We start from the raw sequence: 134,062 nt of genomic DNA, 5'->3' as shown, positions 1-134,062 counted from the left end.
AAACTACCACCGCACGGGCGACATCGCACAAATTTATCGACTTATGTTCATTGTCTAGGCTATCTAGAACTTTCTATGGGGCGTTATTGTACAGGTGATATGGCACACATACTTTTAGGCTTATTCTCATCTTGGCTAGTGCATTCTACCATCTGGTGGATGTCGTGCAGGCATAAGGGATTATGGTCATATTACCCATAATTATAACAGCAAAACAAAAGGTGTTAATTTTACATTGAACGATTGGAAAACTAAGAACACAAAAGATGTTTAGGAAAGTACTAGAAAATAAAGAAATGACTCTAACAAGTTATGGCGTAATTTTATCGTTACAATTTGAAATTTAAATTAACGGAAACTAATTTAAATAAACTTAAATCTAGAAATATCAAATTCGTAACACTGCCTCCCGCTTAAGCCTGTTCGTCCCGAATAGGCACAGAACCCGTTCCGTAAGGAGCCAAACTTTCCAGGTGAACAACTTTCATCTTTGACATTGGGCTGTCGTCCTTTTGAATGCGGTATACAACATCATTGATCTTCTTGATGACTTTATATGGGCCTTCCCACTGCGTTTGTAGTTTAGGACATAATCCTTTCTTCCGTTGCGGGTTGAATAGCAGAACCAGTTGTCCTTCTTTAAAGCCCTCAGTGTTCGCTGCACGATCATATCTCGCCTTCATCCTGTTGCTGACCATTTTAATTTTATTTCGCACTGATTCGTGAACTTTACCAAATGTGTTTGGTATGTCGTTACTGGTTTCTTCCATGGCGAGCCCATTGGGTGTAGCGCCGAATATCAAATCTCCGGGCAACTTCAATTCCGTTCCGAATAGGACCTTGGCCGGTGTTATTGACGTAGAATCATGTATGGCTGATCTATATGAACGTCCCAGTCTCGTTGGCCGTTATCCACCACCTTTCTTCCAGAATTAAACATTTCTACCATGCATCAGACTGTGGATGCAATGGCGTAGTCCTTGTTTTATTGATACCAAGGGAGTCACACATCTCTTGGAATATGGCCGATTCAAAATTTCTTGCTTGGTCTGAGTGTATCTCGGACGGCACACCGTAGCGACATATCCAGTTCTTGTTGACTACGTCTACAATCGTCTTCGCCTCTTGGATTGGAATGGCATAAACTTCTGGCCACTTGCTGAAGTAATCCATGACCACAAGGACATATCGGTTTCCAGAATCACTTACTGGGTAAGGCCCTGCAACGTCCATTGCTATTCTTTCAAATGGCGCTCCTGGCCTATACTCTTGCATAAGACCTCTACGTTTTCGTCTTGGCCCTTTCGCCTTTATGCACTTTTCACAATTTGCCACCCATTCAGCAATTGATTTCTGGCATCCAACCCAGTAGAATCGTTGCTTCACTTTCTCTGCTGTTTTGGTTATTCCTAAGTGACCTCCACTAGGTCCATTGTGGAATTCCGTCAAAATATCCTTTACCTTGGAATCTGGCACGATTATCAAGTTACGGCTATTCTTGCCATCTTCACTTTCCCACTTACGTTGTAGGGTTCCGTTGACTAGACATAGACTGTCCCATTGAGCCCAGTATGATTTCATTAGTGGACTTTCGGCTGCGATGTCTTTCTTGCTAGGTTTCTTATCTTCCTACTTTGCCGAAATAACTTTTCTCAAGGTTGGGTATTTGCGCTGTTCTGTTGGCCAGTCCGCTCCAGATTCGACGTGCAACAGCCGGATTTCAACGATTTCTTCCTAATGTTCAGCTTTCGAGCAGTGTTTGCATTCGACATTACAAGGTCGACGTGACAAGGCGTTCGCGTTGCCATGTTTGCCACCTTTCCTATGCTCGATACTGAAATCATAGCTTTGGAGTCTTTCGATCCACCGTGCCAGCTGAGCCTCCGGATTCTTGAATTGAAGCAACCATCGTAGAGCTGAATGGTCAGTTCTTAGCAAGAAATTCTGTCCATACAAGTATTTGTGGTAATGCTTTACGCTTTCTATGACAGCAAGTAGCTCTCTTCTTGTTAAGCAATAGTTCTTCTCGGGCTTGGATAACGTTCGGCTAAAATATCCGATGGCCTTTTCTTTACCAATTCCGTACGCCAGAACAGGAGTTGAACATAAAAGTTCTTTTAGATGATGAAATGACTCTTCGTGTTCTTCACTCCACTGGAATTTCGTTAATTTATGGAGGCTTGCGGCGATGCTTGGTACGAAACGCCTGTAGAATGTGCATAAACCAAGGAAGCTGCGCAACTCGTGGAGATTCCGTGGACGTGACCAATCTTTTACTGCTTGAATTTTGTCTTCATCGGTGGATATGCCCTCTGCCGTAACATGATGACACAGGTACTTAACTTCTCGCTGGAGAAGCGAGCACTTCTTAGCGTTAAGTCGTAGACCAGCGGCTGACAGTTGCTGGATAACATCCTTCAAGTTCTTAAGGTGTTCGTCAAATGTCTTGCCCATAACTATGATATCGTCTAGGTATATCAAGCAGGACTTCCAATGCAACCCTTTAGCACCCGCTCCATCAATCGCTCGAACGTAGCCGGAGCACTGCAGAGCCCGAATGGCATTACATTGAATTGCCAAAGACCGCCATTAACGCCAAAAGCTGTCTTTTCTTTGTCTTTCTCGGCGATCTCTACTTGCCAATATCCACTCTGCAAATCAAGACAATAGCGCCATTATTGAAAGCTGTAGCGTGATTACAACAGACAGACAGACGGACATGGTTATATCGTGTTAGAATTTCTCCCTGATCAAGAATATATACACTGTATATAGTCGGGCATCAATATTTCGATGTGTTACAAACGAAATGACAAACTTATTATAACCCGTCACCATTCTATGGTGGTGGCTATAAAAAAACTTAAAATATAGGCTAAGGCTTATTTTAAGAATTTTGAATTTTTGGTAATAAGTTTTATATATTTATTATTTTTATACCCACCACCATAGAATGTTGACGGGGGTATAATAAGTTTGTCATTCCGTTTGTAACACATCAAATATCGATTTCCGACTATATAAAGTATATATATTCTTGATCAGGGAGAAATTCTAACACGATATAACGATGTCCGTCTGTCTGTCTGTTGTAATCACGCTACAGTCTTCAATAATAAAGCAATCGTGCTGAAATTTTGCACAAACTCAAACAACATGGAAAACCATGTTGATCCGGCTAATACGTCCAACGTGTCATCAATGCGTGGAACCGGATAACTGTCCTTTTTGGTAACATCATTCAATTTTCTGTAGTCCACGCAAAATCGGGTACTTCCATCTTTCTTTTTGACCAGCACAACTGGCGAGCATCAAAGACTTGATGATGGTTCGATCACACCACTTTCCGCCATTTCCTTTACGAGCTTTTGAACCTCATCTCGTTTTGCTAGAGGGACACTTCGTAGTGCCTGTTTTATGGGTCTTTCCCCTGTGGTATTTATTTCATGCTTCACCACAGATGTTCTCCCTTGATTTTTCTTCTCAATGGCATAGGCGGAGGCATTTTTCCATAACAATTTCTTGGCTTTATTTTTATTGGATGGTGATAGATGACGTGTCCAAATTTCGACATAACCTTCCAGATGTTTCATCACTTCATTGTGCTTCTTTGGCGATTTGCTTTCCAAGTTGACTATTGCTTCGGCAGTAGTACATTTGCCAATGTCCGAAAATTTTCCAATTTGCTCTTGATGGTCAGATAAATTCAAAACTCGAACTGGTATAAGTCCCTCTTCATTTGTTGTTACCAGGGCATTTGCTATCAAGATGTTGTTGTTTTTATTTTCTGCTGGTTCAACAACCCACAATTTGCCGACTTCACAATCTCCATTCATAGAAACCCATATAATTGTTTCGGCATTTGGTGGTATTGACTCTGGCTGGCTCATTGTCAAACATCGGACAGGTGTATTCTCATTGTAGCCCACGTTTACCGGTATTTCGATATCGCACCAGGTCATTACACGACGCTTCATATCCAAGTTGAGACCAAAAGCAATCATAAAATCCGCTCCAATTATAACTCGTCCACTATATCGGCCACAATGAATTCATAATTAACGGATTTGTTTGCAATGGTTAACTTTACAGGAACCTTTCCATATACAGTTGCTGGGTCGCCTGTAGCCCTGCGTAGTCTGACTCCAATTAGTGGTGTAACTTTTCCTCTTACTAAATCGGATCTAATTATAGATTTCGATGCACTAGTATCCAACGTCAAAGTTCGGTTGTATCCATTAATACCACCCGCAATAGTCAAATTGTTATTTTTCTGTTGAACTATTGCTATAGAGATTGTGGGGCCATCACATGTGGGAGCCAGCTCTTGCCCCGCTGAACTAGCTCGATTTAGTTTAAATGTGAATCACTGGACTGTGGGTTGACCCACATATGGCTATTGTTTGGTGGTGAAGGCGATTTCGATCTTGATCGCTTACGACGTGCTTTATATTCACGAGCAACATGTCCAGGCTTATCACAGTTATAGCACTTTATTCTGGATTTAGTTGTCTCCTGCTTCATTTCTTGCATTGCCTGCTTAATGTCTTCTTTCACTGAGTCAATCACGGAATTTGATACATCTTGGTCGGTCTCCACTCTGCGTACCTTGTGAATTTTAGGTCGTGCCAACAATCTCGAAGTTTCTTGTGCAAGTGCAAATGTTACTGTTTCTGCGAATGTAGCCTTTTGTGACGCATATGTTGCACATTTTATATCAGGGCCTCTAATTCCATTCACAAAGGTCTCGATCTTGATGCGGTCTACAAGTGGATGACTTTCTCCTGGATATGTCAAAAGCACCAACCGCTCAACCTCTGTTGAAAAGTCTTGTAGAGTCTCATTTGACTTCTGGACTCTTCCTCTTAATTCCATTCTGAAGATGTCTTGCTTATGTTCTCCGCCGTACTTACGTTGAAGTGCCGCTATTACTTCATTATAATTATTTCTAGAGGTAGCGGGAATGCTTTGTATCACATCAGCGGCATTGCCCTTTAATGCCAATAGAGGTTCAATTGCTTTGTCATTGTCGTTCCATAAATTTCTAGAAGCAACAATTTCGAATTGGAATTTGAATACATCAAATGGAGTTGAGCCATCGAAAACAGGAGGTTTGGTTTTCGAGCTCTCGATAACGCGCACTGGTCCACCCTTAATTTCCAGCTCTGACATTTTTCTTTCAATGTGTAGAAACTTCTCATCATGAACCATAATTTTCTCATCCACAGAAATAATCTTCTTATCCAGCTCCCCAATTTGGCTTTCGATATGGTCCACATGTTTTTCCATCCCTTCAGCAATTTGTTGAAGATTCTCATTTAGAATTCTAGAATTTTCGTCCATCTTTTTTGAATTTTCGTCGAATTTTTCTTCTAATTTTCTAGAATTAGCTTCCATCATTTTTCTAGAATTCTCTTGCATTATTGCTGTAGCACGGCCATATTCCGGTTTTGGAAGTGTCCCCCCATGGCGTGTCCATCCCGGTCCGTGCAGTAATCGACAACTGCGCGCGACAAAGCCAAATATGTCGCTCTATGGTTGAGAACTTAGGGCTCCCGGTTACAAATATTGAGGGGGTCCAATTTTGCCGGTTGACAGTGTCGTCCGCTTACGATCCAGAGCAGCGATTAACGTTTACTGCTCGTGCGTGCGATCTAGGTCGTGTTTTGACCCCCGCCGAAGACGTGCCAGAACGGATCAAGGAATCTGTTTGGGATTACCTTTGGCAGATCCGCAATTTTAGAGTGGGACGGGTTGCGATCGTTTTTGGTCCTGAGGTGTATGGGCGAATCATCACAGATAGGGTGTATACGTCACCCGGTCTTCCAGTGACTCATTACACAATTTTCGGTTGGGTTCTGTCCGGGTTGTGTAACTGTTAGGGTAAATACGCGAGAGCCCCCTTTTGGGTTCTAACGGCCCCCTTTTGGCCATCGCTTTATTTTGTTTTTCTTCGCGAGAGCCCCTTTTTTGGGGGGTTCTACCGGGTCCCCTTTTGACCCATCGCTACATTGTCGCGAGAGCCCCCTTTTGGGTTCTACCAGGTCCCCTTTTGACCTTACGAACTCATTTTAATTATTTTTTTTTTTTTGTAATCTAGTCTTAAGGTGGGTATTAAGTTCGAGTTTAGCCGCTAATTTTCACTAAAGGTGGGTACTATGTTTGTTGGCACGAAAAAAACTTCACTTAACCATTCTTTCGCGTTGAAAAATGAGAGTGTTGACAATACATTTCGAACGAAGAAAACAGCTATTTTGGAGCTATTCCGCGTTTATTTCTCCGCAATTTAATTGACAACATCGCCAAATGTCATACTATTTTTACTTATACATGCAGCAGCTGATTGTTTACATACACGCATTCATGATAATTGTTTTGAAAAGTGTTTTTCTATCAGTTTTTGGATTGTTTTGCAAAAAAATCTCATACAGCACTGGACACTAATAATTGTTAAGAATAAAGCTCCAGCCGCTCTACTCCTGGTGTCTTACCACATTCTGCAACAGCTTTCACAACATGTGGTACATTGTCTTCTTCAGCTTTTCCAAATGGATACCGTCAATTTGTAACGCACATCAAAAAAACATATAATTCCGGTGTTATGCTAACTTTTACATCATGCGCAGCAATGGACTCATTCATCAACAAACTTAATTCGTTGGTGTCCACAATATCTACACAATCGCATTGCAATACCATGCTGTTGCCGCCTCACTAGCAATTTCAAATCCAGTGGTCACCACCACGGTTCCCACAAAGGATAATAACGCCATTTCATTTGCCAATGTTGTTACATCGGGGGGAACAACCAACTTAAGCCCATAACTCAAGTTCAAGGGTAGTTCCTAAGCCAAAGTCACTGTTCCCGACTTATATTTCGTCACAAAGGGATGTTAGTGTTCTATACCAGACTCTTCGTTGACTGAAATTAATACATTGAGAAGCAATTGGCTGGTTTACTGAAGGATGTTATACTCTCCCAATGTATAAGTTCCAATAACTATTTCAGTCACGTTATGAAATTCAACCAGTGTTTTGAAATTGATAAAATGCAAGAATGCCGCTAACTGAAATTTAAAAGCCACAACGAAATTAAATCGTTTCATTCCAGCCTATCGCAATCATTTTGGACAAATGATGAATACAAGAAAATTATTTTACTAATTAAATAAAAATTATTTAATTATTTGCTATAAACATTTATTTTGGATATAACTTTGTTCAGAAAAATTTACTAATTTTATATTAAAAAGTATAAAACATATAAGACCACCCAATTACTTATACCCCGGTATATAAAAACAAAACAAGTTCGATTATAATTTTATTATGATTTTTTATTAATTTGTACATTTATACACTAATTAAAGACCCTAGAACACAATGTTTTCTTTTCTGTATTATAAGCTTTCTTTCATTAATATTGTTATATTTAAAAAATTTTAATTATCATTTCTCATATTTAGCTTTCATGTTGTTTCCATTAAAAATTAAAATTGCATTAACATTTCTTTTGTTCAGTTCTCATTCATTTACGCCTCTTACACACAAAACACGAGCTCGCTTAACAAATAGAAAAGGGAGCAATTACGAGGAGCGGTAAAATAATAAAAAAATATACGATTCATTTCTTTGTAAAAAAATGGGTGTTGAATGTAGAAGCACTGGGTTTACAGAGATAAGACGAAATCGTTTTTAAGCTTATTTTAAAAAAGAAATCTTCATCGATTACATCTGCAGTATTATGACAATTAGCTTCTTCTACTTCTTCGTGTTCTGTGCAAACATTATGTTGCATAACATTAGTCAATTCTAAATTAGCAGGGGATGATGATAAATGGTGGCCTGGTTGTATCTCTACAATATGACGCTGATGGAATGCTATTGTTGCTGATGGCTGAAGCGATTATGGTACTGTTGTAATAGGCGGAGTTTCCAACGGGCACCGGTCGCCGATTGGAAACTCCTAGAAGACATTCCTTAGGGTAAAATTTGAAGAATTAGTAATAGTGGCTAATGTTGGAGTAGTATTTGCTGCCACCCCAATGGGACCACTCACTACTTGGGCGGCCGTTGTATTTGGTTGTTGCAATACAATATTTGCGGTCACAGCCACTGTGGTCGTGGCAGGTGTTGAGGGTGCTATGTTGGAGTTGTTCACTGTAGCTGATGTAGTGGCTGCAATTGTGGGTGTCAGGGATGTGAGGGCAGATGCTACTGTGGCAGAAACGGCTACAGAACCAGATGCTGTTATATATGTTATATACATATAGCACTCCGTTATTTTTATTTCGTCAATCGAATTGCATTTTTAAATAACAACGCGAACCACTTTTGTATTCTAATTTAACACAAATCATTTGAATAAATCAATTATTTCTTAATTCACATTACAAATGGTGCCATGTTTTGAAACTAACTAATCTCAACATATGGAAGGATTTAAAGCCGACCTAATTAGGGACTATGCACTTTATGTCAGTTTTTCAACTCGAAAAAAACAAAGTACCACAAATGAAAAAATATTTCGGTAGTTTTTCGCATTTTTGGTTTTGTATGGGATTTCGCTTCGGAACCGAACATAGTACCTACCTTAAAGTGAAAACTAAAGCAGTAAAAAAAGTCATAAAATTATATACATTTGTTGCAGATTTCATTATAACTTGATGGGGAATAACCTAAAGCAAATTTTCACCAAGTTTGTATTTCTTAAAATGGATTATTAAAGAAAAGTAATCGTGAAAAAATGACTATTTTACGGCTAAAGGTGAGTATTAAGTTCGAGTTTAGCCGCTAAAATCGTCATTTTTTCACGATTACTTTTCTTTAATAATCTATTTTAAGGAAACAAACTTTGTGAAAATTTGCTTTGGGTTATTCCCCATCAAGTTATAATGAAATCTGAAACAAAAATGTATAATTTTATGCCTATTTGTACTGATTTAGTTTTCACTTTAGTGAAAAAATGGCGATTTTAGCGGCTAAACTCGAACTTAATACCCACCTTAAACTCGAACTTAATACCCACCTTTAAGCTGAATTTGAAAAGAGGAATGAATAAATTGGATTTATGGTAAATGAACTGAAAGAAACTCACTTTGCACTGCACTTAGCCTCATTTTGTATTTTAAGTTTAGTTTTAGTTACAACATACCTTGATGTTGCAAGGCGGCTGGCAATGTTTAAGTTAGAATAAAGGTTAATTGGGCTTAATAGTTTTCGTTAGAATTTGTATACTACTTTTTTGGTACATCCCTGCCAGAGTAGAAATGTCATAATTCGAATATTAATTTATCTTGTCAAAAGCCCCCGCCTTCCACCATCTTGGTTGAGAGCATCCCAATAAACACAGGATGAGCGTTTTTCAAATGCAACAGCTTTTCAGTTTGAGGGTAAATATAATTTTCAACATAAGTTCAACTTGACTTGAAATAGCTCATCTTCAATACACCTTCAAATTGTTTGCGAATTACTTCCAATTTGCCAAAATGTTGACGAAATCTTTGAAAAGGTGTTGAACATAATATGAGAAAACTTTGACAAAACACTACCCTAAAATGCAACGAAAAAAACCATGTGGTTTTCAATACTTATTTGTGCAACGAAGTTCGTGGTCAATTGCAAGAAATAAAAAAATGGAAAATTTTAGACAAATAACCAAATAGTTTATAAAAATAGGTAAGTGAAAATAAAAAATGAAATAAAACTTTAAGGAAGTCACTAAAACTAAAATTATGGATTCTACGTTCTTGAAGACATTAAAAAGCTGACCGGTGAAAAAATGGTGGACAAATAACTGGAACTGCTTCAAATAGTTTATAATAATTGGTACGTCAATATGAAAAATTAAATCAACACTTTAGAGAAGTCACTAAATTTAAATCTCTTTGCAGAAAACTAAAATCTTTGGATGCTACATTCTTGCAAACATTAAGAAGCTGACCAATGAAAAATGAGTGGCTTATCGACAAGAAAAACTTTCCAGAAACATTGCACGTGCAACCAATTAAAATTGTTAAAAACAAAAAAATTGTTGAAATCAACAACTTCTGGATGAAAATGTGCATCACATCGTCAGTTTAATTCATATGCTATTATCAGTTTAAAATGGATATTTTGTGAATTCGTTCTGCTGGAAATCAATTCTAGGTTAGGTTAGGTTAGGTGGCAGCCCGATGTATCAGGCTCACTTAGACTATTCAGTCCATTGTGATACCACATTGGTGAACTTCTCTCTTATCACTGAGTGCTACCCGATTCCATGTTAAGCTCAATGACAAGGGGATCTCCTTTTTATAGCCGAGTCCGAACGGCTTTCCACGTTGCAGTGAAACCACTTAGAGAAGCTTTGAAACCCTCAGAAATGTCACCAGCATTACTGAGGTGGGTAATCCACCGCTGAAAAACTTTTTGGTGTACGGTCGAAGCAGGAATCGAACCCACGACCTTATGTATGCAAGGCGGGCATGCTAACCATTGCACCACGGTGGCTCCAATTCTAACACTCGGTCCAGTACGTTCCGAATTTCAAATTGCCCGCATGTTAATAAATTTTAATGCTGTTTTATGACACCAAAAGGAAGGAAATTGAATTATCAATGCAAAAGAGTTTACTAATAATGTTTAAGATATTTACCCATATTCATAAAAGTTAACGTAAACTTTAAACCTACTTTTACTAAATAAAATCATTCGATAAACTGCCAGTAAATTATTATGAGTTTGGGCATTAAAGTTTTGTTGTTTGTTTTTTTTTTTGTTCTTATTTGTTGATATGTTTAATAAGATTTTTATTTATCAATTGGTATTGTAGTGTATTATGTAGTGTAGTGTATTTTTATATATTTTATTTTGATAAAAATGAATAAATTATACAAAATTCATAGAATTTTGGCTTTGACTTTCAATTTGAAGTGGGGATATCATTCATACAAATTTAGGTTGAAAAGTATTTGCAACGATAATTTTAGTTTTCTGCAACATTTAGTGACTTTCTTAAAGTTTTATTTCATTTTTTTATTTTCGCTTACCTATTTTTATAAACTATTTGGTTATTTGTCTAAAATTTTCCATTTTTTTATTTCTTACAATTGACCACGAACTTCGTTGCACAAATAAGTATTGAAAACCACATGGTTTTTTCGTTGCATTTTAGGGTAGTGTTTTGTCAAAGTTTTCTCATATTATGTTCAACACCTTTTCAAAGATTTCGTCAACATTTTGGCAAATTGGAAGTAATTCGCAAACAATTTGAAGATGTATTGAAGATGAGCTATTTCAAGTCATGTTGAATTTATGTTGAAAATTATATTTACCCTCAAGGCCGGTATGCACCTCTAGCGAAATTTTCGGTAGCAAATATTTATTTAAGTCTACAACAAAAAAAAACAGGGCTGTGTACACAAATTTTAAACCAGTTAATCGCTTTTAAAAATTGTTAATATATGTTCTAAATATTCCTCAAATAAATTGTTTATTATTTACAGACCTTTTAAAACTTTTACGCACACAATGATTGTAATAAATTAAATGTTGGCTGCCAAAATATGCTTTTGACAACCCTGTTATTTTCATTAGAGGTGCGTACCAGCTTAAGGCCGGTATGCACCTCTAGCGAAATTTTCGGTAGCAAAAATTTATTTAAGTCTACAACAAAAAAAACAGGGCTGTGTACACAAATTTTAAACCAGCTAATCGCTTTTAAAAATTGTTAATATATGTTCCAAATATTCCTCAAATAAATTGTTTATTATTTACAGACCTTTTAAATCTTTTACGCACACAATAATTGTAATAACTTTTACGCACACAATAATTGCCAAAATATGCTTTTGACAACCCTGTTATTTTCATTAGAGGTGCGTACCAGCTTACGAATTTGAAAGCTACCGAAAATTTCGTTAGCATAAATAGCAATGCATTTCTTATGGGAATGAAATTTTTTGCTAGAGGTGCATACCGGCCTTCAAACTGAAAAGTTGTTGCATTTGAAAAACGCTCATCCTGTGTTTATTGGGTTGTTTGTTATCAATAACCAGCTGGCAACGTATGCTATGGTTTGCAAGATTTTACTGGGAAAAAATCTCTAGAAAAAACTTGCAATTTCTCTATCTCATAACTGTCAAATGTAGTCTCTCTCCGGCTCTCTTTTGCTGGCGTTTTGGTGTAAACGAACGACTTCCAGTAAAAATTTTTAATAATTATCAAAAATTATCGGGTTCTCGAACGGAGCTAATGTGCACAATATATGGGATATGTTCGACTTGAGCACTGTCGTCCGGAATAACTGATAGTTTGTAAAGCGCATTAAGGCCTGGTTATGCATCTAAAAATGTAGCGTTACGGCTACACTATATTTTTAGAAGCATAACGACAACGTATGATTTTTTGGCGATTAGGTAACTTGAAAAAAAAGTACCAACAAACTATCAAAAACTGGAAGAAAAAACCTTTTATTTTACATTTCATATGAATTTCACGAAAAATATTAATTTCTCATCATCCATTTTAACCGAAAACAACACAATACCACATTTTTAATGGAATATATTTTCAGGCTAATCGCATTTTCATCGATGATGCTTGTTTTTGATCAGTTGATACGACAACGACACGCAAATTTTTGTTTTTTCTAAATCTTACGACACGCTTACGTTGTGCAGTCGTTGGATAATCGTTTGTATGGGCTGTCGTATATCAAAAACAAACAGCTGACACGCCACACTACGCTTACGACCCGTTTTTGGATGCATAACCACGCCTTTAGAAACACAACTCCTTCCATTTTAAGGCATTTAACATGCCTAAATTTGCAAGGTCCTTCTACATTCCGCCGCTGGAACGTGTTATGTATTTTATAGGCAGGGTTGCCAATTTGGTCCGATCGGACCAAAATTGGTCCAAAAAATTATTAATTTTTAAGTGTGTAAATATAACCATAGCGATAGGCGGTAGGCGAAACATTTTTGCCGCAACGGCAAATACAATAAGCTTGACGGCGAATAATTCCCTTTTTCACGTTTCCTAGCGTTTTTGTTGTCAATACAGCACGCTTTGACAATATTAAACAATGAAGTTGAATAAAAACATACAATGGCTTGTTATTTCAAGAAAAAATAATCTACACGTCTCCAGGCAACAGCAATTCCTAGTGGTGACCCAATAAACACAGTATGAGCGTTTTTCAAATGCAATAACTTTTCAGTTTGAGGGTAAATATAATTTTCAACATAAATTCAACTTGACTTGAAATAGCTCATCTTCAATACATCTTCAAATTGTTTGCGAATTACTTCCAATTTGCCAAAATGTTGACGAAATCTTTGAAAAGGTGTTGAAGATAATATGAGAAAACTTTGACAAAACACTACCCTAAAATGCAACGAAAAAACCATGTGGTTTTCAATACTTATTTGTGCAACGAAGTTCGTGGTCAATTGCAAGAAATAAAAAAAATGGAAAATTTTAGACAAATAACCAAATAGTTTATAAAAATAGGTAAGTGACAATAAAAAATTAAATAAAACTTTAAGGAAGTCACTAAATGTATATCTCTTTGCAGAAAACTAAAATCTTTGGATGTTACATTCTTGCAAACATTAAGAAGCTGACAAATGAAAAATGAGTGGCTTATCGACAAGAAAACCAATTAAAATTGTTAAAAACAACAAATTGTTGAAATCAACAACTTCTGGATAAAAATCTGCATCACATCGTCAGGGTAATTCATATGCTATTATCAGTTTAAAATTGATATTTTGTGAATTCCTTCTGCTGGAAATCACTTCTAACACGCGGTCCAGTACGTTCCTAATTTCAAATTGGCCGCATGTTAATACATTTTAATGCTGTTTTATGACACCAAAAGGAAGGAAATCGAATTATCAATGCAAAAGTGTTTACTAATAATGTTTAAGATATTTAAAGTTTTGTTGTTTTTTTTTTTGTTCTTATTTGTTGATATGTTTAATAAGATTATAATTTATCAATTGGTATTGTAGTGTAGTGTATTATTATATATTTTATTTTGATGAAAATGAATAAATTATACAAAATTCATAGAATTTTGGCTTTGACTTTCAATTTGAAGTGGGGATATCATTCATACAAATTTAGGTTGAAAAGTATTTGCAACGATGTTAATTTTGAATTTGACTCGCATCGAAAATTGTTTGACAAATTATTGAGTAGCGATGCATTTCAATTTGAGGATAACACTTGAGATATTATTACTAATGTGTTGAATTTCACTGTTGAGGGTAATGTCTGTTTTTTGTTGAGAACGCGATTTTCTCAACAATTTTTCAACTTTAATATTACCCTAATTCTTTGAAAAAATGTTTGAAAAATTGTTGAAATTTAGCATTTTTCAAACGTATGTGTTTATTGGGGAGTTAAAAAAATTGCTAAGCGATGGCAACACTATACCAAGGAGTTAGAATAAGTTTTAATTTAGCGACACACCGCTAGCCGTCACGGTATTCCGTCGCGGATTTTGGGCTTCCCATAAGAAATACACGTAAATAAGTGTTCGCCTACAGCCTATCGCTAAGGTTATATTTACACACTAAATTTGGACCTATGGTCGAACAAAATGGAATTTGATTGATTTTGGTAAATTTTCGTCAAATCGTTATTTGTTTTAAAATTTTCTATAGAAATAAACATTTTTCAAAATTTTCTATAGAAATAAAATTTTGACAAAATTTTCTATAGAAAAATTTTGACAAAATTTTCTATAGAAATAAAATTTTGACAAAATTTGTACAGAAATAAACTTAAAAAAAAATTTTAAGTTAAAGTTTAATTTTAGACACAAAATTATGCAAAAATTTTCTATAGGAAGAAAATTTTGTAAAAATTTTATATAGAAATAAAATTTGCGATACCTATCTGTAGAAATAAAAGTTTGACAAATTTTCTGTAGAAATAAAATATTGACAAAATTTTCTATAGAAATGAAATGTTGGCTAAATTTTCTATAGAACTGAAATTTTGACAAAACGTCCTAAAGAAATGAAATTTTGACAAAATTTTCTAATGAACTAAAAATTTAATAAATTTTTCTACAGAAATAAAATTTTGACGACATTTTCTATAGAAGTAAAATTGTGACAAAATTTTCTATAGAAATAAAAATTTTGCGAAAATTTTCTGTCGAAATAAAATATTCCCAATAAACACAAACGTTTGAAAAATACTAAAATTCAATAATTTTTCAAACATTTTTTCAAAGGATTAGGGTAATATTCAAGTTGAGAAATTGTTGAGAAAATCGCGTTCTCAACAAAAAACAGACATTACCCTCAACAGTAAAATTCAACACAATAGCAATAATTTCTCAATTGTAATCCTCAAATTGAAATACATCGCTACTCAATAATTTCTCAAACAGTTTTCAATGTGATAAAAATAAAAAATTAGCATTGTTGCGAATACTTTCAAACCACAATTTGTATGAAAGTCAATCCTAGTTCTAACTGAAAGTCAATACTAAATTTCTAGAGATTTTGTAAATTTTATTATTTTTTCGTTAACAAATATAATAATCTTAAAAATAACATTAATAATATATAAAAATAATAATATAATACCAATCAAAATGTAATTATCTTATTAAACGTATTAATAAATAAAACTATGAATACAACTTTAAATATCTTAAACATTTTTACATGTATAATTCCATTTCCTCCATAATGTTGGTGTCAAATAACTATTAATTAATATCCTGGCAATTTGAAATAATTACTATCGAGGAACTTGCTGGCTTGTGTGTTAGAATAGATTCCAGCAAGAGGAAATCACAAAATATCAAACTGATGACGGGATGTAAATTGATGTAATGCACATTTTCATCCAGTTCTTGATATAGGAATTGTTGCACTTTGTTTTAATTGGTTGCACCTTGTAAGTTTTCTGAAAACTTTTCTTTGTTGTTCCCTTCATCGGTTTTTCATCGGCCAACATCTTCCAAGAATATACCATCAAATGATTTTAGTTTTCTGCAAAACAATCGAGTTTTGTGATTTCCATTATGTTTTCATTTCACTTTTTATTTTGACTTACCAATTTGTATTTCTTCCAACTGACCACGTACTTCGTGTTTTCCTCAAGAACGTTGGTGTTACAAAATTGTTGTTATTAAAATACTGGCAATTTTCAGGAACTTGATGACTAGCTAATTGGAATAAATTTCCAGCAATTTCAATTCACAAAATAACAAATTAAACCGATGATGCGATGTAAATTAAACTATCGATGTGATGCGAATTATCATCCAGTAGTTGTTGATATGGAAAAGAATAAATACCAAGTTTTTTTGGTTGCACTTTGATTTATGGAAACTTTCTCTTCTCGATAAGCCACTATCATTTTTCATCGGCCAGTCTCTTAATGTGTCCAAGAATCAGCATCCAAATATTTTAGTTGTCTGCAAAGAGATTTGATTTTAGTGACTTCCTTAAAGTTTTCATTTCGTGTTTTAGTTTTACTTACCAATTATTATAAGCAATTTCAATTGATTATTAAAAAATTTCCACATTTTTTTATTTCTTCCACGAACTTTGTTGTCCAAAGTAGTATTGAAAACCATGCGGGTTTTTCGTTGCATTTCAGGGTAGTGTTTTGTCAAAGTTTTCTCCAATTATCTTCAACACATTTTCAAAGTTTTCGTCAACATTTTGCCAAATTGGTTGTAATTCGCAAACAATTTGAAGATGTATTGAAGATGAGCTATTTCAAGTCAAGTTGAATTTATGTTGGAAATGATATTTACCCTCAAACTGAAAAGGTGTTGCATTTGAAAAACGCTCATTCTGTGTTTATTGGGATTGACACAAATTTCTATAAAAAATAAAAATTGGGCTAAATTTTGGAAAAATTTTAAATGATACTAATTTAATTTGGAAAAATGGTCCGCTGGTTGGAATTTTGGTCCAATTTTGGGAAAAATTTGGTCTAAAATAAAAATTCATTGTGGCAACGCTGTTTATATGTATAAGTACAAAGTTCCAGAGGTTCGTTTAGACGCAGTCAGTTATAGACGTAGTTACAACGTGTTCTTTTTATTTTACTAAATATAAATAAATTTTAATTGCTATGGCTGCAGGACCAATTGCAGAAAGAAATCAAGGTATGCCAGTGGTTGAAAATAAATTCTTACATATAAATAGATAATATTTCTAGATGCTACAATATACGTCGGTGGTCTTGATGATAAAGTGTCTGAGACATTGCTGTGGGAGCTATTTGTTCAAGGCGGACCAGTAGGTAACTATCACTTGGCTACTAGTCATTAAAAAAACAAATTTCCGGCGCGGCCATAAAATAATTGTTTTGCAATTTATCGTCAACCGTAAATAATGTCCTTGATATGACTTTTTCGAAAGGGGCCAAATCCATAAAAAATAGCCAAAATTTAAAAATTAATTTTGTTGGAGGAAAACCTATTAAAATCCATAGGAACAAAGTACATTTTGTAAAGAAAAACTGAAAAGAAAGACGTTTCAATAGATTATCGACCTTATTCATAAAAACATTAACAATGAAAGAGCAAAGAAGACAACAAAATTAATGAAGAAAGACAAAGACTATTGAGAGTAAAATCTGTAGTGATTTTTTAAACATAGCGTTGTGAATAAATTGTATTGATGAAGGCAAAGAGTTCCAAAGACGGCATGCTGTGAGCAAAAAGTGCCATTCTGAAATTAGAAGTTGGTGTTGTTGAGGTATTAGGAGGATTCTCCGGTTAGTCCTTCCGAATCGTAATTTCTCTTAAAGGTATGTAGGTGTTTCGCTATAGATAATTTTATGCAATAGTATGAGAATTCGTATGTCCATCAGTTGTTTAAATTCGACTCCATATAACTTTCTTGAAAAGGACGAACAACTTTCATAGTGTTTAAGGCCATAAACATATCGCACAACCGCATTGTAGACAGACTCAAGGCGGGACCTGCTCCTAGCGTCACAGGAGGAAAATACTTCACAACCATAGGGTAGGGTCGACATCAAGTATGATTTTGCCAGTAGTTCTCTTATATGTTGAGGTGAAAAGTATTGAGTTTGATATAATGTACGTAACATTCCAAAAACTTTCCCAGACATGGAGCAAATATGATCACTCCATGTTAAATTGTCATTAAAAATTATACCCAAATTTTTAGACTTTATAACCTGTTCGATGTTTTTGCTATCAATTTTCACAGGATATTCAATCCAGGGTTGTATTGTTCTTTTTAACACAATCATAAATTTGGATTTACTAGGGTTTATGTGAAGTCCATTATTTCTTGCCCATATATTAATGTTTTCCAAATCTGAATTTAGTTTCGCTATTCCTTGCGTAAGCTCCGTCTTCTTACAATTCAAATATATTTGGACATCGTCAGCATAGATGTGAATATTTGAAAACTTGAGGCAGTTCGGAATATCATTAATATATATACAAAACAGGAGTGGGCATAAGATTGAACCTTGAGGTACACCACTCTGGACTTCCAGCGGCCAGGATGTTATGTTGTTAACCAGTACAGACTGTATTCGGTTCCGTAGGTATGTCAAGATTAATTTGGTTGCAGTAGTAGAAAAATTGAAATTGTATATTAACTTGGAACATAGTATGTCATGGTTCACACAGATGAATGCTTTAGAGAGGTCCAATAAAGTTAGACATGTGACCAATCGTCAATCGATGACAGAGCTGTGTTTAGACCTAAATCCAGATTGGTTTTGGAACAAGAGTTTATTGCTATCGATGTCTACTTAGCTAATCTTACCAGTTATTTCACTGCGAGAAACTTGAGGATATCCCCCACCAAATCCTCAGTCACACTATTCACTACATGGACGGCAGAAATGCGCAGGCAGTTGAATATTAGTGTCGATGGCGAAATAATTCCGACCACAAATTATCTGTTCATACAGAATGCGTTCAAAAGCTTTTGGCAAATACGGCAGGATGGAAATCGGACGATATTCAGTGCCCCCTTTTGACTTAGGAATTGGTACAATTTTAGCATGCTTCCAGCATGTTGGAAAGTTACTAGTCATTATAATTGTATTGAAGACATGCGTTATATAAGGCAAAAGTGCAGGTAAACATATTTTAATAAATTTAGGGTGAATACAGTCAATTCCAATTGCACTTGACCTTACGGACAAGCAACTATTAAGTACATCGTTTGGTTGTATACAAGAGAATTCGAAATCAGATTCGGCAGAAAAAATTTGGTGCATTTAGCTGAATCATCGAAGTGTTCAAAAGATTTCTGTTATTACCAGCGGGCAAATTTAAAAAATAGTCATACAACTCATTAGGGTCAGCATTAACTTGAGATTGGCTAGAAGATCCAATTCCAATTTCACGTATTGTTTTCCACTTCTTTTTAGAGTTCAACGCTGAGCTAAATCGTCGATGATAGTTGTTGTTGTAACAGTTTATTGTGATTTCATCCATTTTTATGTTATACGCTTTGGTACTTCAGCTTGTGGCCAGATCGTGGAACTCTGCGACTAAGGTGGGGTGCGTCCAGAGTGACCTGGCGGTAAGTCGGGTTGGTTTAGCTGGGCAAGAGAAAAGATGACGCGTGTCGTGTGGCCCTTGGTTGCAAATTGGACATACGTCAGCTACGCTGCTATCAATCACTGATAAATAGGAATTTAGGCAGCTGCACTTGCCTGATCTTAACTGAGCTAAAACTACCCTAGTCTGCCGTGGGAGGTCTCTTTCCTCCGGTGCTATGGTGGACGGACTCCGAGAACACGATTAACCTTGTAGCTTCTCACCGCTTCAGCTACAGTATCCTCATGAATCCTGCTCAAACCTGCCTGGTACGCTGCTTGATCTAGAGGTTCTCTTTTGTAGCGCTGGATCTCGTGCTCTAGATTATGTATATCAACCCTTACGTTCCTGGGTGGTGGTTGTGCATCCATGAGATGGTGGTTTGGATGATTACTGCGATAACAACCCAGGAGATACTGCTTTGACAAGTTGTGTCTTCGCACGGGGATGATCTTTCTCTCCACATAAAGGTGATCCAGGGGTGTGCTGCGGAGACACCCAGTCGCAGTTCTAAGGGCAGCGTTCTGACAGGTTTGAATGTTATTCCACTGCGTATCACTAGTCTGCGGTGTCCACACTGGCGCAGCATAGTTTACCACTGACCGGCCAATTGCCTTATAGGTAGTTAACAAGGTTTCTTTATCCGCACCCCAAGTACTGCCGGCAAGTGACTTGAGGACCTTGTTTCTACCACGGAGCTTATTACAAATTGCAGTGGCATGGGCATACGACCTGAAAAGGCTGTCGAATGTGACCCCAAGAATCTTGGGGTAATTTGTGGTCGGAATTATTTCGCCATCGACACTAATATTCAACTGCCTGCGCATTTCTGCCGTCCATGTAGTGAATAGTGTGGCTGAGGATTTGGTGGGGGATATCCTCAAGTTTCTCGCAGTGAAATAACTGGTAAGATTAGCTAAGTAGACATTTAAACGATCGCAGATGTCATCAACATTGGGCCCAGATGCCAAGATTGTACAGTCATCCGCATATGATACAGGTGGGCGTGGAATCGAGGACAGGTAGAGGTTAAACAGTGATAGCACCCCTCCCTGGGGAACTCCCTGTTTAACTCTACGGGGTTTTGACTTTTTGTCCCTGAATTCCACGTACGACTGGCGTCCACGCAACGTTTCACTCCTGCCGGTAGGGACGTATTCTCGATGTCCTCTAATAATGTGGCATGGTTGACTGTATCGAATGATTTCGATAGGTCAAGCGTCACGAGGACCGTCCTATGACACGGCCTGGGCTGATTAAGTCCCTTATTGGTGTGTCGAAATGGCATGTAAGGCTGTCGTCGTACTGTGTACCTTACGGAATCCATGTTGATGGTGGGCAGCTGGAAAATTCTCCACAAGGCTAGGGAGTAGTGCCTCAAGTGTCTTGGCTACTGGCGAGAGAAGGGATATCGGTCTGTACGATTCACCTTTACTCGAATCTTTGCCTGGTTTCAGTAGTGGAATCGCCCTTCCCATCTTTCAGACATCGGGTATAATGAGTGATTCTAAGGACAAATTGAGGAGTCTGGTCAGGTACTCAACTCCCAGTATTCCCAGATGCTTCAACATTAGCATTGAAATTCCGTCGGGGCCCAGCGCCTTAGATGGTTTCGCGCTGTTGATGACACTGGTAACTTCGGCTGCAGTAAATTGTGGTGTTTCGTCGGCTCGGAGACCACGTATGCGACGTGTGGCTCTCCTTTTCGCTCTATCACTCTCGGGATGCTCGACAAACTGTCGGTTGAAGTTTTTGGCGCATCTCTTCGGGTCAGTCACAGTCACGTCGCCAAAGGTGACTGAAATCCCATCATCCCTTGTAGCGGGGTTCGAGAGGGCTCTAACTGTTGACCACAATTTACCAGTCCCTGTACCTAAGTTACATTGCTTCAGGTGCTCTAACCAAGTGTTCCGCTTCTGCTCGTCGAGTATCTTACTAATCTCTAGATTTAGTTCTCTGATTCTAGGATCAGCAGGGTTAGCACGACGGCGTTCATCACGGTCGTCTGCGAGTCCCGCCGCTTCGGCTGGGAAGTTGGGCCTCACTTGGGCAATTCGACCAGTGGGTATGAAGCGAGCGGCTGCTGCGTTGATGATGTCCCGGAACGCCCTCTGGGCAACATAAACATGAGAGGGGGACGGGAGCTCACTGAAGCGGCGATCGGTGTATTCTCTGAAGCCTTCCCAGTTGGCTTTCTTTTGATTAATAAACGTCCGGCGTTCAGAGGTTATGAAATCGGAGGGCCGGTTGATGGTGAGAATTATGGGGAGGTGGTCCGATCCCAATGAAATGACGGGTTGCCTGGAGACGTCATTTATCAGACCAGGCGACGCTAAAGATAAATCTGGCGAACTGCTGCAGTTACCCATAATCCTCGTGGGGGCCTCTTCGTTCACCGTGCAAAATGTGGAGTCATCTATCTGCTCTGCCATAGCTATGCCTCTCTGGTCATTACCTAGGAGAGAATACCAAAGTTCATGGTGGGCATTAAAGTCTCCTAGAACCATTGTTGTCAGATTAGGGGATTTCCCCCCAAACTGGGGATTGTTTTCTCGTGGTTGGGGATATTTTTTCATTTTGGGGATCTGGGGATTTGTCTGGGGATAAGGTCGTGATTTGGGGATTTTTCTGGGGATATTTCCACTTTCAATCACAGTATTAAATTTGTTATAGAAAGTGTAAAACCGAAGTACAATTACTTTAATGGCTTTGGCAGATTTTGTGAAATATTCCTCTCCAATTAAATTTTCATAGCAACGAAATTTTGACAACATCTATATATATAAAATTCAATCTATGTTTGTTTATTTGTTTGTTTGTTTGTTTGTTTGTATGAACCGAGTTGGCTCCGAAACGGCTGAACCGATTTACTTGAAACTTTCAGAGATCATAGGGGACGTTCATGTGGTGAAAATAGGGGGACCTCCCCTTTGTCGGACTTTTTGAAAATTGGACCAAAGTTGACCGATTTGCTTGAAATTTTCATTGAAGGTTGGGGTTGGCAACTAGACAAAGATCCGCTACTTTATATTTCGATATTTGGAGGCGGAGGAGGACCTCCCCTTTGTTCGACTTTTTTTAAAGTACAGTGAGAAAACTAAAATTCTCTAAATTATCTGAGATTTAAAGAGAACATGCGGTGAGGTTATGGAATTATTATGGGGTACCTGATGATTTCATATGCGGACGGGGAGGGGACCTCCCACTTGCCTTACTTATTGAAACTTGGAACAAAATTATGCGATTTGCATGAAATTTTCATTGAATGTTGGGGTTGGCATCTAGACAAAAATCCGCTACATTATTTTTCGATATTTGATCGGGGAGGGGGCCACCCCTTTGCCCGACTTTTGTTAAAGTACAGTGAAAACAAAACTAAACTCCCCCGACTGAAATTTTACGGAAAAATGGGTGAGGTTATGAAATTTATATCAGGTTCCTGATTTTTTAATAAAAATAAAAGGGCATAGGGAGACATCCGCTTCTCTTAAGTACATACAGAGAAACAATTAAACTTTACCGAGTTACTTGAAATTTACAGAGGACTGGGGAGAGATCGTAACCTCTGTCAACCGTAATAGTTGATACCTGATTTTGTGATTTTTGGACGGAAGAGAGGCCGCCCCTTTAGGCTTATAATTTGCTTGACATTTTCTGGGACGTTTACAAAAGATACGCTTTTCGACATTTGGTCGGGGAGGAGGTCCTCCTCTAAAACTGCAAGAAAAAATGGCTCTATTAACCATGTTCCTTAATCTATATCTGTCCATAAAGCTCGAAAAATAATTGTATAATTAGATATAATGCATTTGGACGTCAATTGCCTGTTTCGGTATCAGGCTAACATAAAATATAAAAAAATTTAAGTTTTCTTGAAATTTACAAAGGAAGCGGGGGAAAAGGTTATAAATGAAGAGGCAACCTTCATTGCCCAACACTTGAAGGAAAGTTTCAAGAATTTTCAGGGAAGGTTAGGGTGCTATTCACTACGGTGTTTGTCGATATTGTATCGGGGAAAGTGACGTCCCTTTAAAACAATAGAGCAAAAATTAAACATCTCCGATCTACTTGAAATGTACAGGGAACGTGGGCGGAGGTGATGAAATTTATACATGATTTTTAAATTAATATATGATTTTTCGATATCTGGTTGGGGAAGGGGAAAATTGAAATAAACTTTGTCGATTTACTTGGATAGAATTTATAGGGAGTAGTTGCGAAATTAATATAGAGTACGTGATAGTCCGATATCAGGTCAGAGTGGAGCGAAGGTGGGGAGAGAGTTCCCTTTTGTCGGTTTTTTCTCTTAAATTAAAAGTGGAGGGTTGTCCGTAAATGGGAACTCGGTACATAATTTTATGATTTTTGCACAGGCTTCTTCTTCCAGACTTCTTATTATTAAAGAGAGGGTTCCCTTTTGTCCGTTTTTTTTTTTTTTTTTCTTAAGTTGAAAGTAGAGGGTTGTCCGTAAATGGGAACTCGGTACATAATTTTATGATTTTTGCACAGGCTTCTGCCAGACTTCTTTTTAGTAAAGAACTTAAATTTACATGAAATTGGCAGCCAACGTAGAGGGTGCATTATTTTCCAACATTTTAGCAAATGTTAATGTGGTAAAATTTTTTACTACTTTTGCCTTTTCCGATTTATTGGATGGGAAACAGTAATTCTTTGTATGTTATTATAATATAATGCTTAATTTTCAGATATGTTGAGGAGAAGGATACCTTTCCTTGACAAACCACACTTAAAATTCACAAGAAATATAGAAGAAGGTACACCCTTTCCCGCCGTATTTGTACCTATAAACGAAAAATCAAGTAGTCCGATTTGTTTAAAAGAATTCAAATCTTTTCGAATTTGTTTTCAGCACGAAGGATATGTTGACTAAGTTAACGCAAAATGTTCCTCCAAATACGCTTCGGAAGGCGCAGCGAAGCGGGCCGGGTTACGCTAGTTTGCTATAAATATAAAATTTTTAAAACTTTTCCATAGAAATAATATTTTGACAATATTTGCTATAGAAGTAAAATTTTGACAAAATTCTTTGTAGAAATAAAATGTTGGCAGAATTTTTTAAATGAATAAAATTTTGAGAAAATTTTGTATAGAAATTGAATTTTGACAACATTTGCTTCTATAGAAATAAATTTTTGATAACATTTTCTATAAAAGTAAAATTTAGACAAAATTTTCTATAGAAATAAATTTTTGAGAAAATTTGCTCAATTTTTATTACAAAACACAAATCGATTGCAACAATTGACCATCTAACAGGCTTGATTTTCTACACATACAATCTCATGTGTAGAAAATTTTATTTATACATAGGTATGTATACAATATTTTTATAATATTAAATTGAGCCGACGGGCTTGTTGGGCAGCAAATAAATCAATGACTTCTTCAGTCGGCACATTTATTCGGCGATGAACAGACATTAATGCCAATCCTTTGAGTCTACTCTCGCTAGTCGAATTTCTAAGATACGTCTTTAATCTCTTCATTGTTGAAAATGAACGTTCCGATGAGCACGTAGTAACTGCAGGGATGGAAAATGCAGTACTATAGTACTTTTTCAAAACTTTTTCACCCCGGTCAGTACCGTAGTACCCCCGCGAATGATTTAGTACCTTTTGCGTAGACATTTTTGAGTCGATATCAGATTTATGGTACAATCGCTTTGACAAAATATTTTAATATTTTGAGAAAGTCTTTATCAACCTTATTTGCTAATAGTCTTTTACAAATATGGCAAAACAGACATGTTCATGTGGGAAGAAAATCTCGATTTTGTAAAAGACATAGTCAAAAACAGGATTTTATTGAACTTCCAGAATGTTTTTGTCGAAAAAAGAATGCGATTCTATATTATCGATTTTTTATTTCGGTAGAATATGTTGTCAAAATTTTATTTGTATATAGAATTTTTGCAAAATTTTGTTTTTATAGAAAATATTGTCAAAATTTTATTTCAATTGAAAATTTTGTAAAAATTTTATTTCTATAGGAAATTTTTGCAAAATTTTATTTCTATAGAAAAAATTTTGCAAAATTTTTTTTCTATAGAATTTTTTTGCAAAATTTTATTTCTATAGAAAATAAAAATCTTATTTTCTTTAAAATTCAATCTCTTGACAATAATCTTCCAGTGAAATTTTTGTTGAGATTTTGTACTCTCTTAAAAATTGTATTTTCCATCCCTGAGTAACTGGTAAAGCGATCAAAATTTTTAAAATATCTCTTTATTGCTTCCATCGCTGAATTAGGCAGGTTCTTTTCGCAGGTATTGCGCCATTTCATTTACACATGTGTGTTTGGTTGTTTCGTTGTTGTTGCTATGGCCAAACAAAGCGAGTCATGTTCACAAAAATAACAAGTAAGGAAAGTCTAAAGTCGGGCGGGGCCGACTATATTATACCCTGCACCACTTTGTAGATCTAAATTTTCGATACCATATAACATCCGTCAAATGTGTTGGGGGGCTATATATAAAGGTTTGTCCCAAATACATACATTTAAATATCACTCGATCTGTACAGAATTTGATAGACTTCTACAAAATCTATAGACTCAAAATTTAAGTCGGCTAATGCACAAGGGTGGAACACAATGTTAGTAAAAAAAATATGGGAAACATTTAAATCTGAAGCAATTTTAAGGAAACTTCGTAAAAGTTTATTTATGATTTATCGCTGGATATATATGTATTAGAAGTTCAGGAAAATTAGAGTCTTTTTTACAACTTTTCGACTAAGCAGTGGCGATTTTACAAGGAAAATGTTGGTATTTTGACCACTTTTGTCGAAATCAGAAAAATATATATATGGGAGCTATATATAAATCTGAACCGATTTCAATCAAATTTGGCACACATAGCTAGAATGCTATATCTACTTCCTGTGCACAATTTCAACCAAATTGGGCCAAAACTCTGGCTATTAGAACCATATTAGTCCATATCGGGCGAAAGATATATATGGGAGCTATATCTAAATCTGAACCGATTTCAATCAAATTTTGCACACTTAACTGCACTACTAATTGTACTCCTAGTGCAAAATTTCAACCAAATTGGGCCAAAACTCTGGCTTTTAGGACCATATTAGTCCATATAGGGCGAAAGATATATATGGGAGCTATATCTGATCCCCCTCACCCCCTGAATACGGCCTTGGCCGCGACCCTTATCCTTTTCCGATACATAAAGTCCACGATCTCACTAACCTTACCCCGGAGCCCGTTGCAATTAAATTGCAAAAACGATGCACTATCCGGAACTGGAACAACAATATTGGGTGTGAGATGCTACGGCGGAGTATATTGTTGTACGGGAGATGTCGGGGGAGTCGCATAGTCAGACGACCCGCTGCTGCTATCGCTGGCACAGCATACTGCCACGTAGTCAGTATGACTATACTCCCGCAGCGATGTTAAGCCGGATCAGTTCCGGAAGTGCACCCACTCCAAGCACCCGTTACACCTGACCGAAACCGAACGGTGGTGGATCAGTTTTCGGCAGACTGAACAATACCATGGTCCGGGGTTCTCCTCTGTCCCGGCTCGGACCAACAGCAAACGGAGAAGTCTCCCCGGGATGCACCTTCTCCAACACAAAAAGACGGACGAAAAAACACGTACACTGATGTGGCAGCCGCTGGCCAATGGATGGGGTCCATCGGGTCGATCCGGTACACAGAACCCGCCGCCGTGGGATCGTCTGAGTTGTTGTTGTCCTCCTCTCTGTTTCGTTTAGTTGCAGCCGTTAGTTTATCCATTAGTTCCTCATGAAGTTTGTTGTTGGAGAGTGTAATGTCTGCCAATAATTGGTTCTCAAATGAATTTGACATCTCGCAGTGATATACTCTCTTCTTGAGTATGTGTTGGTTAAATTGTGTTGTTATTGCCGCAGAGCTATTAGAAGTAGTGATACAAATTTAAGTATCGATAATGAATCTTTGCTTTCACAATATTTAAAAAAACCCGGATATAAAAACACGTCCGCCCTGTTGAACAAAAGTTTTGTTTTGTAATTGTAAAATTTTTGTACATTAATTTTTGGAATTTAATTTTGCAGAAAATTGGTTTAGTTTATCAGTTAAATTTGAAATCAGAATCCGTTTAGCTTAGAAAAGGCTCCTCACTACTAGTGATGTGCTCAATCGCGATCGTTTCTACCCATCACTATAAGTTTGTCATTACATTTCGAAACATTCAGATATCTTCTTGATCAGCGCAAGCTCTACTGTTGTAATCACGCTTGAGCTTTTGAACGTCGAGTTGGAAGTTTGATTGTTATTTATACAAATTAGTGATATATAAAAAAATACATTAATAACTTTCTACTGATTCGACTTCTTAAGCACTAAAGAAACGTATTTTAGCCTAATTTGGTTAAAACTCGATGTATAGCTTTTCAAGCCTTAAATAATTGTACCACATTGGTCCAGTCTTTGGTACAGCGCTTTATAGAGCGGCCTTTCCATGTTGACATCTAGAAGCAAAATTCATTAGATTTGCATGAATTTTGCATTGTTTAAATCAGTCCGTATTTTTATATAGGCTTATGTCGACTAATCTTCCGATTATAATACTTAACCGCACAGGAGTATCAATTTTCATACAATTGCTCTATAATTGGTCCATAAAAAGATATTCGATTTTATTTCTTGGCTTATACAAGCCACCAGTTGCAACCGATGTTTTGAAAACTTATGAGAAAAATGTTTTGATCGCATTCAAGAGGCAATATTAATTGCCTCTTTGGTAATCTAATCAATATTCATTAAATTTATATGAGTTTTAATTCCGTGTTTTGATAGAGGCCTGTTTTGACAATTTACCGATTATAATTCTTGATTGCAAAGGAGTGTCAATTTCCATATTATTAGTCTGAAGCTTGGGTCCATAAAAATATTTCCGATTTAATTTCATGACTGAAGTCACCTGTCAACTGATTTAATGAAAACCTGAAATCTAGGTTTTGGTATATTTGGCTACTTCGATTTCCAGAAGTTTGGAAACTTACTATATTGTAGGTCCTTATAGAGATCTAACACATGTGATTTATATCGATTTTATTGTATATAGTCCCTAGTTAATTATATCCGCCGGTTTTGTTATTGGATTGTTGAAACCCAATAAAGTGGATGCTATCATTTCCAGACATCCCTTGTAGTATGTTCATTGGAAAGGTACAACTTCTTCCCAAGAAATATCCACAATACCTTGGATAGTAGTAGCTCCAAACGAAACTCGTACAACCATAGAATATTGCACTGTTTTATACCAGAGTTTCCCAACCTTTTATATATATAGCACGTTTTGATTGATATTTTTTTTATTTTTGTGTTTGTTGGCGGTGTTTAACAACACACATACTGCCAGGGTATTCAGAAACAATTACATCTTCAAGCGTTGTGACTGAAAATTGATTTTTGTTTCACTAGTTTTCAGTGTAGTACTTCCTTACTATTAATCATGGTGCTTTAAAACAAAAAACTCCAACGGCTACGGCAAAAGCTCAATTATACTTATAACATCAATCGAGATACCCATATAGGGTAGAGCAAGTGTATGGTTGCCACACTGACCCACAAGAAAAATTCGGCATCGTTGCAAAAATCAACGAGTGGGATAAAATACATAAATTATGTCGTAATCTTGGCAGTCTTAATGAAATTTACTAGTTTGTTATAGTCCTGGGTCATCCAATGCTCAAAAGCAGAGGAAAGAGGAGGCGAGTGATATTGGTCTGCCTTATTTCACCACCCGGCTATGGGTTCGACTCTCATCAGGACTATAAACAAATAAAAAAATAAACCTACCAGTCTTACCTGTCACATCGTAAACACACATTTGTCACACGTTAGTCCAGTCACTTTAGGATGTTCGATGGTGTCATCCATGGGTCTACCCACCCCGTATAGGCTCAAAACCTATCCTTGGCTATTGATCGACCTGTATTTGCAATAGCCCCAAAATTGTGACCCCAAGTAGGATTTAGGCTACATATGAGTTATCAATCATATTTCCCCAAAAATAAACTAACAGTTTACAAGCTCATGGTAACTATTATTATTGTTTCAAAATTAATTCCAAATTACTTATGTTAAAAGTATCAACACCAAACTTGTTTTCTATTTTCATCAAGGGATTAGTACCATAGAGTAATCAAAATATAACTTACATTTTCAGATCCTTTAATTTGAAGGATAAGTCATTCATTAATTCTGCAGCCACTTACAAGAATATGTCTTGGTCGATGTTGAGCGCTCAAAATCGTCGTTATTGTTGGCTTGATCTAAGCTAGATCTTAGACATTGGTGTCAAACAATTTAATTTGTCTTTGATTCCTCTAGGTAAAAAGAGAATAATGAGATTGATGTTAATAATTTTAAATACAATTTTCTTAGTACAACAATTAATTCATATTCAATTAATTAGATTGATATTAAATAAAAAAAATTTAAAAAAATTAGAAAAGAAAAATATAGTAAGGACAACAAATTTAGATTCTTTTTTTATGGTTGAATTGAAAGAATTGAATAGTCATCTGTCATCTCGAACGACGAAATAGAGGTTAGCTTCTTTAATGGAGGTTAGCCCACGACATCAAGATCCTTTGGGTTTTAGGCATAGCGCAGGACTTCAAGGAAGATGTTATTTGTATTCAGGCCTCTTATCGATCACTGTATCACTTTTTGTTGCATGCCCTGAATATTAATGTTCGTTCCGGGTTTAATACAAGCTATCGTGTAATTTCTCGGAATTATTTAGCAGGTTAATCTGGGCTGCTTACACCTTGGCCACGAATTGTAATAAAAGTTTAAAAACTTGTGGCTATCTTGGCCGAATGATGTTTTAAAGCTTTACTGCAGTATCGCCTCTGCTTGCAACCAATTGTGTTTTCAACAAGAAAAATGATTTCAAGGGTTGCAAACCCACTTTCCCAAAAGTTCCGGATCTTTTTATTCTATTGTAGTTAAAAATTTAATGTGCAGTGTTACTTCTCCTTCCACACGTGGTCCAAAAAATACTCTCCCAATCATTGATCAAATTTCTCTATATCTGATTTTTTTTTCGATAGTGCAATAGAAACCGTTATCACAAAAAATTCTCCATCAAAACCTGTTCTTGAATTCGCCGTACAAAAGAATTAGTTTACAAAGAGAAAATGTCAAAGTCCATGCAATTGTCTATTTTCAGTCGTCAGCTGGGCACAGTTGTCAGTGATGTCAATGTATCCTCAAACCATACCACTACACCATCAAAACTTTCCAGAACCTGAGATAGGAAAGATTTTGAGAACTGGTATGAGTGGTTTCCCTATCCCTTCACTTAACTTCCCGTGTGGCTCGACCCACTAATCGACCAAAGCCGGGCTCAAACTCTCAAGTCCTTGGCATGAAATACTCCGACGACTCTTCCTCTTAGGTCTTCCAATTTATACAAATTATTTCCAATTTTGGAATGTATTCTAGCTTTAAGATATTTTGGGGCCAATTTGGCATTAAAGGCTTTGCTGAAGTCACTAAGTTGGAAGTTTCGTCGGAATACTTCCTGTCCAGGACTGTAATTAGCTTTTCGCGTCCTCATGTTGTAAGATCGGGCCGATTTCTCGTAGGCCTTCCTCAAATTATTCCTAATTGACTCGTCGATTAGCTTCATAGTATCAGGTTTGGAAATCACGGTAATTTCACTATCGTTTACCGATTGCAATTTACGCAAAATAGGGTAAGATGACCCATGTACAATCATCTGTCTGCCAAATAACACATAGTATGGTGACGATCCAATGGAAGAATGTAAAGAGCTACGAAGAGATAATGCAATTGAATGCAGGTGTTCATCCCAGTCGGAATGATCATTGCCGATGTACGACCTTATTGCTGCGAGTATTGAGCGATTAACTCTCTCAGAGGCGTTGCTCTGAGGTGCATGAACTCCTGTGAATATCTGCTTTACGGCATATCTCTCGCAAAACTCTTTGAATTCTTTTCCAATGAATTGACGACCATTGTCAGTGTGTATACACTCTGGCACGCCAAAAACCGAAAAAATGTGTCCCTCTAAATAATTTATAATTGAAGTACTACAAGCTTTCCTAATGGGTTCAACGAAAACAAATTTTGAGAAATGGTCCAGACAGACCAATATGTTTGTGTGGCCTCGTTTGGAACGTGGGTATGGACCCAACAGGTCTACGTAGAGTTTTTGAAAAGGTTTCTCTATGTCGCTCTGGGCGCCCATTGGTGGCCTTGTTATGTAGTTGGGGGCTTTTGACATCTTGCATGTGTCGCATTGTGAGACATAGGACCTAACCTGGCTCGCCATATGTGGCCAATAATAGTTTCGGCGCAACCTCTCAAGTGTTTTCCCGATACCACCATGCGCAGCCTGTGGTGGGTTGTGTGCCGACCTGATCATAGACTCCGTGAGACCTGCGGGTACCCAGAGCTTCCAGGAGAGCGTATCAGAAATATGATCACCAGTAGAAAATTCGGTCTTTTTATAGACAAATTTGTCCCCAACCCTTAAATCTGGTAAAGATTCACGGTTCTCCCCAATACTACGACGGAGGTCCTTATAATCGTCAGCGTCGAATTCTGGTGAATTCAAATCGACCTCTACTATACAAGGATGAAATGAGGCCAGCTCATTACTAAATGCCCGAGATAGAGTGTCCGGCACGATGTGCTCACTGCCCTTGCGATGCTCTATTTCAAAATCATATGCAGCCAGTGACAAGCTCCAGCGAGCTAACCGACCCGAGAGATCTCTCTGCCTCATCAACCACTGCAAACTTGCATGGTCGGTGATGATTTTGAAAGGGAGCATCTCAATGTACGGCCTAAATTTCTGTACAGCACAAACCGCAGCCAAACACTCTAGCTCGGTCACCGAGTAATTTTGCTGGGCCTTGTTCAGCTTCTTGAAGTAATAGTAGATTGGTCTTTCAAAGCCTTCATCATCCAGCTGACACAAAACAGCTCCAATACCGGAACATGATGCATCACACTGGATGATGAAGGGTTTCGAATAATTTGGATGCACAAGAACCGGAGCTGTACAGAGAGCGTCCTTAATTCGTTCCAGTGACTTCAAGGCGTCTTCGGTCATGGTAAACTTACTGTTCTTCCTAAGAAGGTCAGATAAGGGAGCACTTAGGGTTGAAAAATCCCGAACAAACTTTCTATAGTAATTGGCCATGCCAAGAAATCGGCGAACCTCCTTCGGTGTCTTTGGAATCTTAAAATCACGAATTGCACTAATTTTCTCATCAGATGTTCGAATTACGCCATTTCCTATCAAAAAACCTAAGTAGTTCACCTCTTTCATGCAAAATCGTGATTTTTCTAAGTTTATAGTAAGGCCACTTAACTGAATGCACCTAGCTACCTTTTCAAGTAAAGCGATGTGCTCTTCGAACGTCCGAGAAAAAACGAGTAAATCGTCTAAGTATACGAATACTCTGACCTTCAATTCCGCCGGAATGACAAGATCCATAAGGCGCATCATAGTTTGAGGAGAATTGCAGAGACCAAACGGCATTACAGTAAACTGATAGAGAGGTCTACCAGCTACTGTAAATGCTGTTTTTTCTCTGCAATCTTTCGCCAAAGGGATCTGCCAAAAGGCATCCTTTAGGTCGAGGGCAGATATATAAAAGGTATCCGATAACCGCATGAGAAGCCCTTCTATATGGGGAATTGGATAGGCATCTTTAACGGTCACTTTATTGAGGTCTCTACTGTCCAAACATATCCTGGTCTTACCTGGCTTCACTACTGTCGCCACTGGTGAAGACCAGGGACTTCTACTTTCCTCTATGACACCCAATGCCAGCATCCTATCCAATTCCTCATATAGAAGAGCCTCCTTAGCAGGCGATATGGGATAGTGCCTTTTCTTGATAGGTGTCGCATTACCAGTATCGATGTGATGTTCGATCAGGTGGGTTTTGCCAAGGCCAAGTTTCGAAAAGGAAGGAAACATTGACTTAACCTTTTCCACCAATATTCCTTGATTTGGGTTCAAAATGTGGGCGTTCGTATCTACAGAGCAACTTGGAGCCAAAATCTCTGATACGACAAATTTATCAAGCCCGAAAAGAATCCAAAAATCGAATCCTAAATACAACGATTGCTTTAGATCCGGAGCAATGTACAACGTTATAGTCTTTGTTTGACCTTTGTATGAAATTTCGGTATGAATCTTTCCTACTACGGTCGACGAAGCTCCATCTGCAACCTCAAGAGATGATTTAAATGGGCGAAATTCAATTCCATTATCACGCAAAAATTGCAAAGAACCACCCCCTAGAACACTCACACTGGCCCCACTGTCGAGTAAGCCTGAAATCGAATTACCCCATAATACAACCTCAGCGTATGGACGTATATCTGTCCCTTCATCATGTATGACTGTGCTAATAACTCGTCTATGTTCAGATCTAAGCTCCTTATGACGCTGTCTAGTCCTTAAAATTCGTGCCGAAGGCATATATCCCACACCAGATTCGCTGAATATATCGTCCCGCACTTGCTTATAATGTCGCCATCTCTTCATAAATGAGTCTCTAAATTCATGTGGTATGTCAGATAAGTCATTTTCAATTTCTAATTGTAAGTCAGGGTTAATTATGGTGTCATGGCCGAGAAGATTTTGTTGAAAAGTACGTGTATCATCTTTGAAGTCAAATCCGGGTATATTATCTATGAGTTCGGGACCCCGGTTACCCAACTCTGCCGAAAGTTTTTTCCCTTACAGTCCGGGCAATTGGAAACAACATAATTGTCGCGACCGCATCGATAACAAAAAATTCTATTTGATTTTTCCTGGCAGTTAATCGCGATATGTCCTATCTTCTTACAATCAAAACATGTCAATTTCGAATGATCAGAAGTGTCACGTTTAGTATTCATATACACTGCATCTACCTGAGGTGTTTCCTCATGTCCGATTGGCAATAACTCGTCAACCAAATTAATCTCATTCACCCTTGACCTGTTCCGGTTCATGTTACTCTCGACCTTTGCTATGTCCCTTTCTGCTCTACGACATTCCTTTAAAAATTCTGACAAAATTCTACTTTTAGAGTTATGTATGAAAACTGTCATTTTCGGGTTTACGTTTCTTTTCAAAATTTCAATCAAATCCGCGTCCGATCTTTGATTTTCCATTCTAGAATTCAATTCAGTAATAACATGATAAAATTGATCGAAACTCTCAGTTGGTCTTTGAACTCTATTCATCATAGTGTGCTCTATGTCACAATCTGTATCAGCTGTGCGAAAATGATCCCTTAATTGATTCTTAAATTCTATCCATGTGGGATTCTGATTTCTAGTGAGCCAAGAAAAGTACCAAGAAGCCGCTAAACCGTTTAAAAGAATATAAATATTTCTCGTTACCTCTTCGAGAGAATAGCCTTGAGTATTTGCAATATGCTGAACACGAATCAAAAATTCATCTACCCGTAAACCTGTACCATCACCAGAAAATGAAATATTCCAGCGATGCATTTCCAAGCGTCTACCGTCATTCCGATTAATATTGAGTGATTGTACCCTCCTTAGCAATTCGTCTATCTCGGTCGATGTACGGATCTGACTCTCTCTTCCCTCATTCTCTAAATTCTGTTCCGTACCTTGCACTGAGTTTCGATTCATATGGTCGTTCGATTGGTGATTAGTAAAATTATGATTCCCTGAAAATCTATTGCGGTTTCTACCTCTGCCTCCCCTAGATCTTCTAGCATTCGGTGGCATTTCCCTAGGGAATTCAGGCGTAACCTGTCTTTGAGATTCTAACATAGTCGATATTCTACTAAGAAGTCTCTCTTCCATGGAAGAAACTTCACTTTGTATTTGTTGAGAAATTAACTGTGGCAAAGCCTCAGCACCCTGTTGCCCTTCACCACTTTCCGCCATTTCACCGGAGTTTCTATTAACCTCGACAATAGTGGAATCGCTTTCCCCAAACCCCTCTAAGACAGTTGTGTCAAGTAAAGAGTCACCCGATGGGATAGGAGTACTAGATCTGCCTTCTTCTTCTTGTCTAGCCCACAAGCGAGTGTTTGGTCTCATCAAAATACAGTCTAACTTCAAGTGTATGTAAATAATTATTCTTTTATACGATAAATCAAAACAACCAAAATAATAGTAATATTAAAAAATGTATATATATATATATATATATATATATATATATATATATATATATATATATATATATATATATATATATATATATATATATATATATATATATATATATATATATATATATATATATATATATATATATATATATATATATATATATATATATATATATATATATATATATATATATACATATACATATATATATATATATATATATATATATATATATATATATATAATATATATATATATATATATATATATATATATATATATATATATATATATATATATATATATATATATATATATATATATAAAAAACAATGTTAGTTTCTAAATTTAATTCGCATGATTTATTTTTGGGAAAACATGTCTTGAGTTCTAACTCACATGTAGCAAACCGGGACTTCTGCAATAATCTATGATATTTCGTGGACTTCCAACATCAACAATTCGGATTACCAAATAATCGGCTTGAAAGCCAGCGAAAATCCAAAATGAGGCTTCAAGCACAAACGTAATTTCGCGGAAGCAAATATTAGTGTTGCATTTCCACCACATTAATTATAAGATTACGCGGAGTATGTAACAATAAAAAAAATTAAAAAAAAAGGTCAGGTTTATCAAAATTCTTAATTTTCTCTTTTTCTATTATGATTTTATTCCAGTTTCCTTAGGTTAGGTTAGGTTAAAGTGGCAGCCCGATTAAGATTCAGGCTCACTTAGACTATTCAGTCCATTGTGATACCACATTAACTAAAAGTACCTATTACATATGGGCACTTCCAGTTTTAACCGCTGAACCTTCTTGATTATTTTTCTTTGTTGAACCAACCAGATTCTTCCAAAAACATTAGCAGACTGCTTAAGTTAACGTTTTCCAGATCCGCCAGTAATCCGAAGCTATATGCTCCTAAAAGTTGCTTGCGCTTTACACAAAATGCAGGACACTCGCACAAGAGGTGTTTAATTGATTCTTTTTCCTCCGCATCATGACAGCTCATACAATAGTCATTATACTTCGCGCCAATAGTTTTTGCAAAATCTCCTATCAGGCAGCGACCCGTTATAGCAGATATCAGGAGTGATATCTGACGTCTCGAGAACATTAGCATACCTAGTGTGCGGTTTAAGTTGAAATGGGGCCATATTTGCTTGGTGTCGTTACAACCCTTGTAATTCTCCCATCGAACATTTGCCATCATAACAGCCTTCTCACGCAGCATGAGCTTGCAGGTAGCTAGGGGCATACCAACAAATTCTAGTTCCCCTGGAATATGTAAGGTAGTCCCTAGCCTTGCCAACTCATCCGCTTCGCAGTTCCCCGGTATGTTCCTATGGCCAGGCACCCATATTAGGTGAATATTGTACTGCTCAGCCATCTCATTGAGAGATTTGCGGCAATCGATGGCCGTTTTCGAGTTGAGGAACACAGAGTCCAAGGATTTTATTACAGGTTGACTGTCTGAGTATATATTAATGCCCACATTTTTTGGAACATTACTTCTCAGCCAATTCGCCACCTCTCTTATTGCTAATATTTCAGCCTGAAAAACACTACAGTGATTAGGTAATCTTTTCGCTATTTGAAGTTCCAGATCATTAGAATATACTCCGAACCCCACTTGTCCATCCAATTTGGAGCCATCAGTGTAGAAATCTATATATTCTTTATTCCCCGGGGTCTGTGTGCACCACGCCTCACTGTTGGGGATTAGAGTCTCAAACTTTTTGTCGAAAAGTGGACTCGCCAAAGTGTAATCCACTACGTTAGGTACATCTGGCATTATTTTGAGGACAGAACTGTGACCGTAACCTTTTTCCGACCACAGCGATAGTTCGCGCAACCGCACAGCCGTTGTTGCAGCTGACTGTTTGGCCAAAATGTCTAAAGGCAATAGATGCAGCATGACATTAAGGGAATTTGTTCCTGTCTTGCTGAATGCGCCTGAAATACACAAACACGCCATACGCTGAACTTTATCTAAACCAGTCGGTTTCTGAAGTGCCGGCCACCAGACTACAACACCATATAGCATTATAGGTCTAACCACTGCCGTGTATAGCCAATGCACAATTTTTGGTTTTAGTCCCCACTTTTTTCCTATTGCCTTTTTGCACGAGTACAAAGCTACAGTTGCCTTCCTCGCCCTCTCTTCAATATTAAGCTTAAAGTTCAGCTTCCTGTCCAAAATAACGCCAAGGTATTTTGCACAATCACCAAAGGGAATTTCAATACCCCCTAAGGAAATAGGCCTAACCGTGGGAGTTTTGCGATCTTTGCAGTACATGACTAATTCTGTCTTTGCAGGATTTACCCCAAGACCATTGTCTTTCGCCCATTGTTCAGTCATCCGGAGGGCCCTCTGAATAATATTTCTGATTGTGGATGGGAATTTTCCACTGACTGCCAGAGCTACATCATCTGCGTATGCCGCCACTTTTATCCTTTCTTTTTCTAGAGTAACCAGAAGGCTATTTATAGCAACATTCCAAAGAAGAGGTGATAGAACTCCTCCTTGGGGAGTGCCTCTGTTCACATACTTTTGTATGTTTGCTTGTCCTAGTGTGGCTGAAATACGTCTCTTCATTAGCAGTTCGTCTAACAGCCTGAGTATACATGGATCAACATTCAGAGTTGTCAGTCCATTTAATATCGAGCTCGGATGGACATTATTGAACGCCCCTTCGATGTCTAGAAACGCCACGATTGTGTATTCTTTGACAGATAGTGAGCTTTCAATAAAGCTAACTAGTTCATGTAGTGCGGTCTCAGTAGACCTGCCCTTCGAGTATGCATGCTGTCGTTTCGAGAACAAACTTGAATCGATGCTAGTTCTGAGATAAATATCTATCATCCTCTCCAGAGTCTTAAGTAGGAATGAGGATAAGCTGATTGGTCGGAAATCCTTCGCCCTCGAGTGAGAGGCTTTTCCTGCTTTAGGTATGAAAACGACTTTTGTTTCCCTCCACTTTCCTGGGATATATGATAAGTTGATACATCCTTTATATATCACCGACAACCAGGGGATAATTTTGTCAGTTACAGCTTGTAACTCCGCCGGAGTAATTCCATCAGGTCCAGGGGATTTGAATGGTCCAAAGCTATTTAGCGCCCATCTTATTCTAGTTTCCGATACAATTTCCTCGACAGGAAACGACCGCTGAGCAACTGTGGCACCGCCAGTACATGGTTCAACCGTCTGATTTCCAGGAAAATGTGTGTCCAATAGTACCTCCAGCGTCTCCTCACTGGACGTTGTCCAATTGCCCTCCGATGTTTTAATGAAACCTGGAGCGGAGTTGGTGGATGCTAGAACCTTCCGTAGTCTGGAAGCCTCGGACGTATTCTCAATACTGCTGCAGTAAGCATTCCAAGAGTTATGCTGAGCCTTTCTCAGTTCTCGCTTGTATCCTCTCAGATTCTTCTTGTAAGCGTCCCAGTCCTCAGGGGCTCTGGTGGACTTTGCCTTGTTAAAGAGCTTCCTGCAGGATTTCCTCATATTACTTAATTCCGTAGACCACCATGGTGGTCTATGTTTCCCCCTTGGCTTTCCTCTAGGGCATGCAGCTTTCAGTGAGATGTTGAAGGCCTTAGTAATCCGCTCCACTGCGTGTTCGATATCTTGCACATTTCTCATATTTGTCTCTGTTATTTCCGGTATCATCATATTGAACGATTCCCTATACCTATTCCAGTCAGCTTTCCTAACATTTGGCGGAAATATGATCTTGGTGATATGAACATCAAATTTGAAACTGATGTAGCGATGATCTGAGAAGCTGTGTTCACTTAAAACCTGCCACTCAGATATCATTTCATTCAGTTCTTGCGAGGCCAAGGTGATGTCCAAAACCTCTTGCCTGTTTTTAGTGACAAAGGTTGGGACATCACCCTTGTTGCAAACTACCAGATTAGTACGCAAAATAAACTCTATTAGCGACTCTCCCCTTGCATTAGTATCACTACTTCCCCATATACTATGATGTGCATTCGCATCGCATCCCATAATGAGTTTCGTCTTTGTTTTCAGTGACTCCTCCACTAAGGTCTTAACGGCATATGGAGGCATCTCCCTGTCATGTCCCATGTAGACCGAAGATACCCAATATTTGCATTTGGCTATTTCTAAACATGCAACGACAGTGTCTGTATTGCACATTGAAGGAAGCAGAAACAAGTTGAGCTCGTTTTTAGCAATTATACAGGCTCGATTTACATCATTACCAGTATACTGCAATAGTTTGAACCCCGGAGTACTTAATTCACATATTTTGTTTTTATAAACATATGGTTCTTGAATAAGAACTATATCTATGTCCCCTTTCATCAGGAGAACTTTTAAGGCAGCACATGCAGCCTTACAATGATGAAGATTTATCTGGAGGATCCGTAGGACCATCGAGATTTTCAACAACCGTCACATCAGCCGCTTCAATCGAGTCATCAAGAATGTCCTCTTCAGAGATATCGGTGACTCTCGCAATAACCATAGGTTCAACTTTGGTGAGTTCTGAGGCAGTAGAAGCCTCCTCACGCATACGGTATCTATCCATGTCTTCAAATGTTTTGGTATCCTCCTCGACTTCGCAAGAGGATCCGCTTACTTCTGATTCAGACAGAGGCTTGTCCATTTCTGAATCCTTTAGCTGATCGTTTTTATACACCTTCATTTGGATATAATGAAAGCCATAACATACACGGCCCTGAGACTTTGCTAGATGTGGCAAAGACTGAGTGTTCAATATAAACACTGCATGCCGTCGTGGCCCATCCACTTCATCCAAACGGCCAACCTTCCAATCAGCTGTTGGAAGATCTGGATTGCATTGTTTCAGTCTATTTAAAATAGATTCAGGGTCAGGAGGGTTTGCAGGTATCCACGCATGTGCTCTTGGTCTAGCCGGTATGTCTTTCTTCTCGACTAACTCTAAGGCAGCTCCTTCCCAAACTTCACCAATTAGTATCAGAGCAGCTTTAAAACATTCTATAGACCTCTGGTCCTCAAATGCGACTAGCTTAAATCGTCCTTGATACCAACCAGCCTCTTGGTGTCGAGGATCTGGGCCGGGAAACTTTTCCAGCACCTGTGAGTAGACGCCAGACAAAGCATTCTCAATTTCCCCCCATTTTTGCTTTGGAACCATACCGTCCAATGCTCCTTTATTTATGATAGCCATCACAAGGCTGTCTTTAGCAACTGAGGCAAACGATCGTTGATCCCTTTTGGAGGATGGCAGCTCATCCGGTGATCGTTCCCTTTTTCCAGCCTCAAGAATTCCTTGAGCCCATTTTAAGGAATCGCTTTGTTTAGCCGACAACGTGCTTGGGTCGACTGATCCTAATTTCTTTAGGATAAACAAAGCATTTCTGCGTTCTTTGAATCTCTTTCGTGAGGGATTACCTCCTTTTGATGCCGTTACCTTGGAAAAGGTCCGACTTGTCAAATTGTCGCCACCTGTCGACCCGTCTACAGGTCGACTAATTGGGCCTAACTCTTGGTCATTGCCCAAATTTATAACTCCAGTCGATACCCGTCCACTGGGCCCTGAAGTTAGCAACCCAGTGGATGTCTTTGAATTTCTCTGCATGGTGGCCTAATATCCCACCACACTTGAAATTCGTAGTAGGTACTTATTACGATGATTTTATCCGCTATTAAAAAAACACGTCCGTTCCGTTCGACGGTTGAAATAAACACAGTTTCCTTAGATAAAAATTAGCACAATTGCTGGAAGTCGCAAACCTCCAAGGCAAGATACAAATTTCTACCTTGTACGTCTAAGAAAATATTAGTTGGTATTTGCATATAGACATGTTAACTTACAGGTTACAATATATACCACTGTAGCAACAATATTCGGCTAATTGCCAGCCACTCTACACAACTTCGATAAACCGAATTTTTCTTATTCCGAGTTTCGTCGATATCTGATAAGTCAAATATAATATGATGGAAATTTTCTTCCCGTTGGGCGCCATTGTTATAGTCCTGGGTCATCCAATGCTCAAAAGCAGAGGAAAGAGGAGGCGAGTGATATTGGTCTGCCTTATTTCACCACCCGGCTATGGGTTCGACTCTCATCAGGACTATAAACAAATAAAAAAATAAACCTACCAGTCTTACCTGTCACATCGTAAACACACATTTGTCACACGTTAGTCCAGTCACTTTAGGATGTTCGATGGTGTCATCCATGGGTCTACCCACTCCGTATAGGCTCAAAACCTATCCTTGGCTATTGATCGACCTGTATTTGCAATAGCCCCAAAATTGTGACCCCAAGTAGGATTTAGGCTACATATGAGTTATCAATCATATTTCCCCAAAAATAAACTAACAGTTTACAAGCTCATGGTAACTATTATTATTGTTTCAAAATTAATTCCAAATTACTTATGTTAAAAGTATCAACACCAAACTTGTTTTCTATTTTCATCAAGGGATTAGTACCATAGAGTAATCAAAATATAACTTACATTTTCAGATCCTTTAATTTGAAGGATAAGTCATTCATTAATTCTGTAGCCACTTACAAGAATATGTCTTGGTCGATGTTGAGCGCTCAAAATCGTCGTTATTGTTGGCTTGATCTAAGCTAGATCTTAGACATTGGTGTCAAACAATTTAATTTGTCTTTGATTCCTCTAGGTAAAAAGAGAATAATGAGATTGATGTTAATAATTTTAAATACAATTTTCTTAGTACAACAATTAATTCATATTCAATTAATTAGATTGATATTAAATAAAAAAAATTTAAAAAAATTAGAAAAGAAAAATATAGTAAGGACAACAAATTTAGATTCTTTTTTTTTTATGGTTGAATTGAAAGAATTGAATAGTCATCTGTCATCTCGAACGACGAAATAGAGGTTAGCTTCTTTAATGGAGGTTAGCCCACGACATCAAGATCCTTTGGGTTTTAGGCATAGCGCAGGACTTCAAGGAAGATGTTATTTGTATTCAGGCCTCTTATCGATCACTGTATCACTTTTTGTTGCATGCCCTGAATATTAATGTTCGTTCCGGGTTTAATACAAGCTATCGTGTAATTTCTCGGAATTATTTAGCAGGTTAATCTGGGCTGCTTACACCTTGGCCACGAATTGTAATAAAAGTTTAAAAACTTGTGGCTATCTTGGCCGAATGATGTTTTAAAGCTTTACTGCAGTATCGCCTCTGCTTACAACCAATTGTGTTTTCAACAAGAAAAATGATTTCAAGGGTTGCAAACCCACTTTCCCAAAAGTTCCGGATCTTTTTATTCTATTGTAGTTAAAAATTTAATGTGCAGTGTTACTTCTCCTTCCACACGTGGTCCAAAAAATACTCTCCCAATCATTGATCAAATTTCTCTATATCTGATTTTTTTTTTCGATAGTGCAATAGAAACCGTTATCACAAAAAATTCTCCATCAAAACCTGTTCTTGAATTCGCCGTACAAAAGAATTAGTTTACAAAGAGAAAATGTCAAAGTCCATGCAATTGTCTATTTTCAGTCGTCAGCTGGGCACAGTTGTCAGTGATGTCAATGTATCCTCAAACCATACCACTACAAGTTCTTCCAAATCGGCAGGATTCTTGGATTTAAGTAGATCATACAGGTTCATATATTTAACAAAAATCTCAAAATCTGTTCTCAATTCTGCATACAGTCAAAAATACTATGTTGTTCCTCAGATACATTACATACATATATCACAATTCGAGTCATTTTCTAAACCGATTTCCTCAGAAATTCTTTATTAAACGAATGGCCCACAAACAGCCGGTTAATCATCTTAATTGTGAAAGTGTCCGCATTGTGATTGTAAAACCATGTTTTTTTCAGCACAGTTGGGAAAATTTTAAAAAATTTGTCTCCTTTAAGCCTAGATTCGTAGACGTATCTCTCATTCCAAGCAACTCTAAGATGTTGCTTCAATTGATTTATCATTTCATCGGTTGAAAGCATGACATTCAAGGGTGCTCTGACTTCAGCAGTATATTTTGGGAGTTGGTCGACTTTTTCATTGAACGAAATGCCATTATGGCCAGGTGTCCAAATAATGTGGAAGTAATCTATGTCTGACCTGTCTATCTTCAAAAGTATTTCAGAAGCTATGTAATTGTTATTTCCACCATTAAGTAAAACTTTGCACACTGCAAGGCTATCGGTGAAAAGTGCACACTTTCTGTATCCATCCTCACATGCGATATCCACAGCTTTATTCAAGGTCCACAGCTCGCCGAAGGTACTTGACATGGGTGCGTCAATCCGAAAAAGGAAATTATTGTCCCGGGATACTATCAGAACGCCACAACCAGTAGCTTCAGTAGTCACTGAGGCATCGGTAGCTATGATTGTATAACCGTCCCGTTCATATTCATGACATTAATTATAATAAGTTTGTTTAATTTGTTCATTAGATATTCCTTTTTTGCCCTTGATGACGTTTGGTCGTACAAAAAGTTTTGATGTTTCATATTTCTTTCCACATTCTAGCCGATCAAAAAGGAGTTTAAACTTATAGTACACATAGCTGTATGCTGAATTTACTTTTGGGTTATTGCAGATAAGGTCATAAAGAGCTGGATTAAAATGTTTAATATTGACAATCTCCTTAGCTGTAAGATAAATGCCCCTCTGGTCCGTGGGCAACTCATTTGCGAGAGCATAAAGTTCGATAAAAAGATTGTTATCCATTTAATGAAAGCCGTTTCTATTCCTGCCTCAAGTAGTAATTCTGCTAGTATATCTATCCTTACGCAGTTATATGCATTCTCAATGTCTAAGAACATTAGAACAACTTTAAATCCTCTCACATCTATGTATGAATTCGTTGATGCATACCGATGTGGAATTATGCCATCTATATGCGAAACTTCTCGATGGAAGAAAAGAATTTTTTTCAGTCCATTCCTAAATATGTTTCTTTATCATCAGATTGTCTAGCTTTAGAAAAACCGGAATAAGTGATATTGGTCTAAAATTGTATTTCCTTAAGATCTTTCCCAGGTTTGGGAAGAGGTATAATCTTAAAAATCCGCCAAGAATCTGGTATGCTGTTGTCCAAAATGGCGTTATTTATAACTGTTAGGATTGCTCACTGAGCTAAAGGAGTTACAGACTTGATCACCTCGTAGGTTATGCCGTCATGACCTCCAGCTGATCTTTTGTTATTTTTATTTAGACATTTACAAAATTCTTCGAAGTCAAAACCGATAAAAGAGGAGTCTTCATGGAAGATGTGCGATTCGCGCTGGTCAGCTCTTTCCGGTGCTTGATTTTTTAGGAATTGAAGATAACTCAAATTATTCTCTTCATTCCACATTTTTTTAAACTGTTTTTACAGCCTTTAATATGGCTTTTAAATTTCCAAGCATCTTTTGTGTTTGGATTTTTGTTAAGTTCATTCAATTTGAGTGAATAGAACTCTTTTCTTGCCCGTTTGACCTCATCTTTCCAAATTTGTTTCATATTGTGAGTTACTGCTAGATTTTCATGGCTCGGGTATTTGTTACTTCGCTTAAAAGCCAAAATTTTGGAGACGTTTTTCTGTTCAGTTTGTGCGTGGTCGCTTTTATTTTAGCCCTAAAAGCTTGTTCAATATGTTGCGGGTTAGCTTCGAGTTCAAGTGATGATAAAGAATGTAAAAGCATTTTTTGGGCAGGAAAGCACCATAACCAATATTCCCCACACTGAACTCGAGCGAGATGGGGAAATGATGACTACCTCCAAACATCATCTCTATAACTTTCCACGAAATCGTACAGTTTTAACATATTTTATGTATTTTCTGACACCAATGGCGACACCACCATAGCCATCAGGTCTGGTTTTCTCGACGAGATTAAAATTGAGAAGTTTGTTCTTAGAAAGACAATCGCTCTCTGAAAGTCGTACTCACATTTGTTTAAGTAAAATTCCATATTTTTAGCATTTGTTTTGAAGGACTGAATATTGTATTGTAAAATCTTAACTGTTTTCGTGTACATAACCGGTATATTATTTTTTCTTTTAACTAAAAACAATAGAATAGATAAATTAAAATGAATTTCAGAGTTAATAGGTTATCTTTCTATACTTTTCCAATTGACTGACTGCCTTGAGCAATATGTTGTGCCATGGAGTGATGATCATTGTCGGTGACATGACTGTTGACTCTGCTGGCAAAATGATGGACAGATTCAATACCAGTCTTGTTTCCAACACGTGTAAAATAGTCCTTCATCAATTTTAGAATTTCATGCATCAGTGTCTCCATTTCACTCACTCTATCTTTATCAGGCATAATAAAAGGTGTTACAGGACCAGATTCCTCAAACATTCTCGGATTTTGTCTAATGGGAAGTCGGAAGGTGATGTTTTACTCTTGTTTTTTGCAAAAGTGTTATACGGAAGAGGTGTAAAGATTTTATTCACAAGATTATCTCTATTCATGGTAAATTTGCTGTTTGCCGGTAATATGGGAAACTCATCATTGTCCCTCAAAATTAAAAAACGGTTTTGATTTCTGCTCTTCACCATATCCATTGCCTCGCCTCTCGAAATTTTTTGATAGTTTTGATTTTATTGATTGATTGGTGTGCTGCATGAATCAACATTCATACATAAACCGTCTTTCCCGCACTTCAAACAACGTTTGTTGGACTTACAGCCTTTAGCTGTGTGTCCCCAACGTCCGCAATTGTTACATTGGCGTATTGAGGGATAATAGGTAACTACTTTCATCTTTGAGTGGTCAAGTACAATTTTTGTGGGATGTTCATTTCCTGCAAACCCAATCTTAACTGTGCTGCTTTTAATAAAACTTCCTCTGTTCTCCCTGTCCTTAACTTCAAATCTGTGAACAGACAATACTTTTACATCAGAAATGACACGGCGCCTTATATCATCATCAGATAGCGATGATGATATATGGCGCCACCATAGGTTGACACTATAGGTTTCTATGAAAGACTGTGGAATAAAAGCTTTGATTGGCGACGAGTTGAAAAACAAAAATTATCAATACAAATTATCAATTTTCAATAAAAATACACGTTGGATTAAATCAATCCTGAAACAATGGATGCTGGTCAATTTGAGAAATTTCTTGAGATGCAACAGAAAATTTTCGATAAAATTACGAACACCTCAGTTTCTTCAGCATCAAATCAATTGCCATTAAATGCAAATGCCGCATTGGTACCAAATTTTGAAATGTTCGACGCATCCAAAGAATCATTTCGAAGCTATAAATTAAGGTTTGAAAATTATACATACATGAAAAAGATCAACAATAATGCTGAATACTGTGCCAGCTTGTTACTCAATTCAATTGGCGCTAAAAATTTCAACTTGGTAGCAGCTTTAGCTTCACCGAAAGCTCCCGGAGAGTTGTCGTACAATGAATTTCATGCATCAGTGTCTCCATTTCACTCACTCTATCTTTATCAGGCATAATAAAAGGTGTTACAGGACCAGATTCCTCAAACATTCTCGGATTTTGTCTAATGGGAAGTCGGAAGGTGATGTTTTACTCTTGTTTTTTGCAAAAGTGTTATACGGAAGAGGTGTAAAGATTTTATTCACAAGATTATCTCTATTCATGGTAAATTTGCTGTTTGCCGGTAATATGGGAAACTCATCATTGTCCCTCAAAATTAAAAAACGGTTTTGATTTCTGCTCTTCACCATATCCATTGCCTCGCCTCTCGAAATTTTTTGATAGTCTTGATTTTATTGATTGATTGGTGTGCTGCATGAATCAACATTCATACATAAACCGTCTTTCCCGCACTTCAAACAACGTTTGTTGGACTTACAGCCTTTAGCTGTGTGTCCCCAACGTCCGCAATTTGTTGGAAAATCATTTATCACCAAAGCAAAGCGCACTTGTTTATCAGTATAATTTTTTATCTAAGTACCAATCTGATCAACAATCGATAGCAGAGTATGTAGCAACCTTAAGAACGGACACCAACGATTGCGATTTTTATTGTGAGTGCAAAAAGTCTATAGCTGGCATATTTCTGCGGGCACAATTTATCCGTGGCCTTAAAGACAACAGTGTATGTGAGCAGTTGCTGCAGATCCAAGGGAAGGCATCAGATTTTGCTGAATTAGCGAGAGCGCTGGCGTTGGAAGCAGCAAAGCAGGATTCCAGGCAACTTGCAAATAAATCATCACATGAACAAAATCAAATAAACAAAATATCAAGAAGGGTTGCAAATCATCAAAATAACAGAAGTCATCAAAAATATAATCGGCCCAAGGCAAAACAAGGAAAGTATGAAATCGATTATAAAGCACTGGGACTTGATGGTCTTTGTTTGAGATGTGGACGGGATAACCACTACGTAAAAGAGTGTCGCAGTAACAAAAACAGTTTGAAATATTCTGAATGCAAAAGGACGGGGCATGTAGTGAAGGTATGTATCAAAGCTCGTTTAAGAGAAGGGAAGTCGAATCACGAAGCAAATCAAATTCAAGATATTCACCCATACGGAGTTTTAAGCGTAGCCGAAGTAAATCAAAATAATTCATCGAATATGTCACTGGGAAAATTAGACAGATTCTTCGTAACTCTGAATGTTCAAAATAACCCTATTCAGTTTGAGATCGATACGGGGTCAGGATATACTTTTCTTCCGAGAGATCAGCTTCATAAATTAAAAGTGGATGGGCCTTTAGCACAGGCAAATATTTCATTTAGGTCTTATACCAAAAACGTTTTTACGCCCGATGGCACAATTTTGGTCAAGGCAGAATATGAAGGCAATTCTATTGAGGACGAGATTTATATAGTGCCCGAAGAATACACCGCAATTCTTGGTCGTAAATGGATACGTGCACTAAAAATAAACTTAAATGAAATAAATTCTTCACAATTTGCAGATCAAATAATCAATACAAATGAATTCGAATCAATATTTACAACATTTGTGGACCTATTTACACCAAAAATTGGTTGTGTTAAAGATTTTACAATTTCTTTGAAGCTTCGAGAGGGTGCTAAACCAATTTTTGTACGAGAGCGAGAAATTCTTTATGCATTGGTTGAAAAGGTCAACAATGAACTTGATCAGCTGGAGGCTGATGGAGTGATTTCAAAACCCGATTGTAGTAACTGGGGATCTCCGCTAGTAGCTTTACCAAAAGCTGACGTTGGCGTGAGATTATGCGTTGACTACAAGGTAGGGGTAAACGAACGCTTGACAGCCCTATAAGGAAGATAGACGATATTTTTAATAGTTTACGCAACTCAAAATATTTCTGCACTTTAGATGTTTTTAAAGCCCATCTTCACATTCCGGTCGATGACGAATCAAGTCGAATCCAGACAATGTCGACACATCGTGGTACTTATAAAGTTAACCGGCTATCGTTTGGGATCAAAGCAGCTCCGCCAGAATTTAATAGGGTTCTAAACCAAATATTGAACAATGTACCAAAAACGGAAGCGTATTTTGATGACATCATTATTCACGGAAGTACAAAAACAGAATATCAATCTAATTTAATTAAATGTTTACAACAACTACAAACATTCGATTTACATCTAAATAAAGATAAATGTAAATTTTTCGAAAAGGAAATCGAATTTCTTGGGCACAGTATAAAATTTAATCAAATCCAGGAATCTAAAACGAAAATTGCATCAACTATAGAAATGCCACAACCAGAAAATGTCGACGACGTCCGCCTATTTTTAGGTATGGTTACCTTTTATTCAAAATTTATACCTAGGTGTTCATCTATCACATTTCCATTGAGAAGCCTTCTTAAAAAAGGAGCAAAATTCAAATGGACTTCTCAATGCGAAAAGGCTTTCACGGAACTCAAAAGAGAAATAGGTAGTGACCGAGTACTCGTTCCTTTTGACCCGCAGCTACCATTACAATTAGCTTGTGATGCAAGCCCAACTGGTATAGCGGGGGTATTATCCCACATTATAGGGGAAGAGGAACGCCCAATCTCTTTTGCGTCGAGATCGCTTACAGAAGCAGAAAAGAATTATTCTAAAATATACCGTGAGGCACTGGCCATCGTTTTTTGCGTTGAGTATTTTTATCAATATCTTTTTGGAAGATCTTTCACACTGGTTACAGACAATCAAACATTGGTCCGAATATTTCATCAGAATTAGAAATTGCCACAGATGACTTTCGCTCGCCTTCAAAGATATGCTGCATTCCTTGCTGGATTCGATTACAAACTTGTCTACAAAAAAGGTATGCGGACTATCTATCTCGAGCTCCGATAATATCAAAATGCTTAACAGAATCAGCTATCAATGAAGAGGTGAATCAGCTGTGCGAATCGGCGATAAACCAGATATCTACATTCAATTTAAATTTCAAAACTATTCAAAAAGAGACACTAGCAGATCCATGGCTATCAACTCTGATGGAAAATCTTCAAAATAATTGCGTGGAAGACACATTGTATATCCTCAACAATGGTGTTGTTTTTCGAGGCCAACGTGTGGTAATACCGGATTCCCTACAAAATGCTGTTTTATATGAACTACATCAAACGCATATTGGGATTACGAAGATGAAGCAATTAGCCAGGAGGTATGTGTATTGGAAAACCATAGACAAGGATATAGAAAAATTAGCGAGGCAATGTACATCATGTTTTCATGTGAAATCTAGCCCTCCAAAGGTGAAATTACATTCGTGGGAAGAACCAGAATTCAATTGGCAAAGTATCCACATTGATTACGCTGGTGAGTTTCAAGTGTATTTTTTTCTGGTCGTAATGGATGCCAAATCCAAGTGGGCAGAGATAGGGATATCAAAGATTCCTCCCACTTCGAATTCAACCATTGAAACATTATTAGATTTATTTTCAAGGCATGGCTATCCCGATGTTATTGTATAGGATAATGCAAAAATTTTCACCAGTAATGAATTTCGATCGTTTTGTACATGTTGATGTATGGAAATCACAATCGACCTAGAAGAGAGATAGCACAGCATATGAACATGGAACCAAGCAGGTAGACACCAATGACTATCGGCCTTGTTACTCCAAGAGATTCCCAGTGCAGTTTGTTCCCAGTGAACAATTAGGAAAAATTATAAAAGAAAAGAAACACCAGGGTAAGATTGCTTTGGAAGATTTGGATTTATTTTCGCTGATGGTTCTTACCAGTACAATATCGAAAGTTGAATGAGACAGAAGGTCTCAGCTAGTTGCGGAAATAGCAAATTTGATGTTACTCGTATAAAGAGACAATCTATTCAAACGTCAATTAACATTTCAATTTTAGACGATTTTATTATCCTAATATATTTATCGAGCGGGGAAAAGTTAGGGATTGCGTTCATGTTTGGCTTAAACATTTCCGCCCCCTTGCAGTATTTTGCAACGAAAAACTACGTAGCAAATAATTTTCAAATATGTATGATATCTAAATAATATTTACAATATAGGTAGGATATTTCAATTTATATCGTAAATCTATAAAAGTATATTCACATAATTCAGTATATGTAAGAAATTTAATTTTTGAATAAGATATATAAGCTAAGTAAGTTTGCATTTGAAATGTGTCCAAGTTTGCCTTTAAAATGAGGATGAATATTTCGAACAAGTTTTGTGAGTGAGATACCAATTACATCGAACAGTTTCCGTAGATGGTCCAACCAAATATGGTATTTTGGGCAGTGGGTAGCCCAGGCCGTTTGGAAATGCCTTCGTGCACCACTATGGAGTAAGTGTTGATACCCAGGATTATATCTATGGGACCTGAACTATAAAATCGAGCATCTGCTAGCATCATGTTCGGAAATTTATTGGTGATAGATCTTGATATAGATCGGGTAGGTGTTTGGATAGATATCCTGTTGTTGACTCGTAGTGTGACGGCTAGTTTTATATCTTCATCGTAGGCCGAGATTAATGTAGTTGGACAGATAGTTTCCTCATTCAGTGTGAAAGTCGAAAGTCGTAGGTTACTAACCACCTGTTTAGATATACAACTGTGTCTCGACCCAGAGTCCAATAGACATCGCAATTTGCTTAATCCATTTTTGCCCTCTACTTGAATGCACACGGTAGGAAGCAAAGTAATAATGTTTTGTTTCAAAAGAGCGGATAACGTAACTATTGCCGTGTTTTTGGATTTAGTGGTAGCTTCGGAGACTTTTTCGTTGGACTTGCGAGGCAGAGAATGGTCTCTTTTGGTGTTTTCCTCTTGACGGTTGGAGTAGCCAAGTCGAGACCGCATGTCTGAGTGTGATCCTTTATTGCTCTTCTGGCTGTGAAGAAGACTGTGGTGTTTCTGGTGACAGTATCTGCACCCAGTGGTTGTAAAGCAAGTTCCTTGTGAGTGAGAGTGTGCAAGGCAATTCTTGCAATAACCATATTTGTTTACCAATTGAAGACGTTTCATGGCGCTCATTTTAAGGAATCGTTTGCATTTACGGAGAGGGTGTTGGATTCTGCACAACCTGCAAGCATATGTCCTGCTTTCATTGTGGTTTTTGGATGTTGATGTTTTTACGGAACCCATTTTGCTAAGAGAGAACGGAGTTTAATGTAGACCTTTGGACGTGGTATCAGGTGATTGAGTTATTCGGAGTATGTACTAGAAGGAGGAGTCACTTGGAAGTAAAATCAATTTAGTGATAGGTCTCGTTATCGTTCCCTTTTCGGTGATAATTTCAACAACACGCACTCGGCCATCTGAACCTGGGAGTACTTTGGAAACTACGTAATCGCCAGCAGTTTGGGGGCAAGTTTTCTTCCCGAATTACAACCAAGGAATTTTCTTTAACATTTTCAGTGGGATTCTTCCACTTATGTCGCTTATGGAGTTCCTTCAAGTATTAGTCTTTCCAACGAATACAAAACTGCTGGTGGACTACGTTCAGTCGTTGCCAACGATTGACAAGAGCGATTGAAGTTTCTGTCATATTTGGATCGAGCGGACTTAGAAGGGGCGTTCCAATCAGAAAATGTCCCGGAGTCAATGCCGCTAAATCAGATGGTTCCTGGGATAGAGGACACAGTGGTCGGGAGTTTAAACAAGCTTCAATCTTTGCCAGTAGGGTTTGGAATTCTTCGAATGTATGTTTTATATTCCCCGCCGCCTTACGGAAATGCGACTTAAAACTTTTTACCCCAGCCTCCCAAAGCCCACCCATATGTGGAGCGCCTGGTGGGATAAAATGCCAGGATATGTTTTGAAGGGCATACTTGGATTCGATAGCTTGGTGTGAAGTCTCAATAAAAGCTTTGGCTAGGGTTTTAGACGCACCAACGAAATTTGTTCCGTTGTCGGAATGGAGATGTAAGGGACAACCTCTACGTGAAACAAATCGCTAGGAATGTGCTAGTCGATAGCTAGGAATGTGCTAGTCGATAGGTCGGAGGTGGATTCTAAGTGGATAGCTTTGGTAGCGAAACAAATAAATAAGCAAACATAGCCTTTGATAACGCGACAGCATCTACCGGAATAACTTTTTATATCGAAAGGCCCAGTGAAGTCCAGACCTGTATGGGTAAAGGGTCTGGATAATTCGCACCTTTCTGGTGGTAAAGCGGACATAATTTGTGCTCGACAATGTTTTTTGTAAAGGACGCATAATTTACAATTGTTTATGGTCGTTTTAATTAGATTCTTTGCCTTGATTATCCCAAATCGCGACCGTAACAACCTAAGGACCAGCTGGTTACCACCATGAATAGAAATAGAATGTATGTACTTGACAATGAGACGTGAAAATTGGCAATTATACGGAAGTATAACCGGATGTCTTTCATTATAGGAGAGAGCAGGTGACGATGCTAAACTTCCGCAAATCCTCATGATGCCTTCTGCATCTAGAAATGGGTTAAGGCTGAGTATAGGGCTTGTAGAAGAAATTGGCTTCTTAGTGGAAAGAGCTAGATACTCCTCCGGGAAATGTGCCTTTTGGGTCATAGAGATCAAGCGATCCTGGACCATTACTATCTCGGACGAAGATACACTAATCGAGTCCCTCTGAAAACGCGATCGAAACTTAGGATGGGTGGCGTAAAGGAATCTATATACATAAGCAAGGACCCTGACAGCCCGCGGAAAGTCAGAGAACCTTTCAAGCACATCCTCAAATTTTTTAAAATACGAGAAGTTCGCCTTCACAGTTTTCCTTTCTAATTCAATCACCTCGAGAACCGTACTTGTACTTTTCTGGCAAGGATAAGAAGAGTCACCAAGCCATTGGGGGCCACACCACCATAATTGATCGTCCTTGAGATCGTTAGGGTAAACACCGCGGCTGGCTAGGCCAGCAGGGTTGAATTCTGACCTGACATGATACCACCGACAAGGACTCACAACTTCAATAATTCGAGATACCCTATTAGCAACAAATGTAGACCAAAAACTAGGAGGCTTAGCTAACCAAGAGAGAACGATGGTGGAATCTGTCCAGCAGAAAATGGAGTAATTGGGAATTTTTAATTGTGGAATTAAATGGTCTATCATGTCGGCCAGTAAAGTCGCACCACATAGTTCCAATCTAGGAATAGAAAGGGTCTTCAGCGGTGCCACCTTCGTTTTAGAGCTAACTAAGTGGACAGATATGGATTCCATATTCTTTATGCGAGCATACAGGATTGCTGCATATGCCTTTTCTGAGGCATCACAAAACCCATGAAATTCAACCTCACAATTTGGAGTATATCCAAACCATCTCGGCACACTGATAGAGTTGATGGACGAGTATGCAGATTGGAATGCTTTCCAGTTGGACAAAGACTGATACGAAATTTCCTCATCCCATTTGGTGCCCTCTGTCCAAATGGTTTGCATTATAAGCTTGGCTATTACAATACAGGGATCCAGCCATCCTGCGAGATCGAAAAGTCTCGATATCTCAGAAAGGACTGCCCTTTTCGTGTAAATTCCCTCATTTGAAAGTGGAGCAACGGAAAAATAAAACGAATCGGATGAGGCGTTCCAGCGAATGCCAAGGGTCTTAGCGGTGCTGCGGTCATCGAATTCCAAAAAATCTGCTGAAAGCAATTGATCGCTTGGAAGATCGGAAAGTATTTGCTTGGAATTCGATGTCCATTTTCTCATCGAAAATCCAGCCGACTCAAGGGCAAGAATCAATTGATTCCTAGACTCGATGGCATTGGAAATAGTGTGGGCACCAGCTAACGCATCATCAACGTACATCGAATTCGCCAAAATATCTGAAGCCAGAGGATATTGAGCCCGGACATCCTCAGCTAGTTTCAAAATAGTGCGAATGGCCAGGAATGGGGCGCAATTAACACCAAAAGTGACAGTGTCCAATTGGTAGTCCCGGATTGATTCATTCGGATGGCCACGATATAGTATTCTTTGAAAACGTCGATGTTCAGGGGTCACTAAAATTTGACGATACATTTTCGTTATGTCCCCATTTAGGACATATCTATAAAATCGCAACTTTAAGATAAGCACAATGAGATCCTTTTGAAGTGCCGGGCCCGTATGCAATACATCGTTTAGACTTATTCCACTTGATGAAGGAGATGAGGCATTGAATACTACCCTAACTTTAGTCGTGGTGCTTTCGGGTTTGACCACTGCGTGGTGTGGAAGGTAGTAGTCGCTCGGACGATCTAACGCCTCCGGTGGAAGCACCTCCGACATATGATTCAATCATATGTATTCTTGTATTACTTCGTCATACTCAAGTTTGAATTCTGGAGTTCGAATGAGGCGGGCCTCATTTCTAATGAATTGGGCCATAGCACTATTTCTGGAGTTGCCAATGGACATGTCCGTATGGAATTCTTTCTTAAAGGGAAGGTGTACAATATATCTTCCATCCTTGCTTCTGGTCGTCGTTGTAACATTAAGCCGTTCGCAAAATTGATCAGAGGGAGATAAAAACGCCTTCCTTGGAAGACTTTCTACTTCCCAAAATTTCGAAATGGTCTTGTCCACCGAAGTTTCACAAAAGTAGGAAACAACCTTGGGCATCGTTGCATTCTGTTTGGAGTTTCTTAAACCCGATTCATGTATAGGCCTTGTCAGAACCCAACCGAACACGGTTTCCTGAGCCAGTAATGACCCACAAATACGTTGCCTCACACCATACAGCATTATGGATGAAAGAATATCGGCTCCAATGAGAATGTCGATTCCTGAACTCTGGAAGAATCGGGGGTCCGCTAAAGGAATGTCTGGAATATCGTTCAGTACGCTCGTATTTACTGTTCGTGATGGAAGGTTCCCAGACAAATGAGGGACCACAAGGGAGGAGGTAGAAATCTCAAAGTCATTACAAACGATTGACCCAAGAACTAAGGAACATTTTTTATGAACGGATGCAGAAATAGTTTCATTTAAGCCAGAAATGTTAGCACTTATGCGCCTATATGGCAGCTTGAGTTTATTGAATTACCGTTCCGAAATAAAAGTGCCCTCAGATCCGGAGTCGATTAAGGCCCTCGCCAAATACGCCAAACCATTGTGGCGTATCTCCACAACTGCTGTACCCAAGAGAATATCCTCGGAATGACGTGTAAAGAATGTTCTCAGGGAGCTGCCTCCAGCGTGAGTGGACTGTACACCGAGAGAAGTGGAAGCAACATCAGGTTCTGTGGAGCTTGAAATTGATGCAACATTACCCGTTGATTGGCTTTGTGTTGCGGAGCCTTACTCCCTGTGAAGCAAAGTATTATGGCGCTTGTTGCACCTGCGACATGAAAATTTGCTCTTGCAATTTTTAACTGAATGCACCTTGGAAAAGCAGTTGAGACACAAGCCAATTTTTTTAACCACGCTCAACCGTTGGTTTATGGACATTTCCATAAATTTTGGACATTCCCGAATGACATGACCCCCATTGGAGCATAGACGACAAAGAGAATCAGATATTTTATTCTGAAATGCCTTTAAGCCCCTCTGACTTGACTTAGAATCTGATTCCTTGTTCGAAGTTTGTCTAGTAGCAGTCCCTGTCTGACTTGGGGCCTTTCGTCGTATTTCCGACACAGACTCAAGTGTTCTGTGACGATTGGTTAAGAATGAATCCAAGGATGACCACTTTGGAATTATGGACTTGTCATCCAAGGTCTGCTCCCACAATGTAAGTGACATCGGGAAGTCGACTGCTACAAACATAAACGAATAGGGGGTCCCAACTGTCAACATCAATGCCATAAAGTTTGAGCATGGAGATACAAGCATTAATGTCCCTTTGAAGAGATTTGAGGGAATTCCCCGATTCAATTTGTATCGTAGGGATGCAGAACAAGGCCTTTAATTGGGTATTAATGAGAACCCTTTTGTTCTCATACCGGGTACAAAGGCTTTCCCATGCTAAGAGAAAGTTCTCATGAGTTAGAGGAAACCTTTTGACAATTTCATTAGGCTCGCCTTTTGTCCTCTGATTCAAATGGAACAATTTCTCGACAGCGCTGAGTCTGGGATTATTTGAACAAACTGCCATAAACATGTCCCGAAATGTGGGCCATGAGGCATAATCCCCACTAAAAACTGGGATATCACAAGGAGGAAGTTTAAAGCCTTGGTGATTTGAGATCGGCTGAGGACATGAAGGAGAAAGACTCATCAGTAGAACCCCAAGCCGATCAATACATCGGCAATATGTCGCAAATGCACTTTTGTATTTAGACTTCACGACCTCAATACCGGAAGACTTTCCAGCGCCCTTGGATTCGCCTTTCCCTTCCTTGTTACCATGACCGCTCTCATCGACCTCCTCCTCTTCCTCCATATCGCAAAGGCATTGTTCATATACAGGCCGTAGCCTCTCCCACAGATTCCTAATCTCCTCTTTGTACGTCTCAATGATATAGGAAGAGGATAGGTCGGTTCTTTTGTCGTTGAGGTTGGCCTCAAACTCGACAATAGTATCAGATAAACGGATTATTAATACCGGCCCAAAATATCCCAAACAGGATGTATGCCTCCACTTGAGATGAATATATGGATAGAAAGAGAAGATATTGTCCCTTCAAGGACATGTAATTTGAAAGGACATGTAAATTGAAAGGAGAACCCCCAAATAGAAAACAAAATACTAAACAGGTGTGAAAATTAGTTTATTTCATTGTTCCTGTTTATATTTTCCTTTAAGTTCCAAGGAAATTTTCCAGATAATGAAATTTTCCCTATTGCGAGTACGTCTCACGCATTCCGTGAAGTAAATATGGGTATAGTACCTAATGATCGTACCAAGAAACTCAAAACAAAAGTTTCTACAATTCCCAAAAATAGCAAGGATAAGCCATAGAGCGGTTAACGTGGTAATAAATTGTCGCCAATGTTCTGCTACTTCAGTTTTAATTCATACCCACTTGTATGAAACGTAAGAGTCCCACAAATCAAAATCCAAAACTGCTACTAAATTTCGCTTAACTCACCACCACGTATTAAAGAAATCCCCGAAAATGAAATTCCCCAACAAGAGTTTATCGTGTATCTTGATCGAACAATTACAATCATAAAATTCACTGCTAAATGTTTGATCCGTAGTGTATGATGATATTGAAAGTAAAAGTAATGCAAAAATTCCTTTCAAAGTTCATTCACCTTTGAAAACTTTCTATTTGATGAAAATAATGTATATGATAGAAAGGGACAAGAAACACACATCTAAATGTAACTGTTACACTTTGGTGAGATCGAGAGAACTTAGTTTCAGAGCAATCGTCTTGAGAATGTGTAAGATCCAATAGGTTTTGGAAAAATATTTTGGGGGACAAAATTTTGTCCACAAGGGAAAAAAACGATTACGCCAAAGCAAATCTTTATAGACAGTCGCATGTAAACCAAACGGGGCAAAAATTTCTTTCAAAGTTCATTCACCTTTGAAAGCTTTCTATTTGATGAAAATAATGTATATGATAGAAAGGGACAAGAAACACACATCTAAATGTAACTGTTACACTTTGGTGAGATCGAGAGAACTTAGTTTCAGAGCAATCGTCTTGAGAATGTGTAGATCCAATAGGTTTGGGAAAAATATTTTGGGGGACAAAATTTTGTCCACAAGGGAAAAAAACGATTACGCCAAAGCAAATCTTTATAGACAGTCGCATGTAAACCAAAAGGGGTTTTAGCAAATCTCTCAATATATGTGCGGGTCTAACCGTTTAATTGAAACCATTGATAATTTCGAAACCGTAAAATCGAAAATAATAATAAGGATAAGAAGAAACAATAAAGTTTGATCATGAAATATCAAGGTTTATAGTGTGGTATTAATTGTACCCCAATGACATAATTATAACGAAAGTTCCATCACTGGTCATCAGAGTAATAAGACAGTATTACCAGTGGGGAGAGAGCTATTGGGAGCATGTGGAGCTTATGTTCAAGAATGGCAGTTGACATTAAAGGGGAAGCAGGAGGAATCGTGTCAACGAGAATGAGCGTAGGGATTTTTATTAAGGGAACGATGGAAAATAAGAGAGAGTTGATTGAGTAGTATCACTCTTGAGTGGATATATAATGACAGAAAAAATTGTGGGGGAAATAATGTAAATGAGAAACATTCATACATACATACTGTAAAAAATGGTCTCAGAGCACAATGTTTTTTTTGTACACTGGCGTCTGAGCATAGCATAAATTTGATTTTGGTGCAACACCAGCAATATATATATATATTATATATATATATATATATATATATATATATATATATATATATATATATATATATATATATATATATATATATATATATATATATATATATATATATATATATATATATATATAATATATATATATATATATATATATATATATATATATATATATATATATATATATATATATATATATATATATATATATATATATATATATATATATATATATATATATATATATATATATATATATATATATATATATATATATATATATATATATATATATATATATATATATATATATATATATATATATATATATATATATATATCCAGCCGAATGCAAGAAGATAAGTGATGGTGGTCAATTTCAACATATTCTCGTAAACGTTTACCAAACTTGCATTCAAGTATCCAACCAATTATCCAACCATAGATTTCTTTCTCTCTGACTCACCAATGATATGGACTATGTTGTAAAGATTTTGCACCACGTTCTTTCCTCCAAAAATCTCCGCACTTTTATCTTATTTCCGAGTTTTCAACAGGTTCAAGATAATATTAATTATATATTCAAGATGTGCATAATTTTTGTATATTTTTTGGTACAACACTCAAAATAAACCAAAATCTCGTACAGTATCTTACACGTGGTGTTTTCTATCCGACGGCAAAAATAATCCGGTCTCACTCTTTAGCATATTCCTCAGGAATAACTATGGACACAAAGACAAAATGCAAACTCACCTGTTGTTCTCCGAGCAATGGTCGGGAACTTATGGAATTGAAATTCTGAGAATAATTATTCGAAAAGTACTCTGGAATCTGGTTCGAACTGGACCAAATGTTGATGTATGGAAATCACAATCGACCTAGAAGAGAGATATCACAGCATATGAATAGGGAACCAAGCAGGTAGACACCAATGACTATCGGCCTTGTTACTCCAAGAGATTCCCAGTGCAGTTTGTTCCCAGTGAACAATTAGGAAAAATTATAAAAGAAAAGAAACACCAGGGTAAGATTGCTTTGGAAGATTTGGATTTATTTTCGCTGATGGTTCTTACCAGTACAATATCGAAAGTTGAATGAGACAGAAGGTCTCAGCTAGTTGCGGAAATAGCAAATTTGATGTTACTCGTATAAAGAGACAATCTATTCAAACGTCAATTAACATTTCAATTTTAGACGATTTTATTATCCTAATATATTTATCCAGCGGGGAAAAGTTAGGGATTGCGTTCATGTTTGGCTTAAACAGTACAAATGCTGGCATTTCTCAAAAACTGACCGCTCCTGGACATCCGGCAACGAATGGCCTTGCCGAGCGCAATACAAACTTTAAAAAATCGCCTAAAAGCGATGAAGGATAATCCACGGCCAATCCGGGAGAAGGTAAGAGAAATACTTTTTCGATAAGGAGCGACACCATTAAAGAATCAGAGCAGTATTTGAACAGGCAAATTAAAATACAACTGGATGCGTTGAAACCTCCAATAATTCAATTTCGAGAATTCGGAAACCACAAAGTTCGGCAATTAAGTGAGGGAGAACGTGTATTAGCCAGATATTACTCCAATAATAAGAATATGTGGAAGCTCGGTACTATTATAAACAAATTTGGTAACCTTCATTATAAAGTAAAATTAGATGATGGTTATATTTTCAAACGCCATATCAACCAATTGAGATCAACAGATATAAAACCAGCAAACACTCCAGACGCCATACAACAGCAAAAGTCAGATGAATGTATTCCCAGTCCAAATCTTGAAGACCTGATCATATTGCCATTAAACGGAACCAGTTCGGAAGGCACAAATACATATGATATATTACCGGCAACTCCAACTCAACAAGAACCACCGAATTTGGTACCACTTCGCAGATCAACCCGTCGACGTCGTGGACCAGCTCATCTGAAGGATTACGTATCCAGCGTCTAGAGGAAGCTTAATAAGGGCGGGAGAACTATTGTAATGCAACAATGTGGCAACTTTATTCCATAACTGTCGTAACTCTCTTTTTACTTTTTCTTCTACTTATATGTGATCTTCTTGAAGTTCTTCAATAAAAGCGTGTTCTAGAATAAAGACACAATTGAACTTTAAATCCCTAATTCTCTCATAAAGATATAGACCATGCTTTATACGCCTGTTTTTCACTAGGTCAGATTCCGATTACCTCTCCCTTATGATCGTCGCTGTATAGCGCCACAGGTTGTTGAATGTCATCTCTCATATTTTTACGTTGTTCATTTGTCTCTGTCATTCCTCCATCTTCTTTGTATGGCCTTTTCATAGTTGCACCGTTAGCCTTGCTACCATTAATCACACCAACAAGTCCTTCAGAAAAATTGTCTTCATTTGTCTTAGATAAAGAACCGTTATTGTAGTGCTTGTCACTCTTCAAGTGAAATAGAATCATAGACTTCTTTGTCTTCTTTTCTCCTCCTCCTCCTTCGTCGTCGTCCGCCATTCTCACAAGTGTTTTACTTCACCACCCAAACACCAGGGGACTTGGTAGAAGCAAAAAAAAAAAAATTAAAACAAAAATCTTTATTTTCCTCGAAAAGTTTCCAAGCTAAAGTATGTTGACACTTTAGCTAAATGTTTATTCGAAAAATAGTCTTTAGTTTAACTAACTTCAAACAGACTTCGAAATTGCTTTTGCTCTGCGCTACAAGAGGTCAACCGAACTCATTGACAGCTCAAAAGAAACAGTTGATTGATATTCTGCATTAAACATGTTGTTTGAAACTCATTTTGTGGGTAAATATCACCCCAAGATAATAACATTCCGCTAAATACAATTTTTCACGCTCTGACAATATTCCTTCATTCCGAAATACAATAATTTTAGATATATACCCAGAAAAAACTCTCATTAACCGGAACATCGCTCTGGATTACATTTTCATACACATGTCTTACGAGGAATGTACTTCTCCCTTCGCCATGAAATAAGTAGTGTTTTAAAATCATAGGATCACCTAATATGTTACCAGTTATGGGTAGATGTACCAAATTTTGAAAAATTACTACTTATTGTCTCAGGTATCCAAATCTCCAAAGGAAATATTTCTGTCACCCAGGGCCAAAGACAATATCCTTTAGAAGATGGGAAATTGGCTTGCGTCATACCGAATATTGCATTGACGACGCTAGGTCAATACATGTTTGTATTTTTTTATTTGCATTTTTATTGAAAAGCTTAATTTTTTAATTTGAACAATGTTAAATCTTGAACAATAAATAAAAAATTATATTTTCACGTTTGTTCCAAAATATTTCCAACTCTTAACTTGCAGAGTCGTCAATGGTCAGCCAATTTCCCATCTTCTTCTCTTCTATTGTCTTTGCCCAGGTCTTCAGCAGTTTTCATCAGCCAATACTCCGACTCCGCCTAATATAACTAAATCTCATTTTAATATCACAAATTTGTAATCCTATTATAGAGTAAACATTTGCAACTAATATTGTCACATATATTTAAAAATAATTAATTAATTAAAAAATTTTTAACGATAAATGTTAATAGTTTATACTATAGCCAAGTTGTTTGATTACCTCTGCGAAACTTCTTCTCATTGTTTAGTATTAAATGTTAAATCAATGGTATCTTAAGGTTCAGGTTCAAATAGAGATCATAGGTTGGGTTAGTTGGCAGCCCGATGTATCAGGCTTACTTAGACTACTCAGTCCATTGTGATACAACAGTGGTGATCTTCGCTCTTATCAATGAGTGCTGCCCGATTCCATGTTAAGCTCAATGACAAAGGTCCATTGTGATACAACAGTGGTGAACTTCGCTCTTATCAATGAGTGCTGCCCGATTCCATGTTAAGCTCAATGACAAAGGACCTCCTTTTTATAGCCGAGTCCGAACGGCGTTCCACATTGCAGTGAAACCACTTAGAGAAGTTTGAAACCCTCAGAAATGTCACCAGCATTACTGAGGTGGGATAATCCACTGCTGAAAAACTTTTTAGTGTTCGGTCGAAGCAGGAATCGAACCCACGACCTTGTGTATGCAAGGCGGGCATACTAACCATTGCACCCGGTGGCTCCCCATTAGAGATCATAAGCTTTTTGCAAAAATTTAATACCAATTTTTCATTTTACAACATACCAAAGGTTATTTTATGGCTTTTACATTAGGTAACTGAGCAGGCCTGTCAAGCACACGCAATTTTTCATCGGAAATCCATTATTTTACTACCTTAGACTTGTGCTGGTGGTCATGATCGCGCTGAATAATCTATGCGGACGGCATTTCCCGGAATACTTATGTCAATATCACATGGGACAAAATGTTTTTGTAGACTTACGACAGCATAATACCCTCGACTTTATAAATCGGGCCAATAACTTGTCCAGAAAAACACCCTCAGACGATAATATTGCCCCACCATGATTGACGGAACTTTTTCTATTTCTTGGATTAAAACATTGATTGAATTTTATGTCAAAAATCATTTTTTTAATTGATTCAATACACAATTAATTGATTCGGTGACAAAAGTCATTTACATTTTTAATTGAAAATCGTGTTGGTTTACAATCAAAATGGGTGATTGATACTATAATTTTCGTGATTGGAGACATTTCAATTAAAAAATATTGAATCCGCGATTTTCGTGGTTGAAATAAAAAAAAAATTGTGTGTAGAGTTGTAGTTGCAACCCTTTGGAAACACCATCACACATAAGTGTTTCATAGAATCGCTGGTTCATATCGATCTTTTCTCGTATCTTCATACATGGAAAGGGAAAGTAATAAACTCAAATGTCAACACTATGCTAGAGATTAATGATATTTTGGTACATAGTACGTATTTGTTCATTATACATTTGGCTTGATTAGAACCCCTCAGAGATCCCATGTTCAAAGCATATTTGTTTTGAACACCTCCTAATTACTTAATAAAGAATGGATTGATTATCATAAAGAAATTAGGTCTAATAGACCTAAGTATGTCACCTGAATAAAACAATTCCTTAAGATGGTCCCAAGAAAGTTTTGACGCTGAGAAGCTATCGACGTCCAAATACAAGTTCGTGTTCAAGTCGCTTTAATGCTAAGCCGTTTCAATTCTATTGGGTGTAGGAGCTGCTATGGAATTAGTTGGGAAGCTAACCAATACCACATAATTGGATGGGTCAGATTAAAGAAATGCGTCACAGACCTCACAACTTTTGATTGAAAAGTTAGCCGTTTGGATGAGGTAATTGAACGCTCGTCTTTGCTGTATCTATTCGAACGGTCCCATCGCCCACTTTCCCGCCCCTTCCGACCGTGAGGGCCTCGTCCCCATGACGTAGGGACAGCATACACACCATGATCCGGACCATGGCGGGGTGGAGACAGAGGGATTTAACCAGCTACAGAGAAGGACTCAAACAAATGTATTAGTTATCCAAATATGCTAAAATTCTGGACTTCACCATTTCAATACTTAAGTTAGTGTCAACTAGATGATAGATTGAATTAAAATTAATGCACATCCTACGAATAGGCTCCACAGAAGCATAATTCGAACGTTGAAAATCAATTAAAAGAAACTGGTAATTCCTACATGCCCTAAAAGGAACATTTATCCTAATCCTAGATATCAATTCAGAGTATGAAATATCCCTACAAACTAGCCTATACATCATCATGGAGCTCAACATCGCCCGTCGGCTCCTAAGAGTAGGCAAATGAATCAGCCTCAATCTATAAGGAGGAAGAAGAAAATCACTGTTCCAATGAAGATGTCTTAGAGCGAACAACAAGAACTGCTTCTGAACCGATTCTATCTTATCAATGTAAACATCATATTGAGGATCCCACACGATATAACCATACTGCAGAATGGGTCTAACAAGGGCAGTAAAAAGCCTCTTTTAGATTTACCCTACACCAATCACCAAAGCTATCCAAATCATCCTGTAATAAATGCACCGACCAGAATTATCGAACGAGGAGAATAACTTAACATCATCAGCATACATCAAAATCCTAGAGTTAACTACGGACTGAGGTAAATCGTTTATAAATAACAAAAATAAGACAGGTCCCAAATGACTACCCTGAGGCACACCTGATGGGACATCAAAGCACCTCGAATAGGAATCACCAAAAGACACAATCTGCGTACGGCACTCAAGATACGACGAAATCCAAACCAAATACTGGCCATTCCAATCCTATCCAGCTTATACAACAACAGCTTATGATTCACCCGGTCAAAAGCACTCAATCTTGCTATCCCCTTATAATTACTCACATCAAAGGGGCACCCTGACTTATGAAGTGGTACGGCAAAAGAACTCCTCCATCTTAAAGGGAAATAACCGAATTTCAATGAACTATTAAATAACTTCGACAATGGAGCAGAGAGACATTCGGAGCAAAACTTCAGAATTATCCCAGGAATGCCATCTTGACCACCACTGGTGGACGCCTTAACCCCACGCAAATACCCACACACCGACAGGCTATCAAATAATGGAATTGCCAAGCGACCTAATAAAATAGGATATGAACCATCAGCATCATATGTACCATTCCTATAGGCAGATTCAAAATAGCCTAGGTTATTATATAAGGAAATTATTGCATAACTTTCTACTTTTATTTATGCCTTACTATCTACTAACAGAACAGAATTATGATTCAACTGATAAAATCATCGTAATAAGTACCTACTACGAATTTCAAGTGTGGTGGGATATTAGGCCACCATGCAGCGAAATTCAAAGACATCCACTGGGTTGCTAACTTCATGGCTGGAGTATCGACTGGAGTAACAAATTTGGGCAATGACCAAGAGTTAGGCCCAATTAGTCGACCTATAGACGGGTCGACAGGTGGCGACACTCTGACAAGTCGAACCTTTTCCAAGGTAACGGCATCAAAAGGAGGTAATCCCTCACGAAAGAGATTCAAGGAACGCAGAAATGCTTTGTTTATTCTAAAGAAATTAGGATCAGTCGACCCAAGCACGTTGTCGGCTAAACAAAGCGATTCCTTAAAATGGGCTCAAGGAATTCTTGAGGCTGGAATAAGGGAACGATCACCGGATGAGCTGCCATCCTACAAAAGGGATCAACGATCGTTTGCCTCAGTTGCTAAAGACAACCATGTGATGGCTATCATTAATAAAGGAGCATTGGACGGTATGGTTCCAAAGCAAAAGTGAGGGGAAATTGAGAATGCTTTGTCTGGCGTCTACTCACAGGTGCTGGAAAAGTTTCCCGGCCCAGATCCTCGACACCAAGAGGCTGGTTGGTATCAAGGACGATTTAAGCTAGTCGCATTTGAGGACCAGAGGTCTATAGAATGTTTTAAAGCTGCTCTGATACTAATTGGTGAAGTTTGGGAAGGAGCTGCTCTAGAGTTAGTCGAGAAGAACCTAACCTAAGGATTCGAGAAGCCTCTGTCTCAATCAGAAATAAGCCGATCCTCTTGCGAAGGCGAGGGAGATACCAAAGATGCATACTTGGATGGACACCGTATACGAGAGGAGGTTTCTACTGTCTCAAAACTCACCAAACTTGAACCTATGGTTACTGCGAGAGTCACCGAGATCTCTGAAGAGGACATTGCAACGGCTGATGTGACGGTTTTTGAAAATCTCGATGGTCCTACGGATCCTCCATATAAATCTTCACCATTGTAAGGCTGCATGTGCTGCCTTAAAAGTTCTCCTGATGAAAGGGGACATAGATATAGTTCTTATTCAAGAACCATATGTTTATAGAAACAAAATATTTGAATTAAGTACTCCGTTGTTCAAACTATTGCAGTATACTGGTAATGATGTAAACGAGCTCAACTTGCTTCTGGTTCCTTCAATGTGCAATACAGACACTGTCGTTGCCAGTTTAGAAATAGCCAAATGCAAATATTGGGTATCTTCGGTCTACATGGGACATGACAGGGAGATGCCTCCATGTGCCGTTAACACCTTAGTTGAGGACTCATTGAAAACAAAGACAAAACTCATTATGGGATGCGATGCAAATGCACATCATAGTATATGGGGAAGTGATGACATTAATACAAGAGGAGAGTCACTCCTAGAGTTTATTTTGCGTACTAATTTGGTAATTTGCAATAAGGGAGATGCCCCAACCTTTGTTACTAAAAACAGGCAAGAGGTTTTGGACGTCACCTTGGCCTCGCAAGAACTGAATGAAATGATATCTGATTGGCAGGTTTTAAGTGAACATAGCTTCTCAGATCATCGATACATCAGTTTCAAATTTGATGTTCATACCACCAAGACCATATTTCCGCCAAATGTTAGGAAAGCTGACTAAAATAGGTATAGGGAATCGTTCAATATGATGATACCGGAAATACCAGAGACAAATATGAGCACTGTGCAAGTTATCGAACACACAGTGGATAGAATTACTAAGGCCTCCGACATTTCACTGAAGGCTGGATGCCCTAGAGGGAAGCCAAGGGGGAAAAGTCGACCACCATGGTCTACGGAGTTAGGTAATATGAGGAAATCGTGCAGGAAGCTCTTTAACAAAGCAAAGTCCACCAGAGCACATGTGGATTGGGACGCTTACAAGAAGAATCTGAGAGGATACAAGCGAGAACTGAGAAAGGCTCAGCATAACTCAGCAGGGGCATATAGCTTCAGATTACTGGCGGACCTGGAAAACGTTAACTTAAGCAGTCTGCTAATGTTTTTGGAACAATCTGGTTGGTTCAACAGAAGAAAATAATCGAGAAGGTTCAGCGGTTAAAACTAGAAGTGCCCATATGTAATGTGTACTTTTAGTTAATGTGGTATCACAATGGACTGAATAGTCTAAGTGAGCCTGAATCTTAATCGGGCTGCCACTTTAACCTAACCTAACTATCTACTAACAGGTTGGCTGATAAGTCTCCGGTCTGACACATAGATGGCGTCGCTAGTATTAAATGCATATTATTTTTATATAGTACCAACCTTCAAGTGATTCGTGTCAAAATTTGACGTCTGTTTGTGAGATAGAGCGTCTTTTGTGAAGCAACTTTTGTTATTGTGAAAAAAAGAAATGGAAAAAAGGTATTTCGTGTTTTGATAAAATACTGTTTTCTGAAGGGAAAAAATACGGTGGAAGCAAAAACTTGGCTTGATAATGAGTTTCCGGACTCTGCCCCAGGGAATTCAAAAATAAGTGATTGGTATGCAAAATTCAAGCGTGGTGAAATGAGCACGGAGGACGGTGAACGCAGTGGACGCCCGAAAGAGGTGGTTACCGACGAAAACATCAAAAACAATCCACAAAATGATTTTGAATGACCGTAAAACGAAGTTGATCGAGATAGCAGGGGCCTTAAAGATATCAAAGGAACGTGTTTGTCATATCATTCATCAATATTTGGATATGCGGAAGCTCTGTGCAAAATGGGTGCCACGCGAGCTCACATACGACCAAAAACAACAATGTGTTGATGATTCTGAGCGGTGTTTGCAGCTGTTAACTCGTAATACATCCGAGTTTTTCCATCGATATGTGACAATAGATGAATCATGGCTCATGGGTAGTGATACACTCCTGAGTCCAATCGACAGTCGGCTGTGTGGACAGCGACCGGTGAACCGTCTCCGAAGCGTGGAAAGACTCAAAAGTCCGCTGGCAAAGTAATGGCCTCTGTTTTTGGGATGCGCATGGAATAATTCCCTTATCTTGAGAAGGGAAAAACCATCAACAGTGACTATTATATGGCGTTATTGGAGCGTTTGAAGGTCGAAATCGCGGCAAAACGGCCCCATATGAAGAAGAAAAAAGTGTCGTTCCACCCAGACAACGCACCGTGCCACAAGTCATTGAGAACGATGGCAAAAATTCATGAATTGGGCTTCGAACTGCTTCCCCACCCACCGTATCCTCCAGATCTGGCCCCCAGCGACTTTTTCTTGTTCTCAGACCTCAAAAGGATGCTCGCAAGGAAAAAATTTGGCTGCAATGAAGAGGTGATCGCCGAAACTGAGGCCTATTTTGAGGCAAAACCGAAGGAGTACAACCAAAATGGTATCAAAAAATTGGAAGGCCGTTATAAGTGTTGTATCGCTCTTGAACGGAACTATGTTGAAAAATAAAAACGAATTTTGACAAAAAAAAATGTGTTTTTCTTTGTTAGACCGGGGACTTATCAGTCAACCTGTTATATGGGTCGGCATGTGGATCGCGGTTGTAAAGGTCCAGTTTATTGTTTTTGTACAATAAAAATATAACAAATAATTTAACATGAACTTTTACAATTTTTTCTTCTTTAGTAAATGTGCACATGCCGAAAGATCGTGTAACCCAGATGCATCAAGGATATGGATTTGTGGAGTTTCTTTGTGAAGACGATGCTGACTACGCGATCAAAATCATGAATATGATAAAATTGTATGGAAAACCAATAAGAGTCAACAAAGCATCTGCCCATCAGAAAAATTTGGATGTTGGAGCAAATATATTCATAGGGAATCTTGACACTGAAGTGGATGAAAAACTACTCTATGATACGTTTTCTGCGTTTGGTGTCATTTTACAGACTCCAAAAATAATGAGAGATCCTGAAACTGGAAACTCGAAAGGTTTTGCATTTATTAATTTTGCAAGTTTTGAAGCCTCGGATGCTGCTATGGATGCAATGAATGGCCAATATCTCTGCAATAGGCCAATATCTGTCTCTTACGCCTTTAAGAGGGACTCTAAGGGAGAGAGACATGGGTCGGCAGCAGAGAGATTGTTAGCAGCACAAAATCCTTCTTCGCATGCGGATCGTCCACATCAACTCTTTGCCGATGCCCCAGTTCCTAATATGATTCCCGTCATGGCCGGACAAATATTACCACCCCCTTTATTGGCACCACCCCCACCTCCGTCAGCAACATCATCACAAATGTTACCTCCGCCACCTCCCGTTCCTCCACCTCCTCCACAATCCACTTCATTTGTTCCGCCCCCACCCTTGCCTCCTATTGCTGGGAGTCAAGCTGTTGGAATACCTCCACCTCCGAGAATGCTAGGAACATGGCCAGGAACGGCAGCACCTCCACCACCTAATTGGCGGCCACCGTCAAATTTTCCACCGGCACCATTTCCTGCGACGCAATACAATGGCGATTCTACAGGTGGTTATCAATTTTAAGTTCTACAACATTATCAACAAATCTGACGTTTTAATAAATAAAATCCATACTTTCCTGAACTAATTCAACATTCGGTTCCTTTTTATTTATTTTATGGTGTATTTTAAGCCCACGAAATATCACCAATTTCTATTCAATAGTGATATAGCTTCCATACATATCGGAAAAGGCATAACAGCATGATTTAAAGCCGGTATGCACTACGTTTGGTTTGTATATTATTCGGTTATGTTCTGGGTTTCACATGAAAAACTTGCGGGGAATTTTTCCCGTAGGGGTTGTTCTGCGAAGTACCTTTCCCCTCACAGACGGGAAAATTTTTCACGGAATTTTTGAAAGGAATCTTTCTTATTTCAAAAAAGAAGAATTTGAAACCGAAGCAAATCTTTTATTTTAAATTTTTCATATGTTTTCTATATGCTTGATAAATATTGGGTGATAGGTTAGGTTAGGTTAGGTTATGTGGCAGCCCGATGTACCAGGCTCAGTTAGACTATTCACTCCATTGTGATACCACAGTGGTTCGATTCCTGCTACGACCGAACACCAAAAAGTTTTGCAGTGGTGGATTATCCCACCTCAGTAATATATATAAATAAATAAATAAATAAATATATATATATATATATATATATATATATATATATATATATATATATATATATATATATATATATATATATATATATATATATATATATATATATATATATATATATATATATATATATATATATATATATATATATATATATATATATATATATATATATATATATATATATATATATATATATATATATATATATATATATATATATATATATATATATATATATATATATATATTTATATATATTACTGAGGTGGGATAATCCACCGCTGGAAAACTTTTTGGTGTTCGGTCGTAGCAGGAATCGAACCACTGTGGTATCACAGTGGACTGAATAGTCTAAGTGAGCCTGATACATCGGGCTGCCACATAACCTAACCTAACCTACTCTCTACAAAATATAAATTTCTTTGCATTAATGAATGCAAACTCCGCAGTACAAGTTCAGTGACATATTACGAGGCCACTAACTTAAATATGAAATTCGAAACCTTTTTTGTTTGCATTTTCTTTTTCACCTTTTTTCCGTTCTAAAACTAAAATTGTCGCAAGTGTCATTAACCCGCGTAGAATTCGCCAATAAATGCAAACGCATCAATTGATACATTTTCTTTCGGTTTTTCTTTTTATTTGAATACATGGTCTATTTAATAGAAAGTAGCAAGTAAGCATTTTTTATATTAAAACTAAGTCTTAGTTCTAAGTAACGTCCAAAGAAACATTGCACTTCATTTTTATTCACCCAATAAAGAAGTAGTCCGGCGATCGACGCGTCGTCAACTAAAGCAAAAAGTTTTTTTATTGTTGGTTTGGAAGTTGAAAGAGTCCAGGCGACTCTAAAAAATTATTTTTTTCTACTCAAGGACCCAACCATCATAACTGGCGCCCGAGCGAATTCTAAAAAAAGTGTAATATCGTGCGATAACATTACCGCGAAGTGAGTAAATAAAAAAAGTCACTATCGGTATGAACAAGTTTATAAAAAATTATCGTGAAAAACTAGTGCAAAGAAACGAGGCCCCCGAGTGTTTTGAGAAAGGGATGCATTGAGTGCAAGCCACTTTGCCCGCGGTAAGGGACTAAATAAGACAAAGCAAAACAGAAGTAAAACACAAGTTACAAAAATATTAAGTGACAGTTGAAAAGGCTCAAGTTCGCCTCAAATCAAGTGCAGCAATATAGTGAAGAAAGAAATAACTAAAAACAACAGACCACAATAAAAAAGAAACAGCAAAAAGAACACCAACCGGAATAGAAGAAGACAATTACCACTGCCGAAGAGGACAACCCATGGAAACCGAGTCGATGAAATCGACATCTTTTACATTATTGTAAGTCTTATAACGTCATTAAATTTTTAATGAAAAATAAGAATATTGAACACTATTAAAAAAATTGTAATTACCAAATTATCATATTAAACACAAATGTAAAATCATCCATTTTTGTATTGAAAATTTAACTTATATTTTAAACGAAAAAAATTTAAGAAATTCAAGAGTGAACAATTATAACTGTAACTAAAATATCGAGTTATTTTTAACATTAAAAACCAATGAAATTAAAGATAAAAAAATCTAATGTATTAAACATTATTTTCGCTCTAAAAACAAGAAAATTAACAAATTAATAAGCACATAGTGCTGTAGAAAGTTTATTTTCTGGTGAAATTGAAAGAAAAAAGAAATGTATTAAATATTATTTTCGCTTAAAAAAACAAGAAAATTATCAAATTAATAAGCACATAGTGCTGTAGAAAGTTTATTTTCTGGTGAAATTGAAAGAAAACAGAAACGTATTAAATATTATTTTCGATATAAAGACAAGTAAATTAACAAATTAGTAAGCACATAGTGCTGTAGACAGTTTATTTACTGGCAAAATAGAAGGAAAATAAAAGAAACGTATTAAATTTTATTTTCACTTTTTAAACAAGAATATTAACAAACACATAGTACTGTAACCACCTGTTCTTAATGTACCCCCAACTAACAATGACACAAACCCTAATCCTAGTACCTTGTCTAATACTGAACGGAATTTTGATTTGACGGAACTTCGTACAGTCATTTTAGAAGTAATAAATACTCAAATGCTTAGAATGTTGCAGACGTCTTTAGGTTCGAACACGATACACGCAAATGCTGTGGATCAAACTATCGACGAATAACATCGAGGTAACTTAGGCGAATTGGACAAGATCCCAGACGTTGTCAAATGTCTTAGGGAGTTTTCGGGAAAAGCAGGAGTTTAACTCCTGGAAAAAAAATGTAGAGAGAATATTAAGGATCTACGAAAATTGTAAGGGAACACCTAAATATTACGGTATACTTAACACCATTAGGAACAAGATAGTAGGGAACGCGGACATAGCATTAGAGTCGTATAACACGCCTCTAGACTGGACAGCAATTTCTAAATGTTTGACCCTACACTACGCGGATAAGAGGGACGTATCGACACTAGAGTACCAGATGACAGGACTAATACAACGAAACTCGACAGTACAGGAGATTTACCAAGCCGTGTACTCGCATCTTTCACTGATCCTAAATAAGTTAGGCGGTTTAGATGTCGGAGGCGAAGCCGTCAATTTACTAACGCAAACATATCGAGGTAAGGCGCTCGACACATTCATAAGAGGCCTTAATGGAGATCTCCCAAGATTGTTAGGCTGAGAGAACCGGCCGACTTGCCGCAAGCTCTGCATCTATGCCTTAAATTGGAAAATCAAAAATTTCGTACGAACCACGCTCAAAATTTCAATAGCCAACCTACAAGGAATAACTTTCAATACCCAAAACCTCCTTTGCCCCGAGGAAACAACGCTTATAGAAACAGACAACCATTTTATCCAGAACTAGCCTACATTCCACGCCCACAAAATCCGTTTACCGTAAGAGCGAACAATAACGGAAGCAACCAAATTCTTAGTAATCAGCACAGACAACCACCCCCGCGTCCATCCGCACCAAAGCCCCCAGAGCCAATGGATGTTGATAGGAGTATCCGTTCTCAACAAGTTAACTATGCTAATAGGCCAACGCAACATAAGTTCTTAGGTAAAAGACCAATGAATCCACCCTCTCAACGGAATGTTCAACCTCTTAAGGTCCAACGCAACTTTCACATTGGAACCAATGATAGCTCCTACTATGGTAACATATATGATGAGAAAGAGGATTACTATCAGACGGCACAAGAACACTATGAAATGACCCATGAAGAAGAAGAAATCGACAATTTAGATGAAGAATTTGACGATATTCATTTTTTTAGAATGACGCTCCCATATTTTGAATGTCGAACGAAGAGCGGCGAAATACTCAAAATCCTTATTGATACCGTCTCAAGCAAAAATAATATCCAACCAAATCTTGTAAAAAAAGTAATTCCCAATAAGTTTCCATTCTATGCAAAGTCTGTAGCAGGAAACGTTCAAATAGATTCACATACGTATATTAATCTTTTTGGTCAAAGTGATAATCTTAAATTTTTCTTAATGCCCACTCTTAAATCATTTCATGGAATTTTAGATAACGACAGTATGAAAGCATTAGACGCAGTCATTTATACAAGTAAAAACTGTATGGTCATTCGTGACAAGAAAACAATTCAAATCAAGCAACTCCTCAGCCAAAGCGTAAATTCGATTAAGCTGCAAGACGAACAAATAAATAGTAAACAGAAAGAAATTATGCAAACCTTGGTCTCCAAATTTCCCTCACTTTTCTCAGAGCCAGATGAAAAATTGACCTGCACCACGAAAGTAATAGGAGAAATTCGTACATCAACCGACTCCCCAGTTTATACAAAATTGTATCCCTATCCAGCTTTATTAAAGCAGGAAGTCGAGAATCAAGTCGAAAAATTGTTAAATGACGGAATCATACAACCGTCGAGGTCGCCATACAATTCTCCAGTATGGATCGTCAATAAGAAACCCGACTCTCAGGGAAACAAACAATTTCGAATGGTGATAGACTATAGGAAATTGAATACTGTGACGATTTCAGACAGGTATCCCATTCCGGAAATATCGGACGTATTGGCGAAATTAGGGAACAGTAAATATTTTTCGGTGTTAGATCTCAAAAGCGGATTTCATCAAATCCCGCTCAAAAACTCTGAAATAGAAAAGACTGCATTTTCTATAAACAACGGCAAATACGAGTTCACTCGTTTACCGTTCGGTTTGAAAAACGCGCCGTCAATATTTTAACACGCGCTTGACGATATTCTTCGTGGTTTTATAGGAAGGACATGCTATGTGTACATCGATGACATAGTCATTTATAGCAAATCTGAAGAAGATCATATTAGAGATATCGAAAACGTATTTAAGACTTTAGAAGATGCTAACATGAAAATCCAACTGGATAAATGTCATTTCTTCAAGGAAGAGGTAGAATTTCTGGGATTTGTAGTATCACAGGCAGGTATTAAGACCAACCCAAAAAAAGTCGAGGCTATAACAAATTTCCCACAACCCCGAACTCTGAAAGAGCTTCGATCCTTCTTAGGTTTATCCGGCTATTATCGCCGCTTCATAAGAGACTATGCTAAATTAGCGAAACCTCTCACGTCGCTTCTCAGAGGAGAAGAAGGTCATGTATCTAAAAGACAGTCTTCGAAAGTCATTGTAGACTTAAACGAAGAGGCAATAGAAGTCTTTAACAAAATAAAGAGCTCCTTGGTATCAGAAGATTTATTGCTATCCTACCCAAACTATGAAGAATGTTTTGAGCTAACTACTGATGCGTCAGAGTTCGCTCTTGGTGCAGTCCTCTCGCAAAAGGATAAACCAATCACTTTCATTTCAAGAACACCAAGCAAGACTGAAGAACATTACGCAGCGAATGAGAAAGAAATGCTTGCCATCAGTTGGGCACTAAATTCGCTTCTAAATTTTCTATATGGCGCAGTGAAAGTCAAAATGTTTACCGACCATCAGCCTCTAACCTATGCTCTAAGCAACAAAAACAACAACAATAAGATGAAACGATGGAAGGCTATACTAGAAGAATATGATTATGAATTATTCTATAAGCCAGGGAAAAGTAATGTGGTAGCTGACGCCCTTTCAAGAGTACCAGCACAATCACCAATTAATTCAATGTCTGAAATGACACACAGCGATGACAGTTCTTCTCACAATCTCATTTATAGCGTAGAAACTCCTATAAATGTTTTTAAAAATCAAATAATTTTCGACTCCACGTTGCCATCCCAATATAAATTTGAAATAGTTTTTCCGACCGTACATAGACACCTAATTTCAAAAGTAGTGTATATCCCAAATTAACTAGTTTCAACCTTAAACAAGTATATACGGCCGTAAGTTCGGCCAGGCCGAAGCTTATGTACCCTCCATCATGGATTGCGTAGAAACTTCATCTAAACACTGCCATCCACAATCGAATTACTTAAGTTGCGGTAACGCTTGCCGATGGCAAGGTATCTTAAAACCTCCTAACACCATCTTCTAAATTGTATGTAAGTCCATACGTGGTATATATTAAATCAAAAACGATCGATACAATACGTATATAATTCAGTTTGACAAAGTAGACATAACATTTTGACAAAATTTTCTACAGAAATAAAATTTTAACAAAATTTTCTATAGAAATAAAATTTTCACAAAATTTTCTATAGAAAAAAAAATTTTTTGACAAAATTTTCTATAGAAAAAAAAAAATTTTTGACAAAATTTTCTATAGAAAGAAAATTTTGAAAAAAATTTCTACAGAAATAAAATTTTAACAAAATTTTCTATAGAAATAAACTTTTGACAAAATTTTCTATAGAAATAAAATCTTGGTATATTATTTTTGGCTCGAGTGGCAACCATGATTATGAACCGAATAAAATTTGGACAAAATTTTCTATAGAAATAAAATTTTGACAAAATTTTGACAATGATGAAAATTTTATTATGAACCGAATAAAATTTTAACAAAATTTCCTCTAGAAATAAAATTTTGACAAAATTTTCTATAGAAATAAAATTTTGACAAAATTTTCTATAGAAATAAAATTTTGGTAGATTATTTTTGGCTCTAGTGGCAACCATGATTATGAACCGATATGGACCAATTTTTGTGTGATTGGACCAATTTTGGTATGGTTGTTAGCGACCATGCCTAATTTGAACCGGATCGGATGAATTTTGCTCCTCCAAGAGGCTCCGGAGGTCAAATCTGGAGAATGTTTTATATGGGGGCTATATAAAATTATGGACCGATATGGACCAATTCTGGCACGGTTGTTAAATATCATATACTAACACCATGTACCAAATTTCAGGCGGATCGGATGAAATTTGCTTTTCTTTGAGGCTCCGCAACCCAAATCTGGGGATCGGTTTATATGGGCGCCATATATAATTATGGACCGATGTGGACCAATTTTTGCACGGTTGTTAGAGACCATATACCAATACGATGTACCAAATTTCAGCCGGATCGGATGCAATTTGCTCCTCTTTGAGGCTTCGCAAGCCAAATCTGGGGATCGGTTTATATGGGGTCTATATATAATTATGGACCGATGTGGACCAATTTTTGCATGGTTGTTAGAGACCATATACCAACATCATGTACCAAATTTCAGCCGGATCGGATGAAATTTGCTTCTCTTAAAGGCTCCGCAAGCCAAATCTGGGGATCGGTTTATATGGGGGCTATATATAATTATGGACCGATGTGGACCAATTTTTGCATGATTGTTAGAGACCATATACCAACACCAAGTACCAAATTTCAGCCGGATCGGATGAAATATGCTTCTCTTAGAGGCTCCACAAGCCAAATCTGGGGATCTGTTTATATGGGGGCTATATATAATTAAAGACCGATATGGACCAATTTTTGCATGGTTGTTAGAGACCATATACCAACACCATATACCAAATTTCAGCCGGATCGGATGAAATATGCTTCTGTTAGAGGCTCCACAAGCCAAATCTGAGGGTCCCCTTATATGGGGGCTATACGTAAAAGTGGACCGATATGGCCCATTTTCAATACCATCCGACCTACATCGATAACAACTACTTGTGCCAAGTTTCAAGTCGATAGCGTGAAGTTAGCGTGATTTCAACAGACGGACGGACGGACATGCTTAGATCGACTCAGAATTTCACCACGACCCAGAATATATATACTTTATGGGGTCTTAGAGCAATATTTCGATGTGTTACAAACGGAATGACAAAGTTAATATACCCCCATCCTATGATGGAGGGTATAAAAATACCTTAACCCTTCAGTAATAAATGGCATTAAGGCTCCTGAAGCACTGATGGGAAAAATCCAGGAAATTTACCAGGACCACTTCTCAAAATATCGAATAAGGTTCACAAACCTCCAAGTGGAAGATGTGAAAAACGAACAACAACAGGAAGAAATAATCATTAGCACACTTAGAAGAGCTCACAGAAATGGAAAGGAAAATTAGGCACAAATTCTTGAAATTTTTTATTTTCCCCGTGTGAACCACAAGATTAATGGCATAGTGAAGCAATGCACAGTTTGTAAGGAAAATAAGTACGATAGGCACCCGCCAAAACCCGTACTTAAAGAAACTCCAATTCCTACATACCCCGGAGAAATCCTCCATATTGATATTTATAGAACGGAAAATCACCTTGTCCTTACAGCATTGGATAAATTTTCGAAATACGCCCAATGCAAGCTCATTAAATCAAGGGCTATTGAAGACGTTAGAGAGCCTATAAGAAAACTAATTTTCTGATATGGTGTGCCAAAAATAGTAGTATTCGATAATGAACCATCCTTTAATTCAGAAACAATAACATTTATGCTACAGGATACGCTAGGGATAAAAATATATAAAGCCCCACCCTACACAAGTACTGTAAACGGCCAGGTAGAACGCTTCCATTCTACATTGACAGAAATTATGCGCTGCTTGAAAAGTCAACGCACAAATTACACATTTCGTCAACTCCTAGACAGGGCGACTTATGAATACAACTATACCATTCACAGTACGACAGGACAGAGACCACTTGGAAGGGTTTTTCGGACGACGAGTTAGCACAAACCCCGAAACGTACGAAAAAGCTCGACAGGATAACATACAAAGACTAAGAGACAAACAGGCGATCGATCTTAAAAATCATAATAAAAATCGAGAACCAATAAGACAATACCAGCCAGGAGACACAATTTATGTTAGAAACAATATGCGTTTAGGAACGAAATTGTCACCAACATTTAGAAAAGAAGTTGTTAAGGAAAATCATTCCACAACAATTATTACTGAGTCAGGAAGAGTTGTCCACAAAAGTAATATAAAAAGTTAAGTTTACCTCCCTTCCTCATTTTATCTCTCTCATTTTATAGAATACTCTTGACCCTCTATTCATCTTTCGCCAGCGAACTAAAAGTGTTTAATCACACACTATCGCATCTCGTGGCAATTAATGACGGACAAGGAAGAGTCCAGAACGGTACTTTCAAGATAATCCACATAGTGGAATTAGACCGATACTGGAATTTGACAGATAACATACGGACCGAAATTGAAACCACCATCCCCAATTCCAATCCCTTTTACCCACTCCTACTCTATGAATTATCCCAAGTTCGTGATATTTTTGAACTTTTAACACCAACAGATCAGACTAGAAATAAGATAAGTATTAATATACTTGGAACTGCATGGAAATACATCGCAGGATCCCCTGGTCACGACGATTATGAATTAATAACAAATACGCTAAATGAATCATTAAAAAATATTAATCAACAAGTCTTGATAAATGAATTATTACGGAAAGATTAAGAAATTTAGCAGACATTACGAATAAAATAAATAATTCTATAAAAAAGAACAATCAGTTAATTAACGAGGCTGCCATCAGCTTACAAATTAAGTTAAGATTTGTCAAAGAGGAACTAATTAATATAAGGTATGCCATAGAATGGGCAAAACAAAATGTAATAAATTCGGTCCTCTTAAATAAAGAAGAAATTAAAGAAACATTGAACAAATTAGTTGAAGACAAATTTTCATTTTCATCTGTAGAACAAGCACTTGAATTATCAAATGTAAAGGTATTATATAATAAAAAGAAAATAATGTATGTAATTGTTTTACCCCTTATGAGCAATTTACACTGATGTAATTTTGAAACCCGTAAAAATAAATGGCAAAATTGTAAATGCTAAATATAAAGAAATAATGAAGAATAATAATGAAATATATGGAATCTTAAATGCATGCCCTAAAATAAATGACGTAAAGATTTGTAAATTGAACCAACTAGTTAATATATCCAAAGATAATTGCATCCCGCCGCTCCTGAGTGGTAGAAATTCATCATGCACGATGTCCCAAGGATATCATATACCAAACGTAGAAATTATATCTCCCGGTGTGATATTACTTAACGACTTTAATGGAACAATTAACAATGAAACTATTAGTGGAACATATTTGATCAAATTCCACAACGTAACTGTTAAAATAAATAACAAACTTTACAGAAATTTGGAAGCTCCCCATATGGAAGTTTCTCCACCATCAATTCAACAAATCCCAATTGAAAACGAATTCGTAAATCTCTTATCTTTGGAAATGTTGAACTACGTTCATATTAATAACACTAAGAAAATACACGAAATTAAATCAGACTTTTTTATAAAATACATCAATTTTTCAATATTCATTCTTTTGTTTCTACTTTTGGCAATAATAAACCGTTTCTCAAAGAAACAAGAAAAAATAGTTTTTCAAACATTAACTCCAAATTCAAAGGCAATTCGGCAAATTGTCCAACCTAACTTCCAATGTTTAAGGCCACAGAAAGTCGATGACCTACATATATATATATATATATATATATATATATATATATATATATATATATATATATATATATATATATATATATATATATATATATATATATATATATATATATATATATATATATATATATATATATATATATATATATATATATATATATATATATATATATATATATAAGTTAACGGCACATAGGTTATTAATACCAAAAGAAAAAGTACTTTGTTTGCATTTTGAAATGCAAATACAGTAGCTGCAAGTGCATTGACACAATAAAGGTTCACTAACTTGTAATTCGAACCCTTTTTTCATTTCTTTCCGAATTCAATTCCACATTGTCAGTAAAATTTGAATTAATAATAAAATCAAGTCGATAACCCAAATTCATAGGAAAATGCAAACAAAGCCATTTGCAATATTTCATTTTTTTGTATTAATACTGCAGAGTTCGATTTAACAAGAAATAAAGTAAAAAATGTAAAATTAATTAATAAGCATTTTGATTAATATTTGTAAGCCATAGTTTTAAGTAATGAACTGTAGCTAAGTACACTTCATTTTTATTCATCCAATAAATGAGTAGTCCGGCGCTCGACGCGTCGTCAACTAAAGTGAAAAGTTTTTTATTTTTTGGTTGGGAAATTGAAAGAGTCCAGGCGACTCTAAGAAATTATTTTTTTTCTATTCAAAGACCCAACCATCATAACTGGCGCCCGAGCGAATAAAAAAAGTGTCGCGAGTGAAAATCGTAGATCACCGCGTACAATCCCGTGAAAAAACTGTCGTGATAAATTTAAGTTGTAAAGGTCAGGCCCCCGAGTATCTTCGGAAAAAGGGTTGTGTAGAATCGCAAGCCGCTTTACCCGCGACGAAAACGAAAGACTTGTGAAAGTGAAAATAAAACAAGTTGAACTTTGTCAAATATAATAAAGAAAAATAAAAATCCACATAGTGGAGAAAAAAAAAATCAAACAATAAATGTGAAAAACAAAAAAAACCTTTATTATTATAGTTGTTCAACTGGGCTCTTTGGTCAGATGGTCTTTTTATGAATTAAATAAAACTAATTTATTTCATATTTTACTCAACGTTTCGTTGGTTCTTTCCAACTTCATCAGGAGTGTTTTTTGAAAATCCTAGAGACAGAATTGCACAATTTTTACATTCTTTTATGATGTGTATAATAAGCTCTACTTACAATTAGTTTTACGTTTTTTTATTAATTAATATAAAACTGGACATCACGACACACATTTTAATAATAATTAATAATAATAAGTAAAATTATTGCAGCGAAACCCCTTATACTAATATCACAGAACTGAACACTTTAAACTATTGCAACTGAATAATGTAGCTTTGTATTGTCTTTATCCTCCTTTGTGTTAATGCAAGTTTTTATTCTCTCTTGTATACGTAGGCTCTCTAGTGTATATCTCTTATTTTCGATCTTCTCTTTGTCCAATATTTTTACATTCTTCAAATCTGCAATGTGGCCATACTCTTTTACATGTTGTGCCAAAGCTGTGCTTTGTTTTCCTTTGTTTATGTCTGCTTCATGTTCACTCATTCTAACGGCAAGCATTCTGCGAGTGGTACCCACATAAACTTTGTTACACTTCTCCCCTTCTTTGCCTATACATGTAACTTCATATACCACATTGTTTTGTTTTAGTTTTTTTGTCTTTTTCTTTTCTCTTGAAAATATTGCACGCAGTGTTTCATTGGACTTGTAAGCTATTGTTGTTGTATTGTCGTTTATTATGCTTTTTAGTATATTAGAATCGGTCAGTTGCGGTATGTATGGTACACTGTAAAAAGTTTTTTTCGGTTCTTGAAGACATCTTGGATTCTCTTTTTCCGTACAGTTTTTAATTATTGATTTTATTGTGGCGATTGGGAAATTATTCTTCAGTAAAATATTTGTAACTTTTTGTATATTGTTTTCCATGAATGACTTGTCACTCAGGTAAACTACTTTCTTTATTAGGTTTTTCGCCGTGTTGATTTTCATTGATTTTGGTTGAGTAGAAAAATAACTTATCATTCGTCCTGATGCCGTTTTTTTCGTATACCAATCGGTTATAATTTTATTATTATCTCTGATGATCGTCATATCTAAATAGGGCAATCTGTTATCTTCTTCTATTTCAACTGTAAATTTAATTTTGTTGTGGTATGAATTTAATAGCTTCAATATTGTTTCTAGGTGTGGTTTTTTAATAATTGCGAAAATATCATCCACATATTTCACTAGAATTTTGAATTCAATATTACTATGTTTTAGTTCATTAGTGACGTCATCTAATAATTTGTCCAGTACGATATCTGCTATCGTTGGTGAAAGGGGATTGCCCATTGGCATACCATATGTTTGATGGTAAATTGTTTCCTTAAATGTGAAATAGTTGTTGTCTATTAGACAAAATTGGAGTAGTTCCAGAAATTTCCTTTTTGGAATCGTCGTATGGTTCTGCAAGGTTTCCCATTTGTCAAGTATATTCCTTATTGCTAAGTGTGTAGGTATATTAGTAAATAATGATACCACGTCAAAAGAAACTAAAATATCGTCCTTATCCAACTTTATATTTTCTAATTTTCCTTTTAATTGTCCGGAGTTCTTTATGTTATAGATGGGCGAAGTTGCGTTTTTAATAATTTGTCCAATATGTTGTGCTAAGTTGTAGCAAGGAACTTTAAGCGACGATGATATTGGCCTTAGTGGAGTACCTTCTTTGTGGATCTTCGGAAGGCCATACAATTCTGGAGCTTCAGCGGCATTTGTTGTTAATTTTATTTTCTCCCACTTTGTTATCCAATTGTTCTTGTGCAGGTCTTTTATTAAGTTGTTGTTTTTCTTTTGTAGTTTTTCAGTAGGATTTTCCCTAATTCTTCTATAAGTAGATTTATCCTCTAGAAGTAGTGTCATTTTTCTGGTGTATTCATCCTTGTACATGATAACGGTTTTGTTGCCTTTATCCGCTGTAGTAATCATTATTTCGTCCTTATATTGTCTGATGTACTTTCGAGTTTCTTCATATATTGCTCTAATGAATTTCTCTCGTTCATTATTATTTAGCCTTCGTTTATAATTAGAAATTCTGCCTGCAATTTTTGATCTTAATATTTCTTTTTCTGTTTCATCCTTTTTTGTTTGTATCCACTGTTCAATGTCAGCTATCAATGGTATTGGAGCGAAATTATACTTGTTTACCGGTAACGCAAATTTCTTCCCCATCGAAAGGATCCATTTGTTTTCTCTCGTAAATTTTACATCCGTGTTGTTTATAAACCAGTCATTGTTGTACTTAAATCCTAATTTATTGAACTGGTTGCTCCTTAACCGTTCCAATTTGGATGTATGTGTTGATTTTGTTTTTTGTTTTATATGTCTATATCTGTTCCATTGATTTTTCTTGAATTCTGTCAGTTCTGTTTCGTTCAGTGTATTTCCCATTTCCTTTTCTATTTTCTCTAAATCTTTCTTTGTTGTCCTTATATTTGTGTGTGTCTCTTTTATTTCTATGTTCAAAATCTTGCATTGAAAATTATACTCTGCTTTCTCTGCTTCTGTTTTTGTTTTTTGGAGCTTAAATAAAGCTTTGATATTTTTCGTGGAGTTTGAGATGTGTGATGGTAATATACCAAATCTTCTACATTGTTGTAAAAACTTTGATCTTTGTGTCTGTTTTGCTAACCGTTCTATTGTGTTGCAATATTTTTTTAATGTTGCTGTTGTTTCCAAACCATGTTTGTATTTTATGTGCTCGAAGAAATCCTTCATTTTGATGTGTCTCTAGTATTCCCTCTGCTCGTACTCTTTTTTATTCGGCGGGCCCTCCGATGTTTTAATAAGTATTGTGACCGTACGTTTTAATTTTTTATTATTATAGTTGTTCAACTGGGCTCTTTGGTCAGATGGTCTTTTTATGAATTAAATAAAACTAATTTATTTCATATTTTACTCAACGTTTCGTTGGTTCTTTCCAACTTCATCAGGAGTGTTTATTGAAAATCCTAGAGACAGAATTGCACAATTTTTACATTCTTTTATGATGTGTATAATAAGCTCTACTTACAATTAGTTTTACGTTTTTTTATTAATTAATATAAATTATTAATTAAAAAAAAACCTTGTCAAAAGTAAATGGACATAAAACATTATAAAGAAAAACAAAAATCTACATAGTAGAGAGAAAATCACATAATAAAAGAAAAAAAAACTTAAACTTAAAAACATAAAGACTTAAAGACTTACATAGAGAAGAAAAATACAAACATAAATTAAAAAATTCACATAGTGGAGTAAATAACAATCAACAGCCATTGATAAGAAGGAACCAGTAAATCTAAAGTAGACGGAAAGTGGGTTTCCCAAAGGACAACCAAGAAGACGGAACGCTGGAAAAAGTCACCAAAGAAACGCTGGAAATGAAGCCATCAACAATACTATTGTAAGTCATTAAAATTTTTTAAGCACAAAAAAGAATAAGAAAAACAAAAATCTGTAAAAGAAAAAAAATCAGAAATTTAGCAATTAAAAGAAAAAGTAAAATCCATAGGATTGATATCAATTTAATTGTTTACTTTAAATAAACACAAAAAAGAATAAAGCAAATATAAAAAAATTAAAGGAAAAATACGAATCGATTAATTATCTGCTAATATTACAAAATAAAATCTAATTACCAATATAATAACATTGTATTCACTACCTATTGTCAAAAATATAATAAAAACAAAAGAGAACACAATCCATAGGATTTAAAAAAAATTGAATTGTATTTGATACTTACTATTTAAAACAAATTAATAATTAAATTTTTTTTCCTTACCCTAATATATGAAAAACAAAGAAACATAAAAATCCATAGGATTTATTATCAATTTAATAAAAAATACATTCACTTTATAAATGAACATGAACTATTTATAAAAGCTCTGTTGACAAATCTAAGTAACAAAAATCCGTCACTTACAAATTGTGAATAAAGTTTTGGTGATAAATTTAAACAAAGCACAAAAGTAAGCAAAAAGCTGCGTTTTAATACACTTATTTGGAAAATAATATTTAATTTTTGTTGTTGAGACTAAGAGACTAATTTACTCTTGTAAAATTTAATAAATTTTAATTCTAAAAAATGTCGAATCCTAATACCTTAGTACGACCTGCGGTTCTAAATGTCCCACCCTCGAACTCCGATCCTAACCCTCCTAATTTATCTCGTGGTGATACTCTCGGACAATTTAATTTAGGTGAACTTCGGACGGTTATTTCAGAAATAATTAATAGTCAGGTACCTAGAATGCTACAGGCATCACTGAATCCTAATGCTTTCCACGCAAATGCTGTGGACCAGACAATTGATGAACAGCACTTAGGAAATTTAGGGGATCTGGACAAAATACCAGACGTAGTTAAATGTCTTAGGGAATTCTCAGGCAAACCAGGAGAATTCAATTCCTGGAAGAAAAGCGTAGATAGAATTTTGAAAATTTATGAACGCTTTAAAGGTACACCGAAATATTATGGTATTCTTAACATTATTAGGAATAAGATAGTAGGAAACGCAGACATTGCCCTAGAATCCTATAACACACCTTTAGATTGGTCAGCAATCTCCAAATGCTTGACCTTACATTACGCGGACAAGAGAGACGTGTCGACACTTGAATACCAAATGACTGGACTAATTCAAGGAAACTCGACAGTACAAGAATTCTATCAAGCTGTGTACTCGCATCTGTCACTCATCCTAAACAAACTAGGCGGTCTTGACGTAGGAGGCGAAGCCCTCGACTTACTAACACAAACATACCGAGGTAAGGCACTCGATACCTTCATAAGAGGTCTTAATGGCGATCTACCAAGATTGCTTGGTATGAGAGAACCAGCCGATCTTCCTCAGGCACTCCACTTATGCCTCAAACTAGAAAATCAGAAATTTCGTACCAACCACGCACAAAATTTCAATAGCCAACCCACAAGGAGAAATTATCAATATCCACCAACCTCCTTGCCACCAAAAAATAATACACATAGAAACAAACAACCATTTTTCCCACAACTAGCCTACATCCCTCGCCCCCAAAACCCATTCACTGCGAAACCAAACAATAATGTGGTTGATCAAATTCCCAATATGCAACCAAGACAACCACCACAGCGTCCAACAGCACCAAAACCACCAGTGCCGATGGATGTCGACAGAAGCATTCGTTCCCAACAGGTGAACTACGCCAATAGGCCGACCCAACAACAGTTTTTAGGCAAACGACCAATGAATCCACCTTCTCAGCAAAATATTCAACCTTTTAAAGTGCAACGAAATTATCACATTGATACCGAACGTGAGGATAATGCCTACCATGACGACGTAATCGATGAGGAAGAGGCTTACTATCAAGCGGCAGCAGGATATTACGATACTGCCCCGGATCAAGACGATAATTTGGACGAAGAATTTGACGAGGAATTAGACAGAGAACTATTCGATATTCATTTTTTAGGATGACGAGCTCTTCGCTCCCATATTTCGAATGTCGAACGAAGAGCGGTGAAATTCTTAAAATTCTTGTTGATACCGGTTCAAGTAAAAATTATATTCAGCCTAATCTTGTTAAAAAAGTAATCCCCAACAAGTTTCCTTTCTACGCGAAATCTGTAGCGGGAAATGTTCAAATAAATTCCCATACTTACATAAATCTTTTCGGTCAAAATGATAAACTTAAATTTTTCTTAATGCCCACTCTTAAATCATTTCACGGAATCTTAGGTAACGATAGTTTAAAAGCTTTAGACGCAGTCATCTACACTAGCAAAAATTGTATGATAATTAGGCAAAAAACTAAGATTAATCTTAGGCAATTATTGAGCCAAAGTGTGAACACAATTAAGCTGCAAGACGAACAAATCAGCAGTGATCAGCAAAGAGTCATGGAAGATTTGGTCATCAAATTTCCCAAACTTTTCTCGGAACCAGACGAGAAACTTACCTATACTACGAAAGTAGTAGGAGAAATTCGTACATCAACTGACTCCCCCGTGTACACTAAATTCTATCCCTATCCAGCCTCATTAAAACGTGAAGTTGAGAGCCAAGTTGAAAAATTGTTAAATGACGGAATCATACGCCCGTCACGATCACCATACAATTCTCCTGTATGGATTGTCGACAAAAAACCTGACTCCCAAGGAAACAAACAATTTCGAATGGTAATAGATTACAGGAAATTAAATTCTGTTACAATTTCAGACAGATATCCCATTCCGGAAATATCGGATGTTCTTGCAAAATTGGGAAATAGTAAATATTTCTCTGTTTTAGATCTTAAAAGCGGATTCCATCAAATCCCGCTCAAAAGTACGGATATCGAAAAGACAGCTTTTTCAATAAATAACGGAAAATACGAATTCACACGTCTACCATTCGGTCTGAAGAACGCGCCGTCGATCTTTCAGCGTGCACTTGACGATATCCTTCGTGATTTTATAGGCAGAACATGCTACGTCTACATCGATGACATAGTCATCTACAGTAAATCCGAAGAAGATCACATCAGGGATATCGAAAATGTTTTTAGGACCCTAGAAGACGCCAATATGAAAATTCAATTGGACAAGTGTCATTTTTTCAAACAAGAAGTTGAGTTTCTAGGATTCGTAATATCGCAGGCAGGTATTAAAACTAACCCAAAAAAAGTTGAAGCGATAGCAAACTTCCCACAGCCACGAACTCTTAAGGAACTTCGGTCTTTTCTAGGCCTTTCCGGCTATTATCGCCGCTTTATAAGGGACTATGCCAAGTTAGCGAAACCACTTACCTCCCTCCTAAGAGGAGAAGAAGGTCATGTGTCAAAACGGCAATCTTCCAAAGTCTCTGTAGAACTTAACGAGGAAGCAGTGGAAGCATTTAAAAAACTAAAAAATTCTTTAGTGTCAAGCGATTTATTGCTATCTTATCCGAACTATGAGGAACATTTTGAGCTAACAACCGACGCATCAGAGTTTGCTCTAGGTGCAGTTCTCTCACAAAAGGATAAACCAATCACTTTTATATCACGGACGTTAAGCATTATGCGGCAAATGAAAAAGAAATGCTCGCCATAATTTGGGCCCTTAACTCCCTTAGGAATTTTCTATATGGTGCAGCTAAGGTCAAAATTTTCACTGACCATCAACCTCTCACCTACGCTTTAAGTAATAAAAACAATAACAACAAGATGAAGCGATGGAAAGCTATCCTAGAGGAATACGACTATGAATTGTTCTACAAACCAGGGAAAAGTAATGTTGTAGCTGACGCCCTCTCGAGATTGCCAGCGCAATCGCCCATCAATTCAATGTCTGAAATGACACATAGTGATGACAGCTCATCACACAATCTCATTTATAGTGTCGAAGCTCCAATAAATGTCTTTAAAAATCAAATTATTTTCGATTCAAACCTAACAGCTCCATACAAATTCGAAATCGTGTTTCCGACTGTACACAGACACTCTATATCAGAAACAGAGTACAGCGCAAATCAAATAGTTTCAACCCTGAAAAAATATCTAAACCCATCAGTAATAAATGGCATTAAGGCTCCAGAAGCATTAATGGGAAAAATTCAAGAAATTTACCCACTTCACTTTGCGAAATATCGTATTAGATTCACGAATCTCCAAGTCGAAGATGTAAAAAACGAACAGCGACAAGAGGAAATAATTATTAGCACACATACGAGAGCCCACAGAAACAGCAAAGAGAACAGGGCACAAATTCTGGAAAGATTTTATTTTCCCAGCATGAACAAAAAAATTAATAACATAGTTAAACAATGTACAGTATGTAAAGAAAATAAGTATGATAGGCACCCGCCGAAACCTGAATTAAAAGAAACTCCAATACCGACATACCCCGGAGAAATTATCCATATTGACATTTACAGGACTGAGAAACAACTTGTCCTTACGGCCATAGATAAGTTCTCAAAATACGCCCAAGGTAAGCTGATTAAATCCAGAGCAATTGAGGACATTAAAGAGCCCTTAAGAAAACTCATTTTCTCGTACGGCGTCCCAAAAATGGTTGTATTTGACAACGAACCATCGCTAAACTCAGCAACGATAACCTTTATGTTACAAGACCAGTTAGGAATAAAAATTTATAGAGCCCCACCGTACGCCAGTACAGTGAATGGCCAGGTCGAACGTTTTCATTCTACCCTGACAGAAATCATGCGATGCTTGAAAAGTGAACGTACAAACAACACATTCATAGAACTACTGGACAGAGCGATTTACGAATATAACTACACAATTCATAGCACAACAGGTCAAAGGCCACTTGAAGTATTCTTTGGTCGAAGAGTTAGTACAGACCCCGAGACGTATGAAAAGGCTCGACAAGATAACATACAAAGACTAAAAGACAAACAAGCAATTGACCTAAAAAATCATAATAAAAATCGTGAACCAATTAAGCAATATAAACCAGGCGATGTCATTTATGTAAAAGTCAATAAGCGTTTAGGGACGAAATTGTCACCAAAATTCAAAAGAGAAGTTGTAAAAGAAAATAATTCCAATTCAGTTACCACAGAATCAGGAAGGGTTGTCCACAAGACCAATATAAAAACTTAACCTTACCCTACTCCATCCCTCCTTACCCTATCTTTTTCCCCTTACAGAATCCTCCTAATTCTCCATTCTACCTCCGCAAATGAACTGAAAATTATGAATCATACCCTATCCCACCTCGTAACTATCAACAACGGGCATGGAAAAATTCAGGACGGTTCAGTTAAGGTCCTTCATATCATTGAGTTGGACAGATATAAAAATTTTTTGGACGAAATAAGATCCCAGATAGAACACTCTATTCCCAAATCGAACCCATTCCTCTCATTACTTAACCATGAATTGTATCAAATTAACAACATCCTAGAATCCCTAGAACCTAAGGAGTACATTAGAAGTAAGAGAGCCATTAATATATTAGGAACCGCTTGGAAATACATCGCCGGATCTCCTGATCACGACGATCTTGAAGCTATAACGGAAATACTAAATAAATCTGTAATAAATAATAATAAACAAGTAATCATAAATGAAATGTTCTCTAAAAGATTGAATAAACTCACAAACATAACAAACCAGATTAATAATGCTATAAAAAAGTCTAGCGACTTTACAAATGAAATTGCAATCAGCGTGCAAATAAAACTACGTTTTGTAAAAGAAGAACTGATGAATATAAAATATGCCATACAATGGGCAAAGCAGAATATAATAAACTCAGTTCTTCTTAATAAAGAAGAAATAAAAGTAGTATTAAAAAACATAGCAGAAGACGAATTTTCATTTTCATCCACGGAGGAAGCGCTCGAATTTGCAGACATAAAAGTATTGTATAATCAAGGAAAAATTTTGTATGTAATTGTAATTCCATTGACCAGTAAAGAAACATATGAAATTTATGATATCAAAGCGGTTAAAAGAAATGGTAAAATTATAAATGTTAAATTTAATACGATCATGAAAAATAATCACAAAATATTCGGTTTACTAAAGAAATGCCCTGTAATAAACAACTTTACTATATGTAAAAATGAGCAAATCGTTGACATATCCAACGACACATGTATTTCACCACTTCTTAGTGGAACGAATTCATCTTGTCCAATTTCCTATGGTTACCACATACCTCAAGTAGAAATCATTTCCCCAGGTGTAATATTTCTTAATGATTTTACTGGCAGCATAAATAATAAAACCATTAATGGAACATATTTGATAAAGTTTCGTAATGTAACTCTAAAAATTAACAACAAATTATACAGGAATTTGGAAGCTCCCCATCTGGAAGTTTCACCCCCAGTAATGCAACAAGCACCTGTTGAAGATGAATTCGTTAGCTTACTATCATTGGAAATGCTCAATTACTTGCACATAAATAACACCAAAATTATAAATAAACTTAAGTCGGATTCTGTAGTCGTAAAATATACTGCTTTTTCTTCATTTACTCTGTTGCCTTTAATTTCGGTACTAGTCATATTTCTTGCAAGGAAAGGAAAGAAAATAGTTGTTCACTCAGTAGCCCCAAGTGTTGGCGCAATGCAGACAATTGCTCAGCCTAAATCACATGAGTCGAGACCCCACAAAATTGATGACTTACCTTATTTTTAACGATTGAGGACAATCGTTTTTAAAGGGGGAAGAGTTAACGGCACATAGGTTATTAATACCAAAAGAAAAAGTACTTTGTTTGCATTTTGAAATGCAAATACAGTAGCTGCAAGTGCATTGACACAATAAAGGTTCACTAACTTGTAATTCGAACCCTTTTTTCATTTCTTTCCGAATTCAATTCCACATTGTCAGTAAAATTTGAATTAATAATAAAATCAAGTCGATAACCCAAATTCATAGGAAAATGCAAACAAAGCCATTTGCAATATTTCATTTTGTTGTATTAATACTGCAGAGTTCGATTTAACAAGAAATAAAGTAAAAAATGTAAAATTAATTAATAAGCATTTTGATTAATATTTGTAAGCCATAGTTTTAAGTAATGAACTGTAGCTAAGTACACTTCATTTTTATTCATCCAATAAATGAGTAGTCCGGCGCTCGACGCGTCGTCAACTAAAGTGAAAAGTTTTTTATTTTTTGGTTGGGAAATTGAAAGAGTCCAGGCGACTCTAAGAAATTATTTTTTTTCTATTCAAAGACCCAACCATCATAACTTATATATATATATATATATATATATATATATATATATATATATATATATATATATATATATATATATATATATATATATATATATATATATATATATATATATATATATATATATATATATATATAACACAGGAACAACAGGAAGAAATAATCATTAGCACACTTAGAAGAGCTCACAGAAATGGAAAGGAAAATTAGGCACAAATTCTTGAAATTTTTTATTTTCCCCGTGTGAACCACAAGATTAATGGCATAGTGAAGCAATGCACAGTTTGTAAGGAAAATAAGTACGATAGGCACCCGCCAAAACCCGTACTTAAAGAAACTCCAATTCCTACATACCCCGGAGAAATCCTCCATATTGATATTTATAGAACGGAAAATCACCTTGTCCTTACAGCATTGGATAAATTTTCGAAATACGCCCAATGCAAGCTCATTAAATCAAGGGCTATTGAAGACGTTAGAGAGCCTATAAGAAAACTAATTTTCTGATATGGTGTGCCAAAAATAGTAGTATTCGATAATGAACCATCCTTTAATTCAGAAACAATAACATTTATGCTACAGGATACGCTAGGGATAAAAATATATAAAGCCCCACCCTACACAAGTACTGTAAACGGCCAGGTAGAACGCTTCCATTCTACATTGACAGAAATTATGCGCTGCTTGAAAAGTCAACGCACAAATTACACATTTCGTCAACTCCTAGACAGGGCGACTTATGAATACAACTATACCATTCACAGTACGACAGGACAGAGACCACTTGGAAGGGTTTTTCGGACGACGAGTTAGCACAAACCCCGAAACGTACGAAAAAGCTCGACAGGATAACATACAAAGACTAAGAGACAAACAGGCGATCGATCTTAAAAATCATAATAAAAATCGAGAACCAATAAGACAATACCAGCCAGGAGACACAATTTATGTTAGAAACAATATGCGTTTAGGAACGAAATTGTCACCAACATTTAGAAAAGAAGTTGTTAAGGAAAATCATTCCACAACAATTATTACTGAGTCAGGAAGAGTTGTCCACAAAAGTAATATAAAAAGTTAAGTTTACCTCCCTTCCTCATTTTATCTCTCTCATTTTATAGAATACTCTTGACCCTCTATTCATCTTTCGCCAGCGAACTAAAAGTGTTTAATCACACACTATCGCATCTCGTGGCAATTAATGACGGACAAGGAAGAGTCCAGAACGGTACTTTCAAGATAATCCACATAGTGGAATTAGACCGATACTGGAATTTGACAGATAACATACGGACCGAAATTGAAACCACCATCCCCAATTCCAATCCCTTTTACCCACTCCTACTCTATGAATTATCCCAAGTTCGTGATATTTTTGAACTTTTAACACCAACAGATCAGACTAGAAATAAGATAAGTATTAATATACTTGGAACTGCATGGAAATACATCGCAGGATCCCCTGGTCACGACGATTATGAATTAATAACAAATACGCTAAATGAATCATTAAAAAATATTAATCAACAAGTCTTGATAAATGAATTATTACGGAAAGATTAAGAAATTTAGCAGACATTACGAATAAAATAAATAATTCTATAAAAAAGAACAATCAGTTAATTAACGAGGCTGCCATCAGCTTACAAATTAAGTTAAGATTTGTCAAAGAGGAACTAATTAATATAAGGTATGCCATAGAATGGGCAAAACAAAATGTAATAAATTCGGTCCTCTTAAATAAAGAAGAAATTAAAGAAACATTGAACAAATTAGTTGAAGACAAATTTTCATTTTCATCTGTAGAACAAGCACTTGAATTATCAAATGTAAAGGTATTATATAATAAAAAGAAAATAATGTATGTAATTGTTTTACCCCTTATGAGCAATTTACACTGATGTAATTTTGAAACCCGTAAAAATAAATGGCAAAATTGTAAATGCTAAATATAAAGAAATAATGAAGAATAATAATGAAATATATGGAATCTTAAATGCATGCCCTAAAATAAATGACGTAAAGATTTGTAAATTGAACCAACTAGTTAATATATCCAAAGATAATTGCATCCGCCGCTCCTGAGTGGTAGAAATTCATCATGCACGATGTCCCAAGGATATCATATACCAAACGTAGAAATTATATCTCCCGGTGTGATATTACTTAACGACTTTAATGGAACAATTAACAATGAAACTATTAGTGGAACATATTTGATCAAATTCCACAACGTAACTGTTAAAATAAATAACAAACTTTACAGAAATTTGGAAGCTCCCCATATGGAAGTTTCTCCACCATCAATTCAACAAATCCCAATTGAAAACGAATTCGTAATCTCTTATCTTTGGAAATGTTGAACTACGTTCATATTAATAACACTAAGAAAATACACGAAATTAAATCAGACTTTTTATAAAATACATAAATTTTTCAATATTCATTCTTTTGTTTCTACTTTTGGCAATAATAAACCGTTTCTCAAAGAAACAAGAAAAAATAGTTTTTCAAACATTAACTCCAAATTCAAAGGCAATTCGGCAAATTGTCCAACCTAACTTCCAATGTTTAAGGCCACAGAAAGTCGATGACCTACAGTATTTTTAATGATTGGGGACAATCGTTTTTAAAGGGGGAGAAGTTAACGCTAAATATGTTCACTACTATAAAAAATATAAATTTCTTTGCATTAATAAATGCAAACTCCGCAGTACAAGTTCAGTGACACATTACGAGGCCACTAACTTAAATATGAAATTCGAAACCTTTTTTTATGTATATATATATATATATATATATATATATATATATATATATATATATATATATATATATATATATATATATATATATATATATATATATATATATATATATATATATATATATATATATATATATATATATATATATATATATATATATATATATATATATATATATATATACACACACACAAAAAAATTTTCTGATTCAATCACCAAATTAATTGATCCAATTAATTTTTTAATTGAAATGTCTTCAATCACAAAAATGATAGTATCAATCACAGTTTTAATTGGGCATAGAAAAATTCTTGATTAAAAAATTAATTGATTTTTTCAGCAAATTTCAATTAATTTATTACTTGATTCAATTAAAATTTTAATTGATGTTGATTGCAAAACTCAAATAATTTACTAATTAAAAAAGGTAACTATTTTTAATTACTTTCTGAATTGGCTTAAAGTTTTTATTTGGATTAACAAATGATTGGTTGAAATACATTTTTCATTTAAATTAAATTAAAAAAAAATCAGCACTTTTTTTAACTGAATTAGTCTTCCGAATTTGATTAAAAAGTTAATTGTATCAATTAATTTTTTAATTAAAAATTTTAAAATGTTCAATCATTGACTTAATTAACTTAATTTTCTATCATGATTAAAAAGTTAATTGTATCAATTAATTTATTAATTGAAAAAATTTTCAACTTCAATTAACTTTTTAATTGGAAATATTTTGGTGATATTTTTTTCTGTGTATATATATATATATATATATATATATATATATATATATATATATATATATATATATATATATATATATATATATATATATATATATATATATATATATATATATATATATATATATATATATATATATATATATATATATATATATATATATATATATATATATATATATATATATATATATATATATATATATATATATTACATTAACGCGAACTAATCCGTGCGACTTCGTGGTGTAGCCAAGACTGCTCGCTCCTCCAAGTTCTCCCTGGCAGCAAACTTCATATTCGTGGTCTTCACCTGTTGATTGCTGCTGGTGTCCGATGGCATGGGAACGTTTACCTGCAACGTAAGCGTCTGGCATTCATGGGAACGCTTAAGTTGCAGCGTAAGCATCTTGTGGTCTGCGCGTGCAGACAATTATGCAGACACTGCGGAGTATATCTTGCCGTTAGTGTCGTCGGTATCGTTAACTCCTCCCTCCTTAAAAATCTGCGTCCCGCAGATCGTAGGAAGAGCAGGGGAAGGATGCTGGCGTACTTCTGGAAGATTCAGTTTGCGTGTCTGTTGATGCCATAGCCAGCCAATACATGTCATGATTAGAACAACAATTATAACATTCATGCTGAAGGACTGGATGAATTTCGTTTTCAATTTTTCAAGCCTATTTATGTTACTGAGGCTTATACTATGGACATGCTCGATGTCTAACAGGAGATTGTCATGGGTTATGTTTGCGAGTACCGGTGGCAGAGCTTGTGTCTTCGTAATTGTAGTGCTCGAGTAGGTTTGGTTTTTGATGGTCAGGGATTCGTTAAACATTTGAAGTAGGTAGGTGCCATTCAGGAATTTAGTTTCTCTGTCATATTCTAGCCATCCTTCGTAATTCGTGACGAATATGACGTCATCGGCCAATGGTTCAATTATTGTTTCATTCGTGAATTTGTAATCACATTTGGCCGAACCACCTTTAAGGATCCTGGAGAGACAGTGGTCCGGTGATAATTTGGTCAATGACGATTTTTGACAAACTGTGGAGTTGTTTATGGAGAGACAGTTGCTTTTAAGGCCATAGATGGCAGCTTCGTTAATTAAAATCTTGTCGAATTTCAGGTCAATTTGTCTTCCCCCACGAATGGTTGCTCTTACGATTAGTTGGTTATAAAAGTCTTTTCCCAACTTCGGAATCGAGAGGACGTATAGCAAGATTGATCCATTAGTATAGACGGATGGTGTCCCATATTCTATGGCTTCTATTATGTTGCTATAAGGAAGCGTCTCCAGTTCATCGATTATCTCGTTGATTTCCTCTTGATTTAATAAGTTTGTGTTCACGATTCCTTTTTTCGCCAATTGACAAGCTCGGACGATTTCATTGACCTCATCTTTAAGAACCAATAACTCGCCCATGGTAATTCGCTCGATTCTATCCAAATCTTTCCCATTTGTAACATTATTCATTCTCGCAACAACCTCATCGATCTTCCGGACTATACGGTCCATTCCTTGTTGTAGGTTGCTATTGGTTTTAAACTGTTCGTTATTGTTATGAATGATGTTGTTCTGGCTCATGAGCATCGAATTCCAATCAGAGGCATCAGGGTTTTCAGCGACCCATTTCCATGCGGACCCAATCCAATCGATTGACCTTGGAGCCCTTTTCTTCACGCTCCTAAGTTCTTCGAGGCGTTCATTCGTCTGGGACAGGTGATGCATAATGAAGTCTTTGCCTTTGCTTGGGGGGAGTTGGTTTTGGATGGTGGTTGATACATTAGTGAGGATCGTTATATAATTATCCATATCAATAATATGTATTAGTTTAAAATTTCCATCTACTATCCATCCATTGCCGGCTTCGAGTGATACCAAGGGTGTCTCGTAGTGGTATATCCGGATTGTATGCATTGGAGTCACGAGGACGAGTAATGTCAAAATCCACTGAAGCAACATATCTGGAAGTAATCTTCAAAAGGAAACAAAATTTTTTCTTTTTTCTTGAGTGCTAGGTTATAAACAGGTTTTCTCTTTTTCTCTTCTTTTTTTTATCTTTTGAATTTAATTGGTTAGATAGTATATAATTTTAGTATTCATTTTTTTCGTAAATCATGTTATTTTTACATTCTTCATTCTCTCATTAGTGGTGTTAGTAGATTTTCTTTATTTTCTTTGTGCTTAATAGTTCAAAAATTGTTTTCTTTTGTTCATGTATGTATTGTTTTCATTTTTCGTGTTTTCTTTTTCTAGTGGATGTATTTAGCTTTTCTCTCGAACTGCCATGGAGGGATCGCATAATTCCTTTTTAGTCGCAAGCAGGCATGCCTCCCACAACCTACTAAGGTACAACTGGTCCCCACTTACAGGCCGGCTCTTGTTAATTATGTAAATACATTTATCATTTTATCAACATATTATTTCTTAATTTCATTCATTCTTAATTTCATTCTTTCATGATTATTCTTATATCATTTTTTTTTTCTTACAATCAGTACCATTTGTATATTTTTTTTTATAAAATCATGGCCAATGATGCGTCGCCATTGCGCCTTTTAGCCTGTACGCAACTTGTTCAAACGCATCACTAGCGAATGATTTTTTGGCATATAATTTATATGAAGGTACACATATTAGTATCGGTTTTTAATATTTCTTTTCTTAATATTTTTTATAAAACCATGACCTATGATGTGCCGCCGTTGCGCCTTTAAGCCTGTACGCAACTTGTTCAAGCACATCATCAGCGAATGATTTTTTGGCGTATAATTTATATGAGGGTACACATATTAGTATGGGTTTTTAATATTTCTTTTTTTAATATTTTTTTATAAAACCATGACCTATGATGTGTCGCCGTTGCGCCTTTAAGCCTGTACGCAACTTGTTCAAGCACATCATATGCGAATGATTTTCAGGCATATCTTTGTTCTCATGGGCCCATGGAGATTTGAACCCAGCGCAATTTAACGCTTACCACTTGAAATTTAGATTTCTTTAGGGGCCATTTGTTATCATGCCTGTATTTTCATTTATTCTTCAATTTCTTGTATTTCGTTTGTATTTTGTAATATTTTTTATTTCTCTTTTTTGCATTATATTTTTTGAATTTATTTCGCAAAAGGAAAGACAATTTGGAAGTATTTGATATCATTTTAATGTCCAAAATTAAATTTTCGGTCGTGTGCACAAGGAGGTAAGGAGCCTAATGCGTCCGTTTTTATGGAGAGCTTTTGCTTTTGGTCGGTGTTCCTATGTTCTGCTTATGAATTCGTCTACCACTCCTTGTCAGTACAGTTACCCTGTTATCTTTTTCTACAACCTCCTTTCTAAATAAGGCCTTGTTCTTTCCTTTAATTGTTTTAATTGCAACATATATTACATCTCCCTTTCTATATTTCTTCGGCCCTTGTCGCCTCTCGTTTATTTTCTTGTTACGAACCGTCATTCTTCGTCTTAAATCACGTCTAAGATCCTTATTCACCTTCGCTTGTTCAGAGAGCAATTTTTCATAGCTTGCCCCTTTAATTCTATTGAAAAATAAGTCTCTGGGTCTCTTCTTTGTTACCGAGTGGATTGTATTGTTGTACCGATCAACACAGATTCCGACTAACTCTTTCACTGACAGATCCGGATACTCCGTCCTCAGACACCTATATATCTCGATGATGGTTGAATGCAGCCTTTCGACTTGCCCATTGACTTCACTCCGCTGTGAAGGAGTAAGATATAACTGAATACCAAGAGACCTAATAAAATTTTCCATTAAAGGACTAATAAAACTACTCTCATTGTCCGTGACAAGAATTCTGGGTGCCGTAAAAAAGTGTAAAACCTTAATTAATTTTCTTCTCACTTCCAACAATGACCTATTCTTGATGCCGAAAAACTTTGCGAATTTCGTGAATTTGTCAATGCATGTCAAAAATTTCTGTCCTTGGATCTCCATAATATCCATGTGAAGGATCTCACACGGGTACCTGGGGTCCGGAGTTCTCTGATGCTGTGGCCGTGCAGGCTTCCTGTCATATTTACAACAATTGCATACATCACAGGTGGCCACATATCTGTTGATGCTAGCGTTCATTTGGGGGAAGTAAAATTGTTCCAGGATTTGTTCTCTATTTTCTCGAGGATTGCGATGCGCCCTCCTATGTTCCGACTGAATTATTTCAAATTGGCTTTCTTTTGAAGTGATGTCTGTCACCATCTTTTGAGTAAATCGTATCTTGTATTGCAAAAAGTGTTCCACATAGATCTCCTGCATCTCACCAAGCAAATTCTCTGGGACTTTGATGCCATTCCCAATGTTGGGTTGTAACCTCTCCTTCAATGTCGTGACAAGCGAAGACCTATCCCATTGTTTGAAAGATACAAAGTGCCTAGTGTATCTACGATGGGGTTCTTCAACTGCTATCATGTCGATTCCATGATTCCAGACATTTATTGGTGCCTCTACATGGGGTATCAGGTCAGAAGAATCCTGTTCTGCACTATGAATTGTAGCACAAGATGACATACCATCATAGTTGTTAGAGGCGTCCATCGTTAAGTTAAAAGGTTTCTCGAAATCCGGGAATGCTAGCACTTCAGCCGTCGTTAGCATTGCTTTCAGCGAGTCAAAGGCTTTCATTGCATCATCATCTAATTTAATGGGAACGTTCTTCGACTGACTCGCTTTTATCTTTGAATTTTCTCCCCTGGTTAGATTTGTAAGTGGTTTTGCTACCTTTGCATAGTCACGTATAAATCTTCTATAATAGGAGGTCATTCCTAAAAAACTCTTCAAATCTTTAAGATTTTCAGGGGGGCAAGGTTCTCAATAGATTTCACCTTTTTTGGGTCAGGCATTATGCCTTTATCACTTACAATGTATCCCAAAAATTCCACTTCGGTCTTCATGAAGTGTGTTTTTTCCAGATTAACTTTCAAGTTTGCACTGTGAAGTTTTGCGAATATGGTGTCGATGTTCCGTAAGTGATCCTCTACGTTTCTGCCCATCACGATAATATCTTCGATGTATACATAACATATCTTCCCTAATGTACTCACTAAGGACATCATCGATCATTCGTTGGAAAATGGCCGGTGCGTTTTTCAATCCGAAAGGCAATCGTAGAAACTCAAATTTGCCGTTCATCGTGGAAAAGGCTGTTTTTGGAATGTCTTTTGGTTTCATAGCGATCTGGTGGAATCCCGATGTAAGGTCAATTGTTGTGAAAAATTTCGCATCTCCTAGACTAGCTAAGGTAGTGTTTATGTCTGGAATGGGATAAGTATCGGAAATAGTCACAGCATTCAAACGCTTAAAGTCAACAACCGTCCTGTATTGTTTTTCTCCATTTGGCTTTGGTTTCTTCGGAACAACCCAAATTGGAGAATTGTAGGGGCTTTTTGATGGCCTAATTGCACCTTCTGATAGCAATTCCTCAACTTGTCTGTCCACTTCCTCCCTCATACATGCAGGGTAAGGATAACTTTTAGTGTAAATTGGATCGTCTGTGCTAGTTCTTATGTCGGCCAGTACATTTGAATCTGCTAATTCACTTCCATCTAAAGGTCCAAATAATTGTTTGTATTTGTCGATAAGTCCTTCTATTCTTGATTTTATTTCAGGCGAAAATTCTTCATCCAAAATGTAGTTGATTTCCTGCATCCGTTTCTCTTTCAAAGGAATTTCGATGTTATTAAGTAACAATAAAATATTATTTTTCCTATCCACAACAGCACTCAATTCCTTAAGGGTATCATCCCCAATTATCCCATCAAATGAATCTAAGTTTGGTAATATATAAAACGAAATCAATTTGTCTATTCCGACATAATTAAAAAACTTCCCTGTCACTTTCCTGTCGATACTTATGTCACCTCCCACTGTACGTATTACGATTGGTCTATCTAGAGGTGTACTGCCATTGGATAGGGATGGGCCACAGAAGTTCTTGTTTGAGCCCGTATCAATCAGAAATTGTAATGTTTTTTGGTTTTTTAGGGAGTATTCTATGTAAGGCAGGCTGGATCGGCGACTTCCATAAAATTTACTTCACCATCTGGATGTTCCATATAGATTTCTTCCACCGAGTCTTCAGCAGGAGCGGCCACATCTGGTTCGGTTTCTATGTGATACAGGCGAGGTTGTTTGTTATTAACGTACTTTTCCGAAGCACTTCGTTTTACAGCGCCTTTGGGGTTGTTCATATAGTTTATATGTCTCGATTGGATGGACCTGTCTACATCCATTGGCTCGTTTTTAATAGCCGGATACCGTGGAGGTAATGGTGGTCTAGAACTGGAACTATAGCCATGAGGTGAGTTGTAGTTAGCACCTCCTGGACGAACGGCCTGTCGCCATCTCATTTCAGGCCGCATCACCATAGGTTTCCATGGTCTGGAAGGCGACGGGTGATTTATTGTATCCATGGGTTTCAAATCACTCTTATAGGTGCCTGTCTTCGTATGCAATATATCATTTCTCATAGTGAGATTTTGAAGTTCGAGGCAAGCGGAGTATGCCTCAGGAAGTGTTTTCGGCCTTTGGATGATTATCATCCGAGAGAGATCCGGTTTTAAGCCACGGATAAAAATATCCAACGCCCTGTTACGATAGGTTTCAACTAAAGCCCCAATTGTTTCTTCGCTGTAATATTCCGTTTTAAGCTTATTGACAATCAGTGAAAGTTGGTGATTGACCGTAGAATAAAATTCCCCTAGAGACGAAGATCCCTGCGATAGACGATTGAGCTGGTGCTCCAGTGTCTGGATATCTCTTTTGTCAGCATAATGGAGCGAAAGGACTCTTTTCACATCCTCCCAGCTACCATCAAAAACATTATAAGCAACCAGAGCTGTGTCGGCTGCACCTATTACCTTCTGACGAATACTTTGGACAATCGCCCTGTAAATCGGTTCGTCCCTAACGATCTCAAAGTCCTTCAGAATGGATTCTACAGAATGAATCCATGAGACGTATTGCGTAGGGTTACCATCAAACGTGCGCAACTCTTTCACACTATCCGGCAATCGAGATATATCCCTAAGGTCGTCCACATTACGTGGCGTTGCAGTGGCCTAACAGCGTTGTTCACGCGAGCTTCAACACCTTCCCGTGTCGTTTCCAATTCTTCGAGCCGCGACATAACTAGACCTAACACGTTTCCGTGTAAGGTCGTCTCAATGGCTGTCAGTCTCCCCTCGACCGACCTAATCTGCTCCATAAATCTATTTATCGCTCCCGTCAACGTCGTAACTGTATTTTTCAGTTCCTCCATTATATATAACTCTAAATCTAGGACTTACCTCTTGTGCACAGGTCCTCCGAAATAATTTGTATATGTTTTCTTAAAAAAATTTTTTCTTTTCACTTTCAAATTCAAATTCAATTTTTCAAATTTCTTCAAAAAGGCTTTTTATTATTAAACTTTTCCTTTCTTTCCTTTTCAAGATTCACTTCGATTTAAAAATATGTTTTCTTTGTTTTTTCACTTTTTATTATAAATTTTTTCTTTCTAAACAAAATTTATTCTTTTTTTCACTTTCAAATTCAAAATTAAATTTTTCAAAAAAAGTTTTTTTTTTTTTTATATTAAACTTTTCCTTCCTTTCCTTTTCAAAATTTTACTTCGATTTAAAAATATGTTTTCTTTGTTTTTTCACTTTTTATTATAGATTTTTCTTTCTTTTTTTTTATTATTAAATTTTGTCTGTCTTTTATTTATTTTTTTGAGTCTTGGCTTCGCGACGCGGCCAAGGAGAAATCCTTTTTCAATTTAATTTATTTTAATTTTATGTCTGAGGAGGGTCACGTATGAATCACTCAGGTTACTATATTTTTGAATTTATAATAATATTTTATTTAATGTATATTTTATTTAATCTTTTGTATATTATACTCTGCAGGGTCCCGTAGGAATGCTAGAGTTCGATTTTTTATAATTTATCCAGGACTCCGCTATTCTTTTTTTTAGCGTGTCCCTGCTCTCGGGCGCCAGTTAAAGGATTTCCCCGGCACTTACCGAAAAAAATAAAGTAAGGCGCGACCATCTGCGCCAGAGAAACACCGGGAATTAAAGTTTTAAAATTAATAATTATATTTTTTCCAAAATAACAATTACAATGATTGAAAATAATTAAACATTAACGCGACTAATCCGTGCGACTTCGTGGTGTAGCCAAGACTGCTCGCTCCTCCAAGTTCTCCCTGGCAGCAAACTTCATATTCGTGGTCTTCACCTGTTGATTACTGCTGGTGTCCGATGGCATGGGAACGTTTACCTGCAACGTAAGCGTCTGGCATTCATGGGAACGCTTAAGTTGCAGCGTAAGCATCTTGTGGTCTGCGCGTGCAGACAATTATGCAGACACTGCGGAGTATATCTTGCCGTTAGTGTCGTCGGTATCGTTAACTTATATATATATATATATATATATATATATATATATATATATATATATATATATATATATATATATATATATATATATATATATATATATATATATATATATATATATATATATATATATATATATATATATATATATATATATATATATATATATATATATATATATATATATATATATATATATAAATTAAATATATTTAAATTTAATTAATTTTTTAAAAAAAGGTTTCGCAGCCTTCACGGCCTGCGAACGTTATTGTTTCAAGTTATAATCAGAACTAACTTAAAACTAAACATCAATAAAACTTATTACTTAAAGAATATTTGCTGATGTAGATGCATTGTTGCACACGCCGGTCGAGTTATGTGGGAAACTGCATGCACTTCGTTTCCCTAGGTTTCGTTGACACCGTTGTCAGGTATTCTGCTGACGCTATGTCTGTTTGGCTGGCACATGTTGATGATGGTATTTGGTAGTGTTAATATAATATTTTGTTATTTTGGTGCAATGTTAAATATAATATTCCTTAACTCCTCCCCCTTTAAGTCCATACGTCCTCGTATGGATTGTTAGAAAAATGGGAGACTATGAATGCTTTTGTTGTTGGCACTTTTTTGGAGCTTGGGATGCGAGTCTTCGTTTTGTTGCTCTCCACTTTCTAGATCTGAGCGGGTTGATGATTCGTTTTGTTGGTTTGTATCGTAGGGAGGGGTTTTCTTCTGTTGATAGATTGTACAATTGGTGGAATTTGATTTCAGGTATTTTATGGCAAATAATAGTGTCACTATAAAGGTAGTTGCTAGCAGGATTATGGTTAGTGATAGGCTTATTCGGTTCTTCATTTCTAGGTTGTATAGAAGTTGCGTGTTATTGACATTCATCTCATGTACCATCTCCAATGAAAGTGTTTTAGTCAGGTCGGTCCTTTCCATTGGTTGCACTAGGGCCGGTAGGGGCTTGGTGCCTGACACCTGTGATGACAAGTAGGTTTTTGTTGTTGATTTCAATAGTTGAGTTATTGTGGTGTATTAAAAAAGTGCCGTTTAGCCATAGTGGTGAGTGGTCAACTTGTATTTCTCCTCCGAATTGGTTTAACATAAGAATTCCTTCTTCGATTTCCTCGACCGTAGGGATGTGATCATTATTGGTGGCAGTGCATTTAGAGCTTCGACTTCTCAAGAGATTCGGAATACAATCGGATTCTGATATTTCTATAACATTTTCTTTATTGCAAATACTTAAGCTATTGTAAGACTGACAAGTTTCTTTTATACCAAATATTTTATTGTCACAATCCAAAATATGATTAAAATTTATTTTAGTAATACTATTTCCGTGTTTTACAGGTTTTATTAGAATTTTCTTACAATTTTTTGATTCTGTAGTAGGAATACTAACAATGTAAATAATGTTTTGTCCTTCGGTGGCAATCTTTATTTTTGAAAAATTTAACAATTCATCGGTACTCTTAAATGGTATGTCTTCTTTATCAAATATTTTATTTAGAATTTCAATTTCAAGGGATGATAGGATAAATGAATTTACAACATTTACTTTAGCTAAATGTATTGCCAATTCTATATTAGAGATTTCATCTTTTAAGATTTCCAATTTATACTTAATTTCTAACATTTTTTCGTTTTCTTGAAAGTTTTCAGAATGAAGGACTTTTACAATTTCGTTTGATATTTTTGTGAGTTCAGAAATTTTATCAATTGTTAGTTTATTGATTATTACTTGATTGTTGCTATTAGCCAGGACATTGGACATTTTTTTCTGAATAATTTCGAAATCATGGTGGTCTGGGCTGCCAGCCAGCCATTTCCAAGCTGTTCCAAGAAAATCTATTGAACGTTTTGATTTCAATTTTGGTTTGAGTCTTGCTATATGTGTTTTGATTTGTGTAATGGTGAAGGAAAGGTATGGGATTAGGGGATGACGGGATGTGTTCCTTAGGATGTTGGCCTCGAATTGTCCGACAACGTCCTCGTAGTTTTGTAGGTCGATGGTGTGAATTATCTTGAATGTACCTGATTGAATTTTTGCTAATCCAGAATGCATTGCTACCAAATTGGAATTAGAATAGTCCAATATTTGGACCTCCCCCTTGCAGAGCACGGTTAGTGCTAGAAGTCTGTAGAACAATAAGTAAAAGTTAATTTCGGATGTAGCTTTTATGGACTATACGTCCGCTTTCGGTGAGTATAATTGAGTTCCTATCCTCTTTTACTACTTCCTCCTTGTATCTTTCTGATAGTTTAGTTCCTAATCGCTTGTTTACCCTAACAAATATTGTCTGTCCAGGTAAGTAATTCTTTGGTTCAGTTCTGTTTTTGTTGTGGAATTGCAGGTCCTTGGTTTGTTTTTCCTGTAGTTTCTCGATGGTGGAATGTCTTGTACGGTCATAACTTCCAGGAGAAAAATCAACTGTCCTCCCGAAAAACAGATCAACTGGTTTTTTTCCTACAGTTTAATGAACGGAGTGGTTGTATTCGTTCACCGATTTTTCGAGAAGTTCCTCAAAGTTTCTTGATAATCCTTCGGCTTTGATGCATCTTAGCACCTCGGCTAAAGTCGAGTGAAACCGTTCTACTTGTCCATTGACTTCACTTTTGTAGGGTGGCGAGCAAAATACTTCTATACCAAGTTCATCTTGCATCATAAACATTATGGAAGATGAATTCAAGGAACGCTCCATAAAAAAACAATAATTCTCTGAGAGGCTTTCGTATATCCTCCGTTGATTTTCCCTTAAGAATTCTGGCTTGTGCGTACTTGGAATATTTGTCTAGGGAGGTAAGGACGAGTTTTTTATCTGTAGAGAAAATATCTATATGGACTACTTGTCCTGGGTACGATGGTATTGGTGTTTCCCCTAATTTAGGTTTGTTGGGATGTCGATCATATTTATTAGCTTTACAGATAGAACAAAGCTTGACGATCCTTTTTACCTTAGCTAACATTCCGGGGAAATAATATTTCTCTAATATCTGTGCCTTATTTTCTACGGCATTACGGTGAGCCCGTTTGTGCGTATCAATAATTATATCGTCCTGGTCCGATTCAGATGTTACGTCCTCTACAATAATTTGTGAAAAACATGTCTTATAATTACGGAAATTATCGGGATAGATTTCCTGAATTTTTCCCATAACAAATTCTGGTGCCTTAATGCAATTCCTAACTGAAGGGTTAAGGTACCTTTTCAGTATATTGGTCAGAGTTACGGGCGTAAATTCCCTTTCGGCTATTAGATGCCTATGGTATCCTGGAAAAATTATTTTAAATTGATAAGACGATGTTTCATCGATGGAAAATATAATTTGATTTTTGAATGCATTTATGGGAGCTTCCACGCTATGGACTAAATTTTCCGCAGAGCTTTCATGACTATGAATAGTTCTTGTTAAGGAGTTAATGTTCGTAGTATTTGCTCTAGAGAGAGCATCTGCCACTACATTAGTCTTTCCAGGCTGATACTTGATTTCGTAGTTATACTCTTCCAATATTGCTTTCCATCGTTTCATTTTTGAATTGTTATTTTTATTGCTGAGGGCATACGTTAGGGGTTGATGATCCGTGTGGATCACTACCTTGGCTGTGCCATAGACATAGTTTCTCAGGGTGTCTAAGGCCCATATTATAGCCAACATTTCACGCTCATTCGTAGCGTAATTTTCCTCTGTTCTTGATAGAACCCTGGAGATGAAGGTGATAGGCCTTCCATCTTGGCTGAGTACCGCACCCAAAGCAGTGTTAGACGCGTCAGTGTAGAGGTGGAATTCTTTTTCATAGTCCGGGTAATAAAGCATTACATCCTTAGAAAGTAAGGCATTCTTCAATCCATCGATTGACTTTTTCTCTAAATCACCCAGTGTTATTTTGACTTTGCTTGATTCCGACTTGGGTATATTTCCGTATGGACCTCTTAACATGGAAGTTAAGGGTTTCGCAATATCTGCATATCCCTGTATGAAACGCCTATAATAATTGCAAAGACCCAGGAATGATCTAAGTTTTCGTAGTGTATTCGGATATGGTATATCAACTATTGCGTCGACCTTCTTTCGAATAGTTTTCACGCCCTCGCCTGATACTAAGAAACCCAAAAATTCGACGTCACTTTTAAAGAATTCACATTTGTCTAGTTGTATTTTCATGTTTGTCGCATTGAGCGTTTTAAATATTTCCTGTAGATGCATTAAGTGGGATTCCTCGTCTCTGCTAAATATTATAATGTCATCAATGTAGACATAGCAGATTTTACCTATGTAGTCCCTAAGTATGTCATCGAGTGCTCTCTGGAATATCGAAGGTGCATTCTTCAATCCGAATGGCAACCTAGTGAACTCATACTTCCCATTATTAACTGAGAAGGCAGTTTTCTCTATATCCTGCTCTTTTAATGGTATTTGATGGAAACCACTTTTGAGATCGATGACAGTAAAGAACTTGTTACCACCGAGACGAGACAAAACTTCCCCAACTTCTGGTATTGGATACCTATCGGCTATGGTAATGGCATTCAATTTCCTGAAATCTACAACGACACGGTATTTCCTTTTTCCCGATGAGTCCTCCTTTTTTGGGACGACCCATATTGGCGAGTTGTATGGTGAGCGGGAAGGTCTTATAATTCCGTCTCTAAGTAATTTACTAATTTCTTCATCAACTACATCCTTCAAACCCATCGGGTATGGATAATTCCTAGTGTATGTAGGTGAGTCAGTTGTAGTTCTAATCTCTCCCATCACTCTTGTGGTGTACGTTAGCCTTTCGTCAGGATCGGCAAACAAGTTTCTAAACTTTTTAACCATTTCCATAAGTCGCGAGGTTTGATGAGGGGTTAGATGTTCCATACGTATTTCGATGTTATTAACATTTTGTGTTAGATATTGATGTATTGGTATTTTGAGGCCATTTTTTACCGAAAAGTAATTTTCGGCAGAATAAATGACTGCTGACAAATCTTTCAAAGTGTCATTACCCAATATTCCATCAAAGGTCCTTAATCCTGGTAGGATATAGAATTTGATGGGTCCGGTGTCCTCACCAAATACGTCTATGATGGTATGATGGGTAACTAAAACGTTTCCCGAGATGGCATTTGCCGAAAATATTTCCTGATTAGGTAGGGGTTTTTTTACTAAACTCGATTTGATATAATTTTTATTACTGCCTGTGTCCAATAAAATTTTAAGGTCCAATCCGTTCCTCGTTTTGATTATAAAATATGGCAACGAGGAACTATTTAACCAACAAAATTAAGATCCGTATTTAATTCATTGGAAGGGTAATCAATATTTTTGTTGTATTCCTCCTTGCCGTAATCAAATGGATGGACATAATCTTCAACTTCCTCCCTGACCATGACTTCGTCGTACTCCTCAGAGCATACGGCGTCATTTTCCCATGATCCTGGATTCGTTGAATCATGAGTGTCATTAATCTGATTATACTCTGAATCTTGATTACCCATTGTTTCCAAGTGGAAATTCCTTTGAATTTTATTTATCGGGCCCTGGAAAGATCCTGCTGGTCTTTTAAAGGTATTAAATTGTGGCCGATTTACATAATTAACGTGTCTAGTTTGAATAGATTGGTCAATGTCCATGGGTTGGGGTTTCTGTTGCTGTTGACTGTTGCCCGAAGGATTATTTCGGAAAAATTGCGGCCCCTGTTGATATGGCTGTCTAAATTGTTGTCGGTACCCAAAGTTGGGCACAGATGGACGATTTTGATCCCAATTGTTCACATTAGTGGGAAACATTGGCTTCTGCATTCTTGGTGGTAGTGGAGGCCTAGGCTGATGCCGTGGTGGTCCTCCTACATGGGCCAATTCTGGGAAAAATCCTTGTTTTGGTAAGGGATTAGGATGATTGATTCCTGGTCCCCTTAGGTGACCGAGAGCATGACTAGTTCTCAGATTCATATTTTCCAATTTGAGACAAATATGTAATGCCTGTGGTAAAGAACTAGGAGCGGAGATTGCTAATAGTTTCGGCAGTTCTCCCTTCAGTCCTCTAATAAAGGTGTCTAACGCTTTATCCCTATAGGCATTAGTCATGTTCGTTAAACTTTTATCATCATAATCGAGACATGAAATTTTGTCCAATATCAATGACAGGTGTTGGTATACGGCACGGTAGAATTCCGTAATTGTCATATTCCCTTGCCATAATGAGGTCATTTGGTACTCCAAGGTACTAATGTCGCGTCTGTCCGAATAGTGCATCATGAGACACTTTTTTATCCTACCCCAGTCAAGCGGCGTCCTGTATGACTCTAATGCGGTGTCTGCGTCCCCGACTATTTTCGATCTAATCGTATGGAGGATGGCGAAATATTTTCCCGATCCTTTTATGCCATCGAATAGTTCTAGTATTCTGTCAACCGATTTCCGCCAGGAATTAAATTCTCCTGGGCGACCAGAAAACTCTCTTAGATTTTTTACGATGTCGGGAATCGAGTCTAGTTCCTTTACATTAATATGACCAATAGGTTGGTCCCCTATCTCTTCCTGAATATCCCTTCTGAAAAAACTGGCTACAATAGAGCGGACATCTTCCTGTTGTGTGGGCGTTAAGCCTCCTACTTTCGAGGTAGCACCTGAGGAACTTGGGATGTGGTTAGAAGGATTAGAGTCAAAAGCCTTTTGGAGCCTTTCAGAGATTTCGTCTATTTCTGTCATTTTTTTTTGTGCTTTACTTATATTATAAATTATAAAAAATTCTTATTCTAAAGGTTCTTACATAAAAATGATGGTTTCCATTGATGAATTCCTTAAATTGCCGATGAATCCTTTAAATTTCCGATAAATTTCAGCTGGTTTACTCGTTTTTTTGTAATGTTTATTTAATAATTTCACAGGTGCTTCCTTTTTGTTATTTAATTGTTACTTATTTTTATTGTCAATTTTAATCACTTTCACAAATTCTTTCTTTCTCGTTTAATTTTCATTCAGGTTATTAATTATATTTTGTTTTGTTTTTGTTTTACTTTCTTTAATTGTTACTTATTTGCAAATTTTAATCACATTTAAAAAAAAAATTTCTTTCATTTTAATTTCCATTGATTATTCTTAAAATTCTCACAGTGTTTTTTATTTATTTATTCATAATTCAATTGTTATTTTCTTGTAGTTATAAAAAAATTTTTTCAATATCACCTTTATCTTTTTTATTTCAGAATTAACATTCGTATCAGTTTTAACACAATTATATCTTTCTTTTTTTCTCTTTTTTTAATTATTCCAAGTTTTTCAATTTTATTTATTTTTCCATTAACACAATTTATTTTTATTTTTTATGCTATTGTTCCTGCCAAGGCGGCTGACACATTAAATGTCTCCCGTTTACTTGCGTTACTAGAGGGCCTTATTTCCTTGGACTTTGTTACACTTTATCACGAGTTTCTGATTTATCACTTGACCCTTTTTTTGTTTGTGGGGTCTTATCCTGACGATTTTAAGGACGCGCAGGGCCCCACGTTGGGCGCCAATTAAATATATTTAAATTTAATTAATTTTTTAAAAAAAGGTTTCGCAGCCTTCACGGCCTGCGAACTTTATTGTTTCAAGTTAAAATCAGAACTAACTTAAAACTAAACATCAATAAAACTTATTACTTAAAGAATATTTGCTGATGTAGATGCATTGTTGCACACGCCGGTCGAGTTACGTGGGAAACTGCATGCACTTCGTTTCCCTAGGTTTCGTTGACACCGTTGTCAGGTATTCTGCTGACGCTGTCTGTTTGGCTGGCACATGTTGATGATGGTATTTGGTAGTGTTAATATAATATTTTGTTATTTTGGTGCAATGTTAAATATAATATTCCTTAACTTATATATATATATATATATATATATATATATATATATATATATATATATATATATATATATATATATATATATATATATATATATATATATATATATATATATATATATATATATATATATATATATAAATTAATCAAATTGTTTTGCTTTTAATGTTTACTTTATTTGAGTGAGTTCAAGACTGACTAAAGAAATGTCTACTTAGCCTAAAGAAACTTACACCTGAGCCACCTGCATTGCTGCCGCTCTGCCACTGCACTCTGCGCTGACCGCTGATTCAGCGGCTCGTGTAGAATATTGCAAAACGATGGAATGTGGGAAATGGTTGGTTGGTAGACTTCACAGGTAGAATATGCTGATGTTGTAACTCGTGTTGAGTTTTGAGTTACTTGGTGTCATCAGCCCGTGACAATGTTGGGACACAAGAGTTTCTCATGATAACTCCTCCCCTTCTAAGTGGGGACCGTCCTCGTAGCTGCATTCCTTATTGCGTCTTCCACGGATTTGGTGATAAGTGTCTACTTTTTTGTGATAACTCTGCGGCGCAAGAAATATGCAACCAGTCCCATAATCATTATAACAGTCACTGTTGACAAACTAACAAAATGACCCATATTTACCACATGCTTCAAATGACGGATATGTTGTAGGTTCTGTTGGTTGACATGATGAAGATAAGGTGCATTCAGTATCTCGGTATGTTGTGTCAAGTTAATCGAAGAAGCCCAGGGGGTTTCGGGTCGGAGGGGTGTAGTCGAATTTTCGTTATAATACAGTGTATTGTTGATTTTTACACTATCCTTGAAAATGACTAGGTAGGTACTATTGATTGTAATAGGAATTTCATTCTTTTCTTCCACAACGGCCAGTTGATCGTTAATTGCTATTAAACCGTCACCTTCCACTGTGACTGGTGTTAGGTTATTAAATGTTGTGCTGCAACTTGCGGTGTTACGAGTCATTAGTGTAGAGCGCATGATGTGGTTGGGGATGATAAACAAAACGTTGGCATTGAGTTGCTGCAGTTCCTTACTGCTAACGTGTGGTTGTGGCATACTGCTAGGGTGGACTCTTCGAGGTGAAGCATTTTATGGCCCTGAGCTACTGGTAAAATGATAATTTTCTTACATCTAAATTTAGGAATAGGATAACGAATTAGGAAATAAATTACATTATTACATTGCAAAATTTTAATCTTAGCTATGGTCATAACATCAGATACAGAGAGGTTTGTGGAGTGTTCTTTTTTTATGATAGAATTTATTTCATTGTTGTTTAAAAGGATGAGTTCAGAATTCCGATTTTTGCGAATGTAATTGATTTAATTATACTATCTAGTTCTGTTATTATTGCCCTGTTTCTAGCTAAAAGAAGGTCATAAAGATTTCCGGTTTCTATTTCCTTTTGTTTTTGCGTTCTCAAAATTTTATTTATTGTATCAGTGAGACTATTAATTTCCTTTTGCAACTCAGTGTTGATAGTAAACTGTCTGTCTTGGGAGTCAATTAGGTTTTCCGCTGTATTTCTTAATCTGTCAAAGTCGTCATGATCCGGGGTCCCAGCGATGTATTTTAGGACCGTCCCTATCGCATTCAGGCTTCTCGCTTGCCTGTGATGAGTATTTACTGTGTTTATTAATCTACTTATCTGAGCTATGTCTGCCTGTAGTCATTTCTTCATATGTGACAGGGGAAAGTGGTTCATAGCGTCGGCTGTCTCGTCTCTAAGCTGCTCGTATAGGGTTAGATTGGTAACATGCTTGATATATTCAAAATTTTCCCAAATTACCAAGTCGCCGCCTGATACAGGAATGTATTTCGCATTTGAATAGTCTATTAACCGTCCAGTTGTTGTTGACACCCAGACGGCTATAACTGATATAAAAACAATTCTGAAAGTAAAAGTGGAACCTTGTTCAATTCATGATATAGGTATGATGTTATGCCTTCGTTATGATACAAGAAATTTCAGCGCAAGTTGTCTTTATGGACCCTCCTCCCTCTTATGAGAACGGTTGTACCTAGGTCTTTTCCAACCTCTTCCTCGGTATAAAGAGGTGTAAGTTTATTTCCTAACCTTTTGTTATTTTTTACAAGAACTTTTTCCCCTACAGCAAACTCTCTATCTTGTCTTCCCTTGTTGTGCGTAATTAATTCCTTATCCTGAGCAGTTTTTAGACGTGAAGAAATTTCCGTGTTATCACCTGTGGAATGAAAGATGTCAATAGGTTTCATTCCAGTCACCGTATGGATAGATCTATTATATTCGATTGTGGCCAATAGGATCGTTTCCTCGATATCATCTAAACCTTTGTCAATTCTGAGGCAGCGTGATATTTCCAGCAGTGTACTGTGGAATCGCTCTACCTGTCCGTTAGACGTACTGTGTAGTGGTGGGGCGTTCGCGATGTCGATATTGAAAGTATTTTTAAGCGTAGTCTTGACAGAGTGCGAGTTGAGAGATTTCTCATTATCGCAATAAATAGTTTCCGTGCTGGAAAACATATTTAGTAATTGAAGAAGCTGTGGCTTAACGTCCACTATCGTACGGGATTTCAATGACTGTACTATCGCAAATTTTGAAAATTTGTCGATGCAAGTCAAGAAATACTTCGACCCCGTTGAAAAAATATCAACGTGGAGGATTTCTCCACAATATGACGGTATCGGTGTTTGAGCAATGAGTTGCTTCTTCGGGTGGCGATCGTACTTCGCTTGGGAGCACACGTGGCAGTTTGCTACAAGTTGTTTAGCTTTCTTTTCGATTTTCGGGAAGAAATAATCTTGTAGTATCTGCTTCACGTTTTCTTGTGCCGCACGGAGTGCTCGATTATGTTCGGTAGCAATTATTTCCTGTTGCTCGTTTGGGTCCGTAATGTCGATGACTAGCTTTTCTGTGTGCCTGAATTTCACCGTTGGAAACAGTTCAACCAGTTTATGCTGGAATCGTGCCAACGTGTGCAGGTCACATCGAAGGGCATTCACAACGTCTACTTTCACAGCCTCCTGCAGATGTCTAATCAAATCGTCTTCGGTTCTGAACGTAATCAAATGTCTCGTTTTTTGCCAAAAATTATAAACGTTTTTCTCTGAGGTTCTACGCCCTCTTCGATGATTATTTGGTTACGGAAACAATTCACCGGCTTGTCAGTTCTTTCGATAGTGTTGGTGGATGACTCCTCGCTATGCACCGTCTCTGTGCTCATATTGTCCAAGGCGTTCATGTGCTGCCTGGAAAGCGCGTCGGCCACCACGTTTTCCTTTCCCGGCTTATAAATCAGCTTTGCGTTGCATTCATCTATAAAAGCCTTCCATCGCTTAATTTTGGAGTTTGGATTTCTATCCGAAAATGCAAATGTAAGCGGTTGATGGTCCGTAAAAACGTTTATTTTTGGTACGCCAAAAAGATAGTGTCTTCAGCGCCCAGACAATGGCTAGTAACTCACGTTCGTTAGTAGCGTAATGTTATTCGGTCCTGGACAATGTACGAGATATCATCGTGATAGGTTTACCCTCCTGTGAAAGGACGGCACCTATGGCATGAGAGGAGGCATCCGTTGTCAAATCATATGGCTTCTGAAAATTTGAGTATGACAACGTGACGTCATCAGACGCTATTATCTCTTTTATCTCATTAAAGGCTCTTTTCTGCTCAACAGTCAAATCAAGTTTGATTTTTTCGACTGTGTCGCAGTTACTCGGCCGTATTCTCCCCTAAGTATGTTCGAAAGCGGTTTCGCAATCTTGGCGAAGTCCCGAATGAAGCAGCGATAGTATCCTGCCAAGCCCAAAAATGACCTTAGGCCTCTTAGAGTGACAGGTTCAGGGAAATTTTTAATTGTGTCGACTTTTTCTGCACACGTTTTAATTCCCTTTTGTGACACAATGAAGCCTAAATACTCGTCATCTGTTTGAAAGAATTTTGACTTTTCTGCTGAGACTCTCATATTGGCGTCGAATAAACTTCTTAACACTACTTCTACATCTCTCAGGTGTTCCTGTTCCTGCTCGTTTTTCGAAAATATGATTACATCGTCTACGTAGACGAAGCACCTCCTCCCGATGTGTTCTCTTAACACGTCATCTATCGCCCTTTGGAAGATACTTGGGGCATTCTTTAGCCCGAAGGCTAATCTGCAAAATTCATATTTACCATTTTTTACCGAAAATGCAGTTTTTTCCCTATCCGATTCTGACAAGAGAATTTGATGGAAACCTGACTTAAGATCAAGTGTTGTGAAAAATGTACTACCACCAAGATTTGATAAGGTTTCTGCGATATCTGGAATTGGGTACCGATCGCCGATTGTCTTCTCATTAAGCTTAAGTATATCGGCCTGAGTTAGCAGCCCGTTTTTGTCCATACCCCTGCTGCCAATCATGAGCAGGGAAGCTTGTAGCATGTTTGAATTGTGACAGAGAGGGATCCACCTCCATGGGTTCGATACGCCTTCTGTCACTGGTGCGTTGCCTTTGAACACTTCTGACTGGTGATTGGCCATCTTGTTTTTGTTTGCTAACCAGATAATGTGGGTTCTTCTGTCCCACATTGTGGTCGGCATTCGAGAAACTCTTCCTGAGAGAGGAATTTTCATTGGTTCTGTTCGCAAAATTTTTTGCGAACGCGTACCGCTCGCTGTTGGCGTCTACTTCTTGCGCTAGAGCCAAAGCAGAAGGGAGGTCGGATGGTCTCGACGCAAAAAGGATATCACAAAGGGGTTTTCTTAGCCCCGATATGAACACCCTAAGAGCATCCGCCCTATATTTATCGTTTATCGTTTCAGCAACCGTGTTCTCATACGACATTATTGTCTTATTTGTTAAAAGAGTTAATTTCTTTTCTACTTCGTCGTAAAATTGCAGCAGGGACATTGAGCCCTGTCTCAGAGTGGACATTTCCTGCTCAATGAGGTATATCGGGCGTTTGTCCGCGTACGTAAAATCTAACCTGGCAATGATTGCCCTGAAGTTCAAAACTGTACTAAATGAGGAGAGCACCGCGTCAGCGGCTCCTCTGACCTTATTTCTCAGAATAACTATTGCCTGGTAATGGCGTTCGCTGCCATCATATAAGGCAAATAACTCATATGCGTTATGTGCGGCCTCACGCCAGGACACGTATGTGCCTGGGTGGCCGTAGAATTCCGGTAGGGATTTTATCGCGTCGAGGGTTATATCACACTGCACCGCAGGGTCAATTTGAACTTTAATAAATTTTTCAACTGTAGGTCTCACCCAAAACTGATTAGTGATCGCGTCTAATTTCCTGTCGAATTCAAGTTTTTGTGCAGCGAGCGCCCTGCTCACTTCCGCCCTAACCAAATCACTAACCTGTTCCGTGTTCATCTCTTTTTCTACCAGTGTTAAATTCTTCAGTAAAGATTGTAATTCCTCTGTTATATTCATCAAAATTTCAAAAACATTCGCAAAAATCTTCCGTTCACTTTTTATTCACTTTTATTTGAGTAGTCAGGGAAAAATTATTCAAAAACTCATAAATATTTCTTCCTATTAAAACGTTTAATTAAATGTTTTTCTTGTAGAAATTCGTTGAAAATTTTATTTAATTTTACTCGACAGAACCAACACTCCACTTACCTTAACATTTTTTTTTAAAGGTATCGGTGATTGTAATCGGAATGAAATTAAGTTGGCCTTTTAGCTCCAGAATCCGCTTATTTGTTATCCAAATTTTGTTTCAATTTCTTCTATCTGCGCAGCCCAGAGATAATCGTTCCCTGGTGACACTAGTATTAAGTTGGCCTTTTTGCTCCAGAATCCGCTTATTTGTTATCAAAATTTTGTTTCACTTCCTTCTATCTGCGCAGCCCAGAGATAATCGTTCCCTGGTGACACTAAGTTTCGTTTTTTATTGAAGAATTCTCCTTTTTTTAATTTAAATTCTTCTCTTTTTCACTTTGTCCGCCTTTATAGTTTTGTATTTTTTTTTTTGTAATTTGTAATTTTTTGTAATTTGTAATTTAATTTAATTATTTATTTTTTTTTTTAATTTTATAATTTGTAGTTTTTTGGTTAATCTTTTTCTTTTTCACTTTGTCCGCCTTTTATTTTATTTAATTTGTATATATATATATATATATATATATATATATATATATATATATATATATATATATATATATATATATATATATATATATATATATATATATATATATATATATATATATATATATATATATATATATATATATATATATATATATATATATATATATATATATATATATATATATATATATATATATATATATATATATATATATATATATATATATATATATATATATATATATATATATATATATATATATATATATATATATATATATATATATATATATATATATATATATATATATATAAGTATATAAGTTAACACCAAGCACGCTATGAATTAATTTATGCTTTATAAACAATATTACAATTCAAGTGGGACATAGCTGACAATGCATTTCCCACCAGGTTAGGCAATGCATTGTCCGAATAACATCAACAAGCCACAGACGCTGACACAGCTACACGCGCCGATGACCGACACCCAACACCCAACAACAAGGAATACTAGCCACGAGTGCAGAATATAGTATAAAGTCAGGGTAGCATTAAGAATTATTGCTTTTTTCGTATCAAACGTCCATAAATAAAGAACTCTGCTCATAAACGGAAGTTTGTGGCAGAAAAAAATATTTTTTTTAAAAACTTTCAATTTAAAGAAGTTTAATTGGCGCCCGAGCAGGGACGGGCACGATAACGAAAATAAGTCAAGTCTTCAGACGGGCCCCTTAGTAGTTTAAGTACAAAACGGAGTGAAGATATGCACAGCCCCTGAAGCTCGCGTTCGCGACACAGTAGTTTTAGTGTAAAAATAAAAACAAAAAAATCTAAGCGAAGACATTTTCTATACAATACAAAATAAAAAGAACAATTTTATGAAGTGAAAGGCTAAAAAAAAGGAAAACTAAATAATTTTAACAAAATTATAAGTGAAGACATTTTTTTAAATACAAAATAAAAAGAACAATTTTATGAAGTGAAAGATTAAAGAAAGGAAAATTAAATAATTCAAACACGGACATAAAAAAAAGGACAAAACAAAAAAATTACAAAGTGAAAGATTAAAAAAAAAAAAGGAAAATTAAATAATTCAAACACGGACATAAAAAAGGACAAAACGTAAAATTTACAAAGTAATAATTTGTGAAGAAGAAGAAACTTTTGTGAATAAAATAAAAGGAAAAAAAAACTTTCGAGCATTGCAAACAAAAAAAGCTTTTTCAAATTGCTACCTGAGAAGAAGACGATCTTTACAACCTGAAGCAGCCATCACGGAGCAGCCACCACCAAATATGAGGATTATAATACTAATGTAAGAATTTCAAATTCTGTACGATTATAACAAGATATTTTTGCAATATAAAATTTACAATTCATTAATTAATTAATTAATTAAGTAATAAATCCATTCTTCCGAAAATTTTATATAATTGATTAAAAAGAAAAATTGTCATAGAAACTTATAAAAAAATAAATTTTCTATTACATCTCTTTAACTATTAAAAATATATTTTGCTCACGATGAATGAAACTATCGAGGAGATAACAAACAAGCTAGGCAATATAACTGTAAGCCGTTCTAATCCAGGGAATAATGTAGGGCTCAGTGATAGCCAGCGAGAGGAAATTACCAGGTTAGTGACTAGTATAATAACAGGACAGAATTTCAATACGGACGACGATTCTGACATACCTGTAGGATGCGTATCCTCGAGGTTGGAGGAACTAGACAGAGTGCCAGATATAGTTAAATCGATTAGGGAATTCTCTGGGAAACCAGGAGAATTTAGCTCTTGGAGGAAGTCCGTAGAAAGGGTCCTTGAGCTCTATGCATCACTCAAAGGAACCGGCAGGTACTACGCCATTATTCACACTATCCGTACGAAAATCGTTGGAGACGCTGATACGGCTTTAGAGTCGTATCGAACTCCCCTTGACTGGAATAAAATACGAAAATGCCTTATGGTCCATTATTCGGACAGAAGGGACATAGGGACGCTCGAGTATCAGATGAACGTCCTATGTCAAGGGCATAAAACCGTTACTGAATTCTACCAGGAAGTGTATCAGATGTTATCTCTGATTTTGGATAAAATATCCTGTATGGAATTAGATAATAATAGCCTCAAGGCAATGACGGACACCTATCGCGAAAAAGCTCTCGATACATTTATTCGAGGACTTAACGGCGATCTCCCTAAACTCCTCAGCGTAAAGGAGCCGACATCCCTACCGCAAGCATTGCATTTGTGCATGAAACTAGACAATATGACGTTTAGAAGAGAATATGCTCACAAAGGATCGCGTAGAGACGATGTAAAATTGGCTGGGCCTGGAAATAGAAAGTTCTATCCAGAACTGGCTAATATTCCAACAAATCGCTGGAGGAATACTCCAATAGTCCAACAGAATAATTCCAATGCGTTCCCTAAACCACAAGTAATTCCTTTCAATTCTTTTAATCAAAGAAACCACCATCAGACCCAATCCTATCAACCTAGACCACAATTCCCTAGACCAAATAATTTTTCAGGATATCCCTTCCAACGTGCTCAGAGGCAACCAGAACCCATGGATGTCGATACATCCATGCAGATGAGACCTCAACAAGTTTATAAAAGACCTGCGCAGTCTTCCGTGCAAGCGCCGGTTAATAAAATCCAACGTAACTTTCACGTGAATATCGGAAACACCGACAATGAAATTCTCGAAGATGACCATTTACATGGGCCAACGGAAAATATAAACGAGTATCCTGAATATTATGACGAGACAGATTTGACAAACGAAGACAATGGACCAGACGACATTCCGTCCGATTTCTTAGATGTCCATTTTTTAGATTAGGGCGTTCCTCGCTGCCTTACTTCCAGGCCAGACTGAGGAACGGAAAAATTCTAGAATTTTTATTGGACACGGGAAGCAGCAAGAATTATATAAAACCAGAACTCGTCAAAAATCCGAGGAAAAATACTGAATCCTTTAATGTACACTCTGTAGGAGGAGAGGTAGAAATCTCGGAACATACATTCATAAGCCTATTCGGTAGCGGCGAAAATCCTATTAAATTTTTCTTATTACCTGGCTTAAAGTCATTCGATGCAATACTAGGTAATGACAGTATGAAGGAACTGTCAGTGGTCATTCACACGGCAGAAGACTTCTTTGTGATGAAAAATGGTAAGAGAGTCGCTATTAAGCAGCGGATATCCAGAAATGTCAATAATTTACAACTACTAGCCGACCACGCGTCAGAGACACAAAAGAGGTCGTTACAGAGTATTGCTCATCGACATCGCAATCTCTTTTCGGACCCAGATGAAAAATTGACATACACCAGCGTTGTGGTAGGTGAGATAAGGACTACTAACGAGTCACCTATTTATGCGAAGAGTTACCCCTACCCAATGGCTTTAAAAGAAGTTGTCGAGACAGAGATCAACCGCCTTTTGCGTGATGGTATAATAAGGCCCTCGAGATCTCCCTACAACTCTCCAATATGGATAGTGCCGAAGAAGGAGGATAGCTCTGGTAATAGGAAGTACAGACTCGTGGTTGACTTTCGAAAACTTAATTCCGTTACGATACCCGATAAGTATCCTATTCCCGAGGTTACGGAAGTTTTATCCAACCTGGGAGGAAACCAGTACTTTACCGTTATAGATTTAAAAAGTGGATTCCACCAGATTCCACTTAGAGAGCAGGATAAACAGAAAACTGCCTTTTCCATAAATAATGGTAAATATGAATTCAACAGGTTACCGTTCGGCTTAAAGAATGCTCCGGCAATATTCCAACGAACGCTGGATGATATTCTTAGGAACTGTATTGGGAAATTCTGCTTCGTATACGTTGATGATATCATAATTTTCAGCAAGGACGAAGCATCTCATATTAGACACATCGACGAGGTGTTCAGAATACTCGAAGATTCCAATATGAAAATACAACTTGAAAAATGTTCGTTTTTCAGAAATGAGGTAGAGTTCTTAGGATTCGTCGTATCAAAGGATGGCATCAGGACCAACCCGAAGAAGGTTGAGGCAATTACAAAATGCGCCATCCCGAAGACACTTAAGGAGCTTCGTTCCTTTCTTGGACTGTCCGGCTACTATAGACGATTCGTAAGAGGCTATGCCGATATAGCAAAACCTCTAACACAATTGCTCAGAGGAGAGGAAGGACGAATTTCGAAAAACGCTTCTAGCCAAATACCGGTGACCTTGGATGAAAATGCCGTAAAATCGTTTAACGAACTTCGGAATGCTCTAATATCTCAAGACGTTCTACTATCGTACCCCAATTTCGAGGAGGAATTCGAACTAACGACCGACGCATCAAACGTGGCGTTAGGAGCGGTCCTAAGCCAAAAAGGGAAACCAATAGCTTTTATCTCTAGAACGTTGGGAAGGTCCGAAGAGAATTATGCGACGAATGAAAGGGAAATGCTGGCCATAATATGGGCCTTGACATCCCTAAAAAATTACTTATACGGAACAAGGAAGGTGATTATCTACACCGATCATCAACCCTTGACTTATGCATTGAGTAATAAAAATACTAACTCGAAAATGAAGAGATGGAAGTGCATTCTAGAGGAGTACAATTACGAATTGCGATATAAGCCAGGAAAGCAAAACATAGTGGCAGATGCGCTATCAAGAATGACACAAGTCAATTCACTGACACCTACGCAGCACAGTGCAGAGAGCTCATCCGAGAATCTCATACCTAGCGTAGAAACCCCTATTAATGTGTTTAGGAATCAAATTCTCTTAAATATGGGCGAAACCTCATCATACCAATTTAAGATTATTTTCCCAGGATTTCATAGACATATTATAACTGAACCTCGTTATACTGGACAGAAACTACTCAATATTCTGAAAAGATATTTGAATCCATCAGTCATCAACGGAATTAAGACGCCTGAAAACGTTATGGGACTTATTCAAGAAATATACCCGGAAAATTTCATTCAATATAAATGTCGGTTTACTCAAATGATCGTGGAGGATATCATATCCGAGAACGATCAAGAGAATATAATTATCGAAACTCACAACAGGGCACATCGAAATGATAAGGAAAACAAAATCCAAATCCTGGAGAAATATTATTTCCCAGGCATGACTAATAAAATTAAAAGAGTCACTAAGTTGTGTTCAGTCTGTAAAAAGAGTAAATATGAGAGGCACCCTAACGAACCTCGATTGGGCGAGACTCCAATTCCCAAATATCCCGGCCACATCATTCACTTAGACATTTTTTCAACCGATAAAAAACTTATATTAACCTCGCTAGATAAGTTCTCAAAATACGCTATGGTGCGAATACTGAGTGGTAGATCGACCGAGTCAATCAGAAAACCCCTCAGGGAATTACTGTTTGCATATGGGGTACCAAAGTTAGTGGTTATGGATAACGAACCCTCATTAAACTCCGCATCATTGCTCTTTATGATGAAGGACGAGATGGGAATAGAAGTTTTTACAACCCCATCCTATAAGAGTGAAATAAACGGTCAAGTGGAACGTTTCCACTCAACTCTAGCTGAGATCATGCGGTGTCTGAAATGTGACGGAACTTCTAGGAATTTCGAAGAACTCCTGGAGAGATCAGTGAATGAATATAATCACACTGTTCATTCCACGATAAACAGGAAACCGGTCGAACTTTATTTTGGACGAACGGTGGACTTTTCTCCACAAGACATAGAGGAAGTTAGACGGGCCACCATACAACGACTGGAACGGAAACAAGCAAAGGACTTAGAATATCATAATAAGAATAAACAACCAGCTAAAACTTATATTCCCGGACAGGTAGTTTACGTTAAGAAAAACAAGCGGTTAGGTACGAAATTGAGCGATCGTTTTGCAGAAGAAATCGTGAAAGAAAATCGTAACACTACGATACTGACCGAAAGCGGTAGGGTTATCCATAAAAGTCATATCCGTAATTGAAATCTTTACTAATCTTACAGGTTATTAATTGGACAAGCTTTGGCAGACTTCAGTATCTTAGACTATTCGAACGCCAGGCTACTGACGATACAAAATGGATTGGCTCGCAAGCAAAGCGGTACGTTCAAAATTATCCACTCAATTGACGTGACAAGATATAGAAATATTACCCTAGACTTAAAATACCTTTTCGACAATAATGTTACCATTAATCATCCGCTCCGTCCGTTTATAAGTCAGCAGATAAAAGATATATTTGATATGTTAAATCGACTCAACCCCCATAGGACACAAAGATCAATTGATTTTATCGGTAGTGCCTGGAAATGGATTGCAGGCACGCCTGACAGACATGATTTCGAGATTCTAAAACAAAAAATGGACAACATCCTAGAAAACAACAATAGACAACTTGTTATAAACAGACTAATTTCAGACAGAATAGCAGAGATCTCAAATATTTCCAATAAAATAATAAAATCTGAGAAAGAGGGTTGGAATGATGGTATTGCTAATAAAATTGAAAGAAACTTAGTATTTATAGAAAAAGAATTAAGAAATATAGAATTCGCGATGCAATGGGCAAAGGCCGACATTGTAAATACATTCATTCTATCAAAAACAGAAATAGAAGAAATTAATAAAGTACTTTTGATCTATGATATTCCTGTCTATAATATAGAAGAACTTTTATCATTTGCATCAGTAAAAATTTTAACTAACAAAAAAGAAATTTTGTACATTCTAAGCATACCCATTACCCTAAAAGATGCATGTAAAACATTTTTAGTTAAAGCTATAAAATATGGAAATGTAATAGATAAGATCGAACATGATAATATACTCGAATGTCAGAACCAATTATTCGGAATAAAAAACCAATGTAAAAAATATTATGATTTAACAATATGTAAAGAAGATAACCTAATAGAATTAAAGGATGATTATTGTGTAGCTAAGTTATTTAGAAACAGAGTAGGGAACTGCACTCAGGTGAACAATGAACACGTACCAGCAATCGAAGAAGTTGGGTCGGATATAATATTCCTAAACAAATACGAAGGCACAATCACTGCAAATGAAGAGCAAATAGCGCTCAACGGAACATTTCTGATAAGGCATTGTAACGTAACTATTGAAATAAATGGTAAACAATATTCATCAAAGGAAATCACTGGTAATAAACCCCTCCCAGCATTCCTGCAACAAAGAGGATCAGAGAGAAATATAGAAGAAGTAATATCCCTCGAATTTCTTAAAGAACTGCATGTTAAAAACACGAAATGGCTGAGTTCTCTGGAAAACAAAAATTTTACTTCACTCGGTGCCAGCATTTTCGCATTATTCTGGACTATAACCATAACTGCAGTCGCAATATGGAGGAAGTTTCGCAACTTACCAACAGCGAGGCAACAAGAGACGAAACCCCAAGCTGAGAATATAAAAAATGAAGTTGATAATACCGAAATAAAACCAACAACCAGAGACCTAGAAACATCAAGCATTTACAATATATATATATATATATATATATATATATATATATATATATATATATATATATATATATATATATATATATATATATATATATATATATATATATATATATATATATATATATATATATATATATATATATATATATATATATATATATATATATATATATATCTTTGTTGCAGGAATGCTGGGAGGGGTTTATTACCAGTGATTTCCTTTGATGAATATTGTTTACCATTTAGAAGTTATAAGAGGACGGGATGGGATACATCAACATCTTATGAGACATATATATATATATATATATATATATATATATATATATATATATATATATATATATATATATATATATATATATATATATATATATATATATATATATATATGTCTCATAAGATGTTGATGTATCCCATCCCGTCCTCTTATAACTTCTAAATGGTAAACAATATTCATCAAAGGAAATCACTGGTAATAAACCCCTCCCAGCATTCCTGCAACAAAGAGGATCAGAGAGAAATATAGAAGAAGTAATATCCCTCGAATTTCTTAAAGAACTGCATGTTAAAAACACGAAATGGCTGAGTTCTCTGGAAAACAAAAATTTTACTTCACTCGGTGCCAGCATTTTCGCATTATTCTGGACTATAACCATAACTGCAGTCGCAATATGGAGGAAGTTTCGCAACTTACCAACAGCGAGGCAACAAGAGACGAAACCCCAAGCTGAGAATATAAAAAATGAAGTTGATAATACCGAAATAAAACCAACAACCAGAGACCTAAAAACATCAAGCATTTACAATATTCATCGGTTTTGACAATCGGGACGATTGTATTTAAGAGGGGAGGAGTTAACACCAGTTAACACCAAGCACGCTATGAATTAATTTATGCTTTATAAACAATATTACAATTCAAGTGGGACATAGCTGACAATGCATTTCCCACCAGGTTAGGCAATGCATTGTCCGAATAACATCAACAAGCCACAGACGCTGACACAGCTACACGCGCCGATGACCGACACCCAACACCCAACAACAAGGAATACTAGCCACGAGTGCAGAATCCACCAGAAGTAGTCAGTGGAGTCAACGCCTCCGTATCAGGCAAGCTGAGCCAAGACACCATAGGCAAATTAAAATCGGCCAAAACCACGATCCTGTCCGAATCACTCATTCCGGACTTAATACTACTTATCGCCACAAAATGACGGTCATAGATAGAATATTCCGAAGCCGGAGGAATATATGAGCATGTGACGAATAACCTAAATCCCAGAACATCTACCCTTACCGCAAGGAATTCAATATCATCTACATCGTCCAGAACAATTCGCTAAGAGGGGAAGGTGCCAAGGACACCAATCACTACTCCACCACCAATCCTACCCATACGCTCCTTCCTGAGCACCAAGTAACGACCACAAATAATCTCAGAATCATATGCCGATGCCATGAGCCAAGTCTCAGTCATAACCAAAACCGCAAACTCAAAATCAAAATCAAAACTATCAATATACAGCCTCGATAATTTCGTATTCAGCCCTCTGACATTCTGATAAACAATAGAAAAAGAGCCACTCAGTTTTTTGGAGATAGAGGAGGCCTGCTAGGTAATCTAGCTAAGTTATCCGACCGATCAACAAACTCCTTAACGAATGCCATAGAAGGCCAAAAATCACGATTACACCGCGTATCGAAGAGATCAGCATCAACAATAATCTTAAATGAAGACCTATTCTCAGAGAACTGAGACTTCAACCTAATATTTCTAATACCCGATATACCATCGACCCTAGACCTAATATAATAACATAATCAATATCCTCAGCCGTCGTCTCCGGGGAAAAACGAGAAACAAAAACTACCCTCTTTGCAGCAGCCATATTGAGTTTCCTCGAGCTTTTCCCCTTCGACTGAGGCTGAGGGCAATCCGACAAAGTAGGCGTCGCGAAACTTATGAGAGACAAGCCTGAATCGACCCCGCGAAGACGACGATATCGAGTCAGTCACCAAAGGAATCGGTACAGGAGCTTGCGTGGGCTCTTCAGGTACAATACCTGTAACAGGATGACAAGCAATAGGAGCAGTAACAGCCGTTCGGGGCAGTGATGATACGGCACCACCTTCCGACGTACCGGAAACACTAGGCATCGCATCCTTCGTACCCCTTACAACTGCGGACACACCGCCAACCGTTGATGATCCCACACTAGATTTCGGCATCCCCGAACCAGTTCCAACAACCTTAGTACGACCCTCCTTCGGCGACTTCAGTAACAAAATAAATTTTTAAATTTAAATCCAAATTATAAAACAAACTTTAACAAAAATCAAATGAAAATATCCCACTGCCCCAATATACTAAGTTGTCACAACACTAAAAACGCCAAAAATACACATAAACAATACAAGTATTGACTACACCGTTTGACCACAAATCAACAATACAAGTATTGACAACACCGCTGGATATGTAACAGGTCGGCTGATAAGTCCCCGGTCTAACAAAGAAAAACACATTTTTTTGTCAAAATTCGTTTTTATTATTCAACATAGATCCCTCCAAGAGCGATACAACGATTATAGGTTAGGTTAGGTTAGGTTAGGTGGCAGCCCGATGTATCAGGCTCACTTAGACTATTCAGTCCATTGTGATACCACATTGGTGAACTTCTCTCTTATCACTGAGTGCTGCCCGATTCCATGTTAAGCTCAATGACAAGGGACCTCCTTTTTATAGCCGAGTCCGAACGGCGTTCAACATTGCAGTGAAACCACTTAGAGAAACTTTGAAACCCTCAGAATTTTGGTAGTACTCCTTCGGTTTTGCCTCAAAATAGGCCTCAGTTTCGGCGATCGCCTCTTCATTGCAGCCAAATTTTTTCCTGCATGGCGTGTCTGTAAGTCAATTAGTTTGTGAGATAGAGCGTCTTTTGTGAAGCAACTTTTGTTATTGTGAAAAAAAGGAATTTCGTGTTTTGGTAAAATACTGTTTTCTGAAGGGAAAAAATACGATGGAAGCAAAAACTTGGCTTGACAATGAGTTTTCGGACTCTGCCCCAGGGAAATCAACAATAATTGATTAGTGTGCAAAATTCAAGCGTGTTGAAATGAGCACGGAGGACGGTGAACGCAGTGGACGCCCGACGAAAACATCAAAAAAATCCACAAAATGATTTTGAATGATCGTAAAATGAAGTTGATCAAGATATCAAAGGAACGTGTTGGTCATATCATTCATCAATATTCATCAATAAAAATTTGGCTGCAATGAAGAGGTGATCGCCGAAACTGAGGTCTATTTTGAGGCAAAACCGAAGGAGTACTACCTAAATGGTATCAAAAAATTGGAAGGTCGTTATAATCGTTGTCTCGCTCTTGGAGGGAACTATGTTTAATAAAAACGAATTTTGACAAAAAAATGTGTTTTCTTTGTTAGACCGGGGACTTATCAGCCAATCTGTTATATATAATATATATTTATTCTTATCCAGCGGTATTGTCAATACTTTTATTGTTGATTTGTGGTCAAACGGTGTAGTCAATACTTGTATTGTTTATTTGTGTTTTTGGCGTTTTTAGTTTTGTGACATCTTAGTATATTGAGGCAGTGGGATATTTTCATTTGATTTTCGTTATAGTTTGTTTTATAATTTGGATTTCAATTTAAAAATTTATTTTGTTACTGAATTCATCATGGTATGCTCGATGAGGATTGCAAAATTGCTTCTGACGATGAGATTGTTATTGTAGGCTGACTTTGTAATGGGCACTGGCATTCTAAATGTGCTGGACTTGCTGCAAGGGTGGTAGATGAGTTGTACGTTGGTAACAACGGTCTTAGATGGTGTTGTGTGAGATGTACACACAAAAAATTTTTTTTCTGATTCAATCACCAAATTAATTGATCCAATTAATTTTTTAATTGAAATGTCTTCAATCACGAAAATGATAGTATCAATCACAGTTTTAATTGGGCATAGAAAAAATTCTTGATAAAAAATTTAATTGATTTTTTCAGCAAATTTCAATTAATTTTTTAATTGATTCAATTAAAAATTTAATTGATGTTGATTGCAAAACTCAATTAATTTATCAATTAAAAAAGGTAACTATTTTTAATTACTTTCTGAATTGGCTTAGAGTTTTTATTTGGATTAACAAATGATTGTTTGAAATACATTTTTAATTAAAAATTAAAAAAAAAATCAGCACTTTTTTTAACTGAATTAGTCTTCCGAATTTGATTAAAAAGTTAATTGTATCAATTATTTTTTAATTAAAAATTTTAAAATTTTCCATCATTGACTTAATTAACTTAATGTTTCTATCATGATTAAACAGTTAATTGTATCAATTAATTTATTAATTGAAAAAATTTTCAACTTCAATTAACTTTTTAATTGGAAATATTTTGGTGATATTTTTTTCTGTGTAGGAAGATTAGTGTGGAGTTCTATAAATTTTTTAGGGAGGCTACGTCTGAGGTGACTACGATGACGCGTGACTTCTGGGAGTTGTATTCGAACTTTGTTAAATTTTCGACGTTGTTTGATAGGTTTCCGGATCTTTCGTCATTTGTTGCCTCTCCTGTATCGGGGACGAAACGGAAGAGGTCTTCCAAGAAGTCGTCGCCGAAGGAGGGTCGTACTAAGGTTTTTGGGACTGGTTCGGGGATGCCGAAATCTAGTGTGGGATCATCAACGGTTGGCGGTGTGTCCGCAGTTGTAAGGGGTACGAAGGATGCGATGCCTAGTGTTTCCGGTACGTCGGAAGATGGTGCGTATCATCACTGCCCCGAACGGCTGTGACTGCTCCTATTGCTTGTCATCCTGTTACAGGTATTGTACCTGAACAGCCCACGCAAGCTCCTGTACCGATTCCTTTGGTGACTGACGATTCAGGCTTGTCTCTTATAAGTTTCGCGACGCCTACTTTGTCGGATTGCCCTCAGCCTCAATCGAAGGGGAAAAGCTCGAGGAAACTCAATATGGCTGCTTCAAAGAGGGTAGTTTTTGTTTCTCGTTTTTCTCCGGAGACGACGGCTGAGGATATTGATTATGTTATTATATTAGGTCTAGGGTCGATGGCACTAGCGTAGCTAGACAATTTTCCTAGGGGGGGCTATAGCCCCCCTAGCTAAAAATTTATAGACTGAACTTATAGGTTCAATTAATGTTTTATTTCATAAAATTGAATAAAAAATTGGACATCAAAATAACTCGACAATTAATTTATAACACACTTTTCCCAGCAAAAAAAATTGTGAGTTGTTCTAAAGGCACAACTTTAAAATCACTTCCAAAAATGTCCTCAATTATTTTAACTACACAGGAAGTTTTTTACTTCATTTTTTTCATATTTTAATGTGTAATTTTTTGTTTTCTTTTTTTTTCAAATAGTTTAAAAAAAGAGTAAGAATAAATAAATTGGTACAAATTATTGCCATAAAACTGCTAAATCCATTATAGAAAAATCGATAATTTTGGAAATTATTCGAGGAAAAACGTTTCAAACAAGCGTCCTATGACAAGTGTCAGGATATCCAAGTGTGAAAATAAAAGCTCAACCCGTTAAGTTTAATAATTCACTTTATTCGTCTGTTCTCGTCAGCGGTTAAAGTAAGACTTATTTCAAAATATATCAGAGTTACCATATCAATACAAAAATTAATATCAAATATGATGCAGTTAAAAGAGACGTATCGTATGATACGTGACACAAGCTCATATTACATTCATTGCTTCTCCACCAATTTTGCACCACTTCTAGACCCAAAAAGAACATTTTCACTACTTTTTTGGCGACGCTTTTTCGCAGCATTATTAAAATATTAATTTATGAAAGAATAGTTTTAATATCAATTACTATTTTTTTTAATTAAATTGACTAAACTAAATCAATCAAAAGGTCAACCACAGCTTTATTTCATAAATATCTGACTTCAAACATTGCCATCGGCAACTACTACCACAACCCAAATAATTCGATTGTTCATGAAAGTCTTTATCGGGACTTTGCGCGATTGTATATACTTGTTTAATTGTTATAAAAATTAAAAAACTATTGACATTTATTGAAAAATTGAAAATCATAAATAGAGTTTCAAATTCTGGGGGGGGGGCTAAAATTTTTCTGGGGGGGGTCTAAGCCCCCCCCCCAGAGGCATTCCTACGCTTATGGTCGATGGTATATCGGGTTTTAGAACTATTAGGTTGAAGTCTCAGTTCTCTGGGAATAGGTCTTCATTTAAGATTATTGTTGATGCTGATCTCTTCGATACGCGGTGTAATCGTGATTTATGGCCTCCTATGGCATTCTTTAAGGAGTTTTTTGATCGGTCGGATAACTTAGCTAGATTACCTAGCAGGCCTCCTCCATCTCCAAAAAACTGAGTGACTCTTTTTCTATTATTTATCAAAATGTCAGAGGGCTGAATACGAAATTATCGAGGCTGTATATTGATAGTTTTGATTTTGATTTTGAGTTTGCGGTTTTGGTTATGACTGAGACTTGGCTCATGGCATCGGCATATGATTCTGAGATTATTTGTGGTCGTTACATGGTGCTCAGGAAGGATCGTATGGGTAGGATTGGTAGTGGAGTAGTGATTGGTGTCCTTGGCACCTTCCCCTCTGAGCGAATTGTTCTGGACGATGTTGATGATATTGAATTCCTTGCGGTAAGGGTAGATCTTCAGGGATTTAGGTTATTCGTCACATGCTCATATATTCCTCCGGCTTCGGAATATTCTATCTATGAGCGTCATTTTGTGGCGATAAGTAGTATTATGTCCAGAATGAGTGATTCGGACAGGATCGTGTTTTTGGGCGATTTTAATTTGCCTATGGTGTCTTGGCTCAGCTTGTCTGATACGGAGGCGTTGACTCCACTGACTACTTCTGGTGGATCGGAATGTGTGACGTCTTTTTTGAATCATTTTCTTGATGCTAGTTTGGGTCAGATCAATGGAGTTTTGAATTTCTTTGGGAAGATTCTTGATTTGGTTTTTGTAGGCGATCCGTATAATTTTGATTTGTCCAGATGTGATCCTGTTTCTTATCCCGTGGATAGGTATCACCCTATTTTCTCTCTTTCCCTCTTGGATGTTGCTCATGGGTCTCAAATGGTTGCAGCTCGGGATGAGGTATTTTCACTATATTTTAAGAAGACGAATTTCGATGTGTTGAATTCGCTTCTTTCGGGTGTTGACTGGTGCTCTGTTTGTAGGCGTGATCGGTTGTCCGATCTCGATGTGGCCGTTGATAATTTCTGTTCCTAGACGAAGGGTTGATTTCCTTAGGAATCAGCCATGGAGTTGACGAGACTCAGGTATGATAGGAATAAATGTTATAAGAGGACGGGATCTGATTTTGATTATGCTCGGTACTTCTTTCTGCTCCATTGTCGATGTTATTTAATAGTTCATTGAAATTCGGTTATTTCCCTCTAAGTTGGAGGAGTTCTTTTGTCGTACCACTTCATAAGTCAGGGAGCCCCTTTGATGTGAGTAATTATAGGGGATAGCAAGATTGAGTGCTTTTCCCAAGGTTTTTGAGAAGATGGTGACGGATGTTTTGTCGCATAGCATTTCTTCGATAATGGATCCTTGCCAGCATGGTTTTCGTAAGGGCCTAGCGACTACTACGAACTTGGTGGAATTTACTTCTCATGTTATTAATCAGTTTGTTGTTGGGAATCAGACACATGTTATTTATACGGATTTTAGTAAAGCTTTTGACCGGGGGAATCATAAGATGTTGTTGTATAAGCTGGATAGGGTTGGATTGGCCAGTACACTTTTGGCTTGGATTTCGTCGTATCTTGAGTGCCGTACGCAGATTGTGTCTTTTGGTGATTCCTATTCGAGGTGCTTTGATGTCCCATCAGGTGTGCTTCAGGGTAGTCATTTGGAACCTGTCTTATTTTTGTTATTTATAAACGATTTACCTCAGATGTATGCTGATGATGTTAAGTTATTCTCCACGTTCGATAATTCTGTTCGGGTGCATTTATTACAGGATGGGTTGGATAGCTTTGGTGATTGGTGTAGGGTAAATCTAATGGATTTGAACTTGAAGAAATGCAA

At 36.7% G+C, this 134,062-nt stretch overlaps 3 protein-coding genes and 2 long non-coding RNA genes across 8 annotated transcripts in view; 3 read left to right on the top strand and 2 right to left on the bottom strand.

Moving 5' to 3' along the window:
• Window positions 1-12,857: 12,857 nt before the first annotated feature.
• Window positions 12,858-13,624, top strand: LOC142229692 (uncharacterized). The gene is made up of 2 exons (XR_012720464.1): window positions 12,858-13,497; window positions 13,562-13,624. It is a non-coding gene; the product is annotated as an uncharacterized LOC142229692 (long non-coding RNA).
• Window positions 13,625-15,573: 1,949 nt separating this feature from the next.
• LOC142229432 (uncharacterized) lies at window positions 15,574-16,760 on the bottom strand. Its single transcript, XR_012720404.1, has 3 exons — window positions 16,498-16,760; window positions 16,069-16,432; window positions 15,574-16,004 (listed from the first exon to the last, which is right to left on the bottom strand). It is a non-coding gene; the product is annotated as an uncharacterized LOC142229432 (long non-coding RNA).
• A 245-nt stretch (window positions 16,761-17,005) lies between these two features.
• Window positions 17,006-70,538, top strand: Spx (Spliceosomal protein on the X). 4 transcript variants are annotated; one of them, XM_075299964.1, is made up of 3 exons: window positions 17,006-17,134; window positions 17,188-17,271; window positions 69,604-70,538. In XM_075299964.1, the coding sequence occupies exons 1-3, from the start codon at window positions 17,101-17,103 to the stop codon at window positions 70,467-70,469; spliced, it is 984 nt and encodes a 327-aa protein (XP_075156079.1). In that variant the 5' UTR covers window positions 17,006-17,100; the 3' UTR covers window positions 70,470-70,538. The 4 variants fall into 4 exon arrangements, with proteins under 4 accessions (XP_075156079.1, XP_075156081.1, XP_075156082.1 ...); XM_075299966.1 differs by having other exon boundaries at window positions 17,020-17,134; window positions 17,175-17,271; XM_075299967.1 differs by lacking the exons at window positions 17,006-17,134; window positions 17,188-17,271 and adding an exon at window positions 17,645-17,781.
• An 11,718-nt stretch (window positions 70,539-82,256) lies between these two features.
• Window positions 82,257-84,710, bottom strand: LOC142230905 (uncharacterized). Its single transcript, XM_075301523.1, has one exon. It carries the CDS (start codon window positions 84,708-84,710, stop codon window positions 82,257-82,259), a length of 2,454 nt encoding a protein of 817 aa, XP_075157638.1.
• A 48,864-nt stretch (window positions 84,711-133,574) lies between these two features.
• The window catches only part of LOC142230904 (uncharacterized), a 633-nt gene continuing 145 nt past the window's right edge, over window positions 133,575-134,062 (top strand). Inside the window, exons 1-2 of the mRNA XM_075301522.1 lie at window positions 133,575-133,865; window positions 133,929-134,062. The exon at window positions 133,929-134,062 is cut by the window's right edge and continues 145 nt beyond it. Of these exons, the coding sequence (XP_075157637.1) occupies window positions 133,575-133,865; window positions 133,929-134,062 (425 nt within the window). The remainder of the gene's footprint in view (window positions 133,866-133,928) is intronic.

This window comes from Haematobia irritans, chromosome 3 (genome assembly GCF_050003625.1).
Source record: "Haematobia irritans isolate KBUSLIRL chromosome 3, ASM5000362v1, whole genome shotgun sequence".
NCBI classification, from domain to species: Eukaryota; Metazoa; Arthropoda; class Insecta; order Diptera; family Muscidae; genus Haematobia; species Haematobia irritans.
This window is presented reverse-complemented; position numbering and strand designations above follow the sequence as displayed.

What these genes read in the sequence shown, in the direction of transcription:
- Spx (XM_075299964.1), top strand. Translation starts at nt 17,101, where the DNA reads ATGGCTGCAGGACCAATTGCAGAAAGAAATCAAG. An exon ending in AATTGCAGAAAGAAATCAAG is followed by an intron (nt 17,135 to 17,187) that starts GTATGCCAGTGG and finishes TAATATTTCTAG; the next exon opens with ATGCTACAATATACGTCGGT. An exon ending in TGTTCAAGGCGGACCAGTAG is followed by an intron (nt 17,272 to 69,603) that starts GTAACTATCACT and finishes TTTCTTCTTTAG; the next exon opens with TAAATGTGCACATGCCGAAA.
- LOC142230905 (XM_075301523.1), bottom strand. Translation starts at nt 84,710, where the DNA reads ATGAAGGATTTCTTCGAGCACATAAAATACAAACATGGTTTGGAAACA.